This window comes from Talpa occidentalis, unplaced genomic scaffold (genome assembly GCF_014898055.3).
Source record: "Talpa occidentalis isolate TD23 unplaced genomic scaffold, MPIMG_talOcc4v2.1 talOcc4.6, whole genome shotgun sequence".
NCBI lineage: Eukaryota > Metazoa > Chordata > Mammalia > Eulipotyphla > Talpidae > Talpa > Talpa occidentalis.
Genome location: NW_023604972.1, coordinates 30,204,167 through 30,348,345, shown reverse-complemented (window position 1 = coordinate 30,348,345; position 144,179 = coordinate 30,204,167). Strand labels below are relative to the sequence as shown.

At 40.8% G+C, this 144,179-nt stretch overlaps 1 protein-coding gene across 2 annotated transcripts; it reads right to left on the bottom strand.

Annotated features, from left to right (window-relative positions):
• Positions 1-39,332: 39,332 nt before the first annotated feature.
• On the bottom strand, positions 39,333-123,222 carry KIT (KIT proto-oncogene, receptor tyrosine kinase). 2 transcript variants are annotated; one of them, XM_037530375.2, is made up of 21 exons: positions 123,043-123,222; positions 85,711-85,980; positions 82,749-83,030; positions 81,339-81,475; positions 76,605-76,773; positions 72,277-72,466; positions 69,561-69,676; positions 56,586-56,700; positions 54,702-54,895; positions 53,486-53,592; positions 53,270-53,396; positions 52,860-52,964; positions 52,671-52,781; positions 51,232-51,382; positions 49,294-49,385; positions 48,441-48,568; positions 46,947-47,069; positions 43,224-43,335; positions 43,009-43,108; positions 42,583-42,688; positions 39,333-41,518 (listed from the first exon to the last, which is right to left on the bottom strand). In XM_037530375.2, exons 1-21 carry the CDS (start codon positions 123,116-123,118, stop codon positions 41,390-41,392), a joined length of 2,940 nt encoding a protein of 979 aa, XP_037386272.1. In that variant the 5' UTR covers positions 123,119-123,222; the 3' UTR covers positions 39,333-41,389. The 2 variants fall into 2 exon arrangements, with proteins under 2 accessions (XP_037386272.1, XP_054544350.1); XM_054688375.1 differs by having other exon boundaries at positions 54,714-54,895.
• Positions 123,223-144,179: the final 20,957 nt, after the last annotated feature.

Here is a 144,179-nt window from a genome sequence, read left to right as displayed (position 1 = left end):
GATGAGTGGACAGATAGTATAAGGGTAAGGCTTCTTAAAGACAGTATTTTGGAGTAAACACTTTGGGAGAAATACATGTTTTTTTATAACCCAGCCAAGAGGGGCTTATTCCATTGCCACCCATCATCACAGAATATGATGGGATACCTTCTGAACATGGTTCTTGATGGGTACCCCCAGCTGCAGAACTGGGCAGGACATTGAACATCACTTACTTGAGCCTCCATTTTGCTTTTTAAGTCCCTTTACTGTTTCCCCACCATCCGATGATTCCATCTCTACTTAAACATCTTCATCAATGGCAAATTTGTTATATTCCAACACCTTCTGGCTCTGGAAAGCTGAGTGGGAAAATCCCTCCTTCCCTGTGCCGCCAAGTCTGGGCTAGGTGTCACCTGTGTGACTTCATCCTGACAGCGACGCCTTTGCCTTCACCAGCTCCAAGCCTCCACCCCACCCCCTCCATCCTGCAGACTCCTTGAGTCTCTTCAAATTTGCATTCCCACATATAGCACAGAAATCTTACAAGGATGTGAGGAACTCTGATAAAAGACTACATAATTGAACGGTGTTCATAGTTCAGCATCCCGTGCTTACCAGAAAAGGCTGGAGGAGGGTCCTGACAACAGCAGCTGTTTACCTCACATGGAGTAAATAGGTGAGGGCTGTAAAGTGCCTTGCGCTCTGGGGACTCCCTGCTCTCATCCACAGGAGAGGACTGGACTCCACTCTTCCCACCGGAGACAGTACCAACCTTCCCTAGGGGGTGTTTGGAAACACGTCGGGGGTCTTTTAGGATTATCTTAGTGGTTTTCACCTGAGTGTTATTGGCAGGGGCTGATCTTCAATATGCTCTGCGCTATCTGGGCCAGTCTAGTGCAATGAAGACTTGCTCCTCCATAATCACTGCAGAGCAATAATAAATAGCCCAATAAGACCACCATGGATTGAATACAGATTGCAAACCAGGAGACTGTGATTCTGGTCCTGAATGTGATACCACCCCCTGGGTGACTTGAGCTTTCTGAGTCACCACCCTGTGCATCTACTTCCTCATCTCTCACAGGGGATAAAAAATTTACCTGAAAAAATTTACTCTCTGTGTAAAATCAGATAATCATGATGAACACTCCATTAAAAATGTGGAAGTGCCATACACACATGAAGCCTCATTGCTGTTGTTGCATGTGGAGTCTAGCAACTGGTCCAACATTTCTAGAAGCACAGGGGATTGTCCATAAAGTGCTATAGAGAAGTGGCATCGATGAGGTTCCTGATTATGGACGCTGGCATGACGGCCCAGCGTTCAGCGGCACTGCCATGACTGGAAGGAGTGGAGAGGGAGGATGGGGGAGGCCACACTGACCTAAACTGCACATAAGATGACCACAGGCAACACACATTCTCTTGCTGAATATGCGGTGAGGGGGTGTCCTGCAACCATCCCAGGCTGGGTCGGTTCATTGTTGGTTCAGGCAGCTTGAAAGAGAAACTTGGAGCCCTTGGCATCTTTCCCACAGGTTTCTTAATAGTAAGCAGGGGAAACAGGCTAGCAGGGAGACTGCAGCTTGGGCCCCCTGTGAATCCCTAAAGGCTCTTTCTTCTCTTAGCCATTCTCTGATGCTCTCTACATGGCCCTCTGTGCTCTGCTGCACAGTCCTCTGTTGCCTCCAGGCCTCTGCTGCTGCATTTATATGCTCAGTCTCTGGGCTCAGGTGCACCCACTTATGCATGCCCACACCACACTCCAGGTGCGCCATCCAGCATACATGTAAGACCACAGGAGACGAGTATTGATGCTAATGAGGGAGTGTGGAAAAACCTGATAACTTCCAAGTTTTTTACAGGGCGTGAAAGGGCTGGTCTGCTCACCACAGAGCAAGGCAAACCCTGTACCCCTAAATGTCTTTGGCCAGGAGTTGCAAACTTGGCCAGCTGACTCAGCCATTCCAGTGGCAATCAGCTAAAAATTGAGAATAGGATTTCGGATATGCCTGGTATCTGTTATAGACTTTCAGGATTTCCCTTTTTATTTTAATTAACAATATGTTCCTAGAGAAATGCATATAAATTAAGAAATGCATATAAATGCATATAAAATTAAGATTTTGCCCTTTTAGGTAAAAATTATTTAAAATTCAAATTCAGAATTAACTCTATAAGATTTACTCTTTCAGATTAAAGGAATGAAAAATATCTTCAATACCTGTTATGTGCCACACACTAGACTAGATATTTTGAAATGTATCACCTCTTAACCTAAACCCTAAGCACTGAGTATACCCAGAGGCTAAGACTGAGGTTCAGAGTGTCCAAATTCTCAAGCTGATAAGTATCAAGGTTGAATTAGAATTCTTAACTCCTACATGTATGTTCTGTGTATCTCCCACAACTGAAACCTAGCATGAAATCACCCCTAATGGGCCTGCTTTGTGGGTTAGAATTCTCATGTCCTGGGATTTCCTAAAGGCAGGCTCTTGAGATTCCTTATGTCCTACCACTGCAGCTCCCTGTCTTCACAGCTCAGCTGCTCAGACTGCTAATTGGGGTTTAGCCTCATGATCCCAACTGACTAGGTCTGGCATATGGGTTTTCCTACTCAAACAACAGATCGTTTGTGTAATGTTGTCTGTCCTTTAAACTAAAAATGAGGTACTTGGGAAGAGCAAAAGCAGTTTGGGTTTAATCTTTGTTGTTTCCGTGGGCTAGGGCAAACCAGCAAATAGATGAACATCTGGCTTCCTTAAAAATTGGACAAAAAAATGCTATCACTGGAAAAAATCAAACCTCCACCAAATGGAGTATTTTCACTACAAATCCCTATAACAGTGACCACTTTGTCTGCAAGTTCTGGGCATACATTATTAATACATTTTCAGAGAAAGGGTTTAGGAAATACAAGTATTATTGATTTGACTTCTAGCATGAATATTTTGGGAATGTTTCAGGTAGAATTCTTCCACTGAATGTGTCTTGGCAAGCAAGAGGTGAAGGGGTAGGTGGAATTCAAAAGATTAGATCAAGCTTATTTTGGAATTCATATTTTTTTTTCCAGATTGCTTATAGTAAAATAATGGTGTGGATTTAAAATCTATTCTAAATGTCATATTCCCCTTAAGCTAGTCTGGACCATCCTGTCATGTTCCTGAGCCTTGGCACCCTCATGGGGTTGTTTGTGAAGTTTAAAGATTTATTTTATTTATTTATGCATACAAAAGCTAGAGTGTAGGCCAGAGGTGTGGAGCAGAGGGAGGGTGTGGGGGCCGGGGGGGTTGGGCCCTGTGAGAAGAGTCACCAGAGACAGTAGGGAGCAGAACAGGCAGACTGACAGAAATACACTGCTGAGGGGAGCAGCAGGCGAGACAGGAGAGGTCTGCTGCACCATGTGGGTTAGCTTCCTGGCTGGGGATCGAACCCTTGCTGCAGTGGCTACAGGTAGCTTGATAGCACTGAGACTTAACCCCTTGAGCCACCAGGGAGGCCCTCATTGTGACGTTTAAATAAGATATTGCATCTAGGTCACTTGTTATTTTGCCTGAGTCATAGTTTAGACTCAATAAATTAGAAATATAGACCATGTCCCTCCAAGTTCTTTTATACTGTTGGCTGAATTGCGATAAGGAAAGGTTATCAGAATGCACAGGTGATAGCCTCAGTGACAACTGTCATGGATTAAGTGCTTACTGTGTGTGGGTCCTTTTTAGGATTAGATGTGTCAGCAAGAGACAGAAAGAGAATATAACACTGAAGTGATAAACTGTATCTTTCTCCTGTCAACATCTAGAGGTAAACAGTCAGGGGCAGTTATGGTTCTCCATTACATTTGGAACTTGAACTTCTAATTTGTTAAATTGTCATGTGTGGATTTCATTCCCTCAGTCTCCTTGCTGCCCAGGATGGCCGCAAGAGCCCCAACATTGTATCCCGATTCTATCCAGAGAGAAGGACAAAAGGATAAAGAAGGGTGGATCTTCATTTTAAAGATAGTTGTCAGAAAAGTCATGATGCATTTTTGTTTGAAGAACATAGAAAAAAGGACATCATGACTTTTCCGACAACCCAATACTTCTGGGAAATTATACCCAGCTCTTCTGCTTGCATGTCTTTGGCCAGAACTCAGTCCTATGATCACACTTAGCTACCAAGTGAACAGGAAGATATAAATATTTATTCCAGACAGCTAGGAACCCACTAAAAAACCCAAGATTCTGCTATTGAGAGCAAAAGGGAGCAGAGATAGCTAATGGCAACAATTGATCTGTAACAATGCACAATGCTTGTACTTATAAAACAGGCACCAGCATCATGTTATCTTTTTCAGATCTGGAAAGTGAGGCCTGGTTTCTTCTTCAAGGGTCATCCGGCAATGAAGTGACAAGAATTTGATCTGACTCCCCCTCTCTCTGATGCTAAAATCTGTCCTCATCACAAGTAACACAATCAAGGATCCTCAAGGCAATGACCACAAGGCTTCTCAAATCGCCACTGCTTTCTGATGGAAGGCTAACAGATTACATCACAGTTGCTTAAGCCAGTGGTGAAAAGAACATTTTAAATCTCACCACCACTTGTGAATATGGGTCTTAAAGTATCATATCATCTTACCATTCCTGGGAGATATTTAGGAATAGGCAAGAAAACACTGTCTGAGATGTTTTGGGGCACCCCTCCCCCTGAAAGTTAGACCTCAGATGAATCTCTGATTAGAAAGAAAGAAGCTTACATATGTGAAGGGATTTAGTGATTTCTGCATCTGGTTTGAAGGTTCCCAGGGAAAAAGGAGTGTGATAGGGAAGTGGAAGGAGCAAATGTTAGCCTCGAATAGGAAAAAAGCTTTCACCAAAATGTCAAGGGAAAGAGAAGAGCTGGAAATTGAGCACGGAGAAAGCTGGCAGCAACTCTCAAAGGTGGGAACTACTGGGCTACTTTTTAAAAAATGTTCATTTCTTTTTTTTTTATTCAGCTCATTTGTAGGTGTCCATTAGAGAACATCTAATCTCCTATAGGCGAATAGGCTAAATAGGAAACATTAAAGTCTCACTCCAATTAATCAGGACAAGACTGCTGTTCGAGAAGCCCAGGAGACTGGGCCTGGAAGTGAGAGTCTCTCAAAAAGAAAATCTTCCCCCCAAATAAAAGAAAGTGATGATGGCAAAAGACCAATAGCAATGTGTTGGGTTAAGGGAGGAAGGGCCGGCTGGAGAGAGACTGGGTCCCAACACTGTGGAGGCAGACAGCCGCGCACATGGAGGTATGATGACCTGCATCTTGCCTGCAGCTAATATACTTGCCAGATTTTTGTTTTAATGGGTGATTTAAAATGACCCTGACTGTCATTGTCTTTTATTGGCCCAGAGGAGAGAAAGTCATGCTAGGATTCATTGAGTGATGTTTCTAGAATGTTGTGAATCCTCCAAAGGACCCCATGTATGTGGGGGAAATGGCTGCCAAGCAGGTGATATCACCACACAGATCTGCCTCCGACCCTGTCCTAGTAGCTAAATGTCCACAGTCCTAGTTCCCACTGGGTTAAGGGGTATTCAACCAAAGCCCCTGCTGAAAGGCAAACATTCTTTGGCAGGGTTACCCATTAGCGCTGCAGGACATTTATAGAGATGTTTCTGAGAAGAGAGGATAATAAAGGCCTGAAGTTGTGCAGATTTGGTCTGACTAGATTAAAGCAGAGACGGGAAAGAGAGGGGAAAAGGGAGAAGTAAAAGAGAAAGCCCTGGACATTTGAGAAAGAAAGGAGTCAGTATTCTGTGCGACAGTCTGGGGTTTCTAAGGACTTGCTGTCTCTTCCTCATTAGGCCTACCAAGGTCAGCTCTCTTCTTACGTAGAGACATATAGTCTTCTGCAGGCTCACTGTGTATTTCCCTTGGATTATGTGTCTGGAGAGCAGTCACCCTACTTTCTTTTCATTATTGAAACAATAAAATAATAGCACAATAATTAAGCCCTGATTCTTAACTTGGAGAGAGGCAATAAATTACTCCAAAAATCAGTCAAAAACTGACCTTTCACTTTTCAAAAAAAATGCATGTTATACACAGGCACACAGAATATTACATATTTTCATTGGATTTATGGACACTGTGGGAGTCCATCTCTAGATCCCATAAGAAGCATGGTCTCCTGGTTTAAATACTCTGATTTATTTTTTAATAACTCTAACAGATTTCATTTTTATGAATTTCTTCTAAATCTTCTTTCATATGCATATATAATTGTTATCAGGCAATCATAATCTACATACAATTTATGTGTTCTACTTTATAAAATCTAACATTATCTTGTAAACATTTTTCTATGTTGTTATATAGTCTCATAATGATAAATTTGAATGAATGCATAATATTACATTGAATTGTTGCAGCATAATTTTCTTAACTGTTCCTCAATGATTAGGTGTTTAAGTGGCTTCTAATTTTGTAGTGTAGATAATGCTGCATTGAATATCTTTATACATTTATCCTGTTTCTGTTGAATGTTTCCTTCAGACAAATTCCCAGGAGTGGTTTTACTGAACCAAAGAGTAAGGACATTTTTTATGGCTCTTGAAACATGATGTTATGTTGGTTTCCAAAGGGATTATAATTTTTGCTACTGCCAAACAATACAAAAGTGTACCAATTCCGCCACACTTTCCCCTGTTATGGATATTATTACTGAAAACTTGTTTTCCAATTTAATGGCTGTCATAACATCAAGGGAACAGCCTAAGTTGGGTTGCCAAAGGGTGAAATGGAGTGTGAGAAGAATGTGTTGGGAGAATGGGAAAAACTGAGACTAATGGGAAAGGGTAACAGTTCTCTCTCTTTTAAATAGAGATGGACCCAGCCTAGAGATGTGTGTTAATAAAACACCCATTGACATAGGAATCAGTGCATTCCCTGTAAACTATAAATTTTACCAATGAAAATGAAAACTGAGAGTTGGGGTTTGGTCAGAGCCAGTAGTGTTACTCTGGGTCGCTTTCTGAGATTCCTGTGAAGAGTCCCTGTTAGTGGTCTATCCTCGTGGACATGTTATTCTCACTTAAAATCACCTTGTGCTCAATAGCATCCAATAGAAACATACAAGCTACATACGTAATTTTCAATTTTTTAATAGTCACATTTTAAAAAAGTAAAAAAAAGGTGAAATTAATTTTCATAATGTATTTTCTTTAACCTATCCTATCCAAAATATTATTATTAATTGGATTTTTAAAAATATTTATTTTATTCATGCATACAAGAACTGGGGTACAGGCCAGAGGTGCGGGAGGGTAAGAGGATTCACCAGAGACAGAGTGGGAAACAGAACAGGCAGACTGACTGAAACACACTGTTGAGGGGAGCAGCAGGTGAGACAGGAGAGGTCTGCTGAGCCATGTGGGTATTTCCCTGGCCAGCCGGGATGGAACCCACACTGCAGTGGCTGTGGACAGCTTCACAGCACTGTGCTCAACTGCCTGCACTACCAGGGAGGCCCCCATTAATTAGATTTTGACATTCTTTTTTTTCATACAAAATCTTGGAAATCCAAAGCATGTCTTATATTGACAGCACATGTCCATTCCAATTAGTCACATTTCAAGTGTTCACCAGCCACGTGGCCCCCACTCCTGTCCTGGACAGAGCAGCTCTGTGCTCTCATCCACCAAAGGGCCACAGGATGCACCTTTTAGTGCCTTGAGCTTCTGGGAAAGCAGAAGTATATTCCTTTTTGGGAAAGAGCATTATATTAAAAATGCAAAATATCTTGGGACAGGATATTATACCCTCTGAGGTATAGGGGCAACACCGTGAAACACTGGCCATATGCTGTGATACCTCAAGATACCGCTCAGGCCCTATCTCAGACACACGGAAATAGGATCTTTGGGGTGAGTCTGGAAAGCTGTACTTCTAAAACAGGGTGTTTATTTTTTAAGTATAGGTCTCAGTACAATAATAAATGGTGTCTATTATTATTAGGAGGAAATTGAGTCTCAGAGAGACTAGTGACTCACTCATGTCATTGTTCGGGGCAAGCCAGCCCTAAAATCTCAACCTGACCACCACTCTCCTTTCCACACCCCAACATTCACTGCCAACAGTTCTTCCAGCACAGCTCCTGCCAACAAAATGCCTAACAGTGTGACAGGTATCAGCGTGCTTTAAGAACAGTCCACGTAACTTCCTGGGAACGTAAAGTATATTCACCCAATTAACCCGAATCAGAGGAGGAAGAATGCATTTCTTCCTCTAACCTGGTGTTATCGCAGGTTGAAATTGGTCTCCTGTCTATATAATTAGAAACTAATCACATGAAGAGTAGTAGGTTATAAATGACACTTGTGACCTCTCTTTAGCAAAGGAGGTAGCCCTGTCCTTTTATTATCACCGTGGACACATGCGAGTATATGCTTCGGAAGGCTTGAAACAAATGCCGTGGTCAAGTTTCAGTAACAGAGCAAAGCCAACCAAATTGCCTGCTTTGGCCAAGGCCATGTGACAAAATACTCTTCAAATCCAAGTGTGATAATGAAACAAGAACAGCAAGAACAGCAGGTCTGTAAACATCCTGATGACAATGGGGGAAAACAGCTGGGCTGATATCAAGTCAGTTCAGGCAAATGTGCTCCTGCTTTTGATCCAAGTGCAAGATGAACGGATGCAGGGGAGGCGGCAGCTGCAACACAGCTGGACTCAGGAGGCATGTGATAGCGTGACTTGCAAATCATGCTTGAAAAATTCATTCTACTGAGCTTGGACGTGAACACAGTCACATGGGCCTCCAATCAGCTCGCATACCGCAGCCAAGAGGGAGACAGAACTGCAACTGGGATAATAGGAAACATTAGCCTCACTTCTGGTTGGACATGGCTGTCTTTCAAGGAAAGAATTGCACAGGAAATGTTCTATATTTGGAAATGACTCTAAATTTAGAACTATTTGAATGATGGACTGGCTTGAGCTGAGATTGAATTTGAATGAGAGATGCTTAAATGTATTCTCTCAACATGCATATATTTGTTGGGGTCTCTATCACATTGCATTAAATAAAACATTATTCTGATCCCTTCTATTGGGCTAGTACTTGGGGTGTGCAAAGAAAAACATTACTTTTCATTTCACAAATGAGTAACTGAGGCACAGAGAAATTGAGTTAATATTGATATGTGTGGTGTGTGTGTGGGAGGGTGTGTGTGTGTGTGCATGCAGGCACATACAGGTCCAGACACTTACTCTGTTATATCGTATATACACCCCATAAATATACACACTCTGTTACATATATTTATATACCTTATTGAATCAGACCTAGGGGTCCAAAGATCCCTAGGGGCTGTCAGTTCTTATCTCAGTGAGGAAAGAATTCAACATTGAGATCAGAGTTAGGTAGAAAAGCAAGAGATTTATTGTCAGATAAGAAGAAGGACCAAAAAGGCCTCTGAGCAGGATCCCAAATGGATAGCCACTGAAGGGCTGAGAAGCAGGTATTTATATGTGTAGAGCGGGCAAGGAATAGAGGTTCTGCCATTGGATGTCTCTTCATTGTGTCTCTTGCTGGTTGGTTGAGGCCTGTGGGGTCTTCTAGGCTACCAAGGTCCTCTAAGTCTCCTGGGTAACCTGGCCTGCTTTGTGGAAGCTTTTAATCTGTTGCTTTAGCATTTTATTATTGGTTTGGTGTTCTGAACATTCAATTTTTACTAGTTTGGGGGTACATGACTCCAACCAATTGTTTGTCATTCCATTTGATAAATGGGTTTGTGGTACCTGGACTTGGGGGTACTCTTCTGGTTGAGTCCAACCTACTGTTCCTTATTCAGTTTGATAAATGGGATTAGGACACCTGGGCTTGGGACCCACTTGATTCTAGCTAACTGTTACCCAGTCCACATTCACTATATGTACCCATTTCTACATTCACTATATTATAATACTATACACATACATAATTATTTATACCTAAGTTTATATATATATATATATATATTTAGTATAATCATTTATTGAGCAAGTACTAATGAACAATCACTAGGTACCAGGCACCATGTAGGTATTTCATGAACAAAGAAAAGGATACAGATATGGTCCAGTTCTCACGGAATTACAATCTAATTAGAAAGAGGATATTAAATAAATGATAATAATGTAAATATAGAATTAGAGTCTAGAGCAAGTACTATGAATGGAAAGTATAGGGGGTCATGGGAATGTATAAGAAGAGGGTCTGACCAGGACTCTGAACACTTCCCTGAACTAAGATGTCAATATGAGCAGGTATGAACTATGATCTGGACACTGTCTGCTCAGAATCTAGAAATAAAAAACACCAGTGTTGGGGGTTTCACCAGTGAGGACAGTGCATGAGCTTCCGGTTTCACAAAGTTAAAGCCTATTTCTCAGCTCAAATTAAAAGCTAAGAACTTCATGAAGTCCCATCAACTCACTCCCCATGAAGAGTGTAACTTGCTATGGAAAATAAGTCTGAGTGCAGATGAGTCTCCAATTGGTTTTTCTGCCCTTAATGGTTGCAGAAAGATAACAGCAAGATGCTGTGACTGTTTTGACTCGCAGAACTATGTTATGTTTTCATTCCCTCCTTCCCTTCCTTTCTCTTTCCTCTGTCTCTCTCTTCTGATTAGTGTCAGTTATTCTATCAATCTTGACCCTAAGAGCTCATTTTTTTATGTTACTGGCCAGTTGGCTTTGGGGTTCCAAAATGTTAAATATTTATATGATATGATAAAATTTTTACTATATCACAAAAGCAAGTTTTATTTATATTTGCACACAAAATACAAAGGATTATTGATATAGGCTAAAATCCAATCATTTTCTAGTGTTCACATCTTCAGATTATACAAATTCTAGCAAACTCAGTCTGCCTAGACATGTGTATATACATTAACCGGAGTATCCTTTTAAGCAAATAGAAAAATTATAGCATGGCAGCTATTTTCTCAAAAACAACATTTGAATTCTTGCTGTAGTCATTCCTAAGTAAAAGAGGGACTCTGGTTGCTCAAATTCAGCAATTTGCAGGAGGCAAGGACAGCAACAATTTGGCAGAGGCAGGGAAAAAAAAGGCAGTGGAGCTCAAGTGAAGTTTCAACACAGCGGTTGCCTTGGAACCTACTTGGAGGTTAACTTAGTTTCTCTAGCATTGCCTTGCTTAAGGAGGCTTGTCTTCCAATTCCAACTCCAATCAAACAGCCATGAGATGCCCCGGAGGGCTGAGGGCAGCTTGTGGGTGCAAGCAGGGTCAAATCACATCATGGGAACAGGATGGGATTTTACATAGTTTGAGTGTTGACTGTTTTCCACTTGCCAACAGTGGGACGGTTGTTCTCCTTGTTAAATAATTAAACAGGCAGTTTGTATTTATTTAACATACAGACTCTAGCCAATTCCTGCTGACAGCTACCAAAATAACCCCACATTTCCTAGCTCTGACTCGCTCAGAAGACTGCTCTCTGACTGGCGGGGGCATCGCTGTGGAGTGAAACTTTCTTCCAAGTCTCTGAACACCTTTTTTCATCACTTCAAACAATAAATCAATTCACAGTGTGTGATCCAAAAACAACAGCCCAGTTTTATTGCATGGGGTTCTGTTCTCTGAGGCGCTTCCCACTACTAGTGCTGAGCTGTCATGAAATTATGCTTGGCTTGGGGGGTGGGTAAAAGGGGAGAGAGGGGAATTGTACAAGTTCTTCTCACCTGTTCTTGTCCAGTTAAAGAAAGTGAATTTTGGGCCTCCCTGGACACAGCCTGTGAAGCTGAATTTTGGGCCTCCCTGGACATAGTCTCTGCAGCACGAGTTAGATCCCGGCTGGCTGACCAGGGAGCTACCTACATGGTGCAGCAGTCCTCTCCTGACTTGCTTGCTGCTCCCCTCAGCAGTGTACTTCAGTCGATTTGCCTGCTCTCTTCCCCGCTCTGTCTCTGGTGAATCCTCTCACCTTCCCCCCACCCAGCCTCTGACATTTACCCCAGCTCTTGTATGCATAAATAAATAAATAAATCTTTTTTGATTAAAAAAAAAAGAAAGTGTATTTTGACCTAATCATTTTTTTAAAAGAGTCGGGGGAGGAGATGATAACTTGGAGCAGAGAAGAGGGCATTTGGGAGAAGGAGGCCAATAAGGGAGTCGGGGAAAAGAAATATTTAAATACCACGTGGGTTGGTCTGTGGGACTTGGGGATAATCAATGATAAAGCAAAAGCCCTAGTTGGTTCTCTGAGATGGTCAACAGGAGAGGAAGAAACTGAGCAGCCAAAGACAACATCTCTTAATCAGTGGGGAGTGGCGCTAAGCACAATCTTCAGTAGATCACTGGCCCCTTATTCAGATGGAAAATTTGTTTCCTGTAGAGACTCAATCTCTGTCAGTTAAATCCCTTGATATCTGTATTACAGAACTGGAAAAACGGCAAAAAAAGAAAAATATGGAGAGTATAGAAAAGAAAGTTGGAGGAGAAATGAAGTTAGGGTGACTACTAAGTAAGAGACAGAAAGCTAAATGAAATAGAAAAGTATTTTACAGGGATCTGTTAGTGAATAGGAGATGTGGAGCAATATTGGGTAGAAGAGAGTGGGAGAGAGAAAAAGGAGATTAAAAAAAGATGAAAATTACCATTGGGTTAAAACTTAGATCCTTATAATTTTTTTTTTAGGAAATGCAAATTATTGGTTGGATTCCTTCTTGATTTCTTCTTGATTCCTTCTTGAAAGTTTGATCTATAAATCTTTGAATATAAGAATCTCTAGAACCTGAATCACATGGGTCAAGATAGCATACAGGTTACACACTGGAGTTTAACTAAGTACAAGAACTTTTGAGTTGTCTTTGGATTAAGCTCAGCCTACTCAGGTTGAGAAAGGGTGATAATTGCAGGAATTTCCCCTACAGTACTCTTATCAGGCAGATTTTTCAAAAAGCAGTCATTTCAGCAGAGTTGGAAGGAGATAAATGGCAGTCCTATGCATTTGATATTTGATGCATCCTTTCTCCATTGAAAAGCAAGTGCTTTATTTCCAGGCTTTCTTAAAGGCATTAAGAGAGTATCAAAGAGGTAAAACTTTTGTGCTATGCTGAAAATAAGTAGATTTTAGAGCTAGAAGAAGAATTATCTCACTCTGTAGTTGAATGGCATTCAGATATCCAATTAATGTTTGCTTTTTAAAGCAGAATCTGTAATTGTGTTCTATACTGCCAACTGTTCTGTTTGATAATAAAACAGGCTACTCTAAAGATGACTTATAGTCATTAGGGAAAGTCTAGCTCAGTAGGATAAACTTTCCTTTTGGAATAATAATATTTTATGTTTTTATAGTTTCTTTCATCTAAAAATTTCAAAGTGCTTTAAAATATTTTGGAGTGATAGAAAATGCAATGGTTCTTAAGTTAAGTTACATTTGTCAATACTTTGCCTGGGGACAGAAATTAATTATTCAATGGACTTGATGTTGGTATCTAACTTTATTTCATTTATACTGTAAAAGTACCATTATTAATAATTATGATTACTATTACTTATTGAAAAAAGAATGTTTTTTCTGTTAGGCACTGTGTTAAGTGCTTTATAGGTATTATCCCATTTAATCTTCTTCTGCATCTAATTCTAAATCTAATATGCTAGCATGATTCTTTGAAAAAATTCTACTTTTATCCATTTTTCCTAGATGATGTAAATTAGGTTCAGAAACTTGTCCAGAGTCACATAGCAGGTAAAAGTGTTGATGTGTCCTTATTGTATGAGAACCAGTTAATAGAATCTCTAGTGATCGATTTCCTTTTCAAATATTATCTTTATGACATTCTATGCAACCTCTTAGACCATGAGGAGTTGACCTTGTAAATCCTGGAATGGTTGTGGCTGGAATTGTTGCCAACTTTTGAAAATGCCAAGGGTTTTATTTTTCCTGGATACCTAGTAAGAGAGAAAACTCAATTTTAAAAAATATAGCAAAAGAGAGTCCTTCTCAACTATCAACCAGTTCACTAGAATTACAACTACAGCACAATACTGTAGTCAAAAATTCCAGGACTTGAAGATAAAAGGCTGTCATCTTTCCCCTAGATTGTTGCAATAACCTCCTTCTAGTTGGTATTCTTGCTTTGACTTTTGTCCCTACAATCTAATATTGATTGAACATTTAGAAAGGTCATATTAATATATAAGACCAAGTCAACTTTGCTGTTTAAATCTGCCCTGTGGTTTCTCATTACATTTAGAATAAAATGCATGACTAAATGCTGTGCAACTATCTAGCCAAACGGACCAATAATCTGATCTCTTCCCAGCCCACTCCATTCCAGCCTGACTCACCAGCTTTTTTCAAAAAAGGCTCTTGCCTGAGGCTCTTGGCACATGCTGTTACCTCCTGCTGAAATGTCTTACCCTAACTCTTTTCCCAAATCCTTTCCCCTATTTCTCAGATTTCAAGGGTTATAATCAGTTTTCAGTCACACACACACACACACACACACACACACGCACACACACGCACACACAACCTCTAAAGTATGTGCTTGTTACATTCCCTCCTAGTACCATAAGTTTTTTTTCTTCATAGCTCTTATCCATAATTATCATTTTCTATTCTTATTTAGTATTTCTTTAAGTGTCTCTCCAACTCAACTGTAATTTCAAGGAAGGAAAATTCCTTATCTATTTGATAACTATCTCGTGATCACTTTTTATTTATCATTTGAATTCCCAGTGCCTAGGACACTGCTTGAGCATGTTGTGCCAATGAAATATTTGATAAGTTGAGTGACTACATTCAATTCCTATCAATCAGCTAATTGGTATGTGACCTTTAAAAATATATTCAACTTCCCTAGGTCTCAATCTTTTCAGCTGCTAAATGGGGCTTATAAAAATTATGTCATAAGCACTTTTCTGCAGATGTATGATCATGTATACAGAATGTTTCATAAACCATCAAACCTTGTATTATAACATTTCAAACTTTAGATTTGGCATCAATCTCTGAAGCAAAAGGCATTTCCCCCAGACTACTAAGCTGAACTTGCAGAAGCAGCAGACTTTGGACTGCTCACAGACATTTTTCACAAGACTGTAACTGGGCTCCAGGCACTCAAAGCCTCAATAAGGAGTGAAATAGACCCAGCACATATCCAGAGGAGCACATCAGTCCCTTGACAAGCTACATGCTCACATTGCTTATTTAGGCTTCATAAACTCAGTCACCTCCTGTTGGCTTTTGTCCTCTTTTCCTGACTGACTTCTCCCCCAAAGCACAGAGCCAAAGGGGAATCCACAGGGACATGTGTACCAACAGAGCCCTTGGAGGATCAGAGGGATTTATGATTATTTTAAGGGACAAAAAAAAACAAATAAAAGACAGAGAAACTAAACAAGTACTGTACATATGGCTCTCATCTGTAATCAAGGTAGACTCTGTTTTCTTAACTGCTTATAGATGTTTGGAAGAGGTGTGTCTGATAGCCTAAAACTTCTCCCAGAGGGTTTGGTGATCTGGATACAAAGTTACAGAACAGTAATTATGCCAGGGGGAAGGTCAAAATGGCTAGAGGTCATCTGCCAGGGGAAGGTCAGAGTAGGTAGAGGAAGCCTGTAGAGACCAAGATCAAGGATATGTTTCCCTTTGACTTTGTTCTTCTTACCAAGTAGGCATCCTTGGAAGCTTCTGGAAATTCTCTAATCTTCAGTATTTTGGGGTGAACAGAATACCTCTGAACAGAATTGATTCATAGGTCTCCATTTACCATGTATTGGCCTCTGAAACAGATGAGAAAATGAGTCATACTATAAGAATTATTCTAAAAACAGTAACTATTTGGGATTCTTACCTGGTATTGAAGAGGTAGGAGGTGTTTTTCTAGCTTGTAGACAAATCCAAGGGTCTGTTGGCCTTTGAGGTGGCAGCACTGAGACTTAACCCCTAGGCCACCAGGGAGGCCCCGAGGGTCTGTTGCAACCTGGGGATCCACCCCTTCTTTTCCATCAGTGTGAAAGCACACCTCACAACAATTTCTGATCCAGGTCTCCTTCTCTTGTCTGTCACTGCAACAGAGTCCCCAGTGGACTTCTTATCTCTTATCTGGCCACTGTTCCACACCACCCCCAATCTATTCTTCACACTTCACACTTCTGATGACCTTTCTAGATCAAATCCACTCATGCATCTCCTCTATTTCTAGCATTGCCACTGTTCTCTCTCATACGTAAGTCCAGAGCCACCATACATGGAGGATGAGGTCTGACTCCCTGGCCAGCATCATCTCTTAGAATTCTTCTCTCCTCACCACCCCCTCTGCCCACCTCTATCTTTCAGCCATGCTATTTTACCATCAAGTCCTGAATGAACCAAACTCCTGGGTGTTGGATCTTCACATTTTACACCTCATGCAGACCATGAATTATAAAGTTCACTCTCTCACTGTTAGGGGGAAAAGGATGTCCTAAAGCTAATTCCATACAGGCTTTGTGGACTCCACCCCCACCCCAGGCCAAAGCCAAAGACACTGGGAACTCCAAATCCCATCACCACCAAAGGGAAGGTGGCTGGGACCTGAGGGTGGGGTTAAGCAGCCAAGTTGGTATAAAGGCAGACACGTGGGCTTTGGGGGGTCCCCCATTTTGGCTTTCCACCAGCTAGCAGCATCCGGCCTGCTCTGAGAGTGACTTTGGGTTTCCAGGTCGGCGGATCAGGTAGGACGTGTTAAAGACTTTATTTCCCTATTTTCTCCCTGAGTTGTACATTTTCCTTATTTCCTTTTCCCTTTTAAATAAACCTTTTGTGTGTGCCTGTAGTGGAGTATTAATAAGTCCCTTTTAAGCGCACGGGTGAGGACCCATAGCCAGGAACCCTTTCAATATCGGGGCTGTCATATAATATCACTACTACTATTTACTCAAAATATTGCTCTTGGACCTTCCTACTCTGTGCCTAACACTGTGCTCTGTAATGAATAGGGCCAAATTTCTGCAAAAGGACCTCACAGTTCAATAGGCCAGAGAGATGGGTAAACAAATAACCACAGTGCAAATGTTATAGAGAACATGTATGCTGTGCTGGGAGCCCAAAGAAAAAGGCCCCTGAGTTGGCTGGAGAGTAGTCAAGGAGAGCTTCACAGGGAAAGAAGAAAAAAAAATCAATACTAACAGCTAGCATTTATTTAACAAAGCTCTTAGCTTTGTGCTGAGGACTTTATGAAATTTATCTTATCAAATACACAAAGCAACCCTGTGAGTTGGTTGCTATCAGGAGACAGGAGAGCATAATATTTGCACACATGAGCCAGACCTTGGTTCAAATCCTGTCTCTGTCACTTAATAAGGTTTGTGACCTTGGCAAGTTATTTTATACCAAGACTTATTTATTATCTTTAAAATGGAAAAGACATATTTTTAAATAAATCACTATTTCTTGTGCATATTTGGAGATAAAAATGTCTGTAAATACCTACCATCATGCCTGGCACTTACCAAGTGTTTATTAGAAGCTGTCTACTACTTATATTCTTCTCGGTCCACAGAGAGTTTAAATAACTTTCCCAAGGTCACACAGCCAGTAAACACCAAACCAGTTTTGTTACTCAAATCCAGAACTGTGATGTCAGATCACAGGCTGTAAGCCAGGATATTTCTCCCGAATCTGAACAATGAATAGAATTTAGAGATGAGTCTTTATTTGAAAGTGCCTCTCAAAGTAGGAGTCGCAAAGGGAAGAAGAGAAAAAAAGAAAATTTGGTGTTGACACAGCACCCATTTGGGAACAGATACTTGGAACTGAAATCTGAAGTAGTGTGCATCTGTCCTGCTGAAGTTGACCCAGCTGGGTAAGGGGTGAGTACCTGGTGAGAAAGTAGCAGCAATTTACACTGTGCCCCAGGCTGGCTGGGGTGCTGGGTGGCCTCCTGGCCTCCAGGAACTGACTCTCTCTCTCTCTCCTTCCCTATTTTCACTTAGGCTGCTGCTGCTGGGATTTACCTTGAATGCAACACAGTTTCCTCCTTAAACACTAGGCTGGGCCTGTCCCTACTATTCTGACTAGTTGTAAAAGGACCTGGAGAGATGCATCAAAGAAACAACAGAGCCTGGATCCATTCAGCAAAGTTTAATTGCTCTAAAGAAGCAGTTATGGTATGTCTACATAAAAGACCCCAATTATCTGTTAACCCAATAAAACGTTTCAAAGGGCCCACAAAGACCTATTAACCAAATGCGTAATCTGTAATTACAAATCATCCGTTGGGCAATCAATAGATGTTTTAAGCCATTACTTGAAAGTTTATGGGCTTCCATGGGAGGTGGTATTCCTGAGAACTTTTATGCTTGTTTTGTAAAATGAAATATATGTAAAAAGTTGATCATGGGTATAAACCACCCACAGTTATGGAACTCACACATCAGGATAAAATATCTGAACTCCAATGAATTTACCAATAGAGATTATAATGTTGAGAATGGTACTCAAATTGTACCAAAGGCAAGGATTGAGGTCTTGAAAACTGAAAGTAAGTCTGCATTCATGAAATTCTTTTTTTTTTTAAGATTTTTTATTTATACAAGCACTGGGTACAGTCAGAAGCACGGGAGGGTGAGAGAATTCACGAGAGCCAGAGAGGGGAACAGAACAGACAGACCAAGGAAATACACTGCTGAGGGGAGCAGCGGGTGTGGCAGGAGAGGTCTGCGTGCCATGTGGGATCCTCGCCAGCGGCCAGGGATCGAACTGGCACTGCAGAGGCCGCGGGCAGCCCCTGTAGCCCAGCGCTCAACCGCTGCGCCACCAGGGGAGGCCCCATTCATAAAATTCTGATCTTAATTCAAAGAACTAGTAGCTTTCAGTGTATCTCAGTCATGAGACCAGAGCATGCAGCCTAGGCAAACTGCTCCTGGCCCTTGGTCTGAGTGAGACACCTGTGGATTGGCTCCATCCACATATCCATTCATACAGCCAGCAAATACTTATATTGTATTCCCGTCCATGCCAGACATTTTGGTAGGTGAAGAGGATGAGATTGACAAGATCCTGCTCTTGTTGAGTTTTTAGTTTGTAAGAAGAAGTGAGTGGATAAGATAATTTCAGAGAATAGTGGTTATCATCGAGAAACTTAAAGAGGTCATGGGGTAAATACTCTCCAGTAGGAGGCCACAGGGGGTTGAATAGAAGGCCTCTCTGAGACTGACTTTTTAGCTGAAAACTAATTGGTGAGAACAATCTAGTAACATGAAGATCAGCAATGAGCTTGCCATGTGCAAGAAACAAACAGAAAGCCAGCAAGGCAAGAAGACAGTGAGAAAAAACAGTATGAAATAGTATCAGAGAGGCAGGGACCATTCATCTGGGAACTGGTCATGTCAATGAGTTTGTGTTTAATTTTAAATGCAATAGGGAACTATAGGAGTTTCCAGCACAGGGGATGACATAAAAAAAATATATATATATATGTTGAGAATGGTACTTGAATATATATATATATATTTAACCTGAGTAGGTGAAAAGGCCGGATAGACACAAAGAGCATTTTTATTGGGCCTTGAAAAAGCAACCTGTGTTATTTAGTTGCAGAAAATTTAGCAAAACTGTCCCCTGCTGTCACTGGGAAAACAGAAAGATAGTCATTATGGCTAAAGAAATTTCCAGACAAAATGTTCCAAGTCTCAACTTGTTTCATGAAGCTGCCTATGATAATGTAAAAACAGAAAGAACTGTTCAATCTTTATGCAAAATTTAGAGGAAATATAGAGACCCCCTAAAGCAATTTTTGACAGCCTAGAGAAGGTTCTTATATGACGCAAAGATCAAACCCATTTGAAAATGACAGCAGGGTAAGTTCAGATAAACTCTGTGAGGCTTTGTTAAGACACTGGAGAAAATACAAGAGATTACCTCACAGATGCTCCCAGCCAGAAAAAAAAAAAAGACCTATTCTTCAGGGAATAGGAAATAAAGACAAGTTTTTAAGTATTTAAGAAAGAGGTGCTTCAGAAAAAAAATTATCTGGCAGTGGAAGTTGATATGCATGTCCCTCAGATAGGAAACCAAATTAGACAGATCCACCTTGGTACTAGGGATTTCTTCTCAAAGACACTGCATTATGTTCATAACCCGTAGAAAAATACAGATGATTCTGCACCTATCCTAGTGCCTACTACATAGCCAGACAGGAAATATTTGTTAAATAAATTAATGTATGAGTCATTTAAAATTTTTCATAATATTAAGCCTGAAGGATAAATGAGAAATGACCAAGGGGTTCTCTCAACTTCAGATCAGTTCATTGGATTAAGGTGATCCAATCCTAGTCTATCACAGAATGTTGCCCATTATAGAAGAAAATTGTATAGCAAAATTTGACACACCTAAAAGAGGAAACAAAAAAGATAAAACTTGCAGGCAAACTATAGATCTGAGGCAGACAGCAAGGGAGAGGTCAAAACTGGGGAGGAACGCACATAGGGGCTGTGGTCATGGGTCATGGGTGATGTGGCGGTGGGAAATTTATGGGGACTACACCTGAGGGGAGCAATTAAATACGGTACAAAAATAAACAACGATGTAAGAAAATTGAAATGTTTAATTAAAAAAATTAAAGTGGAAACAGAAAAATTCATAAACTGAGAGATTTTAACACATTTCTCTTATTGATAAAAGAAACAGACAAAAATATTAACACAGCTACAAAAGACTCAGAAAAACTACTATAATTGAGCCATTTTATAAATATATACACATGCATGTATATGACCTATGTCCACTACATCTATGTGGAATACACACACTTTTCAAATGCACATGGAACATTTATTTAAAGTGCCCAAATGGGCCTCCCCAGTGGTGCAGCGGTTGAGTGCTGGGTTGGGAAGCAGCCCGCAGCCTCTGCAGCGCTGGTTCAATCCCCAGCTGCTCCCTGGCCACCTGAGGAGGGTCCTCATGGCGTGCAGACCTCCCCTGCTGCCCGCTGCTTCCCTCAGCAGTGTGCTTCGGTCCTTCTTCCTGCTCTGCTCCTCGCTCTGGCTCTGGTGAATTTTCTCACCCTTCCGCGCTTCTGACTGTACCCAGTGCTTGTATAAATAAATAAATAAATCTTTAAAAATAAAAAATAAAAAAATAAAGTGTCCAATGATGGATACAGGCAAAGTTCAAAAATGTTAAAGGACTGAAATCATATAGAGTATGTTCCCTGACCACTGCTAAATCAAGCTAGTGATCAATTACAAAAATATCTCCAAATGTTTGGTAATTAAGTAAATTAGAAAAAGAAGAACAAATTAAAACTTAAAGAGGTAGAAATGAGGCAAGTTTAAGAGCTGAAATTAAAGGTGGAATCTTTGATATTTAAAAATCATATAAACTTCTTGATAACGTGATTAAGGGAGAAAAAAAAAAAGACAAAGCTCAGATAACCAATATCAAGAATGAAAAAGTGATTGCCACTTTATATCCTACAGACATTGAAAACATAACAAAAAGACACTATCAATTTTTTGTCAATATACTAAATAATTTAGATGAACTGAAATAATAGCTAGAAAAACAAAACACACCAAACCTGTTCTAGAATAAAATGAAAACCTAAGCAATCCTGTATTTGCTAAAATAATTAAATATGCAGTAAAAACTTTCCTGCAAAAAAGACTTGGGCCCAGATGGTTTCATTAATGAATTCTTACAAATATTTAAGATATTTAAGGACAAAACAACATCAGTCTTATACATACTCTTCCTGAGAATAAAAAGAGGAAACACTTGCCAACTTGTTTTATTAGACCAACAAAACTTTGACAGTAAATCCTAATAAGCTTATATAATACAGGCCAGAGTGTCTCATAAACATAGATGAAAATTCCAAGAAGATTACTAGATTGAATATCAGAAAGAAAAAAATGAGGACAAAGCTGAGTTTATTCCAAGAATGCAAAGTTGATTTAACACTTGAAAATCAATAGATGGGATTCACCGCATTAGCAGAAGAAAGGAAAGTAATATAAATCACCTGGATAGAAGCAGAAAAAACATTTCACAAATTTTAACAGCAATGTATAACCAAAAAAAAAAAAAATCTCTGGCAAAGAAGAAAGAGAACTACACTTTCTTAATCTGGTGATAGGTAACTACTAAAATTCTAGAGAACACTTACCTTGAGATGAGTCTCAAAATAAGAATACCCCTATTATTTTTTCTATCCAACATTATGCTGGTGGTCCTAGACCATATAATGTAATAAATGCAATAATGTAGTGAAAAGGAGCAAAAAGTAAGATTGGAAGTCAAGAAATAAAACTGTCAATATTTACAGATGATGTGATTTGTATTCATACCAAGAAATCTCCATATAAATTACTCTCAATAAGTTCATTTAGTTAAATTGCTCAATATAAGAACAACATAAAAGATTATTTGCATTTTTATATACCAGTCACAATTAGCAGATTTTTTTTTCAATTATGATTTACAATAGCATCAAAACAATAAAAGGCCTAAGATTAAATCTAATAAAGGCTGTTTAAGATCTACATACTAAAATTTACAAAATGTTAATAAAGAAATCCTAAATAAATTAAAGGCTTATTCCAATTTTCCTGAACCAAAAGATCAATATTATAAAGATACCAGTCTCTACAAATTGATCTAAAGAGTCAATGAAATGCCAACCAAAATCCTAGCAGATAATTTTGTCAAAATTTGACGAGGCCATTTAATACATGTAATTATTTATGTACATGTAATTATGTACATATAATTATATTTATATGACGTTATATAGATTTATATGTGTATTGTCTACATGTGTTGTTTATACATGGATATGTTTCTCTCTATATGTATGTGCGCATTCATATACAATAATACTGAACCATAAAAAAGAATAAAACCTTGATGTTTGCAACAACAGGGACGGACTTAGAGGTATTGTGCTAAGTGAAATAACTCAGGCAAAGAAAACAAACATGTGGATTATAAAGAAAGCAAATGAACAAACAAAACAAAGCAAAAACAAACTCTTAGATATACAGAACAGACTGATGGTTACCAGATGGGATGGGATGGAGGGTGGTGGTGAACTGGGCAAATGGGGTCAAGTGTATGGTTGTGTACGGAAATGAGACTTTAGGTGGTGATCATGTTGTATATGCAGATGTCAAATTATAATGCTGCACACTTGAAACTTATTTTCATTGTTATAAACCAATGCTGCAGTGTTGAAATACTTTCTTATAAAGCACATACATAATACAATAAAATATATATATTATACTTTTTTGTGGGTTGAATTATGTCTCTTCCCTGTGCCTCTCTCCCCCCAGAAAGATATGTTGAAGTCCTCATGCCTGGTACCTGTGAATGTGACCTTGTTTGGAAAACAGGATCTTTGCAGATGTAATCAAGGTAAGATGACATCATGATGAATTAGGGTAACTCCTAACCCAGTGACTGGTGTCTTGATGAAAGAAAAGAGAGAGAGAAGTAGAGAGAGATTGAACACAGAAGCACAGAAAGGGAAGAAGAGAATGGTGTTAGTGGAAAAGACTGACGTGAACTAGCAATAGGTCAAAACAAGAAAAAAGCAAAAAGCCAAGCATTGTCTGCAACCCCCAGAAGCGAGGAAGAAAGGAAAACCTCTTCCCTGCAGCCTTCAGAGGGAGCCTGGCCTTGCCTGATTTTGAACTTCTAGACTTCAGACCTGTGAGAATAAATGTCTGTTGTTTTAAGATACCAGTTTGTGGTATTTTGTTACAGGCAACCCAAGGAAACTTAATATACCCCATTTTTATAATTGAGAATACTTGAGTTCAAAGACATTACACAACTTGCTCAAGTTCACACAGCTAGTAATTAGCAGGAGGAAAAGTTAAAGCAAAGCTGCCTGTCTCCAAAGCGTAGTGCTGATTTCAATCTCCCACCTTGACCTCTTCCTGAATCACAGCTGCAATGCCCAAATGTCTTCTCTACATTGTACTTGGATATCACTTCCAAGTTAAACCTGTATCACTCCCAAGTTAAAATTTGCACATCACAAATCCACTCTTGATTTTTTTCCCCCATGTCTTTCTCCCCCAGACACACTTTCTGAATAACTTATATCACTACCCACCAAATTTTTCCGTAAATTAACTTGCCACCCCTGATTACCTTCATTCCCTAATCTCTTCAGTTAAATCCTTCAACCAGTCCTGTCCATTTTGCCTCCAAACTGAATCCTGAATATAATCATCTCTCAGGGCCTGCACTGCACACACACTGGTCAACATTACCTCTCAACATCACTCCTACAGTAGCCTCCTGCTGCTTCTAGTCTTTTTACTACCCATCTCTACCTTGCAGCTAGGGTGACCTTGTAAAAACATAAATAGGATCAGATCACTTCCTGTTTAAGGTCTGACGATAACTTTCCATTGCACTTAAATAAAAAGCTAACTCTTGCCGGGACAGAGTGAACAACGATCATTTCTTTGATAATCCAGAACCCACTTTCTCCATTTGGGTCTTTTTCTGCCTTTTGAGTTTTGATGGGTAGTAGACACCACTGTTTGCTCAAGAATACTTCGGATACTTACTTTTCTTTGTCCCCAAAAAGTAGGGAAGTGACAACTCAGTCAGCTGGTGTAATGTGCCTGGAATATAGGATGGCTAGTTACTTGGCTAATCATGATTCTGGGTATATCTGTAAGGGTGTTACTGCTTGAGATTAGCACTTGAATCTGTAAAGCAATTGCCCTCCCCAATCTGGGTAAGTATCATCCTGTCATTAGAAGTTTTACTAGAACAAATACTGAATAAAGGAGAATTCCCTTTCCCTGCTTGACTGTCTTCCAGCTGGGACATTGATCTTCTGCCTTCAGCCTTAGACTTCACTGGGTTATCGGCTCTCCTGGGTCTCCACCTTGCCAACTGCAGGTCTTGGGACTTCTAAGCTTCATAATCATGTGACCGACTTGTTTTCAATAGGGCATAGACAGACAGACAGACAGAAAAACCCTATATCTAATTGGTCTGTTTCTTTAGAAAAATCAAATAAACCCACATCTTACTATTTGAATCAAGTTTTGGTGGCTGCAGGCAATCTATCCAGATGTCACGCCAAAGAAGCGTTGACTGCTAACTCTCCGGCAGAAGTGTCTGCTGGTCAGTGCTGGCAGAGGCGGCAGCATAAGCGCTAGCATTGCCAGTGCCCAGCTGCCACACCCAATCCGGTCACTTTCCACCTCTGTTCATAGCAGTCCAGTGAAGTGCCAAATCACCTTTCAATGGGTTCATTTACTGATACATCACCCATCAGCATCTGTGGCAGACACAGGGACAATACACATATAAGTCCTGGTTGCTTCTTCCTTCCCCAGTTTCCTGAGACTTCCCCCCTGGGCCCTATACTTCTCCTGGGGTCACTGGCTCTTCCCCTTTTCCAGGTCTTAATGTGGTGCCTTCCCCTTGTTGAAGATTGAGCCCAAGAACTTCTTTCATTTCTGAGTGAAATTTAAAGCAGAACCTTCCCCACCAAGATACTTTTATTAAGTATTCTATTTTCTTTCCTTTATAGCACTTGTGAGTACATAAAAGTATTTTTGTGTTTTTATATACACTGCCCACTTCCCCTAGTAGAAGTTATCCCAAGAGAGCAGGGACCTTTTCTGGCTTGTCAATGTTGCATCCTGAGACCTTGAATAATCCATGTGCCCAAATTCCTTGTAGAACAGAACAAATGAAAGAAGTAGGTGTCGCTGGGCGGACTCGCCCTGACTCCAGGGCTCCCTCCTCATGCCTGAGCATTGATTTCTGAGTGCAGCAGACTCATGAATTTTGTCTTTCTGAGGATCCAGACTTTATTCCCTCCAGGGTATCAGCAGGGGTGATTCTGTCCATGTCGATTATTGCCATTTAAACCCTGAAAACAGCTAGAGTGTTTGACAGTGAAGAGTTCGAAGGCCAAAAGCTGTGATCACCCTAAGCTACAGATATCATCAGGAGAGCCTGGCTGTGCTGGCACAAAGGCTGCCTACTGGTACTTTTCACTGAGAAGCAAGAACAACAACAAAAAGACATGTTTCTCCATTCTGGTCTGTCCTAGCCCTAGTGCTGCGCTACTTGCTGGAGGAAGGGCAGGAGGCAGAGAAGAGGAGGGTCTGGTTTTTCAGGCTTTGGAGAAAATATTTATTTATTTATTTATTTATTTATTTATTTATTTATTTATTTATTTTTTTATATAAATTTTATTTTTATATTCCCCATACAATTGCAACCCCCTTATTTTGACCCCAATCCCTCCCCTCCCGCCCCCTACCCCCCATAGAGTGTCTCTGGTTCATAGTTTTTTGTTGATTTTGATTTTCACTTTCTTATAGTTATTCATTTTCCTGGTCCCTTATTTAAGTTTTCTAGATTCCTGCTATGAGTGAGACATCCAGTATTTTTCTTTTTCTTTCTGGCTTATTTCGCTGAGCATGATCCCTTCCAGCACCATCCATGTTGCTGCAAATTGCATGTGTTTATCTTTTTTGAATGCTGAGCAATATTCCATGGTGTATATGTACCACATCTTCTTGATCCAGTCATCTATTTTTGGGCATTTGGGTTGTTTCCAAAGCTTGGCCATTGTAAATAGTGCTGCTTTAAACATAGGGGTGCAGGTGCTCTTTGGAATGGATGTTTCTGTGTACTATGGGTAAATACCTAGGAGTGGAATTGCTGGATCATATGGAAGCTCTATGTTTAGTAGGTCCAGAAATCTCCACACAGCTCTCCATAGTGGTTGGACCAGTTTGCACTCCCACCAACATATTTATTTATTTTTATTTAAAAAAATATTTATTTATTTTATACAAGAATTGGGGTACAGGCCAGATGCACGGGAGGATGAGAGGATTCACCAGAGACAGAGAGGAGAACAGAACAGGCAGACTTGACGAAATATACTGCTGAAGGGAGCAGCGGGCGAGATAGGAGAGGTCTGCTGCGCCATGTGGGACCCTCCCCGGCTGGCCAGGATCTAACAGGCACTGCAGAGGCTGTGGGCAGCTTCACAGCGCAGCGCTCAACAGCCTGCACCACCAGGAGAGGCCCTGGAGAAAATATTTATAGGGCCAGTTTGGTTGGGGGAGGGGAGCAAAGCGAAGAGGGACAGGGATGGGGGGAAATTAGGAGGGGAGAAAGAGAGGCAGAAAAGAGCAAACCTGGGCAGGCTGAAGAGAGAGGGCAAGGAGAGGAGGGTCAGACTGGAGGAGAAGGACGGAGAGAGAGCATTTATTGAGCTGCTACTATAGTCCAGGAACCAATTGTCTTCCAACTCCCCAGGCAAAGCTAATTGTTCCACTCTCTCTGCTCCTGAGACATTGCATTGCCCCATCCCACTGTAATAAATGACATATAGATGATGGGCCTCCCCCAGGAGCCCACACTTTTCTTAAGGGCATGTGTATACCTTATTTATCATTACTTGTCTGGCACCTAGCTCTGTGCCTCGTACAGAGGAGAGCAGAAACTCAGAAAATGTTTACTGGATGGAAGATTAGGGAATAGATGATTGCTTGATGGGTTAATTAGTGTCATCTGCTGGAAATTTGGAGCCAGTATTTTGGATTCTAGAACTGTAGACTTCACTTAGCTAGTATACGGTAAGGTAAAAAGTATCAGGTTTTTCTGCCCTCCTGCCATTAGGATAGATGACAGAACCCTGTGGTCCTGAATGCATGCCTGATGGCGGGCACCTGGAATAGGGTGTGGGCATAGGTAGATGGGATTCACCTGGGCTAAGACTGGGCTTTTAAGGGAGGCGTCACGGGGACACCAGCAGAAGCCAAGAGAAGAGAAGCAGCAGGAGCCGAGAGAGAAGCAGAGCCATGAGAAGAGCAGAGAGAAAGTGAGAGAAGGCCGGAGCCCCCAGTGAATACTTGGGAGGCTGGCAGGCCTCCCGGGCCCCCAGCACCCCTACCTGCCATGTACCTGGTAAATCCCAATAAAAGCCTGAAAAGCCACTGAGGACTCTGACTCCTCCCTTTACCTGGCCTGCTGGGTCAGAAAACCTGCACTGTGGCCTGTACGACCCCTACAGCTAACTGGAAAACATTAAAGTCCGGTTAATCTAGCCAAGAGAGAAACTATACTGTTGCCTGTCTGTGTCTTGACTCATCTACCTCAAGCTGGTGTAGCCCAAGGCAAGATTAGAGGGAAAAATAAAGCAGGGAAATTGAGTGCCAGGGTGGCAGGCATTACACGAGTAGTTTTCTCAAGGAGCCACACACTACCCGAATGGTGTATGTGCTGAGGACGAAGGCCCCAGGGATTGTTACTCACGTCGAGAAGTCCTTGTTAGAACAACAAGCAAGAAAAAGGTCATCGCCCGCTCTCAGCAGACTTAGTTGCAGTCACAACATCACGGACCCTAGAGATATGCCAATCAAGTGGTTTCTAAAACCTTTTTCTTCCTCTGAGCAGCAGAACTCTTTCTTCTAACCAGATGCATAAACCAGATAAATGTCAGGTAGCTCTGGTTAAGCAAGAATGGGGACTCAATGTCTCACTCACCCCATCCTTATACTTGCTGAGTAATTTGAAAACCACTGATCTATCATGACCATCTCATATCAAAGATGGTGAATCCAGCCCTCACAGAGGTCACCTAACCACTGAGCAGCAGATAGATGGGATTAGACAGATCTGAAGAAGGTCCCCTCCATTGTACCTTCTTCCGTTATTTGTAATAAATATGAGTCTGCTGGAAAAACAATGGTGAAAATGGGGTTATGCATTTTCTAGTGTAGATTTCAGGGCTCTCTGAAGCCTTCAGCTAAAATGTTGTTGCTTGACTGGACAGCCTAAGGCCAGAAGAGACAAAGAATGAAACCCTGAGTTTCCTTCCTATAACTTGTACAACATTTAACAGGGCAAAAAAGTCTTTCAGATGTGGAGGTATAATTTGTTGAGCAATTAATTTGTGTGACAAGCAGAAGAGAGTGTCCCACCTTTTGTAATCCTCATGTTCTAAAGTCTAGGTTCAGAGAAGGTTTTATGCTAGGTTTTCCCAGAGGGGTGAGGAGGCAAGTGGGGACCTGCCAGGAGGATGGGGATTAATTGAGGAGCCTCCCTGAGACTCACAGGGCACAGAAAGTACCAGAAATGCCTGACTTCAAGGAACCATGCATCTTCAGATAAGGCATTTTTCAGCTTTACTGCAGTATAATTGATAAGTGAAATTGAATGTATTTCATATGTAAAGTGTGATAGTTTGACACCCATTTATAGCAGGTTCTCAAATAACATTGATTTGTTCAACATTGTTTCACTATAACATTCATGAGAAAAAAATCTAATTCAAGGTTGAAGGAGATAACATTATTCTTATCTCCCTTCTTGTTATCAATATCACCATTGTTTTTTTACTTAAGGTAGAAGTTTCCAGGAACCTAACCACAACTATGTTAAATGAGGACTTACTGTATATTGTAAAAGTATGCCTGCTATTGAGTTAATTGGCACATTCATCATCTCACATACTGTGTGTGTGTGTGTGTGTGTGTGAGAGAGAGAGAGAGAGAGAGAGAGAGAGAGAGAGAGAGAGAACTTAAAATTAATCTCTGGCCAGTATGGTGGGATGGAATATAGAGCAGATAAATTTGATTAAAATAAGTAAATGTGACAGGTCTTTTAAAGACAAAGTGCTGAGATCTTAATCATAGTTTGATGAAGCAAAATATGCCTCAATATTATCTTCCTTAATCTCTGCAAGATAGTTCTAGTAGTTAGGGTAGGTGTTACAGCTTTCTCATGTTATCTGTGAGAAAACCATGTCTAGAGTGGTTTAGTGTTCCTCAGTTAGTAAGAGGCAGAATAACTCAACTATCATCTAGTAAGTGTGAACCTTCTGTTCTTTCCGCAAAGAATTACTCCCAAGCTTTTTCTCAGAAAGAAAAGTATATTGGCTATGATATCATGGGAGAACTTGATACTTTTAATTTTAAGGAGGTAAAGAGATGGAAGTATTTTTGTAATTAGATACCCCTATATTTGTATCAAAAAGGATTTATGGTGACTCACAAAAGCACTTCAAGCATAGGCTTGTAAATTGGCCTGGGTGATCCCTGAAGCCCTCCTCTGGTTTGATTTGCAGCACTGGACTCTTCTGTGGCCAGGGTTGTGGCTTTGAATCAGATTCCACCTGCTGGAAGTACTTGTATGAGGCTGCAAATGTGGAAGTGAGGTGGAAGTGATCTTTCCCCTCCTACTTCAGCTATTGCCCTTGGCAAACACAGGCATGGAAGTTATATTTTTTTCTGCAGCAGTGTTCCCTCACTTAACTCTTAGCATCAAGGTGTGAAAAGCATTTGCAGTGACCTCAGCGTTAGCAGTTTCCTCATGCCTGCTGCAGCTCTGTGGTGAACTTTTGAAGTCCACAATCCCAGTGGTAACCTCTTGATTTTCATTTCTTGGCTGTACCAGAGGCAGCAACTCCTTCAGCAGGTTGATCCAGCAGTGCTTTTAGGGAGTCTTTCTTGTATGATCAGTCTAAAGTCCACACTTCTGGCTCTTTAAACTATGCTGAAAGAACCTAATCCACTGTATCATTCCCTCTCTGTTTGAAATAGTCCGACTTTGTGGATTTTAGAACTGTACCTTGAGTAATACATGAAATTACATGAAATAACAAATCTTAAAAAAAGTAAGGGAAAATGAAATGAGGAAGAAATAAGTAGCCAGGCATGAGGTTGGTATAAATGCCTATCATCAGATTATCTCCATTGGCAAGAGGTAGATCCTTAATTCAGTCATAATCTTTCTAGGAGTGACTACAAAGGGAAAAAATAATTATTTGATTCATAAAACCCATTAAACAAAATATTCCATTTCATGGAAAAGCAACATATGTTCAGATGTCTTTCATGGAGCCTAAAAATATTATTAATGATAATATTGAGATATGGACACAGTAACTCACTGATTGGTCAAAAACAAACAAATAAAAATCGCTGGTTAAAGTGGATGGAATATTTATAAAAACATTATGATACAGAGGTATCTTATACCTCATTTAATTAATCCTCTGACTATACATTCATTTCCCAATCTTTTCATATAGGGCAATGCCCTTGCTTTGATTCTGAATCCTCTGATTTGAGATATGATGCCGTTTTCCTCCTATGATTGTCTTTGAGTTCATTTAAATTGGAGTGTGAAATTAGATAATCAGAGAAGTTTTTCGAGTGTGCATTTTTTTCTAGGACTTTTATAGCCTTTTCCCCATTTTTAAAATAGTTGTTATACATGTATACTCCAACAGTAAATTTTCTTCATCACTCACCTTTATAAAATGTTTCTAAATAGTCCCCTTGACTTTTATTGAAATAATTCCAGTGCTTTTTGGGGAACAATTCAATGTAAAATATGTTATCATGAGTTCAAGCAGTATAAATGTGTTTGGGAATGAAACAATGACTTTGGTAAGCACACAACTTGGCTGGTACGAGTCCAGGTGGGTAGGCAAACTAGAGAATAACTTATTCTCATTCTGTGGCTCTAGAAATCATTCTATATGATTCATGTAGGGCCTGGCAGACACAAGGTAAGAATGGTCGCTCAAGTGTGACCACAGATCCAGTACTGGGGTGGTGGGACTTAACATGCATTATCTCATTTAATTTTGCAGTCTATGAACTAGGAACTGCTTCATTTATATTAACAGGTAAAGAAATTGAGGCTCAGAGAAAGTATATGACTCTTCTAAAGTCTTACAGCTAATAGATAATCGAACTGGGATTTAAATTCAGGCCTTCTCAACTCCAAACAACATTGATTCCAATAATGTTTGTTCTTTTTACAATTTCCTTAATCTAAGGTGGAAGCTGATGGAATACCCTAAAGCACAATTCAGCAAAAGCATTTCTGGGTTATGGTAAAATATAGCCCAGTTTATGCACACGACTTTCTTGTGTTCAGGGATAGAACTTGAATTTCAAAGGAGAGGGGAGATGAACTGATTATTCTTTAGACAATTGTGCACAAGCATTGTTTCCATCAACCAGGCTTTTGATGGATTCTGAATGTCAGGGCGTTGGAGGTTATACTGCCTGACAAGTACCTGGAGTGTAGCTATTTTCATTGTCGGTTAAGAACAGGCTAATACTTTACTAATCAGTCCAAACAGGGGTAAGGATTGACATTCTTGGTGGTAGGAGAGTTGCAATCATTGGAGAGCAGTTCAAAGAGAAAGTGATAACCTATTGTTATCTGAACAGTGAATATCTAATGTTACCCTGGTGTGGTTTGGCTTTATTTTAATCATAAGCAACCTAACTGTAGAAGCATACGTTTGATTGGAAAATAACTTCTTTTCTTCCAATTTCCTTTAGACATCTAAGAAAAGCTAAGAAGTACTTTTAAAATACACTGAATAAAAATCAATCAAGACATACTAATATTCCTTCTACTTTCCCAGCCCTTTAAAGAATATTATACTTTCAGATTCCACTAACTTTTTGAGTCCATGCACATTGCCTGGCACAACTCTAGGCCATCTTATGGATCATCCAATTTTAATAAACAGCCTAAAATCTATTGTCACATATTTTCCCTGACTTATATTTTAAACCAAATAAATAAATGCAAGATATCTTTGAAATTAATTAGAGTTAGAACCAAACTATAAGGTCTGTCTTAGACTTCTAGTAGCCAATGTGACATTTATCTGAAAACATCAGGGTTTTGGTATGTGCATATTATAGGAAAATGTAAGTTTAATTATATGTGGTGATCTAGAGTGATGTGATAATACTGGTACTTTGGAGGTTAAAAATGAAAGTTGTAAAATATATCATGATCTCATTTCTTTCAATAATGGGAGCTCTATATACATGCATATATATCCCTATATATCCATGTCAAAAGAAATATTGGTTACTGAAGAGTAACAGTTGAGCAAAGCTTTTCAAAGTATATTCAAAAATAGGGCCCCCTGGTGGTGCAAGGGGTTAAGATGCAGCACTATGAACCTATCCGCAGCCTCTGCAACATGAGTTCGATTCCCAGCCAGCCTGGGAGCTACCCACTTGGAGTAGCAGACCTCTCCTGTCTCGCCCACTGCTCCTCTCAGCAGTATTTCAGTCAATCTGCCTGTTCTGTTCCCCACTCTGTCTCTGGTGAATTTTCTCACACCTGCACCTCTGACCTGTACCCCAGTTCTTGTATGCATAAATAAATCTTTAAAAATACACATATATATTGAAAAATATATTATATACAAATTAAAAAGAAATTTGAAAACTGCAGAGTTGATGCTGGGGAAGTCTGGAAAACATACAACCAAGGAAGGTGACTTCCTTCCTATTCCTCTTGTTGAGTCAAAAGGGGAGTCTGGGTTTAAGTGGCTGGGGAATGCCCCCAAGTGCCCTGAGACAGGAAGTCTTCCAGCAAGGGGTGACATTACTCATAGTCAACCGCACCAAAAGGTGGGATGAGACTTTAATTCACAAAAATGCAGGGGACTTTCCAGTGTGTCCCCATAAATGGCCCCCAAAGGACCAGAGAGTATAGGGTGGCTGTGGGAAAGCATTGAGACCCTGGTAGTAGACTTGCAGGTACCTCATTGCCAATCTGCTTTATTAGAATTTTAATTTAACTTGAGGATCAGCAGCAACAACCCCCACATAGTTAAAAATTTTTGATTCCATAGAGAGAGATTTTGGAGTTAGGAAAAATTTACTTTATCTACCTGAATCTTGGTTTTCTCATCTGTAATAAGGCATATGAGCTCCTACCATAGAAGGCTGTTAGGAGGATAAGATGAATTAATGCCAGTTAAGTGCTTAGCACTTAATAAGTGGTTTTAAAAAAGGGGGGGTCATCTTAGTGGTAAAGAGTACACAGGAAAGGCAAGTAGTGGACTTGAAGTATCTGACACGATACCATTGGATAATGCCACCCTTTGGCATCACACACTGTAGAGATCTGGGTTGAAATGTCACCCACATGTGCTCTGAGCTCCTACTCATCCTGAGAATATTTTTCTGTCTGAAAAAGGCATCTCATTTTACTAGATTCAGGAACCTAAATCCTTGTCAGTCTGGGAGGAAAGGTGCGCAACAGGAACCCATGGCACTCATGTCTAGTAAGTATCGTGGTGAAGAAGGCACCTATCTACTTATAGCCTCGGTAGGTAAACAAAGGCCTTGACCTAACCAAGCAGCCTCAGGTCATCTATCTTGATTGAAATGGAAAAATAACACAAAAAGACATAGTTTGACATGGCAGTTCAGAACCAAACTCTTGCTAGACTTCCTGCCATGACCTTTACTAGCTGTGTGACCTTGATCAAGTTACTTGACCTCTCTGCCTTAGTTTCCTCCTCTAAAAAATAATAGCTATTACCTATGGTTATATATTGAGAGGTTCAGATTAGTTGATGTACACAAAGGATTTAGATGGCAATAAGAACTATCCAAGGAAGCTATATTATAATTAGCATACATAAAGCATTTCCCATACCCTATCCAGGCAGACAGAACTAATTAACTCCAGCATTGTTTTTCTTTTCTTTTTTTTTTAAAGATTTATTTGTTTATGCAAGCACTGGGTACAGTCAGAAGCGCGGGAGGGTGAGAGGATTCACCAGAGCCAGAGCGGTGGGCAGCGGGCAGCAGGAGAGGTCTGCGTGCCATGGGGGACCCACGCCAGGCAGCCGGGGATCAAATTGGTGCTTCAGAGGCTGCGGACAGCTTGCAACCCAGCGCTCAACCGCTGCGCCACTGGGGAGGACCCTACAGCATTGTTTTTCATTGCGCCTGTTTGAGGTTTCTGTGTCCTTCACAATAAAGCCACTCCATGTAGTTGTTAATTGATTAGTCACCAAATGAAAACTCTTTTCACATCATAGATCATCAACTGGAATATCTGGATATAAGCAGTGGAGAAAGACAGTTCACCCATACCAGGGTTTTATACCAGGCATTCCACAAGAGTAAAATGTGTCTTGATTAGAGGCAAATGATGCCAGATAAGGGAGGTTTGGCACTCAGGCCATATAGCCTGTTGCTTGGACACAAATATTTCCAGCTGCCCCCAATGCCTGTTCACATCTTGGGACAAGCAGCCATAAAAATGTCCTTTTGCCTGTCCTCATTCTTCATTTGCTATAGAACAAGAAAGGCTGATAAGCCACAGACCACAGAGAAAAAGGTCAGTCTGATAAAACACACTATGGTCCTGCTGATGTGCTTAAAAAAGCACGCACACTTCAAAGCCAATCATGGACGGAGACACATAGGCGAGCCACTCAAAAACATCTTTCAACTAGGAGTATTAAGCCTGAGGACCCAGCCCTTGTGAGGTTGAACCCCTCACAGAACAGAAGAACCAACATCCTAAAAGCTACATTTAACTAAGTGGAATCCACAGTGAAGGGACATATGGGTAAAACTTGTTAATTGATAACCAACAATAACAAATGTTCCAGCAAAGGAAAGGTGGTATTTTCACCTACTCACTCACTGATTGAAAGTTCTTGATTTGCCCTCTCTACACTTCAGACCCAGTGCCCTCTGCAAAGTCAGAAATCAACAGATAAGTGCACCTTTATTTTGTTTCAGTCACCATTCATTCTTACCACCATTTCATGAAATTGGTAATAAGGAACAAAGTGATTTGTTTTATCTTTTCTTGTATTTTTGAAGGTAACATAAAATGGCTACAGATCATCCAGAGTCCAGAAGAGGACAATAAAGGGCTGGGTCATATACCTACTAGATGGATGAACTACTATCTACAATTCCAGTATTCAGAGGTGAAACAGGCTAGAGAACTTGCCTCTCAACTCCACTGCTTAGAGCCAGGAAAGCTAATAAGGCAAAAGGGAGCCAGTCAGAAGCAAAATATTTTTCACCTGGAGATAACCACCTCCCTGTATTATCGCTTTAATAAATGTTGATTGAAATAAAATTGGTTTATAACATTATATAACCTGCAGGTGCACAGCACTATAATTAGATATACTGATCACCACCAAAAGTCTAGTTTCCATCACCACCATACAATTCACCCCACTTCCAACTCCTTCCCCTCTGGTAACCACGATCCATTCTCTGTATTCAAGAGTTTGTTTTATTTTGTTCATATGGTTTGTTTCTTTATATTCCATGTGAGTGAAATTATATGGTATTTGTTTTTCTGTTTATTTCACTTAGCATAATACACTCATGTTCTATCCATGTTGTCTCAATTGGCAAGAGTTCATTTTTTTTTACAACTGAGAAGTACATATATATATATATATATATATATATACATATATATATATACACACACACATATATATGCCACATCTTTATCCATTCAGCTATTGAGGGGCATCTAGGTAAGGTGATATGTATAAAACATCCACTCTGTCTTTCCTAGATGCATTTCCTTCCAGATGGCTGTCCCTTACTCCTGACGGAAAATTGTTATTATTCATTGAAAAAGTATTAATTAACCAATCACAAAGCACTTGCTAGAAGTGTCAGGAGCGTCTGAGATGGAGAACCAGTATGCCTCCTAAACCTTAAAACATGGTAACCATTTAAAGGAACCAGGTTCTTCCTTAGGATAACGTCAAGTGACTTGTCTGAGTTTCCTGAAAACTTCTAAAGCATCTTGGCTCCATAAAAAATAAGCTATGTAAAATAAAAATTTACTTTCAAAATTCTCCATTTTATCATTTGTAAATAAAGGTTTTTTACACAGAATTTCCTACATTAATCTCAATACAGTCATGTTCATATTCTACATATTGGGAAAATCTTCCATTTTGTTGTCATAATTCATTGATCTGTCTCTATTAATTATTTGAGTTTAGTCATTAAAGTGCTGAATTTTTCAAATGGTTTATATTTTTAATTTTGTTATATTTCTGGGTTATTTGTTATGATGTCACACTCTCACTCCTGTCTGGTATTTTTTTAATATTTTATTTTACATAATTCTTATGTAAATGATGATGCAAACTGGATCATGATGATGCAAACTGGATCAAAGAAATGCTATGTTTTGGGACTGGTGTTGGACTTCTTACCTGATTGTAAGATAATTTATGGTGTTATGGACCAATATGTCTGGCAATTTGTTACAGAAACAATGGGGAAGTAATATAGTATATAAAGGTAGAAATTCAAGTATAAGGGTACAATAATTTAAATCCCAAAGTATGAGCAATATGAACATTTTTAAATATTAAATTCTTTGAAATAAATTTCATTCTTAGGTTAAAAAAAAAAGAAAATAAGCTATGGTGGATGAGTAAGTTCTGCATGAACATGATGGGGGAGAAACCAGCACAGGAAGACCAGGTGTTTGTCATCACTGAGACATCAGAGACACTCAGATCTGGGGTCAAATTCTGGTTCCCTGTGTTACAAAGTCTTATTGTCTTATAACCTCTCAAGGAGTTTAACCTCAGAGTTTCTGGATAATTATTCTAACAAGTACCTGCTGACCAGTGAAGCCAGTGAATTCAGCACATATAGATTTTGTTAATGATTTCGAGTCTAGGTATAATCTGGGTGTGGAGAGATAAGAACAGGCAGAATAGAGAGTAAGGCAGTAATTAGTATGGAGTGCTATGGGAATACAGCGGTAACTTCAATGGATATTATTTTCCCAGTGTTGAAAGGTAAGAGTTTGTGGGAGAGAACAGACAAGAAGTGAGAATGGAATCAGAATAACATAGGACATATTCAAGGACCTATGATAATGGAAGAGAAACCCAGAAGATAGGCTGGAACCTTAAATTCCTGGCTTAAAGTGGACATTTCTCTGTATCAAGAGCACATCTTACAGACTTGGGTCATTGGTAGACTAAAGTCAATTTCATAGCAAACTAGCACAATAGTGTTTGCATAGATAAAAAAGACAATAGAAACCTGTTTTTTTCTGCATAATTCTAAATGGAGTAACAGTGAGTTATGCTGTGGCAGGAGCATCTACTTCCTTCCTAATAAGCATAATTAGCCATGACAAGTTTGCATTTTGAGCACCATTTATGCATTAGGCATGTGAACAGGTAGTCTTGGCAGCTTCATATGAATCTATCGAGGTAGATACTAAGATTAAGGAAATTCAGATTTAAAGAGTTAATTTGCCCAAAAGCACACAGCAGGATGTGAAGACAGTGCTGGCACTGATTTAAGTCCCGTTTGAGTCTGGACACAAAGCCCAACACAACTTTGCTATTACAAGCTGGGCTAGTGAGAAAAATATTCTTGGAAACTTTAAGCGAGACAATGTTTAAGGAATCATGACCTTTCTCATCATTATTATAATGAAATGTCCTTCAAGATCTGTTGTAAAAATACGGGGGCCTTGAATTGCTTCTAACTCAAGATTTCACACACATGAAAAAGGCTGACATTACAAATGTTCAGAAAGAAAGGACTTCTTTGTTTTGTGGTCAATTAGCATTCATTCCTGTCTGTAATAAATTCATGGAAATCACCTGACTAAAATGTGGGTCTGTTTTTCACTAACTAGTGATGTATTCCTGACCACACAATTTCCTCCTGATTTTAAAGGATTTCTTTTGACTACAGGTCACTTTTGCCCCTTTCTTTTCCTAGAAGCCATGTCGATAAAGGAAACCAAAACTGACAGTGCTGGGTGCCTAACACATTCTTAGATCACATGGCTTTGGGTGGTTCTTTGCTTCAAGCTGGAAGATCTCGGGCTCTGTGGAGGTTCTGGTCTGGATGATACCACCTGACAATAGAGGATGCATTAGCCACACACAGCACTGAATGAACCAGCACAAGTCACCTCCTTCCAAGACAGGTATAGAACTGAAATCAGTTCCAGAAGCAAGTGGGGCAGGATTGAAGGGTGGAGCATAAACACCTCCCAGTGAAATAGCCTCTCTTCAAAATCCAAGTCAAAGAGAATACAAAGTGCTTTCTTGGGATGCCTCATGTCAACCTTGTGATTTACTTAAATGCACATTTTAATTTTCAGACATTCATCAAGTGGACACATGCCAGTTATACTTGATTGAACTACACGAAATTGCTATTTGACCATTATTTTGCCCACAAAAGTGGTCATTTCAGATGAATCAACCTACCCATCTCCATAACAGTGTGTAGAATTCTCAATGTTATCTATATAAGTAAAGTTTCCTGTATTTAGTTTCCAATTAAAATGGAAAACATAGGTTGTAAGAATAAAATCAGAAAATACAGAATATATTATAATCTTAACAAATGGCTATTGAATGTTCAAGTATATTAGCATGTAACTGTTTTGCATGTCTCATGCACCCAGGCACATGACTTTCTAATGTCACTTTAACACTCCAAAGTTAATTTCATTAAGTATGAAATAATCAAAAATCCATTTGATTTATATATTTACATTTTTATTAGAATTCTTCAGAACTGTCAACAATTGAGCAACATATCAGGGAAAAAAAAAAACACACATGGAACACAAACATCCTTTAAACTTGCACAGCTTACATATTTACACATAAAGTTACTGTATATATAAAAAATATTTTCAAGGACTCGTGGGCTTGGGAATATTCAAAAGACATTATTGCTACATTTCAATATTTACAAAAAAAAAAGCCACAAAATAATTTCAAACATTAAGCCACAGCAAAGGAACACCTGATGTAAAAAAAATTATAAAAATATAAACTTTCAAGAATATCCAAGACAAAACTCTAGAAGTGCCCCTGAAGTACCTAGACATCTACAAGTAACAACCACTTTTTTTTTTTACTCTAATCAAATAGAAAAGCAAAGGAAGTTTTCGAAGTATGGCAAACAATGACAATCTCTTATGTGACAACGAAACACCAAAACCTGTTACCTTTGGAAGGTGCGAGAGCATAGAACTCCAGTGCAAATGGTTACTTTCGGATGAATGGCCACAGTTCTCTAAATGCAGTCTAAGGGACCTTGGAGGGGAAAACCGTGAAGGCGACATACCTGAATCTTGCAAGACAACATACCAACTCTGCCATGTACACATGGTCCCCTTATTATTGGGCAGTGATGAGGACAAGAAAAAAAAAAAGGAAAAAGAAAAATAGTAAACTCCAAGAATAATATCCAGGCTACAGCCTAAAGGGTAAAATTTAAATAACTTTCCATGGGAGAGTAGCATTAATAAAGCCTAAGGAACTGGTACAGTATGTTGAGTATAAATAACTGAGCGCTGTAGGTGCAGGCGGATTGCAAATAAATAGGTACTTATGCACTTTGCCTCTCACATGCCTCTATGTAAGCTTTTGGTTTGCTTCTCTAGACAGCTAGGTAAAGAGAAACAAGAGCAGTACTGGTGATGAAAGCCAAGCTTCTTGGGTACTAAAGGATTTCTTGGGCTTAGGGCAAGAATAACCCCCCAAACCTTTGTCTACAAGCATACACACACGTGCACACATACACACCTACATAGATACTGGCCCGGTGTCCAGGACACGCCTGCAGAGGAGGCTGAATCTAAATCTTATTTCCTGCTACAGAAGAATTCCAACTAAGACAGCACGTTTCTCACTCCTGCTGGAGTCATGCAGTAAATCAGTAACTTTTCAAATGGCATCAAACCCATGGAGCACAATGCCATTGGAAGCTGGTAGGCTTGTTCTGGATAATCTACAGAGCGAGTTCATTGGCTACAAAAGGAGATATTGTGCTTGGAGGTTTTTTCTTTTAAAAAAAAAAATTAACTGTTTCCTTCAAACTTATCTGGCTCTTATCTATTTCTACACACAGCAGACTTAAGCCACGGTAGTATCCAGAAACCACTCCTTGTGAGATCGCCCCCCTCAAATACATGAACACATACAATGTATAGATGAGTATATACAAATGCTCCCTGGGGGGACCTTCTCTCCAATTCAGCTCCCTAACAGCAAATTAATGAGAAACCAGGTTAGTAGTACAAAGGCTCATGCATAGCAGCAAGTCTTCATGCTGGAGGAGCAATTTCTCATGACCTATGTCTTGTTCCCAGCATGAAATACTAAATTTCTGAAGCCCAGATAGTCATAGACTTCTGTCCATTGTTCTAACAATGTTCTATTTTCTACCTCATGGATGTTTGCTAAAGCCGAAGGTGACTACTGTCATGTATTCAAACTATCAACCACACTCTTTGAGCAGAAACTGGAGAAGACTTGGAAAGGATTCAGAGTGTCTAGCCCCTGCTTCTCCAAGTTAGGTTTTTTTCATTAAAGGTAGCCCCCTTTACTATTGGGAATATATGCATTTCGGACCTTTGCAATGGGGTGGCGCCAGATGACAAAAGTCATTGCTCACTATAGTGTGCTCATAGGACAGGATTACAGGGGGCGTCCACTACCCTGGAGTAGGATGCAAGTCGAAGGAAAACAATAACCATCATAGAAAATGAAAGAGTGGGGATCATTCTTGATGGGAGACCCCCCAGACACTCGCTCCACTTCAGACATCTTCGTGCACGAGCAGAGGCTGGGTGGAAGATGCGCTGCTGCCCACAGAATTGATCCGCACGGAGTGGTCCACCACGGGGTGCTCTGGCTTGGGGCTGCAGTTCAGTAAGTTGGAGTAAGCCTGAGGAAAACAAGTTCATGGTCAATACACCAGTCTCTACAGCAAATGGGGTAGCAAAGAACCCATTTACAGCTTCAGAATTGCAAATGACGGATGAGGACTCTTAAACAGGAGAGGTTTACAAGAACTTTGCAATCCCTAACCAAGTCATCTTGACAAAAGAATGTACAAATTTTGTTTTACCACTTGCTCCCCCTAGGGCCTGATTACCTAAGAAGTGACAGCAAATTAAAAATGTATTTTGCTGATGGAACCTATCTGGCAACAAATACTATCAAGCCTATTTTAAAGGCTTATAAGTCTCTCTAGCAACTAAAACCCAACCACTGATGCAATTTGTTTAGAAATTCTGGCTCTTCCAGGGTCTTCAGCTGAGAATCAAGCACCTGATGGAAAATGCTGCTCAATTTGAAATACGTGTTGACACCCAAAAGAGCAAGTTTTAACCCCAAGGTATCAGTAGTTTACTCTTGGAAAAGAAAGGATTATTCTAAGTATACAATCCAGGGTGGTGGGGATGGGGGTGGGGGAGCCTAGCAGTTAAAAAAAGTCTGAACCAAAGCAAGGATCACTAATTCTCCCTTAAAAGCAGGAAAGGAAATAATGGATATGAGTTTTGACTCCCCCGTCCCAATTCACAGGGAAGGAGCTCCCAACTTCAAACAACTTTTCATTCCACATGGCTGTGGGCATGACAGCTCTCTGCCATTTTCTGGCTATGCTTGTTTGAGCAGAAGGCTTATTTCACTGCAGTAACAAGCTGTCTTTTCTATGCTTTTACTCTAGTTCACCTCACCCCAACCCTCCCAAAGCTGAATGGCCTGACATGTACAAAGGAATATGACCAGCATTTGGGGTGGGAGAGGAAGCAGAGAAAATCCTTGTGGAAACTTATATTTCCACACTTCTGCGTGCAAGCCCTCATGCCACATCCTTCTTTGATTCAGAACAGGGGATTGGGTAGGAAGAAGAGGGAGAGGGTGGGTTGCGTAATCCTCGCTGTCAGGGTCTGAGAGTAAGAACACACCTGGAAACAAGAGAAGGGACAGGCTAAGTGTACTCACATGGTTAGTGCTGTCTGAAATCTGCTTCTCAATGAGCTGAACGATCTGCTTGAATGTTGGCCTCTTTAGGGGATCAGCATCCCAGCAAGTCTTCATTATGTCATACCTAGAAAACAAGCATTGTTTACTGCAACTCCTCGCTGCCTTTGACCTGTCCTCAGGTACAATGATTTCAAAGGCAATTCATGCTTTTTTCCCCATGGCAACTGAACATCTGAATAATGGGTGCACACAATTAAACACCGCTCTTACGAAATATTCTGTATTTCATGAAAATAAGCTACATAAATGACCAGGGTGTCATAAAAAGGAACCAAGTGACATTTCAAATGGTGCCAACAAAAACCCTCAACATCTGGGTTTCTATCTTTAAACTGAAAAATAAAAGGGGAAACATCCTGTGAAGGAAAATGGCTTGGCCCTTACATTTCAGCAGGTGCATGCTCAGGGCTCAGCATCCGGAAACCTTCCTTGATCATCTTATAGAACTTAGAATCGACTGGCATTCCAGGGTAGGGGCTGCTTCCTGAGGCACAAACAGTTTGCAAATCAGTGTTCATCATAAGCAAGCAGGGCATTGGCAAAACCTTTTAAGAAGATGCTGAATCTAGTCAAGGTGCCCTTTGCAAGGATCTTCTTACCTAAAGAGAACAGCTCCCACAGAAAAATCCCGTAGGACCAGACATCACTTTCAAATGTGTACACACAGTTAAAAATGCTTTCTGGTGCCATCCACTTCACAGGTAGCCGAGCCTACAGAGAAAGCAGACAGAGCCAGCTTAATAATTAAGAAGTTCAAAAAAGAAAAAGAAAAAAAACCCAGAACAGAACAAAAAATATTCCTACAGATGTTGTTGCTCTGGCTGGAGGTGGGAGTGAGAACTTAACTGCTATCTGAAAAACTAAAAATACCTTTTACCTATAGGACCTCAGGTGCCCCCACTGCCTCTGCCACATGGCTCACAAGTATACTGCTCCATGTTAAAGATGGGGACAGCGAGTCAGGACAGCATGGAGGTTCAGAGCACAGACATCACAGACAGACATGGGCTCTCATTCTGGCTCCACCATTGGTCTTTTTTGAGTAACAAAGAAATCTGTTCATTACCCCTGAATACATTTTCTCCATTCCACTAAATAACAGAAACACGGCCTTCCACAATAAGATGACATTCACTACTCCAGTGCAGCCAGCCACGTGACTCGGTTTTGGTCATTAAGTGCTACAGGGCAACTTTAGGAAAAGCTCCTGCAAACATAGCTGGCATGTGCCCTTAGCCTCCTTCCTTCTCGCCCTTTCTTCCCTCCTGCCTTCTGGATATGCCGGCACTCTATAGAGTGTCTCAGATCATGAAGATGAGGGATGGTAAAAAAGAGCCAGGCAGAAAGATTTGGGCCCTAAGTACTTCATGGGACTTCTGGGCTGGCCTGGACCGCTACTCCCATACTTTTTACTTTTCTTCTGGGCTTTCTGTTATATGTAACCCAAACAATCCCTTCCAGTGCAATATGAATAACATCCCTTACTAATGGCATTACTGTAATTAAACCTTGGGTTTCTGTTCGATAACACAAAGATAATAATTCAAGTCTCATGAGTTATTTGTGGGTTAAGTGAGATAATGTGGGTAGAAAGTGTCTAATGCAGACTGCCTGATTAATACCTGAAAAATTGCACTCAAACAGTCTAGTGACTTGTGATGATTACGACTATTCCAAGGTGCTGAGTGGCAGATTGGGGGCTGAAATTTAACAGCTGTACTTGTCATGCTGAATTCTTGTTGTTACAGTTGAACCAAACTTTCTGTGACTGTTCCTCCTAGAGACATTCTGGATTTCTGCTTCTTAATCTACCTTAAAAAGCTAAATCAATCCTTTCCTAATCCATTTAGGATTGAAAACTGGGAAGACAATTTTTCTTGTCTCAAAGTTATTTCAGTCAGTAGGAAAAAAAGCCTTCCAATATCTTTTCCCAGATTCTGTGCTAAAGATCCTTCCTATAAAGGTTTTCAATCTGAGATGTATGGGTGTGCTGAAATTCAAGGACCTGTGAACTTAGGAGGAAAAAATAAATTATTGCTTTTGCTAACTTTCAAGTGAAATTGAGCATTTCCTTAATCCAGGAATGAAGGTGACAAGAGCTCAGGAACAGTAACTTGAGGTTGTCATCAACAGTAACCACAGCTCTATCATGTTACAGTTTACATTCATCACCACTTTGACATTAAGTCGCTCTGAGACACACAATTAGACTATGTCACCTGTGTAACCAAGCAGCACATGTATGGACATATCATAAATTTATTTCTTAATATTTTGATATCTCCCTTTAATTTATCGATAATTGTATGCATTTTATTTTATACATTTAAAGCAGCGTTCTCAAAGAGATCTGTGGGCTTCACCAGATTATGAAAGGGACTGTGGCAACAAACGACTAAAAACCTCAGAAATGCATGAACTTTCAGAGTATTCAATACAGCAAAGAAATTTCATGTGACTACAATATATGTTTAGGAGAAGTAACATGTTGCCTATTCTTGTTTTTAACCCATTCTATAAATTCTCCATCACCAGCAGCCTCCTATAAGTGCTCTCTGTAAAGTCAGCAGAAAGGACTTGAGCTGGAGTCCACAATCTAGAAGACTGATGGTGCCTAACTCACCCTTGTCCACTCCAACTAGGTCACTAACCGACAGCAAGTTATTAAGAACCTGCAGCATAAGACAGCTATAAAGAATGGTCAGAATACTTACAATGCCATGTAAGTATTCACTGCAAGGTGCCGGACACTGCTTTAATGACTTCACACATTAATTCACTTAATCCTCACAACAACTTTACAAAGCAGCTGATAGTAGTATTCCCAAGAGGAGAAAAACCAAGGTTCAGAGGTTAGGTGATCTTGTCAAATATTACACAGCCACTAAATGATGAAGCCAGATTCAATCTCAGCAAGGTTAAGCCCAGAAGCCATGACCTCTTCCTCTTGCCCTTAATAACCAGGAAGAGACCCCTATAAAGAACCACCTTTCATTCTTCCTTGAGTAGTACATTGAGATGGAGAGTATTAGATTTTATTTATTTTTTTTTTTTTTTTTTTAATTTTCTAGAGGCATGTCTTATTTATTTATTTATTTATTATTTGTTTGTTTGTTTTTGGTTTATACATGCACTGGGTACAGTCAGAAGCGCGGGAGGGTGAGAGAATTCACCAGAGCCAGAGCGGGGAGCAGAGCAGGCAGAAGGACCGAAGTACACTGCTGAGGGGAGCAGCGGGCGGCAGGAGAGGTCTGCGCGCCATGTGGGACCCTCCTCCGGTGGCCGGGGAGCAGCCTGGGATCGAACCGGCTGCAGAGGCTGCAGGCAGCTTCGCAACCCAGCGCTCAACCGCTGCGCCACCGGGGAGGCCCGAGTATTAGATTTTATTAATACTCCTCATGATGAAATTAAGCTTCAGAAGAGATTTAATAAAAATGCACTTTTTGATCAAGAGGTAAACCCAACAATATTTCCACAAAACTAAAGTCAAGTACAGTCTACTCATAAATGCCATAGTGATGGAAAAAATATTCCATTATCATAGGAGACACAAACTGCCATCTCCAGGAGCATATCTGAAATGTTGAAATGAATCCATGGAAATAGATATTGGAGAATTTATATATAGGACTCTGGCTTCCCTTACTAATGGAATCCTGCTTGAAAATCATGGGCTCTGGTTTCACCTCTGCTGACCTATGTCATAGGTCACAGTGAGAAAAGTCACTAAAATTTACTGTTGCCTCAGTGTCTGCAACTTTTGCATTCCAATGTCAAGGGTTGGTTTTGATGATACAATGAAAATCGGTAATGCAATAAAGCACTTTGAAATAAAATCACTGTGTTGTTAGAAACCAGTTATTGTTTATGAACCTATTTAATAAGCTCTCTATCGATTATAAGATCCAGCATTCCAGATACCTAATTCTGAACATTATCTTAGATTTTCATCTTTTTCACAGAGCATGTCAATCGCACAATAAAATTCTCCTGTGGTGACCTTCAGGACCACATTTGTTTCACTTGAGCAAAATCAAGTTCATTGCTATTCTCAGGCTATAATGAAAATTAAGGCTATTTCTGTTTCCTTCACATGCCCCATAATTACACAATTAGAATTAGGAATTCTATTATCGGAATGTTAGTTGTAGTAATGTTCAGCATACCATGCAAATTTGGCTGAAGTACACTTAATTTGACTGCTAAAATGCATGATCTCCCAAAGGTAGGATTTGCATTATAAAAATCATTAAAATAAAATTTCTATAAAAACTTGAAACTAAAACCCTTTGCTGGACTGTCAAACAGAGTGTACTACTCACATTTCCTTTGACCACGTAATTAGAATCATTCTTGATGTCTCTGGCTAGACCAAAATCACAAATTTTTGTGATTCGCCCATGAGTAAGGAGGATGTTTCTGGCAGCCAAGTCTCTGTGAATACACTTTTAGGGAAGAGGGGGAGGGGAAGAAAAGAAAATCATTTACATTTATTTTATATATTCTAAAGAGCGGAAGCTATGTTTAGCACTAGAGTGCTGCTTATGTTATAAAAATCCAAAACTTCTTCTTTACATTTAAACTATTTGGTGCACTAAAAATAAATATTTAAATTATGCCTTGAATGATATTCAAAATTTGTGTTTCATATATCCTTAGGACTTTAATTACTATAATCACTTTCAAAACCAACTTGAGTAAATGCTTTTTTCTCTTCTCAGGACTTCTTTCCTTTATAGGGAAATACATTATAACAGTTGTATCATATTTTTTAAACTGAAGCTTATTTTGCATGCTTCTCTTTGAAAGTTCTTTTATTACGTTTCCAAAATGTCTTTGCAACTTCAACTTGACATCTCCCAAAGACAGAGGGAAGAAGCTCTTTATTTCAGACACGCTCTATCCTCCTTAAGTTTGTAATTATTTGGAAATGTCACCAATGACACTTAAGGATAGGATCTGTAACTCATTCTAGTATCTTTTTCTAAGATTTATTTATTTATGCACAGAAGAACTGGGTGTAGCCTGGAGGAACAGGGAGGGGTGTGTGTGTGTGAGAGAGGATTCACCAGAGACAGAGTGGGGAGCAGAACAAGCAGAACTAATGAAATACACTGCTAAGGGAAGCAGCCGGAGAGATAGGAGAGGTCTGCTGTGCCATATGTGTGTTAGCTCCCTGGTCAGGGTTCAAATTCAGGCCTCGGTGGTGATAGCTCTGAGACTTAACCCCGAGGCCATGAGGGATAGCCCCCCTCATTCTATTCTATAGTCCCTTTTCCTAGGGAATTCCTCTCACCTTCCAGAGACCATGCTCCTTGTTTTGGTAACATGATTCTCTTTCCATCTCCATCTTTCTCCAAAATGTTTACTATCCTTGTTGATGCCTTATTCTCCCAAACTTCATAAATCATACATACAGTATTTGGGGTCTAACTTCAATGAGACCCAAGCATATGCTTCACCAAGCATTGCAACTACTTGAGCTCTCTCCTCCTTTTGCTGATAGATAGAATTATTCTCTATTTTTTAAAGAGAAGCTCCTATATCCTAAAAAGCTAAATGTTTGAAATGAATTCATGGCCTATAAAAAAAAATTCATAGAAAGCTCATTTAGACAGGCTTACACTTTAAAGAAGTTTATAAATGAGAATAGAAATTCCAAAGAGACAGCAGTTGGAACATGAAGAAACTAAATTCCCTTTGCTTTTGGTTACCATACTTCAAAATGATACCCTGCATTCTAACCATGGCTCTAAAATGCTCCATTTTTATTTTTTTTAAAGAAACAGTCTTTATAGAAAATCACCCCCACTTACATTCTTTGAGGCGAGGAATGCCATGCCTTTTGCCACCTGGTAAGAAAAACTCAGCAAGTCTTCCAGGTCCAGGGCCAACTCATCATCTTCCATGATGGCAGGAGTCACATCTCTTTCTACATATGAGCCTGGAAGAAGGAGGATTTTCTTAGCAATTAAAAACTTAAAGGCGAGGAAAAGAAAAAAACAACAACAAAAAAACAACGACAACAACAATAATACCAAAGACTAGCAATGAATGAGTTGTTGTGAACTGGAAGGCAAATCACTTCCCCAAAATTGAGGACAGATAGGTGTTGAATCTCAATATTCAAAATCTTGGATTAGGGTACAAAATCTTTAGGAGAGAAGGTGGATCAAGACAAAAAAAATCTCAGGCCTCTCTGGTGGCGCAGTCTGCAGCCTCTTCAGCGTGGGTTTGATTCCCAGCCAGCCAGAGAGATACCCACATGGCATGGCAGACCTCTCCTATCGTGCCCACAGAGCCTCTCAGCAGTGCTTTTGGTCCATCTGCCTGTTCTGCTCCCCGCTCTGTCTCTGGTGAATCCTTTCACCCTCCCACGCCTCTGTTCTGTACCCCAGCTCTTGTATAAAAATAAATCTTTTTAAAAAATCTCATTTTTTTAAATGTAAGGTATATATTTGATATGCATATATTTTCATATTTGCAGTAAGATGTTTGGATTCAGCCACACATATTCTGGCCTCAAATAATCATTTGCACCCTTTAATTGCCACTGGCACTGGCCCCTACTAAAAGGATAAGGAGTTACTCCAGAGATGGTGTCATATTCCACAGAAGTATGAGATATCCTCTGTAAAGGAAGTTTTTTATTGCTTGCCAGATACCCACCTACTCTTGCAGATCTTCTTTGGTCTGCCTTGGTTGGTACAACATAAGAAACTCCGGGTTTCATGTCCATGTATTCATTAGTACTGTCACTGCTGGGAGAGGTGAAACCATGATTGAACAAAATGGGATATGGGGGGAGAAATAGGTGCAGGCTCTAGCTACCCACTCCCAATAGGCTGATTTTATCTGAAAAAAATTGCTGCCAACTATGGATGAGAAAATCTTGTTCAATATGCTTTGAGTTTTTAATATTCAACATTAGAATTCAATCCCTGGGAATTAGATGGCCTTTTTTTGTGTGTTTAGTCAGAGATGGGAGTCAGGTTAAATTTTATCATCTTTTGACACCAGGGATTTAATGGGAAATCAGAGAGGCAAAAACATTATCCCATGTTACTTCAAACCCTCTAAATTAGCCCCAAGAGACAAGATGAAAGAGACAAGGAAGACTCAAAGAACAAGATCTTCGTAGAGGTGCTATGGGGGAAGGCAGAGATCTTTAACATATAGTGACTGATGGAAGAAAGATTAAAAAAAAAATCAAGTTTGGTTCAGATAAACACCAATAATTTGGATGATTTTCTGAACCATCTGGACCTCTTGAATCTGCAACATTTGGCTGGAGTGTCTTCAAGATTTCTAGTACTTCCTGCTTCTGATTAGCATAGAAACACCATGACAACAATCTCCTTCAGAGTATGCTGGTGGTTCCAATCCCATATGGGATCCCAAAGCACAAAGCATACCACACAGGATTGAACAACTCAGGCCATTCTTTCAGAAAATTAAAACTATATATGGGGCCAAGATTTCGGAGGGGGAGAAAACAACAACAAAATGACGCATTTATTTATATAAAGAGCATATGAGCTGGAGAAACTAATGAAAGGTGGTGGTTTATACTGTATTTTACTACCACTAGACACTACTCAAATTCATAAGATTAAAACATAAATTAAGAAGTTTCACCTGAGGTTTAAAACTTTAGCTAGAGCTACAGAAAAGGACTTTAAGATATAATTTCCCATCAATAATATTTAGTGAGTTTTCCTGGAGGGCCTGGAGCTAAGTTTGGGAGGCACAGTCTTGCCAAAGAATAAACAGAGGAGAAATCCACCACACAGTTGTAGAAGTATAAAGTATAAAGAATTGGGCCTGATGAGTATGCTTTCTGTTGGGTTGGATGAATCTAGAAAATCTTAAGTGGTAGATCCGAGCAACATCAGGAAAGAACAGGTAAGCATGGCAGAGGAAAAAAAAATCTATTGTGGTTGTAAACTTGACTAATACATTTTAAAGGAACGTGAAGCTCTTTAAGCATCATTGAAATTCAGAATATCAGTGATCAAAGAGATAAAAAGTCACCGATATTTTTTTAATGTACTAGAGAGTAATTGTGACTTTTTATAACATGATGAGTTATCTGAAAAAAGGCAAGGAAGAGAAATAATTCAGAGGTAGATCGTGAGAAACCTATGTGCAGAGAAATGTTCAGAGCTCTTTGCCACTCTGTTCAAGGTTTTAAAGGAATTTCCAGTGACAGCTTGACAGGATTTCCTATTTTCTCTAATAAACAGTGTCTCACTGTAAAGATGCATATAGTACTGAGCTCAACAGTGTAAGTGCAATAACATGCAAGAACAGAGGCATGACAAAAGAAACACGTACGGAATTTGTTCAACTGAATAGAACTAAAGCCCAGAAAAATACTCAAGGTGGAATTAGAAAAAAACATCAAAAATCTTAAGTTTAATTGAATCCTTAAAAAACACTATTTGAATCTAGAAACTGTTAATCACATTTAAATGATTTAATAATTCTGATTTTGTACCTCAGTGTACCCTGGTTCATTTTTTAAAGAATCAGCCTTGATTACAACCCCTTATGACCCCATGAACTGCCTGTCAACAGCTGACTATTTATGTAAATCAGTCTTACCACGAAGACTCCTTTGAATGCAGAAGGTTCTTATAAAGTGCTGCTTCTGTGTGATCTTCCTGCTTTGAGCAAATAAATGAATCACGTTTTCTTCTCAAAAAATTCAAAAGATCACCATAGCAACAATATTCTGTAATGACCAGGGTGGGCCCTACAAGCATATAAGAAAAGGTGAGAAAGAGGTGAGCTCCATAGATAATCCTGCCTCCTGGCAAATCCCTAAGGGTGAGCGTGGCCATTAACATTCAGGATAGAAGCCCACTTAGGACCAATGCAATTCTATTAACATGGCTCAGCAAAAAGCAGCTCAGTGCAGGACAACCAAACAAGCTGGCTCCCTTTACTTGCATTTCTAAGTGGTATTAATATTGGGGCCAGGCATGACTGCTGGTTTTACAGGAGAGTTGATGATTTCAATGCTATACTAACATGAAGCTTCACGAAGAGCTTTGATTTACTTCTGTTTACAGCGTGGTTTCACACCCTCTTCATAAGGTATTATGGAAATGGTGTAGAGCACAAATCGAGACATGATAGAAGCACCAACCACACGGAACAGCCAGCTGAGACAGGACTGGAAAGGGGTGAAAACCCGAAATCACAGGGCATAACCTGCACTCTGAGCACAACCAGTTGAAAATTTCGTTGGTGTTATAACAAGCAACTGAAGTCAGAACCTGGACAGAAATTGCTCATGAACCATTCATGACATGGTGAAGCAACATTTAGGAGGGTGATTTTACAAAACTACATAAAGCTGTCCTCTGGCTTTCGATCTCTCTGAAATGTCGAGGAACAGATCATTTGATAACCTCTTCATCCCTCTGGATAAAAATGCTTTCTGGAAACAGCATGAAGTCCATGATGGGAGGAGTGACTAATGTTTCAGATCTGCAAGTGTACATTTTAAGCAAGAGAAGAGTTTGCCTCATTTGTTGAATATTTGAGGACTGGTAGGCTTAGAAGCCTGTTTTTGATTATAGTATGAAGATGAAGAGTGACCCATCAGTGACTAAATATGATCCAGCAAAACTAGAAAAGGGTAACTTTGTGGACAAGAGAAGATATTCCTGAGATATTCAAGAGGTCAACACTGTCAAAGAGACATGTCCTGTAAGTAACTAGCCTATGTTCTGGAGGTCCCACCTCATGATGCTAAAACCACATATATATTCGTAAGAACAGCAGTTTTGTTTTGTTGTGGGGGGAGGTACTAGCAAGAGGTAACAATAAAAATCTTGCAAGGGATAAACAAGAGAGTTGATGATTTCAATGCTATACTAACATGAAGCTTCACGAGGAGCCTTTGATTTACTTTACCCCTCCTGGGTAAAAATCTTGCAAGGCATTTATAATGAAGCATTGTCAAAGTTATATTAAAATGTCCCCCCCTTTGATAATCTGACAGATAATAAAAGGCAATGGGGTTGTGTCCTTACCTCCGACGGTGCATGCGCCCAGAAGATTCACGATATTCATATGGTTCCCAAGGTAACTCAAGACTTTGAGTTCAGACATGAGGGCTTCCCGTTCCGTTAAATGGGCACTTGCTAAAATCAGAAACATCATTTTAGAACAATGCAAGTCTGGCAAGCTGATGTGAGCGCATGGGGGCTGCAGAAACTTACGCTTGAGCATCTTCACGGCGACAGTCATGGCAGCATCTGACTTTATGAGGCCATAAGCAGTGGCTTCAACAACTTTTCCAAAGGCGCCAGCACCCAAGGTTTTCCCTGCAGAGAGGAAGACCACAATCAGCGAAATGGTGGTGGTGGGACCAAAGGTCCATTTGTGTAATTGCAAAAGTCAACAAAGGAATTAAAGACAAATGCCTAGATACATTTCCCTTAAGTCTTTCTATCGAATGCCAAAAAATAACTTAAATGCCAAATCTATCAATGATGGTGAGATTTCACAGAAAACACTTATTTTTTCAGGTGGAAAAAAAAAAAAAAACAGAGGAAGCTTTTAGGGTTGCCAAAGCCATTATTATGCATAGACAAAAAGGTTATACGGAAAGCCCCTGTTTCATACTGACCAAAACTCAGTCTGTTTCTGGGAAACTCCCATTTGTGATCATAAGGAAGCTGCATTGGGTCTATGTAAACATAGTTGTTTCCATTTATCTCCTCAACAACCTTCCACTGTACTTCATACATGGGTTTCTGGGGAGGGGAGGAAGATAGATCACCTTTTAATGATTAATGTTTCAGTCACTACAGCACTCGAGGCAGAAAACAAATAAATGGTTTACCTGTAAATATTTGTAGGTAAGAATCATCACTATGATGCACATCATACCAGCTGCAATCACAAAACCAATCAGCAAAGGTGTGAACAGGGTGTGGGGCTGGAGTTGTTCTAAAATGAAAGAGGAACGTAGAAGCACATTATTGCCAGGGTTGGCTCTTCACCACACTCACCCAAGTCCAGGTCCACCCACCTCCCATCTTGCAGCCCACGGCAGGATTCAAAGTCATGTAAGTGGCATTTCAGCTCCTTTATTACCTTACTTTTGCCATTCAAAGGAATCTTTTAAAATAACAACTTTTAGTCAGATTAGTATGGAAGTGAAGTTGAGATTTCGATAGTATCAGAATAACTTTATTCTGTGTGTCAATGAGGAGAAGCATGTAAATGACGTTTGCCCTTTCATCAAATTCCTGCCTTAGATACCCCTAAGAAGTTTCCTTCATGTGTATTTGTATATTCTTCTTTATACTTTCCTGTATTTTCTAAAGGTTCTACTGTGAGCATGAAAGCATTTTTTTAAGGCATTCTTTTCATTGCCCTGTCTGAAAAAGCGCCTCTGATGATGAACAATGTAAGATTCTTCCTCTCATTACTCACAAACTGAAAATACACCACTTTTTGGCACTGGTCTTTGCCAATTCAAAAAAACAAAAACTGAGTTCTATGAATGTAGGTGCCTGGTTTCTTTGTCTTCCAACTTCATAGTAATTCATCAATTCATACACAAGGTTCACTGAACTTATGTTAGGAGGGCTAGTCACTCAGGAATCGAAATTTAAAGGTGCTAAAGAAATAGCTCACTAACATGACTTCACAAAAGACAGTGGTACCTTTCTGACAGTGTCTGCCAATGTGCTAATAGAGTTCTAATAACTAAAATTTTTAATTGAATTTAGATTTTTTAAAATCTTCTTAATTTGGTTTGCATATAAGGTAAGCATATTCCACTGGTGGCTTTCTCTATTCCTTTTTCAGGGAAGTAATTAGAATTACAACATACAAACACACAAAATAAATACAGCACATGGTTAAAATTACTGCGTAAAGTTTATTCACAAACTGGTACAGAATGATACTTAGTGGATTTGAGGACAGTACGATGCAATGCAGGTATTACCAGAAATGGCATGGCCAGTGATGGAATGGGCTTAAAGTCATGATTGATATGGTAGGCAGAGACTAAACATCCCCTTAAATTGGATTAAAAAGAAATATACCTTTGTTGTTACCTTTAAATGCAAAGTTAAAAAAGGCGGAACTCTCGCCCACATCATTGTGAGCCCTACATTCGACTGTGCCATTGTGCTTGAAGGCACTATCACTGATGGAACTTTGAACCACTAGCTTTCCAAATTGTGACACTGACGAGTTTTGTATATGCACATCCACTTGCCCAACAGGAACAGAACATCTAGGGGGAAGAAAACAACAACCCAGACTTACTTGAGGAAAATAAACAAATGAAATACCTTGGATTTAACATCCCTTAAACAGTAAGTCAGAGTTTCATAATCAGAAATATCCTTTTACAACTGAGAGTCTGGCGAGGAATGAAAATTTCTATGGCAGAGTGAGGCTGAAAAGCATGATGGAAGAGAAGACATATGGAAAGGTGGTTTTGGAGTGAGATGTGGGTTTGAATCCCAACTCAAACTCCTGTTCTATTGGTTTCTGACAAGTCGAAGTCTGCAGGACTTGAGTCTTACAGCTGTGAAATTGGAACGGAATACTCGTCTGGCAATACTTATCTTGGAGGATTATTGAAAGGATTAGAACTGAATTAAATAAGATGGCTGGCACATATCCCGACAATGAGTAGACCCTTGTAAATAAACCAATTATAAAAGGCTGTATAAAGGGCTGAAAAGGAAGAGCGTATAAGAGGAAAGCATTAAAGCCTACAAGGATGGGGACAGGCAATTGTCAGAACCCTAGAAGTAGTGAGTCCCTGTGGCTTCAGGTTCTGTGGAAGGATATACAGGTTGCAACACATGGTTGTACCAACCGGTGGCAAATAGTCAGGCCCAGTGACTATTTCAAATGCTCCCTTCTCCTTCACCTCATGCCTAGTGGTTTCCTAGGCACTGCTTTATTTTTTTCTCCTTAGTGCTAACACCTGCCTAAAGTGGTTGGTTGGTTTGTGCTCTGTCCCCACCCATCAGAGCAGGAACTCTCCACATGAGGACTGGGGGTGCTCTGCTCGCTAGACCAGTGTCAGTGTACACTGGTGGCTCTGTAAATATTTGCTGAATGAATAGCTGTAACTACTGGGGTTGCTTCCACTATGCATACACTTTCGAGGGGTCTTGAACCCTTCCTATTATTCCCCAAAGAAAACATTCCAAAATTGAGCTGAAAACTGCAATCCCATGTGACCTCTTCCAACTTGTTGTGATAAAAAGGTCTATTCTGTGAAAAATAAAATTTCTATTATTATCCTGACTATTCAATTGTGATGTACACTGGGCTTTTAAAGCCAGAGCATAAAATAGCATTTGATGGATAACAATAGCGACGCTGACCCCATTTTCATCTTCAGGTAATGCAGAAGGACAATTTAAGGCTTAAGTGAGGATTGTGAGGGAGAGGAAGCGAGGTGCCAGATGTGTTCCTTTCAGGGGTTGGGCACTAATCAGCAAGCAAACCTTTTTAAAACATGCAGCTTACAAGCACCATATGTATGTTGTAATTGCATGATCATTACTTTTTGGTAACTTGGCAATTAACTTCTGAGGTAATTTTTTCATGGTAACTACTGCCACATTTCCCACACACATTACCTCCTGTGTATAGAATAGAAATCTAATTATTCTGTCCTGGAAAATTGCTTTATCTACCTGCAGGCTAGAAATTGCCATGACAAATCCTAAAAGATAACCACCAAAATAGAGAAGTCATTCAGTGATCATTTTTCAGCAAACAAAATTAATGTCTACCACAGAAAAGGTAGCAATTATGTCCTCTAAAAAATGACGTGGATAGAAAAAATATTAACCAAAACAAAGCTTTTTTAAAAGAAATCTGAAAACACAGTTGACATGCAACTGAATTGCAGTCCTCCCCTGTTGCATTTTGAGTAGCACACAAAATAATGGTCTCACCTCTGCTCAGTTCCTGGACAAAAATACCAATCTATTGTGGGCTCAGGGAATCCTTCTGCCACACACTGGAGCATGCCATTCACGAGCCTGTCACGAGTCAGAATTACTGGTTTTGCTGCAGGAGAAAAGAAGAGGCCATATGTCAGACTGCTGAGCAACCTCACCATGATCCACTCCTCTTCAAACCCTTAGAACTTTCCTGAGGTTGACGAGGACCCTGAGGGAACATGTTCAAAGTGGAGAATCTGAACCCAGGGATGAAGGGAAGATTAAAGGCACATGTGAAGGTCAAAGGCTTCGGTAGTTAGACCTGCCAGACCCCACATGGACCATGTGCCTGGCAGAAGTAGGGTCTCTGAGACCTCCCTCCAGGGATGGCCGAGGTGGAGCTTCCACCTGGTGAGTCTTCTGTTCCCAGGGAGCAGGGATCTGTAAAGGCTGTTTGCAATCAAGACTTTAGGAGACCAAACTGTTTAAGGATTTCTGACCCAGGATTTCATATTACCAGAACTTCCTTAGGAATTTCAAGTTATTGTGAAGACTGAAATATATAAAAGTAGGAGTTACAGAAAAAGAGAACTCTTACTCTCAGGAATTTTCTCTTTTTTTTGAGGGGGGTGGGGTAGGACAAAGAAGTGATGCAGATAAAAGGCTGAATCATCCAATTTACAGAGAAGCCAAAACATAAGAGTAAAATACAACAAAGGATTTAACTCCAAATTTGTATTTCAAATGTAAAATATGAACAGAAAATTAGAAGGGAAAACCAGCCCAAGAGGTTTATGCATATATGTGTGTGTGTATATACATATACATACATACATACACACACACACACATACATAAACCCGAGTATAATCACTGAAAAATTAATTGTATTATCAGGAATTGCTCTAAATTATCATTTCTGTGTAACTACAACAGTCAACTAATATTCAATCAGGGGTGACCCAAAGCATTGCAAATTCTTGAGATTGTCTCTAAGTCAAAGGAAGATGAGTTTCTGAGTTCAGGTGCAATTGGTAACATATTTGAAGGAGTCTAGCCCTTTGAGAATGAAGAAGGCGAGCTGCTGATGACTGGGATGGTGAGGTGCTCGCCCTGTGTTGCTGGTACAGTATGGAGAGTGCCAAGCCTGAGCACAGACCACAGGAGGCCCTAAATGGGAATGCTCCAACAGTCATGGGCTCTCTGCCCTCCACATGAAGCCTCCTCGTGTAAAATGGGATAGTAACAGTACTCATTTCATTACAGTGTTGTGACAAAGAAATGAGATGGAGCACACAAAGAACCAAGAAAACCCATAGAAACAAAGCAGTAAACTTATTAATGACTCAGTTTTTCTTTTGTAATCAGAATACCCATGCTCCTTGGTTAATCCAATTTGTTAGTAGATTAAAGTTCATTATATCTGCTGTTCTAAATATGCTCTTTGATGATCTAAAAATTGCTCCTTAAGATAATGTGTGTTAACCCGATGCATCAGGAATTTGACATTAATTATGTTGCCATTGATAGGAAAAACATATGTGGTGAGAAGGAAAGACTGACAGATCGGAGGCTTGGGAAGCTTATTTCCTCGAAGGAAGGTAACAGTGATAAATGACATCTTTGTGGAACAATCCCCCAGCACCTCATCTCCTTGCAGACAAAAAGGCCTAGCAGGGATCAGTGTCCGCATGCATGGCACACCCACCTGTCACTCAACCTGGCCCTGCTGATGGACAGTCTATTTGGCTAATACACACAAAAGAGTGACACTCTAAAGCAATCTCAAGGTAGGGGCATCCTTGAGAGTTTGGATCTAATGCCAGCTTTTACAAATAGAGCAAGAAGACGAGCCATCATCTTGCAAAGGCATCCATCTGGCAAGTTTCATTTAATTATCATGGGCAACTGTGTAATCAGGCTGAAAAGTAGGGCATAACACAAAAAACAGTGGAACTTCAGGAGAATGAGATTTGCAGGAGACCACAGGCACCAGAAGGGGGGTCTCTCTGGACTCAATCCAAGTGTCACCTCTTTTTCCAACTATCCTCAGTTCTGCAAAGCCAAGGTCTCTTTCCTCACTATTCCTGCAACACTTAAAGAGTACCTGATATTCTATGCCACATCCTGGTCTGCTTCCACCATCAGACTGTGTTTTCTCAAGGCAGGAGGCTCATCCCACTGAGTGACCTGAGTCCTAGCAGACACACAGTAAAAGCTGCTGAATCATGAAGTCCCCCAAAGGAACAAAAGATGTCGATTCCATAGCAATTCAGCCAGTCTCCAGAAAAGACCAAAGAGAACAGAAAATGCTGACTTTGTGTGCAGGGTGTGATTTCCAGTAGTTCTGCCATAGCGGACCTTGAGATAAGACATCCACACATACACCTGGCCATGCGAATTCTTCTTTTTTCATACTGAGATTAATGAGGAGGTGGAGGGTTTGTGTACATTGATGGCAAGGTTAACCGCATAGGACTCAAAGGAATCAAGGCCACAAGACAGACCTCTTCCCATCAAAATTCCTTTTGTCATTTGTCCTTCCGAATGTCACATGATGGATATTGAGTGGACTTTCCATAGGAAAAAAGGGGGGTGGGGACTGAAAGGATACCTTAAGAGGTTAACAATGGTTATTTCTACGTAGTAGGGTTATGGATAGTTTCTATTTTATTCTCTTATTTTGGTTCTCAATTTTTTAACAATGAACCTGTTAGCTAATAATGAATCTAATAAAACATTTTTTAATTATAAAAATTGGAACTGCTCAAAATTACATAATCAGTTATACTCAGCTTTGGTTATAAGTGCTCTAGGATCCAAGCCTTCCAGCCTGACACCTGGGCGCAGTTATACAATGGCCAGGGCTGGCAAGTGGAGCAGTCTGTCTGGCCTACTTGTTCCTGTGTGCCCGTTAATTAGGCAGATTTTTAAAGCTACTATCCTAGGCGGGTGGTAACCTCAGGGTAGCTGAGTAGCTTTCGTCCTCTTGGGCCTTAGAGATTGGCCAACCAAGCTCAGAGAGTTCTCAAACTCCAATGTACATTCAAAGCACTGACAGGAAGTTAAAATGCAGATTCCTGGGTCTCACCCCAAGGGGCTCAGTAAATTGAGGATCTGACCTAGCATGTGCTTTTCAAGCATAACTTTAAGGAACACTTTAAGGTCAAAGGTGAGGCAAGGAAAGCACCTACGTCATGAAATTTAAGAAGGTACCCATCCCTCAGGGTCTTGCAAATACAGGCTGGCACCAAGAGCAAGCACCTCTGTCAATGCTGTGCCCCAGGCACCTGTCTTGCCTCATCCTAAACCCAGCCCTATCCCTAATGATGTAATGAGAGACATTTTGAAAAGGCAAAGTGCCATGAGTACAGTTTGGGCTGTACATGGCAAGTTGTGCTTTGGAAATGTTTAATGCATAAAGAATGAGCTAGGTATAAATCTGATTCCTAAAAATGAAAATCTGGGCTCATCTGCATTTTGTAAGTGCCTCAATGCACGGTGTAGGCATTAAATATACATTTTGCTTTAAAGATACACAACTCTCTGCCATTCTCCAGGCTAAATCTGAGCTGTGGTTTCTCAGATATTCCACAGTCAACAGTATACTAGTGACACATTCCCTAATTCCTCCCAAGTTGGAGGTTTAGATAAGCCAAAGAGATGTATAAGTTATGTATTTCCTGGAGAGATTAAAAAACAGCCCTTTCCTTTTCAAAGTATCATGGACCTGAGCAACAACACTAATCAGCTTTTAGGCAGATATCAGAATGTTTGTAACTGCTGAGCATCTATTACCACTCACTCACTGATTTACCCCACAGATAAGCAATCTTAAAAAATATTCCTTTTCACCACCATCAGGTCCATATGGGAGAAAAGAACAAAATGAATTTTTAAGAGCACAGTACAGATAACAAGAGCTGGGGTGGGGGTGGAAGCAGATACACAAGTAACTGGTAGGGCAGCATATTCGAATACAGCTCTGCTCTACCAGCTCCTGCTACAACTACACATTTGCCCACACTCTATAGTCAGCAAAGAGCACAGACTTAAGTCTTCACAGAGTAAAAGATGAAATGAAGAGGGAGCATAAGGATGAGTTTATTTTTATGATTGTAGGTCTGCTGCTGTTTAATGGCGAGACAGGGATGCTTCGCAGCAATTTGTCACCATGCTGGGTTTGGGCCGGTAAATCTACATTCCCACCATAATATCCTAATGATAAAGGATAATGATAAAGGAACTTCAGTCAGTGCAAACAGGAGTATAAAAATAACTCAAGATAACTCTTGCTCATAAAATGAATATTACTGGAATACATAATCTGAAAATATATTTTGCATTCTTAAAGATAGAAACTGATGGCAGGCAGCTGGATATAAGCTTGTTTAACAAATGAAATCTAACTCCAACTACAGTCTCCTATGCCCAGATTATCTTTAACAGAGTGTCTATGACAGAAAAAGAAAATTCTCCTAATGAAGTAATGTCCTAAACTAGGGGCAAGCAAATGTTTACTGCAAAGGGTGAGATAGTAAATATTTGCAAGAGACATCAGGTCTCTTGCAAATACTCAGTTTTGCCATTATACCAGAAATGTAGCTACAGATATGTAAACAAATGTCTGTTCTGCTAAAACTTTAGTAATGGACACTGAAATTCAGTTTGCCAATTCCTATTCTAAACAGCCATCAAAAATATCACCCAACCCTGAGATTAAGTTTAAAACACTGATGAAACCATTTGGAGAGAGCCTCCCTCCACCAAATCATGGAGCTCAGTTGACACACACACCGCTGCTGTGTGACCCAGACGCAGGGAGGGAGAGGGAGGCTGTGCTCACACGCCATGGTGTGGCTCTGCTGGCTGCCCAGGGAGCAGCATGTGAGAAAATGCTATTTTTCTACTCTGTAAAAGGAGTGAATTCATTTTGTCACATAATTCAGAAGTGGAGGAGAAGGGTTATTGACACAAAGCCCAGTGAAAAATTATGTACCTATTCTTGGATTAATTTAAATTTCCACTAAATTACAGATGACCCTGTATACATCTGTAAATGAAGGGGGTTAATTTGATGTAAAAACACAGGTGGCTCAACTGGAAAGGAAATTTCCACAGAGAAGTTCTACTCATATAAATGTGATGATTTATACTGTTTTTAGAAAAGTTATGTTCCATGTTCAGAGTCAATTCTTGGAGAAGTGTACATGTTACATACAAAATTAAACCTACTTCTCCTGCTTTTCTACCAGGAGCATGAAAAAATGACCAGACCATACCAATAAGGGCAACGGAGCATCCAACAAGTCAGAGAGGTTACCTTGTTCTCTAATAGGTTCAGCATTCAAACAAAATCCCCAAGTAAACCTCACACCACCAGACCAACCTCCTGAAGGGGCATGATAGCAACACTGAGGGGTGGGGTCAGGGTGGGAATGAGACTGTTTAGTTCTAAATTTTTTTCAGACTAAAAGAGAATCAAATTCAATCTTAAAAACAGATTGCCAAGATACCCTCATTTTCTTCCAATTTCATAAAACTGAGCTTAGAGAACAAATTTTAGAATGGCGTCCTATTAGAAAAGTGACTTCCAATTAAAAATAAATTAATTCTGACATATAAAGTTTAAAAAGAAAGTCTATAACAATGTTTGGATCCACAGAGATCCTCTTCCTAAGGAGGAGATATTAAAGTGTCACATCAAAAACAACACTCATCACTCCCCAGCAACTCATTTCAAGTTCAGGAAAAGAAAATAAAAACAAAGTTCAGACACTGTCAGATGTCACGAATGAACACACATTACCTATAAAAAGACCTAGGTAAAAAGACTAGCAGCTATTTTTATGGAGATTAAGCACCACACTAAGATGATCTGAAAATAATTCTTCTTCTGGAACAGCTCTGAAAGCCAACGCAGTGCGGTGACATATGTTCAAGACGCAGCAGTGTGAAAGATAACAATAGCGATACCCTTACTGACTTCCAGCACATAGGCAAGGCCCCTCACTTGAGATTAAACAAGATAATTACAAACTTGAAGCAATTATTTGATGAGTCTCTTTGAAAACCCAGTCACATCACTTCAGAGTCCCTGGTACTCCCTACTATTTCAAAATTGTATGAAATGGGTTAAAGAAATTATGAACTATCCATGCACTGAGACACCCAAATGATGTTGTAGAAGATGCTGACTATATATTTGTTGTTCAGCAACAAGAGACACATTTACAAAACAATAGAACCTCACTTTTGTTTAAAAAGTCTTAAAAATGGTCCAAAAAGTAGACAGTAAGGGATCGCTTTGCAAAAGCAACCTATAAAATTATCATTAATTTTATAAGGTACCATTAAAATTAGTTTGATTCTTTTATTTGCTCATTTATAGTTTCCAGCTTTCCTAGCCTGTTCTGTCATGATTTTATAAGAAAAATTGTTGTAATTTAAAAAAACATATATACTTATTTGCAAAATCAAGGTAGGTTCCAGTTACTATGGTAGCCATACAGCAAATGCGCAAAAGCAAGTAAATAAATCAGAAAGGAACACTAGCTTTATTTACAATTTTAAAATTCCAATAGTTTAATATAGGAGTACACATTAGGTTCAAAAACACACATACATCCCCCTAAAAGTCAAGGCTTTTAAACAAACTCAGTAGATAAGTGTGCTAGCAGTTAAGTTTTAAAACTTCTAACTTCCAACTTAAGTATGGTTTGGAAACCCAAATGTTTAAAAGATCTTCTCTTTCAAAGTAGAAAAATATCTCCACCTTCCAAATAGGCAAAATTCTTATAACTTCATTTTCTTGCTTCATGAGGGTCATGAGAAGCATAGACACAAAGTCCCAAAAGAAGCAGTCCCTGTAGGCAGGCTGCTGTTATTATTTTATGGGAAAAGGCTCTGAGACCTCCAGCTGGGTGGGTGATCCAGATGGCTGGCTGACAGCCCATCCAAAGCCATCCACTTTGTGGCTATCCTGACAGGTCTACCCTCACCTTTGGCAAGTTGGGGACTGGCCTTGTGCTTTACTTACAGGGTGCTGTGCTCACAGAGGCCTCTCCTTAGAAGGAGGGTTTAGCGATCTGTAACTGAATTGATCTATGACCAAAGATATGTAAAAGGCAGCACAGATTTTGCAAATGTAGTGAGAAGGAAACATTCTCATCAACAGGCTTCATTCTAGGCAATTCATTACTTTGACTGATTTTAATATACTGTATGATCTATAAATAATTGCTCACACCAGACAGGATGTTAATTATATGATGCAGTGATTTAGAAATAACTCATTATTTAGTACTTCCTTAAATTGTTTCAACCCCTGTTAACACTCTACCATAAACGGAGTGAAATTGGTGACTTTGGAGAGTTAATTTGGTGAGGTTCAGCAGGCATCTGGAGAGCCCTTCTAGTTTAAAAATGTTGTGTTCATTCCATGTAAACCCAGTAATGCAGGTGAACCCTTGGGTTCTACACTCTACTTGCCCTGCCTGCCTTCTGTTACCACCACCTGAGTGCCATGGTCCCCTCACTCGACTGTAGGTTTGTCATTGAAGGGTAACCTTTAAGATTAGAGAGATCTATTTATGACCCTAGGTATCATCTGCCACCAATTTTATTTTTTTTAAGATTTATTTATTTATTTATACATACAAGAACTGAGGTGTAGGCCAGACGTGGGTTGGAGGGGTAAGAGGATTCACCAGAGATTGAGTGGGGAGCAGAACAGGCAGATGTACTGAAATATGCTGCTAAGGGGAACAGTGGGTGAGACAGAGAGGTCTGCTGTGCCATGTGGGTTGCTCCCTGGCTGGCAGGTGATGGAACTCGTGCTGCAGTGGTTGGCGATAACTTGATAATGCTGGCTTTAACCCCTGCACCACCAGGGAGGCCATGCCACCAATTTTAAATCCATAATACTGATCTGGAAATACTATCAGATAACATTTTAAAGTGTTATTTAAAGGCTATTATTAGCAAAACAAAACCACAATGTCATCCATACCTATTAGGATGTCTTTGTCAAAAAGACAAAAAAATAACTAATGCTGGTGAGGAGGTGGAGAAAAGGGAAGCCCCGGCACTGTTGGTGGAATGCAGACTGGAGCACCCTATGGTAAACAGTATGGAGCTTCTGTTCAAGAAATTAAAAATAGCACTTCCATATGATCCAGCAATTCCACTTCTGGGTATAGATCCAAAGGAAATAAAACCATTTCTTTTTTTAAATTATGTGTATTGAGGTAACCTTGGTTTACAACACTGTGTTTTGGGGGTATAGGTGTACATCTCCACAAATGTTTATCACACCACGACCACCACCAAAGCCCCAATATCCCTCCATTATAGTCCCTCCTTGCTTTGCTCTACGCTCCCTGATGGTAGCATCAGCTGTGCAGTCAGATCAAGGGTTTATTTTGTTTCATTTTGCATTTGTCTGTGAAAACAGTATCTTGAAGAGATATCTATACCACAGTGTTCACAGCAACAACACTCAACCTAAAGATGCTTATCAATGAATAAGTGGATCAAAACAATGTGGTACACACACACACACACACGTGCGAGCGCACACACACACACACACACACACACACACACAGGAATACTATTTATCCTTCAAAAAGGAAATCCTGTCATTTGCAACAATGTGAATGAAACTTAAGGGTATTATGCTAAATGAAATAATGGCAGATAGAAGACAAATACTGCATGCTATTGCTTATATATGAAATCTTTTTTTAAAAATCAAACTCAAAGAAACAGAAGCAGTAGAAAAGTGCTTGCCAGGGTTGGTGGGGGCAGAGAAGAAATAGAGTTTGTTAAAAAAAAAAAGTACGAGCTTTCATTACGTAAGATGAATAAAGTTAAAGGATCTCATATATAGCAAGGTGAGTATAGTTGAAACTACTGTAGTATATAATGGAAACTTGCTAAGTGGAACATAAATGTTCTCACAAAACAAGAGGGGGGAGGAGGTGATGTGGTAGATGTGTTAATTAACACTAATTCACTGAGGGACTCCTTTCACAAAGTATACATATGTCAAATCATCATGTTGTACACATTAAATATCATAAAATTTGTTAGTTATGCATCAATAAAGCTGAGGGGGTGGGGGGAAGGCTACTGTATCATTCCAGAAGTTTGAAAAACAACTGATTCATCATGTCAATCATAATTTCTTTCCACAATTATGTAAATTATTTCAGAATTCACATGGGATATTTGAAATTATAAGCCAAGATAAACTTACAAAATATTTACATTACTGATTAACATTTAAGTCCCCTGGAGTTTCAAAATTAATTCTAGGAACATTCAGTGGAGAGAGAAAAGAGCCAAGTGGAATATTAGGGTTAAATTCGTGTTTAGCCTATTATTTCTCTTGCATCTGGTAAAAATCTTACTGTGAGGTGTTTATTGTAACCAAAGAGACCACAGGTTTCTTAAGAAGTATCACATGCTATCTATTGCACTTGGGTGATATCACATTTTCTAATATCTCCAAAGTTTTAGAAAGAGTGGTGTCTATAAGTGGGATGTTTTATCATTTTTGGAACTCTGTTTTCCAAGTTTTGACTTCAGGGTAAACAAATAGTTGTTTTCATCAAAGTATATCAATATTCTTTTTGGAACAATCAATCTGGTTTTGATAAGCAAACCTTCTTTGATAAGCAATTCAAGAATAATTATAATAATGCAAGTTCAATGCAAAGAAACACTGACTTTTGTGTTTTGCTTAATTAACAAAAACAACAGTTTATACTAGACCTTCTATTAAGAAATGTCAGACACGTGATAGGTCTTGGCCATTATAAACCACCTTTAATATGACTGAGTCAACTGAAAAAAAATTTAAATAATGATTTAGCTGAAGAGTTAAACAAACAGTATTAAAACATTTTCAAGCTTAACTGTTACATATTTTTCTATTAAAAAGACTGACGGAACATGACTTTTTAAAAGCAACCCACATAACTAATTGGATCCCCTTCTCCCTGTCTCACTTTCTCAAAATTTGTGGAATTTTCAAAATACTTTTTTCAACCACCAAACATTTAACTGTCCAAAAATCAAGGATTTTCACGAACATTTCTCACAGCTGAATCTATTAAGCAATTATGCATCATGTCACTAAGTGAAAGTAGCCTGAATTTCTGCATTAATACTACTCATTTATTATTCTGATTTTTATTCATTCTAATTTTTGCAGAGCACAAATCTTTTCATCCTGGGGGCTAAGCTTATTACAGAATAAACCATACTGCAGATCTAGATATATATTTTGCTCAGCTAAAATCGTATGTCAAAATGGACACAACTCCTCCCAGTTTAGATTTTAAGTTTATTTTTAGCTTGTGATTTTAAAATTTAACATAAAAGCATCTTGCCCCATAAGTGTGTTAACTAGATTTTTTTTTCAATTGAATAATAAAATCAACAATGAAATTAACTAACTCTATCTCTGAAGAGCAATTGGGAAGCTTTCACAAGACACAAGGTTTTAAATCTTCACAGAAAAACGCTTTCTCTGTCAAAGCATTCAGAGATCAAATAATCCAATGTGTTAGGTAAGTGAAATAAATGCAGTTAGTCAGTTTAGTGTTTGTAGCAAAGTGACATCAATGAGAAGACTTCCTGAGGAGCTTAACCTAAGAGGGCAGAGAGTACACCGCCACGCCTCTGCCCAGGAGTGCACACAGCTGGGTAGGGATGTACAACCCATGCCCTAGAAAACTCCTCCTGCACCAACAGGGAGCCAGGAAAGCATCACTGGTTAATGCCATTTCCTCTCTGGTATCTCACAGGCATGATTTCGTGATTTCACCAGCACAGGTTCATAATAAGCCTGTCGATGACACATAAGCTCGGTAAGTAAAATTAGAGCAATTTTGTCACCCAGAGAAGTAAGGGTGGCTTCAGAATGTCCTTCTAAGGTCAATGACTCATGAAAATGGCAGACCACAGGCTGACAAATGGAAATGAAAAAGGGGAAGAGAGACAATCCTTAATTTGCCTTTGTCTTGAGCTAGGGAAAGAGAGACTCAAACAGCACTAAATTTTACACAAGTCCCAGTGCTGAGCTTCCCATCGGGAAGGCTGGGGAGAAGGTCAGGCCTGTGATCTGGGGTTACTGGTGAACAGGAGGGAAGTATAGAAAGTGAGAGCGAACATTTAGGAGGAGGAATCTGGCAGAGTAATTTTTATATCTGTTGATATAATAATAAAGCATAATTGTAATTATATATCTCTGGATTTTACAAGAAGCATTGATCCAGAAAACATTCAGGATATCTGTATAGATATGTATATCTGTGCATGTGTGTGTGTGTATCTATGTAAAGAAAGAGAAAAAGAGTAAGATCCTTTATCATAGATACTTTGAGAAGCTCTGCCCCAGAGCAACCAAAACAAAGTTCTATATGGATGTTGTGCCTATTAAGTGTGCAAGGATATTGATTTAGCTGCAGTCATCTCTAAAATTACTAGAATATTAAGATTTTTCAGAAGCAGGTAATTTTACCCATGTGTAATACACTAAGCTCCTCTGATTAACATTTGAATTAATCTAGAGCTATTTCAATTGCAAGCCAATGAGATACCAAATAATCAAAACTGTTCAGAGGAATTGAGATATTAATTAACATAATTCCATCGGGAAAGGAGAGTTCTGTGGTCAAACAAATTTGGGACAAAACCTCCATCCCACAGCACCCTCCTAGGGAGGAAAGATACCTATTAGCATATCAGGATCCTTATAAGGCCTGGAGTTAAGACAAATGTTTAACTGCACAGACAAGCTCTTTATCCAAACATATTAACACCTTGCTCAGGAAACACAATTTTTCAAATGTGGGTATAGTCAAGACTCCAGATTAGCAATCAAAAGCCTACTAGCTGTTTCTTGCCTTCATTTAGAAATGAACCTCACTAGCCACCCCACCACACTGCTGAGCTGCAGCAGGGATGAGATGAAGATGGAAAAGCACTCCTACCATAAGTAAGCACCTGGAGGGGGAGGACCTGGCACTCCCCCGCCCTTTGCTCTCATGGCCCCTCCTGAGGCCCACACCTGCTCTGTGCTCAGCACAGGAAGTTGCTCTCTAGAAAATGTTCCAGGCTATCTCCTCCTCCCCCATTCAGCCAGGATAGCTAATGCTGATGGCCACTTCTGGGAATTACTCCCTTTGGCATTCCCTATCTTTGGAGGCCTGCAGGCCAGAGTGGCCTGGGTGGTGCTACCGCTCATCCTTGGAGATGCAGGTAGGCCCCAAAGAAGAGCCGGGAGGAAGCCCTGCATGTCTCACAAGTTCTAGGTGGTGGCACCTGCCCTTGGCTTCAATCTCCAAGCAGAGACATTTCTCTAAGACGCTGCAGGGGTGTCGGCCACAATCAGAGAGGACTCGAGAGTGCTCAGGTTCCCAAGCTCACAACCATCTTTCCACCCCAAACCACCTGCTCCCACATGGTGCCCAGTAGGGACCCAGTGAGCGAATATCACTTTCATCTTACTGGGAAAACAATCTAAACACAAATGTCACAACCCCGAAGAGAAAGCATCGTACGAAGAAATCATGTAAGGGATTGATAGCATCTCTTCTCTCACCCACCATGACAATCCAGCTGCTGTGCAACCTCTGGGTACTCATTTTAACAATCAATAATAATAATAATACACTTTCCCTCAAACAATTGTTATTTTTAACTTTAAGGGCTCCCCTGTTTACTTCAAAGGCAGCACCCAGAATGTGAGCCATGTCTACAAAGTCATGTGGTCAGTGAAATGTAGGTCAAGGAATTGGTTTTCTTATATGTTCTTCCAACCACCAAACCACAGGGTCTTTGTTAAGGTCAAAATTATCATGAGACATTATTTACATAGCACACAATGAGCTCAGTTCTGCAGCTGTTACAAACACGAGCCACAACTTAAAATAATAAAAAATAGAAAGATAAAGAGCTATTTGTTTTACTCACTGTTCACGTAAACATTAAATGTCACGGAGGAATTGACATCGGAATTGGATGCTAGAAATGTGTAAGTGCCTCCTTCGCTCCCTTTTAATCTGGTCAGGTGAAGTTCACTGACATATCTACAAAAAAAGGACAAAAAAATCAATCACCCACAGACAGCCTCCCTCAGAGTGGTGTCTTGTTCACAGTTTCTATATCTGGAAATACTCACCTGTTTGGGGAAAAATATGAGTCAATTTAGTATTAATAAGATCCACATTAACAAACGCACACATATTTAATTTGGGACAAATGTCTGTCGTGTGGGAAGGTGTGTGGGGAAAGCCTGTCTAAGTACAAAGGCAACCTCATGGCGAGTGCAGCTACCATCTCCCCTGGGCCACAGTCTGCTCTGCCCACAGCCTTTCATTCATGCTCCGCTCACCAAGCCCCGAATCACCTGCCCTGCTTTGCTTTAGCAACACTCCCCTGGCCAGGACGAGACCGGCAGCCATCTACCTTCAGGCTGTCTCCAGGCAGATACTTCAGGGCCCTGGCAACAAGGTCAATACTGTTGCCCTTGCTTCCTTCTCGCCACGCCACGGCCTCTGGTTTTCCTTCCGCCCCTGCTACTTCCTCGTGTCTTTGGCAGTTCAGTTCTAAGTCCTCACTGAATGACATCCAAGAGGATCTTCAAAAACTGGCTTTTGGTGAAATGACTGATCATGAAACTGATTTCACCATAGACTAATTGATAGAACTAAGAGTCTAGCTTCTGTGGCAGATTTCTGGCCATAAAAACATCACCAGACTTCTAAGTAGAAACCCCAAACACCTATAATATTAAGCAACCTAATATTAAGCTTAATTCATTTCCCAAGCTGCTTTTTCCAGCTCAGGATCTCAGGTGGCCAGACTATCCCAGCAGCTCAGGGCACAAGCCAGGACCCAGCCTTGGGCAGAACACCCTGCTCTGACTCTCTCTGTCTCACACACACAAACACACATCACTAAGACTAGGACAGCTGAGACACACCAACAAATCTAACGTGGACATATCTGGGCTGCGGGAGGAAACCAGAAGACCTGGACAAAACCAGGTCTTTTGGTTCTGTCATGGGGAGCACGTGACACTTACGTATAGACAAGGTCCTGGCTGGAATTGATTCTACTTAACAAAATGACATTATTCAAGGACCTGCAGTATTTGCCATGGAGCTTCTGTTGTACTGCAGGGCTGCCAGAGGTGGCCAAGCAGACCAGCACAGTCCACCATCAGGGGAGTTGCTGACACAGGCTCTGGTGTGGATGGAGTCCCTGGGCAGCTCTTAGCCCACACAACTGACCACAAGCATGGCAACTGGCTGAGCAGCTTCCCTGGCAATCCACTATCACCACAACTACTTGCTGTTTGCCTGCTACTTTCAGATCATCAACTCTAGTCCAGGCTTCTGTGCCCCAGCCACTAAAACAAGATCACATGCCTACTCATCCCCCATGCCTCTTGGGTGCAGTTAGCAATGACTCATACCTGCAACCTTCTCCCAATCTTGCCCTTGGGCACTAAGACCCACTAGGAAGTTGAGTGCACCGCCTGGCCTGCAGTCAGTGAGTGGGACCTCTGAGAGGGACCAAAGCTTCAAGCATCCTAGGATCAGACCATGGCTCTGCCTCACCTTACCTACATCCTCTCCCTTTTCTTTCCCCTCACCACCTAATTCTCCCCCTGCAGCTCTTTTCTCCCTTATGAAGCCCTTGCCTAAGAATTCCTGCCTCTATGGAACCTGACTTAGGAGGCCTCCCACCTGAACATCTCCAGTGAAGATCCCCCCAGGCAACCTCAACTTCCACAAAGCCCAAGCTGAACACACTGCCTTTGCCCTCGCTCTTCCCTCTCTCTCTCTCTCCTTGAAAGCTGCTGCCTCTCACCAGCCAGCTAGCTGATGGACCCGACTCCTAAGGGACATCTTCAGTGCTTCCCTCTCTTCAACCCCCATCACCTGGACACCCTCCAAGTCTATCTTCAACCCTCAGACCTGAGCCAAGGACATCACCATCTCGCACCACATTCTTACAACCAATAATGGCTTCTGAATGGAAAAACAGACCAACTCTATATGGGCACCTATTCTTATCAGCTATGTGATCTGAGTCAAACTATATAGCCCATAAATGTCTCAGTTCCCTATTCATGGAAATATGAGAGAAATAAGATCATCTACTCATAAAGTTTGTGAGGACTAAAATTAGTTAACGTGTTAGGTCCTTCCTGCAGGGCAGAAAAAAACACATGCACTTACATAAAGGGTTACTATTGTGACTATTTCTACCACAAATGTTCTGAGGATCAAATGAGAGATATGATGTAAAAGACATGGGTTCATTGCCTGGCCCAAAGCTACTTAATGATTCTTAGTCTTCTTGTAGTTTAAAAAAAATGATTAAAGATGCTTTCCTCTCTCTTGGAAGAGAATTCTTTAACGTGTCCCAAGTATACGCAAGTTATTGCTTTGAACTGTCCTCAGAACCAGGGAAACTAGCCTCCCTCAGAAAACTCAGGCACACACTGTTTTGTGGGCTCTTATGTAAGAATATGAAACATGGGATGAAGACTCAGCCCCAAACTTCCTTTGAAAGCAGGTGTTTGCTCACATTTATTTATGGGTTACGGAACAAGATGTGGAAAGCCAAGTGACAGGAGGGGAAAATGTGCAATCTCCAGTAAGGGCTGTTTTCTTACCTGATATTACTGTCATTCTCAGACTTGGGGTAATCTTCCCACTTATCAGTGGAGGTTCTGTTCATATAGATCCACAGCTGGCGTTCAGGTTTGGGGTATGCATCGTACTCAACAATCAGATCCACATTTTCTCCATCATTTACAAATATTGTAGTATTCATCATAGGGAAGATATTAATGAATCCTTTATCTAATCATAACAGAATAAAACAGAAGGAATCCATTATCCACATGACCTGACAAAAATCAGGACTTCATCTTTAGGTTACAAAGATAATTGACTGATCCCCAGTATTAATTGGCAATGACAAATTAAAGAATTTTAACTAGCCATTTTACATTCTATTTTGTTCTTACAAAATCACTGTCATGAACTGAGAGCACACATAATTGAAATGCTTACTCTCCCATCACTGTGTATTAAAAATCTATCGGAATCTTACAGGTCTTTTAGAACTATTAGTCTAGAGGGTCATTATGTTAAAAAAAAATATTTGGACCATATCCAGACCTAATGTAATTGTGTGTGTGATAAGATGTCATAAATCAGGAAGGAGGGGGGCTCTAATGCTCAATGAAAAAATGTTGGGGCCTCCCTAGTGGCCTAGAGGTTAAGTCTCAGCACTACCACTGTCAAGGTCTTCTGTGATGGCCTGAGTTCGATCCCTGGCCAGGCGGCTAACCCATATGGCACAGCAGACCCCTCCTCTCTTGCTTGCTGCTCCCCTCAGCAGTGTATTTTAGGAGATCCACCTGTTCTGTTCCCTATTCTTTCTCCAGTAAATTATCTCAACACCCACCCCCCACATCTTTGGCCTGCACCCCAGTTCTTTTACACAAAAATATTTTTTTAACGTTGAAAGAATGTCATGAAGTATTTGAAGAAAAATAAACTTAGTTCTTCTTATTATATCATGTATCACAGATGAATGAAGGATAGTTTTTTAATAATCAAACCGTATTTTTAACTAACACACTTGACTCCTATCAAACTTCTATAAAAAGGCAGGCAGTGTTCTGGGCATTTGGAAGCAACAGAAGCATCATAAAAGAAAAATCTGAATATATAAATATTTTTAAATGACTATGCAACAAAATTAGTTTATAGGAAAAAGAGGACATGAAAATATAGGAAAAATGCTTTAATAACTAAAATAAGCCATCACTTTTCACTTACAAACAATTGCAACACTTCAATAAGACTTAAAAAGTAAAATATATCCATCTTATAGAATAGTAATAATCAAACCAATTTGAAATAGACTCAACAATTTTACAAGTGCGGTAAATAGCCCGTTGAATGCCATACTGTAAACCGGCACCACTCTTTTAGAAAGCATTTAGTGACATAGATTCTCTTAAGTGATCTGTTCTTCAATTTACCCCTGTAATTTCCACTTGGGAACTTTTTTTGGTGAAACAGCTTCAAAAAGAAGTACTATTTATAAGAGAACATTCATTTAAAAAAATGAGAAATCAGAGAACTGTTTACATAAACAAAGCACCCTTAAGAAGCAGCTATAATAATATAAGAAAGGACATCATAAAATAATTGCCAATATATTCTTAACAGCCCTATTTATGCAGTGCTTACTATATGCCAAGAATTGCCCTAAGTATTTTAGCTTATTTAATAATTATGAGAATAATTAATCTTATGACAATAGTGAAAAATAAAACTCCTAATTCATAGATGAGCAAAATCAAGTCCAGGAAAGTCATATAGCTAGCTACTGAATGGCAGAGAGTAGATATGGGTACAGGTCTTTGAGAAGTCAAGGCTGGTCTCTTCTTACTATAGCTGACCCTAGAGTCTCTATACATTTTCAGAGACAAAGAGATTGAGAGAGAGTGACAATAACACTGTATGGATAACGAAAATTCTGTTGCATATGAAATAAGCAATATTCCAAATCTTACAATTATTATATCAAGTTAGTGGGATTGTGGAAGAATTTTAATTTTATTCTTCCACTTATTTCTGAAAATTAAAAAATTAACTTTAAAATTTAAAATCAGCATGCATTGTCTTTGGCACTAAGTAGCTAAATGCATTAAAGTCTCATGTGAGACTGTCAATGACCATATTACTACCCTTTGGTTTCCTATAGATTCAGAATAAAAATGGACTCCAACTGACCTGTGTACCAATTGAAAATGGATTTTTCAGGTGAGAATGAAAAATCATTCAAATGGAAAATGGAGGTGGAAACCACCTCACTGTAATTATCTAAGTTATAAATGATCCCCTTTGCCATTCTTTGCATAATTTAGGTTAATTCTGAGGAATAAATATTTCATCTGAATGCTACATAAAATTTTTAAGTTCTCAAGGTCATAAATTTAAAGATATCACACAATGCAAAATATTAAGATCCTACAGACAATAATATTTGCACTGTATTAATTCTCTCAAATCACCATGTATAAATTACTCATTTTAAGTTCCTCCTGAGTTTTCTATAAACCATATACTTTGCTCAATGGCCACTTTATGTCTTCACATTCATTAAGTCTAAGAATTCTTAGTATCAAAGAACTCCATCCAGATAGTTATAACATTAATGTACATTTGCATTAAGAAATTGGTGACACATTAACTTCTAATCAAATGCAAACATCATGCAAGGCACTTCTATCAAATCTATTGCCTTTTCTCCTTTCCCCAGCCTTGGGAGTTAGAGGCTGTGCTTCTCAGAAGAGAAAATGCAGGCCAAGTTTAGTTCAGATGCATTTGAAAGTTAAGTGGCAGAACCCCAATTCAAAACCAGGCTGCAGCCATCCCTAAGCCTTGTTGTCCCCACCAATCCATGTCACACCCAAAACCTGTGCCTGACCCCAAGAGAAATGACTGTTCTCTTTGTTCCTTCCTGTTCTTGTCCCATTGTATCTCCTGAAACAACACAAAACCAGATTCAGGTTTCACCACCTCACATCTTTCCAGTTACACAGTTATATTCTTGGAAATTGATGAATGCATTTTAAAAATCTGATTACATACAACAATATGCTCAAAACATCCTTACTAATTGCTTTCTGGAGCTGAAGCTGATATATCAACATGCTCCCTAATCAACTTAGCAAATTAGCACTTATGGAGTTTAATATTTTAAAAGCATAGCCTTCTATTCAAATTAATAAATGGTTCACAATCATGTTTAGGGATGGAGTAGTATTCTTTCTCTGGGATGACTCTATAATTGCAAGTAAAATGTCTTTTCCACGTTCAGTCTGGTGAGATCCTCTCCATTACAACATGGGCAGAAACACTAAAATTATATGGGATTTTTGTGGGATAAATTACAGACCTCTAACGTTGCCACATGAATTACTGAAGAAATATATGGTGGGAAAGAGAGATGAAAATAAATATCGCATCATTTTATTATTGTTCATGATGAAAAATTTTACCACCCTGCAAGTGCTTAATCAACATCAAGCACAAAGTACATGGTTACATTAAGAAGACAAGAAAACAGACTAACTTCAAACAATACTAAATAGTGTATAAATGAAATACTTTAAAAATATTTTCAGTAAACCAAAGCCAGCTAGTACTTCACTATACTCTGCTCTCTTTAAATAGCTATTTGGAAAATAAACATTTGGTGAGATTTTGGGGGAAGGGAAGAAAGGCTAAGCCAGTGTGGATACCAGATGGGGCACAGGTTCCCATGTTCCAGTTTATGCTCCAAGGAACTCTTCCTGAAAGTCTATGTTCTGACCTTTAAAGTTGGAGGTAGGCATCGCTTCTCGGCCTTTTGGCTAAGATCAAGTGTAAAGTTGGAGGTAGGGTAAGGTAGGGCCAGGGAGAGGAGGCATATGTTGGGGCAGAGAAGTCCAATTCAGCCTTCCTGGCTACAAATGACCTAGATCCATGCACTGGTAAAACGATAAACCAAAAAGGCTGATGTGCACCACCAAGTGATTCAGAGAAATACTTTAGTCGCTGAGGATCTGCATTTCCCAAAGAGAAAAGTCTACGGCCACTTTCAAATTCAAGTCATTTGGCAAGGACTAGAATTTTTGAAAAAGCTCAATTTACATTTTATTTGTTTGATGGAGAGGAGAGGGAAAGTAGCAGAGGGAATGATAGGTTTGAACAACTTCAGTTACAGCTTTCCACTTACCTTTAGTAAATTGGTAGAATTTTGCGCTCTACTTGGAAGAGGCTACAAGGATAATTTTCATCCAGCCATTCATTCATTTGGTGATAATAAAATTTCTAAGAATCTGTTCAACATTCCATTTACATAAAAAGGAAACTATCTAGTAATTTCTTCTTTCACTACTGCCAGTAATTTATACATTCTAATAGAGATATTTACCTACTACTTCCAAGGTTGTTGTGACATTTGCTGATCCAAAAGTATTATTGGCATAACACATGAACACTCCAGAATCGTTAACTCTTGCTGAGCTGATAGTCAACCTTTCTTTACGTTGGAAGTCAAAGTCACCGTGATGCCTGCTATTACTCTTTACCTGTGTTTTAGTCTGTTGGTTTCAGAAAGGGAGAAAAAAAAAAAAATCAAAGATTACCATAAAATTTATATTCAGGATCTTTCCTAGATAAATTAAAAATAGCAGCAATTAACTTCTTCATATTAGCATTCATTATACACTACTTAAGTAAGAATAATAAAGCATCATGACAAGTCTGTCACTGGAACACTTCATATTACAGGATTATATTGAAAGATAGTCATTATTAATGATTGGAGGAAAAACATGAAAATTCATTTCTTAATAACCACAGCATACATAATTCTAAGCTCTTTGCAGCACTACATTTTTTTTTAATCAAGCTAAACTTCCGGTTATTATAGAAAAAATATAGAATACTGACTTTTTCTGAGTCAGCATACTTAGGTCATATCAACAGCTCCTGTTACATAATTTTTTATTCTGTATCCCAGTGATTGGAAGAAAACACAAACATTCTATTTTATTAATGGTTATATTATTGTCATGAATAAAAGTATAATCACAATGTCGATAACTTAGAAATCCATCTTGTAGTCTTCACCCAGCAGAATTCTGGCTACTATTGAAGGAGTCCAAAGTAGATGAGACATATAAGATTAAGCCCCATGAAGCATGAGCTAAAGAGAAAAGGTTGTGAATTTGTCTATCATGGTGATATTGTAATCCCACCCTTACTTGTCTACAGATAAGACAGGGAGAGATTTCTAGTATGGAACACATCAGGAGAAAAAAATGACAGGAACTGCAGTTGTTTTTAGAAAAAATTCAAGGGAATAGCAAATAGATTTCTGTATCTTCTAAATTTTTCTGTAAGTGAAATACAGATTTACATTCCTATTCCTATTACACATTTCTATTACAATGAAAAAAATAAAAAAAAAAACTAAAAAAGGAAGTAAATAGGAACTGATATTAACATGAAATGAAATCAAGACTGGTTTGACAGCCAGGCCATGGTGAACCTATTAGCTTAGATTATTCTGACAATGTTGTAAATCAGAACAATTCTTCTGGAAAGTAACTTGGCAGTATGTCCATTCCCTCTGATCAACCAGCAAATTTATCTCAAGGAAATAATAAAAAAACAAAAGTTCCCAGATGTTTATTGCAGTGAAACTCAGAATGCCAGGTAATTCAAAATTATGAATGTAAAAATTTGAAAAGTGTTTGTATTAGTTAAAAAGCATAAACTGAGTGGACCTTAAAGCTACAACCATATGATAATATATATGCATGTGGGCAGAGAGGAAATAAATATGAAAAAAAAAAAAAGGGCAGACTACAAAGCAATTATAAGGACAAGTTACATGTGACCCTTAGTACTTAAAATACAGTCGTCCAAAAAATTTGTTTTTTAAATATAAAACATGCCCCAGATTTAAGATTTAATATGAAAAAAATACAAAGTCACATTAACTTTATGCTAATTACAAGAAAAATAATATTCAGGCAATACTGGGTCAAATAAAATACAGTATGAAAATCAATTTTACTTTACTCTTTGTAATGTGCCCCCCCAGAATTTAAATTACATAGGAGGTTCACATAATATTTCTATTGCAGCAATACTATATGCAACTGTGGAATTAGAACTTTTTGTTCTGTTATTAGATTTTTGAAAAAAAATTTATATTAAAGCAAGCTGACTGCCAGAATTGACTATTTCGAAATAAAAGGGAGAGAAGCCTATTTAACTGTGAAAACTCAAGGTCTCCAGTAGTCTCAGCTATTGTTTCTAAGAGAAGATGAAGAAACAAAACCTTTAAAGGAATTTCTGGTTCGAAGTACTATATAGATTTGATGCTAACCTCCTTCTAAGAGATTCTTCTAGTAACTAGTAGAAATCTGCCATTTCACTGTGACAGATCAATTATTAAGATGATGAGATGGCAAGAAGTAACATTTTCTCTGGCCTCTCCTAGTCCATCCTGTCCCAGACTTCTCCTCTTCTTCAGATAACAGACATGTTATCTGTACCTTGTTACAGGTACAATACTTACAATACTTGGTATCTTCTAGTTCTTACAAGACACCAAGAATCTCATTAGAGGCTAAACATGTCAGCACCAGAAAGAATAGTTTGGTTCAAGTGATGCAATATTAACACCCAAACCCAAAGACCATAATTTAAGATACCATCAAAGAGCGTAATTAAAAGCATTAGAAAAACTAGCCAAGATTTCTAAGGGTTGACTACACTCCAAGATTCTCATGTTTTAAACAAACAATTGCAAAAACTAAAAACACTCATTTTATCTTAAATTTCACTGTGAGTTAAACTATTCTAAATGGTTGGAATCCAACACTGGATTTTTGAAATGATTTAATGGTGCTAACAGTGCTAAGTAGTTCAAATTAAGCCAAAGGATATCAGTAAAAGATTCATAGATGAACCTTGGCAAGGAGCCACGAGCCCCATCTGCAAGTCACACATTACATATTGTTTGCACCTGATTTGGTTTTCCTTAACCCTTGGAGGTGCACACGGGATTTCCCCAAAGAGTTCCCAACACCGAGGGTTTATCTACCAGTGCCAATGGATTAATTGGGAATGGCATGCAGGGCTCCTGGGAAAAATGGTTCAGAACGAAACTGCCTGAGGCAATTTAATTTCTCATCTCAAAAAGGCTAATTTTCGAGTTATACAGATGTTCAAATACACACACAGTTGAAATTGTTCTCTCTAAAATCAAGGGATTATAGAAAGCCAACTTAAGGACTGTGTTCTGCAAAGTTAGTCAGAAATCTACACATTAACTATTGTTATTATTATATTCTATGATAAAAATTAAAACTTGTTTTTCTTGGTTTCCATTGGCTTAAAAGAACAAGCCTATAGTATAATCCATTCTCTTAGTCAATGGCATGCTTCATTTAGCAAGGTATCATCCATCACATGCCTACATGAATACCATGATAATGCTTTGCATTATGCTAATCACCATGGTTACTTGCTTTAACAAAGAATACTTTAAATTGGCCTGAAATTGCCAATGTTGAAAATGGGGCATGTTTTAGGAAGATGCAGGGGTGGGGTGGGGAGAAATATAGAATTTCTTTGTTCCAGTATAATGGATATACATGTACTGAGGACAAACCATTGTGATAGCTAATTAACTAGGATGGTCAAGATTATTCAAACAATAATTACTGAAAACTGAAATTCAATGGAAATTTTAAAGCAAAATATTAGGAAAAATAGACATTTTAAAGACCTTGTAATTAATGACTACATTTAGAGGGAGGGAAAAAACTTCAAATATAAGTGGCTAAAATTTATTTAATTTTAGGCTATGTCTAACATGGTAGATATCATACAGCAGATAAATGAATAAGAACCTAAACATGTTAAATGTTTACTTTTAACATACCTAAACATTGTTAAATGAATAAGAACCTAAACATGTCCAAATGTTTCAGATTAAAGATAACTATTTTAGGGGGCCTCCCTGGTGGCATGAGGGGTTAAGACGCAACCTGTGAAGCTATCCATAGCCACTGCAGCATGAGTTCGATGCTCGACCAGGGAGCTAACCCACATGGAGCAGCAGACCTCTCCGAACTCGCCCGCTGCTCCCCTCAGCAGTATGTTCAGTCAGTCTACCTGTTCTGTTCCCCACTCTGTCTCTGGTGAATCTGCTCACCACCCACACCTCTGGCCTGTACCCCAGTTCTTTTTTTTTTAAAGATTTATTTATTTATACAAGCAGTGGGTACAGTCAGAAGCGCGGGAGGGTGAGAGAATTCACCAGAGCCAGAGCAGGGAGCAGAACAGGCAGAAGGATCGAAGTACACTGCTGAGGGGAGCAGCGGGCGCAGGAGAGGTCTGCGCACCATGTGGGACCCTTGCACGACGCTGCAGAGGCTGCGGGAAGCTTCACAACCCAGAGCTCCACCCCTGGGCCACCAGGGAGGCCCTCTACCCCAGTTCTTGTATGCAAAAATAAAATCTTGAGAGGAAAAAAAAAAAACTTTTAGTAATAGTGACCAAAACAAATAGAAAACCATTAGCAACTTGATCTCAGTTAACCAGCCCCCCCGAGGAGGAAATCACATCCATACAAAGAGAAACCTATCTCTCAAACAAACAGGCCATTTTGTGGGGAAGGAAAGAACTTTCTGGTTAATATCTAAAACCATCTATTCTTTATAACTATGGAAGGAGGAAAAGTCAGCAACTTTTCTCAATATTTTAAATAATCAAGCCTGAATAGTATGGATAATAGCTTTAAAAATTAGGTATTTATGCAGTTAACCTTTTTTTTTTTTTAATTTCCCCACTGAAGTCATTTAAAGAAACAGCACAAGCAGTAATATAGTCTCATGTACTCCCCTCAATTTTCTCAAAATAACTTTACAAAATGACAATGATCTGTTACTAGTCATGAATGTATACAAGTACATACACAGGGTGTTATAAAATGGGGGAAAATGCATCTCAGCCCTCCTGGACCAACACACCAGCAGAGCCATCCCCTAGGACACTTAACAGATTCTTTTAAAGAAAAACCTTAAAATGTCCCACCATAGAGATAGCAGCATATTGAGAAAAATAAAAGTAATAATTCACGCACCTGACTGTTTTCCTTTATCCACATTGAGTCCACAGAACTAGACACATCTTTAATAGTGCACGTCACACTAAATTCTTCCCCTTCCCTAAGAAGATGGCTTGCCTTGGACACAGATACAACTGGTACAGCTCTGATGGCTAGAAAAAAAAAAGTCATGCAGCCTTCAAGTAATTTGTTCTATTATGGCGTGAAATTTTAACTTAACCATTTTTCCTCAAATTGATTTTATCATCTTTTAAATAAAACATAAGGTAGATTATTAACCAATCTGTATTACTTGCCTAGCTGAAGATACCCGAAATTAAGTCATGCAGCCTTCAAGTAAATTCATTAATATTGAGTGGAAAAGACAGAAGCATTTACTTAGCAATTATAATGCTTCTGGACAATACTTTTTAAAATTTATTTCAGGCTTTACTTTTTTACTACCTTTTTAATGAAGTACCATTGTTTCACACCCTTGTTAATTATATGTTGGCAGTACAGGATTTCTCCCCTCAGGTGTGGTTACTGAAGCTCTCCTACCACCAAATCCCCACAGTCTCCACCAGTCCACTGTGCTCTCCCTAGGCCCCTTTGGTCAATGCTGTCTTGAAACAGGTAGAAGTCCTGGCGTAGTAAAGTGGTTTCCTCTTATAGAAATTCCCAGGTCTCATAAAGATGTGACCTATAGCTAGTTATATCCTTTAACCAAACAGGCATCTCGCCTATGCTGTAAAAAAAACTTTGTTCCTGAAAATCCCAGGTTTCAAAGAATCAAAATTTCCTGATTTTCAATCAGCATACTCTGTCAAAAACTGAATGAAAACTATTCAACTGTTTAAATGCCAACTGGTATTGAATAGGATGCCCTCTGAGATGCAAAATCTAGGCATCTTCCAGAAGACTTGACATAATACCATCATCACAAGGTCCAGTTGGTATGTTCCAACAAGTCAGGGGGCACTGTCCTTCTCAGATTGGGAAGAGTTTGAGAATGTATTAAAATTAAATAGCTGAGGAGCAAGTCAGTTCACATATCAATAGTAAATCAAGGAGTGAAAAATTTGTATGCTCATCCTTCCAGGGAAACCTTTTAGGAAGTAACTGAAGTTGTCTTTAGTTTCTCAGGGAAGAACGTTTGTGCAATTAAGGTGCTTTGAGGCATCCTGAAGTCAGTGGCTCTACCGTTCTCCCCACTCCACTGAATCTTTGACAGATACACTTAGCTGGAGACCACCATGGGCTGGTGTCCTGGGGTTGGGGTTGTGAAATCAAGAACCCACAAGTGGCTGACTTTATTTTGACCCTGAGGAACTGATGAAGAGCCAGCTGCCTGATCGACAATGCTAACAGGGATGGATGAGAAGAGAGAAATTTTTAGGTCATGAGATTGTCTGAGCCCCAGGAGAAAGTAAGGGAGGCCCGTACCTGCCCTCACTTTCAGAGTGAATTTCTCCGACAGCTCTAGCTTGCCCTCCCGTTCAGCAGAGCAGCGCAGGCAGAGCCGATGATACTCGCGTCTCACGTTTCTGATGGTGATGCCAGCCTTGGGGTCAGCGACAAAGACCAAGCCTTTTGGAAGGGACTTCCCATCACAGCCCCTGAGGGAGTAATCCTTCACCTCTGGATCTGTCAGAGGACAGCGGACCAGCGTATCCTTGTCTTCTTTCCCATACAAGGAAACGTCAGTGAGGAAAAGCTTTGCAGGGTCTATAATAAGCATATCAAAAATTAGCAGTTTGAAGGGCTGGTCACAGACACTGGAAAGATTTTTTTTAAACAATCTAAAATGTTCCCTTTCATAACAATAAGCTCTAGTGGTCCAAGAGGCTATTGTCTTTCTTCTTTGCAAGCCAGAGCAGAATTATCTAAATAAAACTAACAGGTAAGAGTTAATATTCCACTTTCCATGTTTCAGGCCTAAGCTTAGACTCTTAGACACTTTATCTCACTTGATCCTAAAAACACCCCCATGGGATGGGCACTCGCGTCTCACGTTTCTGATGGTGATCCCAGCCTTGGGGTCAGCAACAAAGACCAAGCAAGCCTTTCAGAAGGGGCTTCCCCTCACAGCCCGTGAGAGTAATCCTTCACCTCTGGATCTGTCAGAGGACAGTGGACCAGGGTATCCTTGTCTTCTTTCCCATACAAGGGAAGGCCATATCATAACCAATATTTTATAGATTTTGAAACAAAAGTTTTAAAAAATGACTCTCATGAAGTGACCGGGTCTGGAAAGGGCTGGGCGGAACTCAGACCCACGTCTGACTGATGAAACAATTCAAGCTCTTAAAACTGAGAATATTTTATTACAATAGTCGCTCTTTTTCTACAGCAGAAGCACTGAATAAGCCAGACTGATGATACCTATTAAAGGGTCAGGGACAAGTGTTCTTCCCCTGCCCCTCGTGTGCACCCCTTTCCAGAGTTCCCAGTCTCCAGCATCTTTCAGCTTCAGGATATCATCTAGAAAACTCTCACTACCCTGTACAGATAACATGTGGGTCTCACTCTATCCATAGTCCTTGAGAAACAGGTATAGCTAAAACTCTGGAAATCAAAACAGTTTCAAATACACGAAGGAGGCTTATGAGTTTCAGGAATGTTGTGGTAAATACTTTATTGTCCAAACAAGGATCATTGTGAGTATTATTAATAATTATGTCAGGACACCGGGCATGGACTGGGAGAGACTCAGGTGGACTGGGACCTCATATAAGCAAAGATAAAAAGCTTATCCAGTACATACAATATGCTACCACCCTCTACTGAGTAAAGATAATAAAGATAAATGTCTGGACTAATGGATTATATTAAAAATTGTTTAATTGTCCTTTGTATCTAGAAATCGATGTCCCACAAAAATGAATTTAACGTCACTAAAATATACTCATTTAATAGAACAATTTTGAAAGTTTCCCAAAACGCATTATGTACCTCCCAACCTTACTAGCTTATTTTGCAAATAAATGACCTGATGACTGAACTATGGGTCTGGGGTCATCACTGGTTATTTTTTCATCTACTCTTTCTCAGTTGCTTGAGTCTATCGAGCTCTTCTAATGCCTCAATTCCCTTAATTGTTGTTATATAGATTACTAAGATATCCAAACATTTTAACTTAGTAATAAAGAAGTGTTCTAAGTTGCTGACAACGACATCCCTTATAAAGAAAATTCATGAGCTCAGTGAGACCGATTTGGCTAATCAGCAGTTTTCCCTACTTTTCCAGTTGTCTACCCATCCTATTAAATAAGCAGAATGATGCTTCATTATCACCTGGAAATTATGGAGCACTCCTTGAATGTCAAAGAAGAGCACACAGGTTAGCTCAACAATTATGGAACCATCCCCAGAGGCTAAACTATGGCTTATCAATGCACATTTCTTTTCTGCTACCCACCTAGGAAAGGACGCCAGATAAAGGGAGAAGAAACAGTCAATTTCATGGCAAGCTTTTTAGGATGAACACAAATCAACTTTATTAACTCTTGACAGAGCTAGAATTTGCACAGTTTTGTCTCCCTAAAAATTATAAAAGAGCTGGCTGGCTTATCCAAAAGTGAGACTCTTGAAGTTGGTCAAATGAATACTTTCATTCATTTTTCTTTCCACACACAAATGAGGCTTCTCCTCGGGTCTGTCTCAATGATCACCCAGTCTAGACACTCACCCAGTACTAGAACGGGGACTATTTCTCTCCTCCTATAATTTGATTATGTCGCTTAAGCTTTAAGTACTTCAGTTTTCACATCAACAAAACACTACTCCTTCCCAACCCTTGCCTCCAGCAAACCTCCTTTCGACAAATATGTAACTGCACAAACATAGACGAATCTCTGAACTCATCCTAGGAAATGAGGTACAGAACTCTGTCATTTTTCTTTTGTTTCTAAGAGGCCACAATTTTTTTTTTTAATGAATCAACTGACATCTATTAAGACCTAGGAAGGACATGGGGCGTTTAGCTGACTGAGTTATTTTTCTGGAATTTACTTCTTGAAAGTGGGTCAATTCTTTTGAAGTGTTGGTTTGCTGAGGCCTTTAGAGGCCTTTAGTTCCCTGAAGTGTTTTTACTAAGTGGGAGTATCTGGGATCTCCAGGCATTAAAATACGGCTTTCCCAAAGGGCCTAATTTATTCTCAGGGTTTACTCAGGGCACTGGGACAAATGGGCTAACCATATTGTAATTTCATTAGGAAGAGGATTGTAGCCTCACAGACCTTTAGCTGAAGTTAAGGGGAAACCAACAACAAAAAGAAATTTAGGCTTTTTAGATCAAGCTAATAAAAGTTTATCTATGACTTAGTCATCAAAAATGTTATCCATAGTTAAAATCAAAACACCAAGTTCTCTATAGGCTAGTAAGAAAGAAAAGTCAAGCATTTACCTCTAACAAACACATGAATGGAACTGCTTAAGCCGCCTTCATTGGTGCACGTGTAAGTGCCTGTATTGATGGCCTCTGCCTTCTCCACGATCCATTCATTGTGTGTTTTCTCAGTCAAAGTATCCACGGACTCAAAAGTCCATTTGACAAGCCCAGGATCGCTGCAGAGCAGTTTAATCTCATCGCCAACACTGACTATTAACTCTGATTTTGCTGGATAGATGGATGGAGGAGACAGTTCCTCTGGACTCACAGATGGTTGAGAAGAGCCTGCCAAGAAAAATGAGAACAGTGTTGAGTATGATTTTTTTTCCTTGGCAAAATAAAGCATTTCTTCCAATATTGATTTCCATCTTCTGTGTATGCTACAATAAAAATAGGACAAAGCTGCCCTGCTATTTATGGTTAGAAAGAGGGTTCTGTGTAAAGTTTCCCAAGTTCATCTGGAAATCAAGTTATCTTCTACAATCTTCAATTAATCCTCTAGGTCACACGTGGTGTGCAAGCCAGCATATGCTGGATGCCATAGGCTTCTCTAGGTTAAACATACAATTGGGTCAAGTTTCTTTACCGAATATGAGCCTATGCAATGATACTGACACCTCCCTTAGAATCAAGAGAAACAAAATCTCACACTAGGAGAAGAAACTACTGGCCGACCATCCTTCAGGCAATATTTACGTGACCATGACACAGCTTGGCTTTTTCTGAAAGCTTTGTGAATTCACTTATCTCTATGTAATTATACTTAAAAGACAATGCTCATCAAAGGAGGACCATTTATAAAATTTCAAGCAAGGCAGAAAAAGACACTCCTATTTTAAGCTCAGACTAAAAGATATTTCATGTCATATGTTGGGTTGCAGCTTGATCAACCTAATGCCTAGATAGGTTTCCTAGACAGGAAACTAGTTTAAAGATGCAAACTTTAGGCTCTGAATATGAAACATGAAGCTTAGGAAATTCACAACAGCCAATTCATTCACTCATACATGCATCTGTTGCATGAATGCAAATATCTGTTCATTAATTATGATCTGTAAAAGAATCGTGCTAGGTGCTGGGGCAAAGTCTAAGTAAGTGTGACATGTGTTCTTTACACACACTCCAGAGCTTAAAGAACATACTGCTTGAGTGTCAGAATAAGTAAAACATAGCTCTAAGATATAGCTTTACGGGAATGAAAAAGAAGAGGGCTGAACCTTAACAGTATCAGATGAGGCTAAAAAGAAGACAGACATGTATCATTAGAGATCATGTAGACACTATACGTTTCAGTAGAAAAAATGACATGCACAGCAAGATACCATAGATCAAACAGAGTCAAGGAAATCAGTGAAAAGCTATGGTCTCAGGCAGGCAGAGGCAATAAGAACCTACAGTTAGAATTTGAGACTATTGAGAAAAATGCAATATACTATTAGAGGAAAAAATACATTAATAGTCATAGGTTATAATGCAGTGAAAAAAAAAGGGTGAGGGGGTGACTCACACATGATGACATGGGTAAGGGAGAAAGAAGTCAAGGACCTGAGGCAACAATGCAACAGAACTTCCTAGAAGGTTTTCAACAACCACTGCAGCAGGATCATGGAGAAAATGCACATGATACCCCTACATGAAGGCTGTGCCCCCTCCACACACATATACAGAGATAAAGTGATGTGAGTTATAAAGGAGGAGTAACCACCATCCAAGCTGGGTGGAAAGAGGGGCAGGTGACAGTCAAAGAGCAGCAGATCCCAGCGCAGCAGGAGTAAACAATGCCAGGAAAGTTCCAGATAACTGGGGTGAAGAGTGGAGACAGGATCAGTAAGGGATTGAGACAGGAGAGGGTGGAGACCTGCTTCCAGGTGCCACTTCTCATCTCAAGACGATGAGGGAGTCAGAGAGAGAGACTGCTGTTCATACCCATCTGAAACTTGCCTGATTTAATTGAAACAGCGGAAATTGAAACCAAGGGTCGGGGACTAGCATTATCCAAGAGAAGTGTATGCTTGTGGCCTTTAACCTTGGAGCACATAGAAATTACCCCTGAATTAAATTATACTCTTGTATTTTCCATGGTCTCTTCTTAACCAAATTTGGGGACTTTGATTCATCCACTTTGCTCTCCTTCAGGGTCTGCTCTAGGACCTACCCACTTTCTCTTTGAACTCACTTCTGATGGGTTGCCTCTTTAGCCTCTTCCCTTCCTTTCTCATATTTGATTTTGTTAAACATCTTTTCTACATCCCCTTGATGGGAAGCCTCCTCCAAGACCGGTAGTAAGTCTGTCCCTCCTTTGGTCTCCACACCTTTGCCTTGATTATCTGATCCTATATTAATATTTCACACACACAAAAATTACCTTGCAATATATTTAATCAGTTCAATTTTCTCAGGAGTGGAATTGAAGGGTATATGTAGATATTACAGTGTGAATAATAAATAATGCCTGCCTCTGGAAATCTAGCATGCTAATGTAAGCATGCCCCAGCTGTGTGACCTAAGGCAGGACACTCAACCTCTCTGTCTCCAAGTTTCCACATCTGGAAAATGAAAATAAAAATATCCTCCTCTTAAGAGTTCTTATGAGAATCAAATGCAATAAGTTTAACATAGGACTGCGTGGTTTTCAATAAATGCTAGCTATTAGAGTAAAGCAATAGAGCATGTAAGTTAAGAGCTTTCAATAGAATGCTAATGCACTACAGTTAGAGAATTCAAGAGCAGAGTAGAGTACATGTAATGTTAAGAGCTTGACTCTTAAACTGAGACTGTCAACAAGTACCTTACAGCTTTGCAACTTACTAGGTTTGTGATCTCAGGCAAGTTACGCATCAGTTCTGCTTTAGTCTCCTCATCTGTAAAGTAGGGATCACAATGGCATCTATTTCCTAAAGCTGTTATATAAAGCACTTACAACCATGCTTGGGCACATGCAAAACACATAATACATATTAGACACAATTCAAAACAACCTCTTCTCACCTCTCCAATTAGCCTCTCTAAGGGTTCCATTAGTTTCCAAATGGGTCCCTGCCCTACTTCTCCTTTCTTGGCAGCAAATCCCTTCCACAAAATACTTCTGTGGCCCCTCACCAGATAGCATTTTGCCACCTCACAGAAAAAATACCATCCTCTCCCACCATGCTACCAATGGCTAATTACCCCAACCCCAACTCACTATACTTAACAACCTGAGGCCCTGTGGCCTAAAATCCCACCTTTTTTTTTTCAAAGATTTATTTATGCATACAAGAACTGGGGTACAGACCAGAGGTGTGGGGGGTGAGAGGATTCACCAGAGACAGAGTAGGGAACAGAACAGGCAGATATCCACTGAAATGCACTGCTGAAGGGAGCAGCAGGCGAGTCCGGAGAGGTCTGCTGCACCATGTGGGTAGCTCCCTGGCCCAGGATAGAACTCGCGCTGCAGTAGCTGTGGATTGCTTCATAACCCTGACACTTAACTCCTTATACCACCAGAGAGGCCCCAAAATCCCACCTTTTCAATAACCCCTCTGCCAGACTAAAAAACCCAAACAGGTAGCAGCGGCTAGTGCCATCATCACATACAACTTAAAAAGAGCTTTCATAAGATTCCTTTCTGGACATTTCCTGTCTCTCCAAGCAGACTCAGGCTGGCTAGATGAGGTTCCTGCACACATTCTTGATTCCTTGCTAGCCCCATCTTTCTGTCTGTGCCCCCAGGAGATACCTAGGTGTGTATCTACCAACTCACCTCCTTCTCATATGGAAAGCTCAGTTTTTGTGGGTGCCATTCATTCCCTAACCACCCCAGTCACAATCTTCACTAACTCACCAACATGTCCAACCCCATCACACGTTTGGCTGGTACTCATGTTCAAGCCTAGAACACACCTCCTCTGGCTTCTGAGAATCCTTAGAGGAAGGTTTCCCTTCAGCATAGTCATAAACATATTCCCTTCAATCTCTGACCTTACAAAAGTTTGAAGGACCTACAGGTTCTAAACACCCAATCCCTTTAACATGTCAACGGTCCACTAATATATCCCCAAAAGAGGGGAGAGATGCTAATTTCATTGCTCCACTAAGAAGAGAGTGGCTTAAATCATCCATTAAAACTGCTCTATATACCTCAAAAAAAAAAAAAAAGCCTCCAAATTTGAGATCATTAATTTGACCTTTACTCTTAGTATGAGTTTCCAAACATAAATTTAAAAAAAAATAATTACCACCAGATGTATTTCGGGTTTTAGTTTCAAAATAAATTATTTATAAGTTCAACTCCCAAACTCACACTATGAGATGAAAATAGAGCTTATATTACAGTGGGACTGTGGGTAATCTTTGTTCTCTTTTTTTCTAAACTGTCTTGACTGTTGTTATGCTGTTCTCACAATGGGGAAAAAAAAAAACAAAACTAGAGATTCATGTTAAAGGTGTAGATGTATGTGTGTGTGTGTGTAATGCACTACCAATAAAGTATCTCAAGTGAGCTTTGAAATTGCTCTGAAATTACACATTTTGAAATGTGTTTCCTACATTGCAAGTTCTCAACAAATGTTTGTTGAACTGGATTTTAGCTATATCAGGGTTTTTGCTTTAGCAAATGAACTTCCTTAATAATGTTGGGCTAAGGCTAATATTAAGAATTATTACATGTTCACTGAACACATTAATTAATGAGCCAAATAACAACAAAAAATACAGCAAATTCTATCACTCTGGGACCAACTACTATAGTGAAAGATGGCTTAACGATACAAATCCTACGACTATTCAGCAAATATTCATCCCAGGTAACTTGCTAAGTGCTGAACCTAGAAGGCAGTCCTTGCTCTCAAAAAGCATAAATAAGGGAGGCAAGAGACATGATGAGTAGTCAAGAATGCAAGATTTTAGCAATATTTTAAGATGAATGTCAACATACCCTAAATAACCTCTTTTACAAGCATAAAATTCAACCATGCCTAAAAGTCAAAGCTAGGGCTCAAGCAGATACTTTTATACCCACATTCATAGCAACATTATTCATAGTAGCCACAAGGTAGAAACCACCCAAGTGCCCATCCACAGATAAATGAATAAACAAAATGTGGTATACAGTGGTGCCACTTACTGACACATATATGATCGTGGGAGTACAGGTTAGACTAGGTAAGTTTGTGCAGTTACACTCTAGGACATTCACACAATGATGTACTTCTTTGAATACACCCCTGTCATTAAGCAATGCATGACTATAAATTCTACCTATACTACAACATGGTCAAGACTTGAAAATATTACATGAAGTGAAATAAGCCAAACACAAAGGGATAAATACAGCATGATTGCAATTATTTGAGGTGCAGAGACAGAATGTAGAATAGAGATTTCCAAGGCCTGGGGAAGAGAAGAATGGAGAATTACTGTTTCATAGGTACAGAACTTCTGTTCGGGATTTTTTTCCTTAATTCTGGAAATGGACAATGGTAACAGTTGCTCAAGTTATGAAGCTGCTTGACAGCACTGAACTGGGCACATTTTATATGACGTATGTCTTGCACAATTGAAAAAACACTAAAACTTTTTTGAAAATCAACTCTTCAGGATCCAGGTGAAGCCTCAAACTTTCTGAGCTCCCCTAGCTCTTATGTGGCCATTCTAAGCTCTAGCATTAGCCTCTGTGAGCCCTGCAACTTGTCTTAAATCGCAATATTTAAAATATTAATTATGGTCATTATTTTTTTTTATTCCACACAGTTGTACTTCATTCCTATCTCTCTTACTACCTTCTACGAAGGTGGCATCCATAGTAGGTCTTTTAACCTTCCTGTCTGAATAATCTATATTCAGACCTTTCTCTACTTATGAAGGGGTTACATAGTTACATCTCACAAACTATCAAAAATCAAAAATGTATTTAATAACCTAATGTACCCAGCATCATAACTTAGCCTCACCTGCTTTTAATATGCCCAGATCACTTATATTACCCTACAAAGCTGGACAAAATCATCAAACACAAAGTCCATCGCATAATTAAATGTTGACTATCTCCTGTAATTTATTGAAAACTGTACTAAAAGTGGAAAACAGAGTGCCCTGGTTCAAAATTCGAGGTATGATGCCCACTTAAATGGATATCGCTTTTGCACCAAAAATCCTAACGTGAAACTAGGGGCTGTCCAGAGAAGTTTGAAGCCACAATAACTGTTGCCTTTAGGAGACTGAATGCTCAAGACCACTAGGTTCTTCTCTAATATATCTCTGTCTTCTACTCACACCATCTGAGTCATCTGGTTTTCTCAAACCTTGTTTTGGGGGAAGTTGGTCTTGATACGGATACATAAATTAAATACATGTTATGAAAATTGACTAACTAGAGTGTTCCTCACTAGGGCAGAGCAACTGGGTCTCTGAAAACTAAAAACTTTATAAGGGTGGCTCAATCAAAAAAACTATCAAATTAAATATGGTTGAAACATGAGAAAATTCAAGGAGGACCTCCAATTCACAAACACATAAGGGGATTCTGCTTTCTGGTTGTTTCACAAACACTACATTTAAGAAACTGAAATTAGAAATTGCAGACCTTGCCTTTGGAGTGGGATGTGTGTGTGTGTGTGTGTGTGTGTGTGTGTCAAGGATGGCAGCTCAGACCTCCCCTGAGGATTTCCGCCAGTCAACCCAAACTCAAAGAAAAGGTTTTGCTTTCCATAAAAAAAAAAAAAAAAAAAAAAAAGTAGAAAAAAGTAGCTGTCCATCTTTTTTCTTTCTTTCTTTTTTTTGAGAAAAGAAAATATTCAAGGTATTCAAGGTATACCTGTATGGTTTGTGACCTGTCAATTAAAAGACTAATTGAGAGTCCAGATTGGGCTTATATTGTGGAGGGTTCTCAATGACCTGTGTAAGTGGGAGTCGACGTGCTGAGCACAGCATGCTCCCCAAATAACCAGTAGTAGCGGGATCATGTCAACCTTTACAGCAACCAAGAGTCTGGACAATCCTCCTGTAGACAAGTGCCTAAAGCTGCAAAGACTGGATTTATAGCCAGGGTTAAAAGAAAGGAAGTCATTTCAAAACTTTTTCTCCTTTGAACACAAATATAAGGAACCAAGCAAAATAAATAGTGGGGAAGAAAACCCACGCAGAGAAGCCTATTCTAGTTTTGGGGAAGTAGAGCAGAAAGAGCTGTAACGCAGAGTAGCCTCCATCCACATTGTAGCGCAACTACTCTTTGGTTCACATACTGTTTGTTTAACCATAATTCATAACAAAAACGCTAATGATTATATCATACTGTATCTGACATACTTTTATATCCCCATGGGAATAAACTGGAGGAAAACCAAGATGGAAGGATCCTAGCAATTGCCCACAACACCCAGGAGGTTTTAAAAACAAATAGATACTGGAAATAGAATAAAGTAGGGGAAGAGGATGAGCTCTGTGACACTGTTCAAGTCCCCAAAAATCCTCTTGCCCAGTGTCAGAGAGATGGACAATTCAGCTTGGATCACCCACGATTTGGAGGAAGCCATGCAAGAGAGGATCCTAGGATGGCCCGCATCCTACTGGGAGACATGCCACTGTCACCAATAAAAACATGCATCTTTTGCATAACTATTAATATAAAAATGCACTAAATGATAATGGGGAGCTCGGTCTTGCGTAAGAAACAAATGCAGTGCAAATGAAATAAAAATAGCAAGTTTATGACCATGTCCTAGGACTCAAAGATGATGACAAAGTCTATAGGGAAGGCCCCAAATGGAGCCAGGTGACTCTGTGTGTCCACACGCTCATGTTTGTGTCTGTTCCACCAAGGAAGGGGAAAGGCAGAGTTCTCAAAGTATGATGGTGCGTGGGGAATCAGGAGAAACTAGCCTTATGAGGACCCTCAACACCCACTCCCCAAGCTACAAGCTCAAAGAATTGCAAGCAAGGTCTGTATCCATCATGAGCCCCAATGGCTCAGCAAGCACCAGGAATACAGAGCATGCTCAGTAAGTACGTGCTGAAGGGGTAACACACTATAGTGTAGGATAGTGGAACATAATTTGAGAAAGGGCAGTGCTTCTCTGATCTAGGATGTTTGCTCACAAATCTTCTCAAAGGTAGATTTCATTCAATGACAAATCATTTTGTAACAGGGTGGTCCCCAGGAAATGCAGAGGTTCCAGTTTCCCTGCCCCACCCAAGGGACGGTGGAGCTGAGCAGAGAGAATAACCTGAAGAGGGCCCTGAGGAAGGAAGGAAGGAGAAAGGATGGAGAGCCGGAAGGAGGCCTGGAGGAGGCACATGGAGCAGAGACATGTGAAGAAGCTGCACTTGGGTTTTTGCTCCTGGACTGGTTGAAACAGACGTGGGTGAGAGACCCGTGGGGAGGTTAACAATGGTGGCATTTATCTTGATTTTGCTCCTTCTGTCCCACACGTGCTGGGCCCCTTGTACCCCTTTCCTGTAGGTCCCCACCAGGAGGTGCCTTAGACGTGTGGCAGGCTTTCGGGCCTTGGTGGCCCTGCTCTGGGCCAACCCGGTTTGGCTGAACATTTACCCCTTGAGGGGATGGGTAACTGGTAACTTCCAGTGCTTGATTTGGAAACTACATTCTTTGTCTTTTCTTTGTTACACACTAATTATATTAAAGTTCCTTTCCATTAAATGTCTTACACACTAGAGTATGTTTTGTCTTGACGCAGCAGATGGCAGAACCTATTTAGAGTGGGCAGGTTTGGGGTACCCCTCTCCCTGCCCTGTAATAATTTTAAACATTCCTTTACTTTTTATTATATAAAATCAAATGCTCCTTCGAGGGGAAAACATAAGATTTCCAAGAAACTGAACTACCTTACAACTACATGCTCCCAAACATACCACCCAAATCCCTCACTTCAACCTTTGAAAGCATTTCCACAGACAAGTTTGAGGACAACTCTAAATGGAAAATAATCCAGATTCACAATCCTGCTATTTCCAAAGGCTTTCCAGGCAAGAGAGAGTTCAAATAGATCTTTAACCTGTGATATAGAGATTCAAGTACTTGTCAGGGTAGAACTCAGAGTTAAGATCTACTCAGGTATATACATGCGCTAAACAGTGGGTACGCCACATGATCTCCTGTCTTTTTAATATTTTACTGCAATACCCCTGTGTCTGAGGCTTGAAAAAAATCATTCCCTGGTACAATGCAAATTTTTATTTCACTTTTAAAAATGAAAGAAATTTTCTAAGTGTGCAGCAGCTCCTGAGACTACATTAGGTACAGGATGTTATTGATAATTCAGAATCTGTTTCAATATTGTGACAGTTCCAAGTGATAGTGATATACCGTTGTAAAATGATCAGCCATTTCAAAGTCAGTTTAAAATCACAAAATCACAAAGACTTCACTGCAGCACAGCTTTTTTTAAAAAGCAGCTTCTTAAGTCTATTTCCATGTTGGTCTAAAGATTAAGAACTAATTGATAGAAGGAAACCGAAGGACAGAGAAAAGCTGGGGCCTTTGTAATTAGTGGCAGAGAAAGATGGATCCTTAACAAAGCAAGCACTTCTGAAACGTGTCTTCCCTGATGAAATGGTAATTGAGCTCCTACCATTTGGCCTGGGTGGGGCTGAGGACCCTGAATACAAAGCAGGGGCTGCAGGCCAGTGGGGAAGATAGATTCACTCAGAAAATTATCACACAATGAAGCAAGAGGGTGGACACCAGCAAGACAAAGGGCCAGAGAAAAGCATTTCTAGACCTCTTGTGGAACAGTGTGCGCCTCTGGGGTACAGCGAGGGAGCCACACAATCAGAAGTCATAGGGCCAAGAGGACCAGGCAGTGCAGTGCAGACTTAGCAGTTATGAAATTATTCAGGATTCCCACAGCATCAGGGGCAGGATGAGCAAAAAGGGCCTCTTTAGACAGTAAAGGGGTGAGCCTGCCCAGGTGGGGGGAGCTAGGATGTAATTTAGGGGAAATCCTCCTGGAAACACTAAAGGACAGAGCCAAAAGGACAGTTGGTCATTAAGATCTAGGAATAGGACTACAAGACAGCTAGAATCAGTCAAGAGCTGATGAGCATAAGCCAGAGGTGGAGGGGCAGAAAGGAGGTGGGCATTTGTAGTAAGTGGATCCTGGGTCTCCAGATAGGCTAGTCTGGGCAGTGTCTTGGGCCTCCTCCGACAGGTGATCTGGGCAGTGAAGAATGGAAGAGGAAGGAGAGCAGACACCCTTGCTATGACGTTATATGATGTGGAGATGGGGTGGCAACACAAAGGAGAAAAATTAGATTGAGAGGCATCTGGACCCAAGGCGGCAGCAGGAAGATCCTGGGATTGGAGGGGAGACAGGAAAGTGAGGGTCACAGACACACTCTGGGGTCTCACCAGCACCTTGTGGGTAGTAGTAGGTGTGTCCATGAAATCATCCATGGGGGGAGAAGAGAGTACAAAGAATAGAGAGGCTAACAAGGAAATAACGAGGTCCTGAGTGGCTGGAGTGAACTAGTGATGGCGTTAGGGGGAAAAGATGTCTGAACAAACTCCAAATAGGTTTTATAGACTCCACCCCCACCCCAGCCCCAAGAGATCAAGACACCAAGAACTACAATCCCATAATATCATCATCACCGAAGGGAGGATTGCTGGGAACTGAGGGTGGAGTTAAGCAGCCAAGTTTGGTATCTAACCAGATGTGTGGGCTGGGTAGGGGAGGGTGTCAGGGTGTCTCTTGGTTTTTCACCAGCCCTCAGTGTGCTATAGATTCCAGCTCAGCAGAATTGGTAGGACGCATTCACGAATTTATCTCTCTCTCTTCTCCCTGAGGTATTCATGTTTTCATTTCCCCTTCTTTTGTAAGTAAACCCTTTATTAACCTTTTTATGTGTGCCTGAAGTTGAGTATTCTTATAAGTCCCTTTTAAGTGCACGGGTGAGGACCCACAGTCAGGCAACCCATATCATAGAGGGGTTGCCCTGTAACAATGGCAGTGACTCGATTGGTCAAGAGAAGCAGGAATCCAGAGTAGATGGTGCAGAGGGCCTTCTAGATGGACACCAGCCCCTTGGAGACATGGTAGCAGTCCAGTAACAAAAATGGATGGAGAAGCAGCCCCTGAGCTTTCTACACAAGGGACTGGTCCCCAACACTAGCAGGGAGGGACAGAGTCTAGTAACTCTCATCACTCATTCAAAAGCCTGGCTGCACGCTAGAATCACCACCATCCTAGCTAGTCCTACCCCAAATTCACCACCACCCACCCATGCCAGAGGGTGGGCCCATGGTACTGAGGTCTCGCATGTGAGAGAAAAGGACCCTTGGCAGCCTATGTTGTTGGTTTGGGGCAACAACCTCAGGGTCCATGGTGGAGTAGGGGGGCTGTTTTGGGAGTCAGGGGTGGGAGGAGTCCTTGGAGTGGGGGAAGAGGACAGTGGCTAATGGCAAAATGGTATGCACAGGTGCTCCCAGAACATGAAGAAAAGGAGTTGGGAGAAAGTATCCCTGATCCAGAGGAATGGATCAGGGGAAACATAGCGGAAGGGGTCAGGGTAGGAGCGGCCAGCAGAAGAGGACACCTTATAAAGCCCTACCTGAGGCTCCTAGGCTCTGCTGGCTGACCTCAGGGGAAGAGGAATGCATTTGGAAGGTGCACCAAAGCGGGGCAAAAACATTATTTTAAACACCTTGTTTCATAGACCTTTTGCCCCAGCTTCCTGGGACCTGCTTCAGAACTGCTTTCTAGTACTGGAAGGTGCCTTAGACTTGTGGCAAGCTTTTGGGTCTCAGGTACCCTGCTTCAGGCTGACCCTGTTGGCTGGGCATTTACTCAGGAGGGGATGGGTAACTGGGGTGATTTATTCTGAAAAATATCCCCTTCTCTCTATGCACATTAATTTGATCAAAGCCTCCTTTGTCTTTATGCCCACAAAAGGGCGGACGCCTTCTGGGCATACACTCTGTTTGTTTGGGGGTCCCTGAATGACCCTTGGTTGCACGCTAGCAGATGGACACCCAAGGAAGAGCAGTCTACCAGGCCCCATGGTGTTAGGAAGAGACATCCCTCCACACAAGGGCCCCTTCCCTGGAGAGGCAGGTTCAGGCTGGGCCACCTTCGCACCCACTCACTCTCTGTGGGCTTCCAGCCCGGGTGGATTCACCTGTGTCTTGGGCCCTTCCTGCCTCTGCTACTGAAAGGTTTTCTGCAGGCCAAGACAGCCCTTCATGTTTTCTGCCTTAACCATGTGAATAACCCAACCCTAAAAAATCATTTGTGCTGATCACACCTTTCCTGTAACATTTGCATTTTCTGCTTTTCAGCTATTATTGTGATCCCTGGGAAAATCACGCAGCCTCATTCTCTAAATCATGGCCCCTGCACAGCCCACTGGGACATTCCCTTAGCTGGACCCTCTCGACTTGTTCCTCCCCCTGAATCCAGATTCACAAGCATGCCATCTGGTGGCAAGAAGAGATGCCCTCAGGCTGCTTTTGCTTTTGAAAAGCTCAGCCAAGATCAAGGAGATGTTTAATTTCTGCATACTTCTAAGGTAACCCACTAAGAGGACCTGGCAGCAAAGATTCAAACCTCCAATAAATGCCTTTTCAAGATAAAACATCTGTCAAAGCTTTTCTCAGGAAAAGGAGAAGAGAAAAAATTACTAAATGTTGGGTGTCTGCTAAGATACTTAATATTTGTATGTTTCAGATAAAATGTTTATTTTTGTTCTTAAGCAGTTAAAGAAGAAACTGAAGGAAAAATTATAATGGTGAGTCTAGATTTGAAATCTTAGGTAAGTCTCTTATGTTCTCTAAGTCTTGGTTTTCTCTTCTGAAAAGCTATAAAAAGGTCATCTAAAGCTTGAGAATTCCAGAATCTAAAATGAAAAACTTAAAACCATAAGAGAGTCAAGATAAAGAAACCCCTCATAACGATCCAGGGGCTAAGCATGAAAAGGTAACTCAACTGTTAGTAACAAGAATGAATAGCAATGACTCTCTTCTGATAGAAATAACAAATCACCTAATTTGGTTTTTAAATACTGTTTGAACACAGAATTAGAATAATGTCCTAAACATGGGCTTTAACCTAAGCTCCTACATCTTATTCAATAAACAGTAAGTATGGAAGGACATGACTATTCAACTAAAAACAGGACACTTCTCAGCTTATCTTTTCGCAAAATTTCACCCAGATCTACATACATCCAGCAGCAAGGACTACTTATTATATTTACTACCCACTCATCCTAAGAAAAATACAACCCTATGTTTGAGGAAGCAGGACTTCCCCTTTTGATCTCAGACAAAGATATGTACATAAGGAGAGGAAACCTTTCTCCGACATCATAAAGTTGGTCTATGGGGAATCTGATAAGGTCCGGATTTGACAAGCACAATATATTAGGATCCATCCCTGCAGCAGAAAAGAGGAACTTTCTCATTTCCAGTGGGTTTTTCCCAATAGCCCAGTAAAGCTCCTGCTGTAAATATGTAGATTTCCGTGTTTTGAGTTCTGGAAAGCACTTATTGAAATCTAAACCAGATAAGCAGCACTAAGAATTTGAATCCAATAAACACCAGAACAAGACCCTCACCATCTGTGAAGTTTGGAGAGTGGGGGTTGGGGAGCCTCTGACTTCCTTCAACATTAACTTCCTTAACTTAAGGAACAAATGAACAAAGTAAGAGAGAACAGGACAAGCTGAGCATGGCTAGGCAGTTGTGCTAAGGAAAAAGGTCAGCCACACTACTGTAAGGTCAGCTTGACCCCAAGACCCAGCAAGTACAAAGGAGGCACCCTGTGTGAGCAGGGCATCCTGGCTACAAGCTCCAGAGCCAGAGGGTAAAGCTGGATCCTTCTGAGATGGTGCAGAAGGACCTGTTGGGAGTAAACTGCCTTCACATGACAATGTCCTGGGCACATGGGATGACATGTGAGTGAATGTGAGCGCAGAGTGTTCCAACACCAACCAGTCACCATAGCATTGCTTCCTTCAAGGAAACTGAGAATTAGTTCAGGAAACTCAAAATGTCCTTTCCTAGGCTGGGGGTGGAGGATGGTAGAGAAACTGGGATAAGAGCAAATGAAAATAGTAAAAACTAAAATTAGCATAAGCTTTAGTTCTAATTTTAAAGTATCTAATGCTAATGACATAAAAAAAGTAACAGTAAGGAGGGCATGGCAGGTCAACATTTACATACACAGAACACACATGCCCACAAGAGTATTTAAAAATTTGTTTTATGGGGGCCTCGCTGGTGGCACAGGCGATTGAGCGCAGTGCTGTGAAGCTGTTCGCAGCCTCTGCAGTGCTGGTTCGATCCCCGCAGGCCTCAGAGCAACCCACATGGTGAGCAGACCTCTCCTGTCATGCCTGCTGCTCCCCTCAGCAGTGTATTTCTTCCGTCTGCCTGTTCCGTTCCCTGCTCTATCTCTGGTGAATCCTCTCACCCTCCCGCGCATCTGGCCTGTACCCTGGTTCTTGTATCAATAAAAAAATAAATCTTTAAAAATAAAAAAAATACTTAAAAAAATTATTTTATGGTGGTAAAATATATATAACATAAAATTTACCATTTAAACCATTTTAATTGTGCAGTCAAGTGGCATTAAGTTGCCCCTCAAAACCACCCTTCTACTTTCTGTCTTTATAAATTTGACTGCTGCCAGCAACCTCATGTATGTGGATTCTATAACATTTGTGCCCTGGTGTCTTGTTTATTTAATTCAATATAATGATGTCTCCAAGGATCATCCATGTTGTAGCAGGTATCAGACATTCCTTCCTTTTCCAGAGTGAATAATATTCCAGTGCATGCACATACCACCTCATTGTTTAGTCATTCATCCTGACATTTGGGATATTTTCTGGAGGCAGTTTTTAAACCCCTATCTTCAAATGTGATCTACATTTTGGAAAACCCTCTCTGGTTTTCTGGCTCTGAAAAATGCTAGAAATTATACTTGGTTTAAACAGATACATAAACTAATTTCACCCATAATGGTAGGTCACTGTATTTATTTTATTAATGAATATAATCTAAATCCCACTTTTAGTGGACCTGTCAGGTAAGAAAAATTACACTTTCCCCTCTACCCCATACACAAAGCAGACAGAAGTTTTTTTTCCTTCTGTTTTCACTTTCAAAATACCATTTTATAGCCACAGGGCTAGTTTATACCAAAGGAAGTAAAAAACAAAAGTATTAATTTTTTTTAAAGGAATTTTATCTAAGGCAGTTGCCAGAGATAACTGTCTTGCAGACAGACTTATTAGCAGGGAGCAGAAACAGTTTAGCTGTGGCTTTGGATAACAAGGTGGGGAAAATCCCACCCCCTTCCACAGAATAGATGTAGGAAGCTTCTTTTTTTATTTGCCTTTGTGTAACCTTGCCATAGAGAAGGTTCTATCTTTTTGGTACTAGAGAGGAAGCCCCAATTTCTAGGAAGGTAGGGAATAGTTTTCAGGTCTGATTTGCATCTAAAGGACTATGGCTAAGATTGAGGATAGCCGATCTCCCCTCCCCTTGGGGCAAGGCCCTACCCTGGAGTAAAGGAAAGTCCCCAGCCCCAGCCCCCACCCTCTTGGATTAAGAGCAGAAGACACTCTGGGTAACCTTAATGGTCTCAGAAAATACAAGGCTGAGGTTCCTTTCAGAGGGAAGATCAGCAACTTACTCTCAAATGGTACAAAAAAAATAATATGTATACATATAGACAATAAAAGTGGCAAGATGTTAACAATCGATATAGGTGAAGGGTAGCTTGGAGTTCTTTGTAGTAACCTTACAATTTCTAGTCAGTTTGAAAAAGGAATTAAAAAAAAAAAAAGATCAGCAATATTTTAAGGTCTAAGGCAATCCCAGGGACTGGAGATGACACTGTCTGAACTGGGGCAAGCAAATGACATGTCAAGAATGTACTGAAAAAAGGGTCTGGAATTTGCAGTGAGAAAAGCAGATTCTGACCCAAGCTATGTGAGTCTTTGGGGAAATGACTTGACCTTGAGAAGCCTCCATTCTGACATCTGCTAAGTGGGAATTAAATATTTCAGGATTTTTACATCATCTTCATATCCTAGACATACCTCAGTGAAAGGTCCTGTTACCAGCACTACTGTAATTACTGTGCTTGACAGAACAGAGGAAGGTAAGAGAGGAGAGGAAGCATTAGAGCCACAATGGGGCAGAGAGGGGAAAAGGGAGCGGATGAAGTTATGAGAGAAACTGGCATCTGATAAAAGATATAAGCACCAGAACATAAAATTATAGCCTTTCATACTATCAACACTCTTAGTCAATCACAGCTATTGATAATGAGTGAGAAATCTTGTGACTTCTGTTCCCAAACATATTATGTTTATTATATTCACACTTAATCTAACAGGAGTTTGCAACAGATAAAGTATGTTGAGCCCCATACATTAAAAAAAAAATGATTAATTTGCAAACTGTCAACAGATGATCAGATCCTCTGTCAAAAGGAAGATCCTATAAGCACATCAGCATCTTCACATCTTAACATCTCCATCTTTGGAAAAACACCTGAACCCTCACTCTCAAAATATGTGTATTCTTAGAAAATGTGCACATGTGCAAGTGGCAATCCAATTAAGTATTAGCTCACTTAGCTGATTTGAGACAAATCACCCCACCCCCACTTCTGGGAGGTGAGTCCTACTTGTTCATCTTCTCTAGCTTTATCCAGAGCAAGGCAAAGGTGACTAAAATAAGGACAAGGAGTGCGCCTCTATTCTACTATTAAGTAGATTTGGCTGTGGAAAGAAATATGGTCCCCAACATCAACTTTGTTGAGTAAAGTAGGCAGCTCATCTTAGAAGCCTTGAGGGGAGAGGTGATAGCAGTCATTTCCCTGAAAACTTCACCTTCCCCACTCTGGTTTGCTGACTTGGGGCTCATGTATGCTTCATGTCTCCAAGATCAGAAGCCTGCGCTTGTTTCTCATATACCTGGAAGAGTAATACTCCAGAACTTCTCCTGCGAGTCCACAGGCCAGACGCAATCTTAGAAGAAAGTTATGAGATTCTGCTGCTGCTATGCAAGAGACTTGCCTTTCCAGGGGTAGGACTAGCTGGTCCTACCAAAACTGGATACATTAACCAGTCCACATATCTTAGGGATAAAGATGGGCACTGTAACCCACCCCCATTCACTCATCCAGAAATATTTACTGAATGTTTGCTATGGGCTGGGACCTTGGAGCCTTGAACAAGCCAAGGTCTCTCCCCCACATGGAATTTATATTTAGCTGCACCCGTGAGCAATAAACCAATAATTATACAATTACATAATTACAATGTGATGAATATGAACTGCATGTACAATAAGAGCTGACCCGACCTACCTTGGAAGGTCAAAAAGGATTGCAAAGGAAACATGTGAGCTGGGGTTAGAAATGCATTTGAGCTACCAGGGAGAATCTGGTGCACCTGGCAGTGGGCTGAGGTTCTGCAGGGGCCGCAGGTGGAGGGGCAGAACACTTTTAAAAGGAGTAAAAAAGTCAGCGAGAGCAAAGGTGAGGCAGGAATGTGTCTACGTAGAGATCAAAGGGAGATACTGGGGGCCTTGGCTGGGATCTATGCAAACAGACCTTATTCTGTGAAGTCTAGAAAGCCTTTCTGTAAGGTTTTAATGGGAGAGGGACATGATCATACATGTCCTTTCAAAATTCACCTCTCTTTGGTAAAACAATGTTAAATCAATAAAAAAAAATTAAAAAATAAAATAACTAAAACAAACTAAAGTCCCCTCTACCCTCTCCTCCAGCACCTGCACATTTTCTGAAGGTCCCTTGCAGCTTCTACTGAGGCATAACCCTAAGGTACTGCAGTTGTCTGTTTTCCTGTCTGGACTAACCAAAACTCGAAACTCGAAAGAGAACTGAGAATCACCCCCCAGTCTCACATTCAAGAGCCCACAACAGAGCTTCAACTTTTTAACAATCCTACTCTAATTCAGTGATAAATTTTATATCCCAGAGACCAATGGTTCCCCAACTTAAAGTAGGTACCAGAATCAGCCGGAGGTCTTATTAAAAAAGATTTCTTGGTCCTGCTCTCAAGAGTTTCCAACTCAAAGGATCTGGGCTGGGGCTGGAGAGTTTGCATCTCCGACAAGTCCCAGGTGATGTTGGGCTGCACGTCCAGGGCCACATTTAGAAAGTCACTTCTTCTCTTCTCGCCACCAGCCCCAAGACAGTCAGTGACCAGAAAAATTCACAGCATTAGTGCAGCAAAAAAATTTCACCAGTAGCTGTATCTTGGAATTCAAAGCAAACCAGCAAAAACAGATTTTCTTGAGTGAGCAAATCTGCCTGGCTTTTACACCTAGAAATCGGCCTCGCACTGGGTCCCCCTGACAAGCTTTGGCAGACACTCGGGCACAGATTTCTCAAATCCCCCAGCTTTAGAAGTGGGAAATGTTGCAGAATTTACCAGTCACAGCTACAGGACTCCAGAATAGTGACATTGGGTGGCAAATACAACTTCTGCAGCACATCAGACCTCAATCTGGTGCACTGCATCTGAGGCCCGGAACCCTTGTCCACATCCCATGCTAATGCCTTAAGGGCCTCTGAGCTGCCATTCATTCACAGTGGGTGAGAAGCAGCACGCAGCACAGGCTTCTCCTTAGACTGTCTTTGCACACAGTTCCATCAATACTAGACTCTTCTTGGTGCATAGTCAGATACCATTCACCAATTTTCCAAATTGCTAATCAGATAATTGCTGCAATAGTAAATTCTATTGCCATTCTACATTTGAATAAACAAAATAAAAAATAATTAAACCCAAACAATCATATTGGTCTAAAAGCATACTAATGGACAAAATTAGTTTATTCAAATTTGTTGCAATATTCATCAGAACACTTGCTGGTCAATTTGCTTAATGACTGTTCACTTTTCCCTTAATTTTTCTTGGGTGACATTCACTTAGAGCAACACATTAAGCCTGTTTTCCTGGTGCAAGGATTCTTTATGACCAGACTTGTGTTTGAAATGCTTTTTTCTCAATGTCTTTGTAGAAAACAAGAGGAAACGTCTGAAAGTGATCTTGTTCTATTTCCCAGAATTAAAAAATAAGTTTCCAATACGTCCATTGAGAAAGGTTTACACTTTACACTGTTCCTTATGTGGCATTAGAATTATGGCTATCCCTAAAAGGAGAAGGGGGGAGGCCAATTCTAAAATTGTAACCTTTTAGTATGCAATTTAAATCGAGGGCCAACTGGAGGAAACTCAATTTAGAGGGAGGAAATTTAGTATTTTTGGAAATCTAAATTAATATTATGTCAAGCCCTGGCAGCATTTTTTTCAAATGACTATAATTAGAGATATGCAAATTTTTCACTGCAAGAGAAAAATATAACTAATTAGGTAATGATTTTATCTTTATTAGATAGTATTAAACGTGTAAATGTGGTTTAATGCTTTCAAAACTCTAAGATGGCACTATCTTCTTCAGAACACAAGAAATTTTATACCAAACAAATAATGGCAAAAGTTGTGACTTTTAACACATTTTCCTCAAAAACAGTTCAGATATTAGCTTTCTGGTACTCAGATCATTGTACCCATTACATTTTTGTTATAAACATGACAATTAGAAAGCTATTCAATTCTGGTTAGTTATGATCACTAACTTTTCTCTTTTATTGGAAGGAAATTATTGTTAAGGGCAGCCACCAATGATTTGGAATGTTGGAATGTTTCAAGACTTAGCTACTTTGGTCCCAATTTAGTAGACCTGAAATCTACCAAATTTTGTTTAAAAATCCACATTGATTCTGGCAACATGGTGATGGTGGCAGCATAATTATTCAGTCACCCCACCATTAAAACAGGCAAACAGAGCAGAAGCAAAAACCCAACGACACCATTTGCAACAAAACCGGGTGATAAGGTATCCCCACAAACCCTGTATTTGAGGAAGTGGGGGCAAACTACCAACAGATACAAGAACTGCCATTAGGGACTCACCACAAAGCACTGGGGGTCATTCTGAGAATGCCCACAGAACTGAGAGAACTTTCTGGTTCCAATTTCACTAGTGAGTGCTTAAGGGATTGTGACCCATGTATGCCTAATGTTCTGGGGTGGGGGAGAGATAATTGCTATGAACTGAAAACTAGGACAAAGCTCTATACTTAGAAGAAACTATTGGGGTTAATCAGAGGTGCAAAATAGGAGCAAAAGAAAGGGAGGGTTCAGATAGGGCTGAATGGAGAGAGTATTTTTTTTAGCACTTCATGAAAACAACCTAAGTACTCTAGAACTGTGAAGTTAGAAAGGTTATACTGGTCCTAATAAAAGTATAGGAAAACTCATAGTGAAAAACAGAAAGGAATCAAAATTGCATTCCAATTGGTTTATTTAAAGAAAAATAATTTTAAAAATTGGTTATTTAAAGAAAAAAAAAAATAACAGAATGTCATCCCCGGTACAGATAGTAACATCATGCCAGAAAGAGACAAAGCAAATGAAAACTAAGACCTAATATTTCAAAAGGAGATAGGGGAAATTAAATACATAAAAGAAGCTTAAAAGAGTGATAAATCAGAATTTTTTAAACACAGGAATGACTTGATTGAATAAATGAAGACTTAGAGGTAAAGATCTCAAGAACAAATAAGTGAGAGGAAAAAAATCATTTCTGAAATGAGAGGAAAATAAAGAGTACAAGAACAAATGAAAGTTTCATAGAAGAAGGAAAGGAAGACATTTTTAAAATTCAAACAAGTTATGTAGACATGAAAGGAAATGAGAGAAAGTGATGGATACAGAAGACAGGCAAAGAAGATCTAACACACACAACGAGAGTTCCTAAAGCCAAAGAGAAATAGAACACATAGCAGAAATTATACTACAAGAAAGTTTTACTGGGAAATTACATATTAAAGTGGTTTATAATTTTCAAAAAAAAAAAAATGCAGTGTAAGCAACATTTTACAACTACTTGACTTCAAAGAACAAAGTTAAAAAACATCCCTTTGGACATCCTGGCAAATATACCAGGTTAAATATCAGGGAAAGAAAGTCACACTGTCATCAGACTGTGACAACACATCCTGGCAAAAGGCACTATGTCAAATATTAAAAATACTCGAGCAAAGGAAAGATGAGCCACGAATTTTTTATACCAACTAACCTAATTTTTAAGTATAAAAACTACAAATTGTTATCAGGAAGTACTTCCCACAAGTGCTTGCTGATGCATCTATTAAAGGAATAGTTTCAGAAAACCAAAATATCAGGACAAACAGGACAGAAAGACTAGTGGCAAGCCTGAAATTAATGGCTACTTGTAGAATTAAGACCAATGGTGGAAACAAAGAGTATGTGATTGCTATGTGCTCTGATAGAGTCATTTTAATACAGCTATCAGAACAATTAGGGGAGGCAGGAGCATCTGAAAAGTAGAGTATGATTGCTGATTGCCTTTAGATAGTAACGGAATAAAAAGGATATCACTTCATATCCCAACATAGAGGGGGCGGGGGGAAGGAAATTAACAGGCTATTCTCAGGTTTAATAGGAAACCCACAGAAAATAGCCCCCAGAAAGAGCAAGCCCAGGGTACTATATAAAGCTATCAGTATAAAGACAATGATTAGAATAAAAAAGCACAAATCTTTGCAAGTATCCAAAGGCACACCAAAATAATGTAAAGCAAGGAGAATAACACAACACAATATCCATGAAACAGTCTTGTTAAAAAAGCAAAAAAAGATACCTAAATAGGATCAAATCTCTAAATCACTATTTTACAGGAAATACAGAGAAAGGAGAACATGTTAACCACCACAGCAGGAATGCAAATCAACAGAATTCAGACTGTAAAACATCGCACAAGACAAATATGCAGTTTCTTCAGTGATGGGGGGGGGCTAGGACCTACAAATAAGAAATGCCAAAAAGGATATTAATCAATTATAATAATGGATCTTGTTTGAATTTTAAAAACAGTATGTATTTTTGCATACATGTATTTATTTTCAATAGGGGGAATGTGACTACTGGATACTCAATGATACTGTGGAGTCCTATTAATTTGGAGGGGTGACACACTGGTCTCATTTATGTTTAGGGAAGGGAGTCCATATTTTAGTTCCATATTGAAAATATTTCCAGATGGAATTCTGTCAGGCTTGAGACAGGCTTCAACATAGAAGACTAATTAGGTAGAGGTTTCTGATAAGTTAAATCTGGATGACAAACGCGTGAGAGTTCATCATGCTATTCTCTGTCTAAAAGGTTCAATTACTCAAACAAAAAATAAATCAATATTTAAAGTTAATGTGAGGCTCAGTTCCTCCATTTGAAAGAAAACGGCTGCTAATAAGTTTTCCAATGAACCAACGTAGAGCCAAAAGTCCTCTATTATTCTGTTTTACTCATCCCCAGGTCAAATGATAGCAAACTTAAAGAGGGTGTATTTCAATGTAGACCCTGAAATTCTCGCTGGACCCAATTGGTGCTAACCAAAGATGATTATTTTGGATAAAAAGAGTCCCACCGCTTAAAATCACTAGTCTTTACTCAAACCTGGGGCAATTAAAGTCACTGAGCAATTGCTTAAGTGCCTACACGGCCTTATACATGAAGCTGGTAATTTCATCCAAATTAATAACTGAGATCCTACCAGTCAAGGAAGTTAATGCCTAGAGCCAACGCTGTGGTCACTAGGGACATTTTTTTGCCCATAACTCATGGTGAGGGGATACCACTTTCTGTCCTTAGGGTCTCCATCTGGGATTCCTTCCTATCCATCAACACTACTAATACCAAAGGTAATAGGAGTCCTAACTCATGCCTGACAACTGACAGAGAAGAAACTTTCCAGTCAAAAATAATTCAACAATGTCAGTGAACTTTTGGGGGAGTTGCAGGCTCCCTTGAAACTGGAGAGTTTATTACTTCCTAGACCTCTGAATGACCCCCCCCTCCAAGCTAAAATGCGAGAGTCTGATGAAGTCAACCTGTTGGCACCCAGCCCAGGTCAGCTGCAGTAACAGAACTGAAAGGCCGCACAGTCTGATGGTGGTTCAATGCACTTTGTCCAACATGTTACTGTTAAAGCTAAAGATGGGCAGATTTTAACAAGAAAAAGGAAAGAATCTGAAAGAGGTGCAGAACCCCCAGTCCTCAGAGACATACTGAGAAGCATTCATTCAGCCTGGCCCCTGAAGCATCTCTCTCAACTGTGAAAAAGCATTCTGGTACCTTTTAAGAAAAACGGTTCCAACCTACAGAAGGACGGAGCACCTTGGCACATGGAAGGCTCCCCCAGAGTCTTGGAAGTGAAGACACCTGTCTGTGTTCTCTGGCACTGCACACACTTTGTCAACCCCTTTGGTAAGTTCTTTATGGGGACACCTGCTCAAGAAGTGCTGGAGTTCCAAAGATGGGAGCCATGAAAAGCTGAACAGCAGTGAGTACTCAGCCCTTAGGAGGGTGGGACGGATGGCAGGTAGGACTCCAGGGACAGACATCTCAACAAGCTCCTACCGACTGTGCCCCTGCCCCAGCCCCTCCCCCTGCCCCCTCTAGCCCCTCCCTGTGCTGGGGTTTGCTGCCTCTGACCCCCCCTACTCTGGGAGCCCAGGCCCCTGACCCTCTGAGAAACCCTTACTTTCTCTGCCTCCTTCCTTAATTGACCATAATACGGAACTGAAACAAACCTAAATTAAGCTGCTTTCTATAAGAGGCCCTACACTTCTTTTCTTTCTGGGCTATTTTTGGGTGTGAATTGGAAAGAGAAAATTCACTAGAACATAAAATCCAAGAGGACCAGAATTTTTGCCAGATGTGTTCACTGCTAGTCTCCTCACCCCACCTCTCTGCCCCAAACTTCCTAATCTGTGAAATCCTGGTATAGGGTCAGTTTACTAGACACTGGAAAGGACCCCAGAATGAAGCTGTAAAGCTGAAGCACGACAGCTTTACGGCCTGCCGGAGCTGCTATTCAGGTGTCCCAGGTGGAAAGAGAAGCTTCCAGCCTGTTTTGGATTCTCCTCCCCTGGCAGCAGGCACCTCACCTTAGCTCTTGCGGCAGTCACTCCTTGGCCACCGGCACTTTAGGAAGCAGTCATTCTGGAACTAAGGTGATTGTTTGAAGTAGTATCCCTTGAAAATGCTGGAATGTAAATTAGGCTACACATTCAGATCTACTAAAAAATTCATAAACCCTTCTCCACATATGCTAGTTTATTTTAAAAAGCACAAGAAGTTTTTTTTTTTTCCATGTAAGTGATGCATTTTGGTTGAGCTAAAAACTTGTCTACAATTTCCCTGCAATAAATAGACTAACTATACTAAAATAAGCAGAAAAATGTTTAAACATCCTAATCAACCATTTTCAGGTGGCTATTTTAATGGCAAGGTTTGGATTAAAAATTCTGGTTAATTTAACAGTGACAAGACCAGTCCACACGGTGTTTTACCAAGACTTTTCTTAAAATGAAAACCTTCACAATGGTCATTCTCTTGATGTCAGCCATTAAAAAGGAAATCTACATTGTGAAAATGAAGGTGGAGCTGCATTTAAAACATTTTGCAAACTCAAAATTGTGTCACGACTTTCCAAGTAGATTAATTCTCAAATTTTGAGCATTTTTTTTAAACATGCACTAGCCAAGTAGAATAACAGATAGTCAAGCCACCAGCCACCTTCCACACTTCTATAACTGCCAGTAAATGTTTTTCCCAGAAACCAAACCTACATTATATCCCTTTCTATAAATACTTCCAATAAAAAGAGACACCAAATAATTCCAAAGTTCTTTGTGATAACGCCCTCCTTTGTTCTAACTCTGCTAAGCAATTCCTCTGCCGAAGAGTCTGCTATTATATTTAAATTACTGGCAGCCTATGATTGTTTTGAAGAATTTTATAATACACTTTGAAATAACCCAGGTCAAGCGGGGTAAGCCCAAACGGAAGTTTCATCTCACTAAGAACTTAAAGATACAAGTAAAGGAGTAAGGATGTCTCAGTTTTTTCTCATCTTTTTCCCACTGGGTCAAAGGACAAGGAATCCCCAGCAAAGCATCCCTCACAGCCTTTCCTTAAGTGGCAGACATCTGTCTCCTCTGTCACCTCCTCCCAAGCTCCCAGCTCCCAGTTACCTTCTAATAACCTTCTCAAGCAGGACTGGGGAAACTAGGCAGACTCTCAAGATGTCCTAAGCCACACAGGACCCTTACCGAGGTTTTGGGGAGTTGTTTGTTGCTGTTTTTATGAATGAACTGATAAAAAAGGAGGGATATGCAGACTGCAGCTTATCATCTCACTAAATATTTAAAACCTTTCCATAAGCAAAGACTCAAGGAGCATCGATTGATACCATCAGATGTTAAAGTCTATAAAATCTGTGTTCTTGGCTGGAGTTTAGAAGGTGGAGAGGATAATTAGCCTTGGGATGAAAAGCACACCTGAGGGGGGGGCTACTCTGGGCTGCATTGTAAATATATGTAATACATGCAAAGGTGAGATGTGTACTTGCCTGTTCTTTAAAGTCATTTTTCTGAATCAGCAGCTACTTCACCAGATTACGCTTCCAAAAATCTCGTCACATATGGCATTGTAGGAAACACTGCGACTACTGAAGAAAATCCAGGTGCCCTAGTGTAGGGTAAGTGAAAATGGTATCAGGCTTTTCTGCCTTCCTGCCATTAGGATTGATGATGGATCCCTGCGGTCCTGAATACATGCCTGATGGCGGGCACCTGGAGTAGGGTGTGGGCATACGTCAGTGGTACACCTGGGCTGAAGGACTGAGCCTGTAAGGGCAGCATCACAGGGACGCCAGGAGAACGAACAGAAGAGCAGAGAAGCAGTACCATGAGAACAGAAAAAGAAGAGAAGCAGAAGGAGAACCACGAGAGAAGGCCGGAAAGCCCAGAAAAATTGAAGACTTGCACCCCCGGCACCTCTGCCTGCTGTGTACCTGGTAAATCCCAATAATAGCCTGCAAAAGCCACCGAGGGCTCCAGGACTTCTCTTTACCCCGTCTGCTCGGGTCATAGAGATTTTGCTCCATGTCCTCCAGCTGTAAAAGTGTCTGATATCTCATCTTTAGCTCGTCTTCACAGCAACACTTTCTAGGGCAGCCTTTTGGCTAATGCTAGCCCTTAGCTTTCACTCACTGTTCACACCTTGACCTAGTCCCGTCCTACTCTCCAAAGAGTTAACTCATGTATCTTTCTCCTTGGATATACGCCTGTAAGAAGTGATACCTACCCCTCTAGCTTCTGGAGCAGGACTGTTATTTGAAACTTACTGCAGATTTGTTACTTTCCAATCTACCCAGCACTTATCTTCCCAAGCACCCTAGGCTCTTCACAGGCAGGGCTCACAACTCGGACATTATCGCACATCTCAACCTGACAGGTAAAATGGCGGTATTAACCAGCAGCTATTGAATTGAAAGTTCCTTTTTTTATAATATTTTATTTTATATAATTCTTACATCATTTTTCATTTTTTGCACAATGTATGCATTTTCATTTTGGTTATATTCCCCATACAATTGCACCCCCCCCATTGTTTTGACCCTAATCCTTCCTCTCCATACCCCCTTCCCCCCATAGTGTGTCTCTGGTTTATAGTTGCTTGTTGCTTGCTGATTTTTACTTTGTATTAATTAGTCTTTTTCTTGGTCCCTTATTTAGGTTTTCTAAATTCCTGCTATGAGTGAGACCATCCAGTATTTTTCTTTTTCTCTCTGACTTCACTGAGCATGATGATCCCGTCTAGCTCCATCCATGTTGCTGCAAACTGCATGTGTTTATCTTTTTTGAGTGCTGAGTAATATTCCATGGTGTATATGTACCACATCTTCTTGATCCAGTCATCTATTTTGGGGCATTTGGGTTGTTTCCACAGCTTAGCTATTGTAAATAGTGCTGCTATAAACATAGGGGTGCAGGTGCCCTTTGGAATTAATGTTTGTGTCATTTGGGTAAATACCTAGGAGTGGAATGCTGAATCATATGGAAGCAAGTTCCTTTTTACCAATGGACTTCTGGCTGCTCTAATGCGTGCCATATTGAGCCATGACTATGAAGTGGCCAAAGGGAAAGGACATCTGGGAAGGGAAGTTAGGGTGGTGGGTAAACCGCAGACTTAACAATCTACCCCTGAGTAATCAAGGGAAAAGAACTTCCTCCGTCCTTTCCAATCTTTCAGCCTACAGACAGTGTGCTCACTGGGTCTCAAAATGTCAGTCAGTTGGGCAATGACAGAGCACGATCATTCTGAGGTCAGGGCTAATGATGATTGATTATGGATTTCTCTAGACCTTGAGTTTCCTTCTGTTTTTCTTATATTTAGCACTCAGCTTAAGCAATGTGATAACACCATTCCTTCTGCGGTTAGATCCCCTCCCACACCCCCTCCCCCCAAAAGATCAACAACCCAACTTTTAGGCTGTGGGTTCTTTATTCGTTATTTTCAATATAGCCAAAAATTGTGAAAAGACTCGTGAATCATGTTAGTCTACCCAGCTTTTATGAGAAACACTTTACCCACAGCCAAGGCAGAGAGGAATGAAAAACGACTGGTTATTTTATTTAGAAAGGATTTCAGACAGGCCCTGAAAGGGTCATAAACCAATTGAGTTGGGCAGGACCTAACCATTTCAAAATGACAATTATTTGACTTTCCTCATACCTGCAGTGAAATCCCTAGAAGTAGTGCTGGTAATGCAATAAAGTCTTTGCCAACCCTTACCATCAAAGAATATTCCCTAAAAAAAAATCTTAATTTCCTTCTGGGGCAATTTACACTACTCTCATTCTGTCCATTCTACACTCACATACTACAAATATTTGAAGATTGTCATTCATGAAAGCTTCCTTCACCTTATCTTCTCCGGGCTTAATAAATTCAATTTCTTTAAGTTGCCTTCAAAGGGCCTATTTCCCAAGCTTTAATCATCTATACCCAACATGCCCACCTGGCTCGCTAAGAAAGCCAATAAACATACTTTAAAAATGGCCTAATGTTGAGAATGCAGGATTATCTTTTCGTAAACATTTACTTTTGATTATATGACTGACAGTTAATACACATTTCTTTATAATCCCCCAATCTGACCATAATATTACAGAGTTATGGGCTGTGACAGGTGGGGTTTAATTGTATTTCTTAGGTAGATGGACCCTATGCAGAATCTCATTTAAATCCACCATCGTGTCTATGAAATTGCGATTCAAGTAAAGCCCAAAACAATCATGTTCTCTAACATCATATTCTCTCCCTCAAAATGGGCTTCTCCGCCTCTGACTTTATTTCTGTTAATTCCATAACATCACCAGTTCTCCCAATTAGCAATATCCACATAACTCCTGTTCCCCTTCCCAAATCTCATCAGAACGTGACATATCAAAGGGGCTCAGAAAAAAATTTGTCAAGTGAATGAAATCTCTTAGGTGTTCTCTCTTGATAATTTCCAGAGCAAGCACCCTAACAGCCAGGACCTCAGTCCGTCCAGGGCCCGTCTAAAGAGCCTGCCAGATTCTCGCTTGCCCAGCTCCCCACCAACATCTCTCAGCCATGAGATTGAAGAACACCCTCACACCCCAAAATGTTCCGTGAGATTATCTGTACCAATATTCAGAGCATTATTCACAACTGCCAACAAGTGGAAGCAACCCAAGTATCCACCGGAAGATGAGTGAATAAACAAAAGGTGGTATCTATATCCACCTACACATTAACACATGCAGACACACACACACACACACACACACATTTCCTTCCTTAAAAAGCAAAGACATTCTGACATAGCTACCATAGGGATCAACCTTGCAGACATGCTAAATGAAATAAAGCCGTCACAAAATCAAACATTGTATGCTTCCACTTCTGTGAAGATGTCCCTACAGTCAAGTGTATAAAGACAGAAAGAATGGTGGTGGGCAGGGCAGGGGAAGGTAGAAATAGGGAGTTAGTATTGAATGGGTACAGAGTTTAAATTTCATGAAAAGAAAAGTGTCCTGGGAATACAATGGTGGAAGCAACCATCGGTGTCCAGCAATGTGACTGAAAAATCGTTGGAATGATAAATTTTATGTCATGTATATTTTGCTAAAATTTAAACACACCATATCCTTCTCTCAGTTCTGGCTACCCACAGCAAAGGGATGTCCAAGCTTTGGGGGCGGTTTGCGGAATGTGCTTAACTGGATGGAATGGTTCACCAGCAGCTCTGGACTTGCAAACAGGTCTGCAGAGCCACTGCCAGGTCAAGTCCAACCCAGCCTTGACTTCAAAGCTTTTTTCATTTGAACCAAACACAACACTAAATATCCCCTCCTTGCAATACTCCTGGAGGCTAATCAGAGTATCATTCCCCTCCAATTCTTCCCCCTACTCCTCTAAACCCCCACACGTGCATCCCCAGCCATCACACCAAATGAAAGGTGTGGCAATCCTCAAATAAGATTTTAAATATCCTGTTCCCTGTTTAAGTTTTTTTCCAACTGAAGCCTCAACTACAGACATAACCTCTTTTAAGGTGCAGAAATTAATTTCAAATATTACCTCCAATGGCCATTTTTATTGATCCCTGATCCCTATCACCTGCCCAGCAAGAAACACCTCTCCTTTAAAGTTCTGCAGAAGGGCCTCCCTGGTGGCGCAGGTGGTTGAGCGCCACATTGTGAAGTTGTCCACAACTTCTGCAGTGAGGGTTCGATCCTGGCTGGCTGGCGAGAATCCCACATGGCGCGGCAGACCTCGCCTGTCTCGCCCGCTGCTCCCCTCAGCAGTGCACTTCGGTCAATCTGCCTGTTTTGCTCCCTGCTCTGTCTCCGGTGAATCCTCTCACCCTCCTGTGCATTTGGCCTGTACCCCAGTTTTTGTATAAAAATAAATCTTTAAAAAAAATAAAGTCCTGCGCAAGCACCTTGCATTTCTTATGACATCAAATTCTGCTTTTAAGATGGTGGCTGTTCTCTTATCCCACCTGTAGGGTAAATGTCAGGCTTTTCTGCCTTCCCGCCATTAGGAATAATGATGGATCCCTGCGGTCCTGAATGCATACCTGACAGTGGGCACCTGGAGTGGGGTGTGGACATACGTACGTGGGTTACACCTGGGTTGAGACTGGGTCTATAAGGGTGGTATCACGGGACACCAGGAGACCACCAGAAGGGAACAACCAGAAAGAGAAGAGAGCAGAGAGAGAGAACGAAACCATTAGAGAACCCCAGAGAGCTGACAGAGTGAAGATTCACTGGGGGCTGGGAGGTCTCCCAGCCCCCTGGTACCCCTGCCTTCCATGTACCTGGTAAAAATAAAATCCTGAAAAAGCCACTGAGGGCTCCAGGACATCTGCATGGAGTCATAGAAAACCTGCTCTGTGCCCATCCTGCTGCTACCCCCCACCCCCAGCTCCTACTTGTAATCCCTGCAAGGACCAAAACAGGGTGGGACGGGCAAAACCTTACTAAACTGAACCTGAAATGTTTACTGAGCACTTACGATGTTCAAGTTTGGTGTTAAGCACTGCAGAAGAGGAGCGATGTTAAGCCAGTGTTTACTGAGCACTGCTGCGTGTTCAGCCTGTGGCAATGGCCAAGTTCAGCTTAGCCTTTACTGAGCACTGCTGCGTGTCCAACCTGTGGCAATGGCCAAGTTCAGCTTAGCCCCTCACTCCCAGGAAAGACAGTCATGGAAAAGTGCCCCCCCCCACCCTGCCACTCCCACCCAATGAAGCTTTCAATGCAGCTTCATAAGTTAATAGGTTCATGGACCTTCAATCCTTAGTCACCTGAAAAAAAATGGCTAATTGTAGACTTTCCCCTTTCTAAATTTTTTTAAGAAGTGGGGTACAGGCCAGAGTCGCAGGATCCGGGGGGAAGATTCATCAGAAAGAGAAGGGAGAATAACAGGCAGATGCACCAAAACACACTGCTGAGGGGAACAGTGGGCGAGACAGGAGAGGTCTGCCGCGCCATGTGGGTTGCTCCCCAGGCTGGCCAGGAATCAAAATCGCGCCGCCAAGGGCCGCGGATAGTCTCACAGCGCTGTGCTCACCCCCGTGCGCCACCAGGGAGGCCCCCTTCTTAAATTTTATCCAGAAATCTTTAGTAACCTAGAAACAGACTAAGAATAAAGTCAAATGGAGAACTGGACAGAAAAGTATGCGTTACCACTAGCCATGGACTTTTAAAAAATTAAGACATTAAATGTGTAAATATCTTAAAACCCAAAGAAAATCCATATAATCAAGTTGCAAAGCACTTTTGAATTTTCTCCTAAGAGAAAATGCTGCAAGAGGAACATAAAACCAGCCTTATTGTGGAGTCCACGGTGAGGAACAAGTGCCAAGCATGCTGCCTGCGTGGGCAATGTTATGCACTCACGCCTCCCAGGAGCCCTATGCCACCATCCCCATTTTACAGATGAGGAAATGAAGCAGAGGACAGGATAAAAGATCTTGCTTCAGCCCACATACCCGGCAAGTGGCAGAACTGGAGGAAAACCCAGGTTGCCAATTTCAGAACTCAAGCTCTTAACTCTGATGCCTCGTGCCCTGAATAACAATTTCTCTTAAACTTTAAATTCTGCAAAAATGTTGAAAACCTAGCTGTCAGAAAGGTATGCACTGGAAGATATTTAACAAAAATGTGTCATGACCAAAATGTAAGCATGAAAGCTGAAGCACAAGATAAATGGAAAAATTAACAGGTATAAATGTTTTTGTTGGAGAAGTCATCTGAGATTTTTTTTCTCCTGGGGAAAAAAAAAGGTCCACGATCTGTTCAATCTCTAAGACTAGAGATTCCCAACAGTTCTATCAAAGGCTATTTAAAACTCAAGAAAAAAAATTTATTTGATTTTAGAGACTGTCAAGTTAGCACTTATTGGTACTTGCATGCAAGAATTATAAAGAGATAGTCCAATTCTACATACTCTTGAGTTTTCTCAATTGTAGCTGCTTATCCCATCTCAGGCCCTGGGCCAAGAAACTTTATAACAAGCTTTTTCTAGTTTTTCAAGCAAGCATATTAGAGTAGGCATTATTCCCATTTTAGGGATAATAATAATCCTTATTTTATAGATAACTATGGCTGACAAGTATCAAATTTGTACTGAATGTGTGTAAGGGGCAGGACCGGGCACAGTGCAGGTTTTCTGATCCCATGTAGAACGGGTAAAGGAGGCAGAGTCCTCAGTGGTTTTGCAGGTCTTTTATTTGGGGTTCACCAGGCATATGGCAGGCAGGGGTGCTGGCTGGGGGGCTGGGAGGCTGGCAGGCCTCCCAGCCCCCAGCAAGTCTTCACTCTATCTGGGCTCTCTAGCGTTTGTTCTGCTGCTTCTCGGCTTCTCTTTCGGCTTCGGCTTCTACTGCTGCTGCTGCTTCGGCGGCTGCTGCTGCTGCTTCGGCTGCTGGCGTCCCCCCGTGACGCTGCCCTTAAAAGCACAGTCTCAGCTCAGCTGAATCCCATCTACCTATGCCCACACCCTATTCCAGGTGCCCGCCATCAGGCATGCATTCAGGACAAGGATCCTTCATCTATCCTGATGGCGGGAGGGCAGAAAAGCCTGACATTTTCTTTACCCTACAATGTGCCAGGCAGCACCATACTAAAAACATTATATGTAGCAACACATTTACTGGCGCAGAGTGATTAAGCAATGTGTCCAGAAACACACAGCTAGCGAATAGCAAAGCTAGGATGAAAAAGTGAAGCTCAGCAAGGTTAGGCAACTCCAAAGACACAAAGCTGTTAACCATGGAGGCAGCTGGCCATTATAAGGCTGTCTGTCCTCCACGCCTTTGGCCTGTGCTCCTTCCACTAGGTACCTTAGTGGTTCCACCTGCATGCACCAGGCCCAAGGTTAAATGCTATCCTACTGAAGCCTGGCAGAGGTGAGGGTATTGCCCAGAGCAACCTGAAGAGCACAGATGCCATTGAAACTGGCCAGATACCTAGATCCTGACATAAATTCTCCAGATTATTCAATGTTACCTGTTTTCTAAAATGCTTAAGGGCCAAACAAAACACGTACTGGATAATCAGTTTACAAACTTCTCTTATTAAGTAAGAGTCATAAGTCAGGGCCTCCCTGAAGAAACCTATGAAGCTGTCCGCAGCCTCTGCAGCATGAGTTCGATTCCCAGCCAAGGAGCAACCCACATGGTGCAGCAGACCTCTCCTGTATCGCCCGCTGCTCCCCTCAGAAGTGTATTTCAGTCAGTCTGCCTGTTCTGTTCCCCACTCTGTCTCTGGTGAATCCTCTCACCCTCCCGCACCTCTGGCCTGTACCCCAACTCTTGTATGCATGAATAAATAAATTTAAAAAAAAAGATTTATATACAAGCACTGAGTACAGTCAGAAGCGCAGGAGGGTGAGAGAATTCACCAGAGCTAGAGCAGGGGCCAGAACAGGCAGACTGACAAGTACACTGCTGGGGGAGCAGCCAGCGGGCGGCAGGAGAGATCTGTGCGCCATGTGGGACCCTCGCTGGGGGTCGGGGATCGAACTGGTGCTGCAGAGGCTGCAGGCAGCTTCTCAGCCCAGCGCTCAACTGCTGCGACACCAGGGAGGCCCAATAAATAAATCTTTAAAAAAAAAAGTCGTAAGTCAAAGATGAACTGTCTCATGTCCCAAATTGTTAGAAATCACGGCTGCTCATCAGGCTTACTCACAAATCCTTTCAACAAGGATTTGCACTGGACTTGCCTGACCCTCTTCACTCTGGATGTGCAGTCATAAAGTATCTACTCAAGTTCTAGAAACTGCATGGCAAACTTTGCCTAAGATTCCTTCCAATATCTTTCCGTTTTCTTAAAGTTATCACACCATGAAGGCAGCAAAATAAAGTCCCAAGTCCTAGTCTTTAACCATTAAACTAAAATTCATTCAGAAGAAAATTCTGCTGTGGTCTTGAACACTGGCTTTGAGGGATCCCTGGTATTGTCCGCCCTCAAGAACTCGGCTCAGGACAGCACAGTTCATTTCCCGGTGTCCTTTAATCAGCCAGGGAAGCTTGAGGAAATGAGTCAAAATCCTCAGGTCAACTTCTGGCTGTCAACAACAGCAACAAAATCCATCAGCCCAACATCTGTACATAAACACACTCCAAGGGAAGCCCACGATATACTTGGCACATTCCTACAAGAATTTGTTTGGGGGAGAAGAAAGGTTTGCGTGGTTAACTGTCATTATAGCTCATCCAGCTCGGGGAGGGTAAATGGCCAATTGTATTTCCCACTATTGGGGGTGGGGATGTTCTCTTTCACAAGCATGCCGCAAGTATCTAGTGATGCTAAGACCCATTTTTATCTTATGGAGTGGGGGATGGACAGTTGAATTTAGAACTGGCTTATCTTTATTTCTGAGGAACTAACTGGAATGGCACAGCTAACACCTAAAGCCTTCCACCACAAGGTCAAGTGCCTCTGCACCTCCAGGGAAGGTGTAATTTAATGACTCTCCTCAGTAACTACTTACCTCAAATTGAGAACACTCTAACTCAGATATCACAAGGCAAGCAAGGTTAGGTTTTGGTTTATTTTTTTTCTCACCCAAATAGCTATGTTCTATTCCCAAAACTTCCTACCATACCTGGCATATATTATGCATTCACTAAACATTTCCAAACGAATCTCCCTTTACAAGCAATTTTGCCAAATCGTGTGAATGGATATACAGTTGGGCATGTGGGGGCCAATGCCAGGCTTCACCACGGATTATTTTGGGAAAGTAACTTACTCTTAGTAGTTTCTCCAGCTATAAAATGGTAGGAATGAACCATAGTAACAATACTACCAAGGCCTGTTGAAAGGACTGGAAATAATGAGGCTGAGACCCCATCCTGGTGCAATTTCCAGGAAAGCGAAACGACAATGTACAACACACATAATATGAAATTTTAGGCATGTTAGCAAACGTGGTGATAGCACAGCATGCATGACTTACAAAGACTGAGAATGACAAATATGTGGAGGGGTGGGAAAATCAGAATGGCTATCAAGGAATTATCTTGGCTCTTTTATAAGACCATCATATTTCCAACAGGATAATCCAGAATGTTGTGTCCAGCTGCTGAGGATGACTCTAGCCTCACACTTGCAGGAATACGGGGAATGTATGATTCACTATTCCTTGTAAGTTCATCCTGCTGGGCACAGAAGTTGTAAACACTGGGGGGGTAAGGGGGAGGGAGAGGAAGGTGTCCCTGAAGAACTGGCACCTCCTAGTTCTCAAAAGGAAAATTGTAGGTGAAATTATGTGGATGGAGAAGAAGGCGGTGGCATAAACCATATGTCCATGCTTTGGCAAGGGCAGACCAGTGAGATATGAGCACGGAGGACAGTGGACAGAAACTGAGAAAATGTTCAGAAAAAGTATAGTTTGCACTCCGAACTCAAAAAGAGGAAAATTTTGGACCCAAGGAATCCTTCAAAAGACAGCTGCCTAATTTTCCTCTTAAGGAAATAGGGCTCCCCCATATTTAAGTGACTGCCCAAGGACACACAGCTAATCAATGGCTGAGAAAGGAAGACCGAGGAGGGCAGGACAAGGTGCTGTCAGTCACTACACCACACTTCCCCCCCAGGAGCCAGACCTTAAAATTCCCTTTGCTAGAAATTTACTGGATGGAGCAGAATAATCATGATGATAAAGAAGTGATTGATTCATTTCTTTCTTAAAAAGGGAAATAGTGTGCTCTCTGCCCAGGTGGGTTGACATACCTTAACTGAAATTAAAAACCAAAACCGCCAAGTAGGTACCAAAGGTGTCACTGAAGCTCAGTCAAATCCCACAAGGAATTTGACACTCACCAGGGTCCAGAAGCAAGGCCTCCTGCTGCCCCCCAGCCCCCCCCCCCAAACAGGAAAGCCCTCACAATACCTTCGGAGACCCGGAGGGGGGTGGCTGCCCTCTTGAGACTTTCGGTGAAAACTGACCACTTGTCCTAAGTCCCACAATAGTTCACCTCGGTGCTTCCTTTCCAGACCTTGAAATCCAATTCGGATTCACTTTCTATCCTTACATCATCAGGAAGCCCCTCAAAGGGGTTGTGTGTGTGTGTGTGTGTGTGTGTGTTAAAAGCACGGGCGAGAGCGGGGCTTTAGGACTTCGCGGGGTGACCCGCACACGCTCAAGAAGGGGTAGGAAACTGACCGAGAGGGCCCAGAAGTCTGCAAATCCTCCCCCCAAGACCCAAGTTCCCGCGCAGATAGAACAGGATTTTCACAACTGCTTAAATATCCAAGAAAGAGCTGCAGAAAGTTCCACCACTCCTATCACCCCCGACCTCGGCAGCCAAGTACAGAGATCTCACCAGCGGGAGTGGGGTGTTGTGGATTTCAAAATACCCAAAGATAGAGAGGGACCTGGGATTACAGGTCCTTGGCACCGATTCGAAGGGTCTGCAGACCCCTGACGGCCTAGCGGGGCATCCAGGCTGCGCGCAGGAGGTGCCGGGGTCGGGGACCTCAAAGTCCCAGCGCGCGGTGCCTGCGCCCCCCGGGGAGCAAGCGGCCAACGCAGGCACCAGCCGCTCGGAGGCGCGTGGCAGGAAAGAAACAGCACCTCGGCGGAGGGGCGAGCCTCTGGCACGGGATTTACAAAAGCAAAAAGTCTGCAACCTAGCGGCCGCTTTCCACACGCCTTGGCCAAGTTGTTCTGTCGCCACCACCTCCAGGTTTGGGGGTCCAGCCCCAGAGCCGCACGCCGTGGCTCTGCATGGAAAAGCATAACCAGGGGAGCTGGGGGAGCCGCAGCCTTTGACTCCAGCCACGGATGGCGCCTCGAGCAGAGACGGCAGCGGGTCAGTCCCCAGCTCAGGGGCACAAAGAGCGGCCGCGGTTGCAAAGCAGCAACCGCAGAGCAAAGAAAAGGCTCTCCAACTTTACCCTCCGCGCGCCGAGCCCCGGTGCGCGGGTCCTCCGGGGTGTCGGTCACACGAGCGCAACTTTTAACAAAAGGCAGCAGCGGCCGAGCTTCCCACGGCCGAGCTTCCCAGATAACGCTCCGGTTGCTAAACCCCGATCGCCGCCTCTGCCCGCAGGCACCCTCTGCAAAAGCAACCCCAAACTCGCAGGCAACCCGGCACCCGCAGCCTGCGTCTTGCTCACGCCTAAGATCCTCCACTGCCCTCACCCCGAGAAGACCCCTAGCTCAGCGCCCTCCACCCCGAAATAGCAGCCGGGGGCTCCTGGCGCAGGTGAGCCGGGCAGGGCGCACGAGGGTCGCGGGGACGCCTCGAATCTTCCCGGAGGCTGAAACGCACGGGCGCGGGAGGCCAGCACCACCGCTCCCGACACACCCCGGCGTGTGCGAGCCCGCGGGGACACAGGCTGCACCCGGGAGCGCGGCCCGAGCGCCCGTCACGCTCTCCCACCTGTCTGGACGCCGAGCAGGAGGCGCAGGAGGAGCAGGACGCCGAGAAAATCCCAGGCGCCGCGAGCGCCTCTCATCGCGGTGGCTGCGCTGAGATCCGAGCTCCGTTCCACGTTCCAGCTTTCGCCCAAGTGCACCGCGCGCGGCAAAGCCGAGCCCCCAGAGCCGCGAGCGCCGAGCAGCAGCCCCTCCTCCCAGCGCCCTCCCCCTGCGCGCCGGCCACGCCCCTTCTCGGCGCCCCTCCACGCCTCCCCTCTCCCTCCCCCGCCCGGGTCTCGCTCCCTGCGGGCGGCGTCTGACCCCTGCTCCTTCGACGGCCTAATCCCGGGGCTGCGGAGCCTGCAGGGAAGGGGGGGGGCTCGCCGACCCTCGCCCGCAGCTCGCGACCCCGGAGCTCCTGCACCTCTCCACCGCTTCTCCCCGGTGGGGTGGTGGGTTCGCCGGGGGCGGCTCCGGGACGAGGGTGGTGCTGCCCGCGCGCTTTGTGGAGCCGGGCACCCGCGCACACTAGGGCACGGGCCCGCCACCTGGCAGGTGCTCCCAGACAATGAAGGTCCGCCGCCCGCTCCGCGAGCACGCCCGCGGGGGAGCAGGCTGGACCCCGCGGTGGTGGAGGACGTGGGGGGACGGAAAGTTGGGGGACGGAGGGCTAGGAATTGGACCCTGACGTTCTTCTCCATTCTTGTTAGTTGAGGGGGACCCAGCTGGCGCCGCGGTAAAAGGCTGAGCCCGGGTGTAGGCAATTCTTTATGCTCAGTTTCTACACCTGCTCTTCAACCTGTAATAACAGAGTTGGTTTCTATTGGTCGGCGAGGCCTCCGCCCAGCGAGCCCCTGCTGAGACTTTTATGCAAATTGGGGATTTGGAGTAGGGAGGGATGGGTTTCAGAAGTTTGCTCTGGGAGCCTAGGTTTTTCAACACACTTGTGTCTAAATCATTGTGCCAAGCTTTCTGGGCGCTTCCCCCCGCCCCCCTTCACTTTATGGTTTCTGTGCCTCTCTAGCAGAGGACAGTTCAAGCCGTGGTGGGGGTTCCTGTGTTCGTCTTAGCTGCCCTAGGCTGTATGAGGAGCAAAATAATAGCAAAATGATTCTGGAACCTATCCAGGTTTCACTGCCTGGGAAGTGCTTTACCCAAGGTAACAACAGCATCTATATAGGGTTTTATAATTTCTCCCCACACCGAATATTATTTTAGACTCACAAGAACAGCTTTGTGAAGTAGGTAGGGCAGAGTAGAGTTCGTATTTTAGTTCTCAAGGTGGCCCAAGATCTCACAGCTAATAGAGAGGAGACCCAGTCATTTTAAGACTGACCTCGGGTATTTTGACCTTTCCCTGTGTATCTCAATAAACCAGAAAGCTTAAGAAATGAAATGGAATATGCCCCTCAGAAAAATTGATGGAATAATTTAGATACACCTGGACTCTAAAGATTCAGCCAAAATTTATAATAAATCAGTTACCCGCCCCATCTTATTTACTATTAAAAATTCTCCTGTGTGATGTTGATAGGACCTAAAGTTGGTTTGAGAAAAATGATTTTTAAAGCTAATCACTTAATAATTATTACTGCTAGATCAGCATGTGTGCTTGCCTCTCTTTAAATTTATTTCTCCAACAAGCATTTATTTAAAGTCTACTGTGAAGCAAGGAGGAGCTCTCAGGCCCTGGGAGTACTATTGTTGATGGACAGATGTGAGCCCTGCCACAATCCTTGTAGTGGAGCCTACACTCACCCCCCCACCTCCATGTGCTCTCTAATGGTTCAAGTCATGCAGCAATGGGAGAACTGAAATTCAAGCATCTCTGAGCAATTGGACCACATCTTATTCTCAGGAGGACAGAGATAAAAGATACCACTCAAAGCAATCATAAATTTCTTGTGATCTTGATTTATTTCTAAAACCCATTTTGTAGTGAGGGAAAAAAACCACTATGAGTTAAAATATCAACATTATGCCAGAGAGAAAATTTACAATTTTCTTCTTCAATCAACTGATATTGGAGAGGATAATAAGTCTTCAGAAGAGAGGGTGAAAAGAGAACATATTGCAATTTAATTCTAGGCAGGAAACCTCTAACAGGAAAAAAAAAAAACAGAATAGGAAATTATACAATGTCAGGCTGTCATTCATGTTCATCATTCAACAAAAATTTATTGAGCACCTAGGTAGGCACAAGACCTACAAAAATCAGTAAGACGAAGAAGTTCCAGCCTAGGAAAATCTGTAGTCCAGGAGGGAAGACAGACACCCAAGTAAGAAACTATGATATCTGTTGACAGGGCATGTATTCAGGCCACACCAGGGTGGCCACATTGGCTGGTAGAACATTGAAATCATTCTGCATTGATTGGAAAACAGCCACTCCCCTGAATACCCATGTGCTCCTTTAGCCCCTTCCTGAGCTACCCAAATCTCAGACCTGCTATAAAAGATTTAATGCCAGGCATAGCAGAGATCCTGCAGTTCTTCTGTCCTTAGGGTTATTAGTTATTTTTAGTGATACCCCCTGCCAGCAATATGCTCTAAGGAGGCAGACAAAGGGTGCTATGAATAAACAGCCACAGGAATGAATTACGTTATAGAACACGTCCATTGAAACATTTACAGTGACGAAAATGTTTACTATCTTAGGTGAGATGTACAGGGCCAGTTCTGTACTGTTTTGTGATAGTCCCGGAAGCTTTCATGAATTAGAATTTATATATTTTATCATTTTCCTCACTGTATTAGGGAGGACTCTTGATGGCAGCTTGTAGAAACCCAGCTGAAAATGACTTAAGCCAAAGAAGAAATCTTCAGTCTATTAGCTCTTATAAGTGGGATATTATTCCAGACATTCCTAGATCCAGAACTCAAAGTCATCAGGACTTGAAGGTGGGGTGTGTGTGTGTGTGTGTGTGTGTGTGTGTGTGTATACACAAGAATTTTTCTCCATCTCCATGCTTCTGGCAATACTTTCCTGTATTGCTTTTCTATCCTGCCCGTTAGTGCCAATGTAAGCAGAACTTTTCTGCGCCCATGACCACCCACTGTAAAAGTACCTACCTGCTGTAAGTCACATGCCCGTCCAGAACCAGCCATCAACAGAGGGAGTATGATGTCAGCCAGCTCTGGGTGACATACCCAGAGTCTGGTTGTGGGGATATACACCATCTGCACCACAAGGACTAAGACTGGGGAGGAATATGTCCCCAATGAAAAGAAAAATTGAGATATTCTTACCAGAAGGAGGGGGATGATACTGCCCAAGTAGAACAAAATAATCACAACAATCTCACATCTACCAAATCTCTAACTTGAAAAATGTTTATATTTCTGATCGTAAAAGTAAACGTGCTTGTTATAGGTAATTTAGAAAAAGAACAAAACACAAATCACCCAAGATACAATTACTATAGAGTTCATTTTGGTATGTTTCTTTCAAATCTTTTTTCTCTGCTTATTGTAAAGTTTTATATTGTAAAGATTTTTATATTTGCTAGTTTTCTATCCTATTTTTTCACTCATAATAAACATTGTCCCCAGATCATTAAAAATTATTTGCAAATACAATGTATAATGGCTGTTGTAAGGTAAAAAGTATCAGGCTTTTCTGTCCTCCCGCCATTAGGATAGATGAGGGAAGCCTGTGGTCCTGAATGCATGCCTGATGGGCACCTGGAGTGGGGACACCTGGGCTGAGAGACTGAGTTTATAAGGGCGGCGTCACGGGGACGCCAGCAGAAGCCCAGAGAGAGAGAAAAACGAGAGAGCAAAGAAGCAAGTCTGCGAGAAAACGCCGGAGAACGCAGATAGAGTGAAGACAGCACCCCTGCCTGCCATGTACCCGCTAAACCCCAATAAAAGACCTGCAAAAGCCACTGAGGACTCTGACTCCTCCTTTATCTGGTCTGCTGGATCAGAAAACCTGCACTGTGCCCTACAGCTGTATAATGTTCATTTGTATATATGTACCTTAATTCTGGATATTTGATCATTTCTCTATTTTCTTCCCAGGTTTTTGTTGTTATTGTTGTTGTTTTTACTGTCAAATTAGCTGGCGATGAAAATCTTGGTGGACAAAACTGCCTCTAATTATTTATTTAGGAAAAATTCCTAGAAGCAGAATGAGTACAGCAAGGGCATAGTCCAAAGTTTGCTACTTAATTGACCTTGTTTTTTCAGTAAATATGTGTGAGTCTTTTTCCCATAAACTGGAAGAAATGAATAGATAATCCTTATTGGTGGATGTTATACTAACAGCAACCACCTCACAGTTTGTGGGGATGAAAGAAGGGAATATATGCTCTTGATTTAAGCTTCCATTCAGTATTTATTGAAAATCATCTATGTGCTGGATGTGCAACACTTGGTTCCAGGAGAGCAAAGTTAGAGAAGACACAGATGCTGCCTCCCTGGGATTTACAGTAAAAGAAGAGAGGTCCATAGAGGCTCAGAGATTCAATTGGCCCAGGCACGCCAACTGAGCCAACTACAGGGTGAAGTTTGAACACAGAGGAGCACTGAAATCACATTGTATAGTGATCCCATAAGGCACCCCAAGAGGTGGTAATTAGAATCTGAAGAATCAGGAGGAGAGGACAGCAAAGCAGCAAGAGGATGTTTAAGCAGTAGGAAGCATGTATGCAAAGGGCCTGGGGCATGAGACAGCATGTGAAGAACCACAAGTAGTGCCGTATGGGGAGGGGAGTTAGGGTCTGAAGTGTGTTGGGAGAGGGGAAGACCACAGCAATAGAAAAGTACCAGAGATGCCAAGAAATGTGAACTTCATCCTCTGAGCTTTGAAAAGTCACTAAAGGATTTTAAGCTTTAATAAGATTTACATTTTGGAAAGATAGTGGAGAATCTCAGAGAAGGATAATTTAAAAGAGGTCAACCTTGAGGTCAAAAGAAAATAGTAAGGGGTCTGACACAATGATTCATAGGCACAGTGGTGACTCCACTTAAGTTCATGGAGTTGAGAATAAGAGTGATGAGTAAGAGGGTTGCCCAGTGGACTCAGTGGGCCTTCACCACAGTAGTGTTATGGAAAGTGAGTGGGTAGAAGTCTGGGATGCTGCTCCTAATCTGGCATGAGCCTCAATGTGCTTCCCTTCAGCAAGACATGAGTGTAAATTTGTGATGGGAGGTGAAGAATTTGGAGTGGAGCCTCTTGGGTTTGAGGTGTTCATGGACTTCAGAGCTAGATATACAAGCCTGGAGCTCAACTTAGGGCGGGGAGACAGGGAAGTGGATGAGGTCACTCCAGATAGAGTGTTCACCACGAGGAAAGCAGGGGGCTGAGGTCAGCACCTTGGGAAACATCTTCATTAAAGGATAAGCAGGAAAAGAGGATCCACCAAGGATCCCGATAAGCAGGGGTCAGAAAGGCAAACAAGAGAGGGCTATGGTGAAAGTAGACTTTCAGGAAAAGTATCCTCCTATCTCTTAGGGAGGTCAAATAAATAGATAAGCACAGAAAAGCATTGATTGGAGTTTGTAATCATAATAAGAGCCAACAGCTCCTAGCACAATTCTAAATTCTTTATATACAGGAACTCATTCAGTCTTCTCCCCCAAGTTGGTACTCTATCTCCCCACTTGACAGTAAAGGAAACTGAGGCATGCTGAAATTAAATAACTTGCCCAAAATTTGCACGAGGATTGATTGGAACCCTCAGCAGGCAGATGCCATGGCCCCTGTGCTTAAGAGATAGCTCACTTCCCTAGTTAACCTAGAAGTCTTTGGTGACTAAACACAAACACACACACACACACACACACGCACGCAATCACAGAGTTTGTGGGGCTAGAAACTAAGCAACAGAGAAGTGAATTAAGCAACACATAAATGAAGAGATGGATCCAACCATTTATTCCTTAACAAATTTTGAGAAATCTAATGACCTAAGAAGGGGGAGATAGAGCAAGAGATCAAGGAGATGGGGGAGCTGTGAGCAGCTTATAAGTTGAGGTTAAAGCACCAGAAGAGGAAATTTTGGTTTTTTTTTTTAATTTATTTATGCATACAAGAGCTGGGGTATAGGCCAGAGGTGTGGGGGGAGTGAGAGGATTCACCAGAGACAAAGTGGGGAACAAAACAGGCAGACTGAAATATATTGCTGAGGGGAGCAGCAGGCGAGAGAGGAGAGGTCTGCTGCGCCATGTGGGTAGCTCCCTGGCCAGCTGGGGGATCAAACTTGTGCTGCAGTGGCTGCGGACAGCTTCATAGGTTGCATATTAACCCCTTGCGCCACCAGGGAGTCCCCAGAAGAGGAAAATTTGAAGATCTAGTTGGGCAGCATGAGTGAAAAGAAAACCGAATTTAAACCCAAAGATGAAGGAAAGAGTACTAGAAAGTATAAGGGGCAAGTTGGTGAGAAATGGAGTAAGTGTGCCAGGTCATTAAAAACACTGCAGATAGATATATATTTCAGTATTTAAAATCCAACACTTAAAGATTACATTGTCATCATCACGAACTCTTGGGAGAACTTCCTATGCCTGAGGCACTGGACAAAAATAAATAAATACCTTGATAGGGCCTCTTATCTAAATCCTCTACTTCCCAGAATTGGAGTACTTCTAAACTTCGGAGTCATATTCGTGTGGCCTAAATCTCCACAGAACACGGTTTGGATGTTTCTTAAGTCATTTATCTTTCATTGTCTTCATTTGAAATTATTTGTAAGCTTGTCATAGCCTGCTCACTAAATAATACAATGCATTCTTTGAGGAAAATGTGCTGTTTCTTAATTATGGATCCATGTCACTGAAGGGCCTGCCCCAAACAAAGCCTTAGCGGGCACTGCAAGTCTGCAAATGGAATTACTGACAAATTACGCATTTGGGTGCTTTTTCTTGTGATTTTTATTTTGTTAGGATTTGTTTTGCTCCAAGAAATCCAACTTCTTTTTTTTTTACAAGTAATATTGTCATGAATTTGTGTAAGCCCAAATCCATCCATCTTGTAGGAACTTTTCACCTTTTTACATTCAATTCTTAAAATTTGCAGCTAAGTGATCTCAGATTAAGAAACCATCCCTCATTCTTAATGGATAAAATCTGTCTCCAATGTGGAAAGGAAAGCAATATTGGCGTGCGTGACCCTCCTTCTCACAACACTGCAGTAGCGTAAACCATTCCCACCAACAGGCTGTAGTCAAAGTTTGTCCTCAGGCCTCCAGTGGTTAAAGGAACTGTGGAGATATGGGGCAGGGTGTGTGTGTGTTGGGAAGGAGCTTAGGAAGTGAAGGAAAAGGGAGACAAAGGGAGGTCATTTGGCTCCAAAATGTAAGCTTTTCAAAATATACCTGATGTTAAGTTTGAAACATACCTGGGCATAGGTAGTGTGATCATGTAATTTATCGTCCATTTATACCTGATTGGGGACAACAGGTTTAAACCAGGCAATTCAGGATGAATGTTTCTCCTGAGTATAGCGATTATTGTAACCTCTCTGCTGGTACCCCATTTCAATTAGAAATCAGAACCCTTCTATCCCTCAGGCCCGTTAGCAAAGAAATGGCTTGGAGATGTGGCTACAGGAATTGAATCCTTCTTAAATCAGCTTGGGATCAGTGTGAGGAGGAGGGGGGAGAGGACATGATAGAGAAAGGGAAGGGGAGAAAAAGAAAGGGAAGGAAGGAGAGAGAACAAGAATGAGTGCAAAATCACTTGTACATTCACTGAAATTGACAAAGTCAACAATCTTAATTGACTTGCAAGTAAAAAAATAAATCCTGGCCAAAATCACTATCATTATTACAATAATAGCACAATAACACATAATAATTATTATGCATTATTATTTGTGTCCTACTAACCAGAACTTCCCACCTTTCTACTATAAAGTGCCTTTAAGACTTATTAATGGGTCATAAGCATGTCGGGAATAATCGTAATAGCAAATATTTATTGAGTAATTATGATGTTTCATGTGCTGATCTAAGTGTCTGCCTGTATGATTGCATTTCTTCTCCAAGCAACCATTTGAGCTCAGTCTATGACCAGCTCCATCTTACAGACAAGGGGAGGGCACAGAGAGGTGATGGACTTCTTTAAGGACACCTGCTTAGTAAGTGGTCGAGGTCAGTTTAGGAGCCAAGCAGCCTGTGAAGCAAACCCCTACACTATGCTGCTTGCACATGATTTTCCATGTTAATAGTAGGTTTTCAACCTTTTACTTGACTGTTCAGAGCCAAAGGGTAGGAACTGTCTTTGAACTGTGTCTTTCAGCAAACCAAGGGGAAAAAAAAAGTGTGCCTATCAGGAACAATTGGAACCCTGTCAGGCTATTTGATATTAAGCACTGTTGTTATTTTAAAGGTGTAGTGATAGCATTGTGCTAATGTTAAGAAGAATTCTTATTGTTTAGAGGCAACAGATGATGTCTGAGTTTCCCTTTTAAAAATCCCCAGTGGGTACCGGGCTGGGGAGTGGGTGGGAATATAGTTGAGCTAGATTGGCCAAGAGGTTGAAGACTCTTGAAACTGGGTGGTGAGACATGGCACTCCATTACACTGCTGTAGATGTTTAACTTTCTCCACAATAAACATGTTTTTAAAAAATTGTTTGCAATATAGAAAAAACATGGAAATAACTGAGGGCATTTTGCAGAAATACCCTCGTCCCAGCTTGCTCAGCAACAATCTTGCTCAAGACCCTTAAATGCTCTAAGTCCAGGTTCTTTCTCATTTTAAGTGAGAAGTTTGCCCTTAACAATCTCTGAGTTTCCACCCAACTCAGGTTTTATGATTTTCTAACTTGGGCCAATGCTTAGGGAAAAAAAAAAAATCACCAATTCTTGTGATCAAGAAGAAATGCTAAAACCACTCATTTCTTTAACTTTCTTCAAGCATATGTGCTTCCTGTTGTCATTCCTCTTACTGCCCACCTATGTGAACTTGTTTGTCCTGGGCACCTCAGTTTTCCTTATCTGTAAAATGGGGCAAGAGTAGAAATCAAAAACCTGTCATAGGGCTATGCTGACAATTACATAAGTTAATAGATGTCAAGTGGTAAGAGCAGTACCTCTATTGTAAGTACCCAATGAGAGATGGATATGTTTTATTAAAATTTATAGTGATTCAAACTAATTGTGGTTCAGTGAAGTGATTTAGCCGAAGTCTGTCAGTTTAATAAACAGTGGAGCAGACATATAAAGGCACATTTTCTGACCGTAAATCCAGGGCTGCTTTCCATTCAAATTGTCCTCCAAGGGCATTATTATGAAAAATAACAATCATGAAAAATTATACTAGACAATTATCTTGGCAGATCAGGTACTGTCCTAAGACTCCGGCAGTCATCAGAAAATAAGTTAACATTTGTTGTTAACACAAAAACTTAGTCTGAGTTGCAGACTCTGGCCTGTGGGTCTTGGAGCCAGCCAGCCTCTCTCCCAGACAGCCTGGAGCCCTGCACAGTGCAGTCAGCGAGCGCTGGGTGGCTGAAAGGTAAATTACATGAGGCAGTAAGAGCCAGCCCACACAGAGAAGGAGATGGGGACAGTCTTTTGTCTGCAAGCTGAAAAGCATCTAAACCATGTACCACTGGGTCCCATGGAAAAAAGCAGGCCTTCTGGACAGGCTGACCTCAGGCAACCTGGTTTATTTTGCAAATGGTAGCATTTATGAGTCATTTTTTTCAGCAGCTCTCCCATCGTCAGCATCGCCCCATCTCTGCAGCATTTATTTCTCGTCTCAAGATTATTTTTTAATAATACTTTTAGAGATTCACATGCCAAAGAAATAAAATTCATCTCTATTTGTTCTCAGAATCTAAAGATATATTGTTAAAAAGAGGAAGTCAGAATAATATGTATAGGATGATTCAAATCGCGCTAAATAGTAGGTTGAATCATAGGAAATTGCTGATAATTTAACTATTTTTGGCCAACAAAAACAACTTTATACGGTTCTATCTAAGATATAACTCTGTCCCTGAAAGGATATGTAGCAAGCTGTCAACTGTTCATCTGTGATGAGGAAGGTGGACTTAGGGATGGAAAGGCAGGTGGGGAATCCACCTCTTCCTCTTCTGTACTGTTTCAGCTTTTATTTATATGTGTTCACATATTACTTTTATAATTTAAAAAAACAACTTAAGTTTCTATTTGCCAAATTTAGCTACCTCAGATATTTTCTGGCATGAACTTAGAAGGAATTAATACATATTTATATCAAATTAACATTCCTCTCCTCAAATACTTTCACATTTTGCATATGCAGGGGTATACACTTCATTTGTCACAAACTTCTAGGTTTCCCCTTGATTGAATTTTGTATTTTTCTCAGTGTGACTTTATGGATGGATGGATGTGCACAGGTATGCATGTATTCATTCATTTGGTAGGAGAGGGTAGTGGGGATAATTTTCAGGTCATTTGTTTTTAAATGGAGGTGACATTTGTACCCCTGAGAGCTGAGTTGGGGCCCCGCAATTTGTCTCAACTGGTGTGATTGCTAACACCTTTATCTTAGCACTTGTCACTGGTATCAACTGTGTCTCCTAGGGTCCCTCCACCCCCACCTCCCTCCACCCAAGGCAACTAGAAAACTACACCATGCCCGCTTGGCAGGACCTCCCTGGTATAAAATGTCCAGCATCAGGAAGGACTCCCTGGTGGCGCAAGGGGTTAAAATGCAACCTATGAAGCTATCCGCAGCCATTGCAGCATGAGTTCAATCCCCAACCAGGGAGCTACCCACACGGTGCAGCAGACCTCTCCTGACTCACCTGCTGCTCCCCTCAGCAGTGTATTTCAGTCTGCCTGCCTGTTCTGTTCCCTACTCTGTCTTTGGTGAATCCTCTCACCCTCCCCCCCACACCTCTGGCCTGTACCCCAGTTCTTGTATGCATAAATAAATAATTCTTAAAAAAAATAGAATATCCAGCATCTTGGAAGCTCATAAACATTCATTTAATGAATGAAAGCTTGCGTGCATGAGAGAGGCAAATGCTTTTTGTAAATTGATCACTTTTATCTTAAGGAAAATGCATACCATGGTGATAGTAATGGCAGAGCAAGCTTTAAAGAATTACTCATGGAATGGTTCAAGGGCAAAGAGCTAAAAGCAAGCCCGAAACTTCATGTTTTGTTCAAAGCTCACTAACACTTCAACATGTATTAAATGTTAATAAGCAGCTATCTGGGTCAGTGGGTTAAGTAATAGTGATGGTGGGAAGGTGAGAGGTGAAGAAATACACGGAAATTACATTCGGTGACTGCTTGGCTCACCAGAGTGCAACGAGTATAATAGCATGCAAGTGATTTAACCATGTTATCTTTTTTCCTTCTTCTCATACAGCAGGCTTGATAAAGTGACAACATTCTCTTTACTCGGGCATCTGCAGAGCCTGGTAAAATCTGGAAAATATCAGGGAGGATCCAAGGGTAGGGTCACTTTCTTCTCCTTAGTGGAATTAAAAAAGAAAATCACTACGTTTAACTGTCAGGAGCTGATTACACAGTTGTGGCTCATCCTTTCCAACTCCCTGCCTTTGACCATTTGTCTGCACATTTTCACGAAGGCCAAGGAAAGAAACAAAGAGATTTCACAAGTGCACGTCCTGCTCCTTTATGGCAGCACCAAAACAATAAGAATAGCCATTATATTTTGAGCACTTACTGTGCACCAAGTACTTTACTAAAATTATTGGTGGAGGGGAGGGAAGGAGAGGGTGCATCTGGCAATGCCTGGCCATATGAGACAGGGGGTTAGGGGAGCAGTGAGTTGGGGCCAGGACACAGCCCAATGTCCTCCTGTGCACAGGACAATCCTCCACAGCAAAGAAATTACCCAGCCTCAAATGTCCAGACCACCATAGTTGGTAAATCAGGTTTAAGTGGATTATCTCATTCAGAGCTCAAAACAGTGTTAGGTGGTTTGTGTCTCCATTTTATAGGCAAGGAAACTGAGGCATCGAAAGACTTGGCAGCCTGTTGTAACCACATACTAGTAAGCAGCAGAGAAACTTTCCAATCTAAGCCTGTCTGAGTCTGGAGATCCTGACCTTGGCATAGTAGTGGGAAAGGAGCAGATATGCATGGATTAGCTGTGGATTTTATGATTGCCTGACAGAGAATTGTTGTCATAGGGCCCTCGGATCCAATACCCTCTAGTAACGTGGGGGCAGGGGCCTTCAGCTCCGCTTCTCCATGCTCAGAATGTTAACTCTGAGTGAACTACTGCTTTTACCATGTTTCCAACAAAAATAGCCTGAAATTGTATTGTTCTTATACACATAACATTGATTTATAATTAGTAAAATTGACTAACAATTTTTGTAAAGCAGCTTGTGAATAGTTGTCCAAAATAATAAAAGTATTAGTAAAATAATGAAATCATAAATTCAGCCTTTCCACATTCCATGAAATTTTTTTCTCATTCATGCATATCAGTGGGCAGAATGTGTCCTAAATTATGTGAAATTCATGAAATAGCCTTATATACCTTATCAGCTGTCATTTTCCATATTTTAAATTGAACATTTTAAGAGAATTGAACATTTAAGTATGTCGACCAGTGCAGTGCAATAATATCAGACCCAGCAATAAGATATTTCACATGGTTGTAATTGTATTTTACACATAAGGGCTTTCTTTTCCCTTCAAAGTCCCCAAAGGCCTGTCGATGGTGGACTCTATTGAAAATCATCCATTTTCCATGAGGCTGAAATAGGTTCCATATATAATGGACCGATATAAAACAGGCTAGATACATTAGTATGTGTGTATGTTTTCTTCCCTTCTCAGTGGGCTCTACTTCTTTGTCATTCCTGCTTCTTGACTTAATCAGATTTATTGTTTATTGGCTTCTTACCACATTTTACTTGATAGTTTCCATTCCATATGTCTCAACGGCACTCAGCTATCTATAGCAAAAAAAAAAAAAAAGTCAGGGATATTAAGGATCATTCAGACATCCAAACCGTATGTGAAACATTGGCTCGCTGCTTCAACACCCCAACTGCAGAGTACTGCTCCGAAGGTACTGCAAAATGGCTTGAATACAGGGAAAGAGGGAGAAAGAGGAAAATACCCTAGGAAATTCATAAAGAGGAGGAGGGAATCCTTAAATAGTTGAACTGTGTTTTTTGTTTTCACTTCTACTACTTTTTAATGAAGGAGTAAGTTAGAATAAAATGATATACTTTAATAATTCAATTTACTGGGAGGGCTCTTACTCAGCTTCGACATTAATATAACATTAAATCACGCGCAAAGCATAAATTAATAGAAATTTTATCTTTCAGATTTAAAGCAGAATAACAAACCCATCTTAGAAAGCTCAAAATAACTTTGACTCTGTCCCACACCCTCTTCTCCAATCTTTGCTGCATGATGCGAGGAGAGTTATTTTTCTAAAAGCAAAAGATGATCATTCCCAAGCCTATCTCAAAAAGCTTCACTGACTCTCACTGTTATCTACGAAATGTTTCCAGGGCCTTAGCATTGGCATTCAAGACCTTCTCAGTTTGACTGAGAATCCTCATTTCTAGCCAATTCTCACCCTTTTTATTTCCAGTCCTCACTGGAAGCCCCACTGCCAGCCAGAGAAGATCACTCAGGGGTCTGTACTTGTTGCTATCATCAGGCCCTTTGCCTAAATGCTCCTTGTTATTTCACCATCCAACTCTAGCCATCCTTCCAGCCCCAACTACATGAACCTTCCTGTTCCTATAGCTGTTGTTCGTTTCTCAATGGTAGACTCCTTTAAAACACTGGAGTCTTACTGACACTTGCCTAGAAAATATGCAATATCCACTGACTTCTGGGCTTAAATTTTCTCTACCTTTTGGAACATAACTGGGGACCAAGAAATGTTTGATTTGAATCAAATACAGTGATCACAGGAGGGTGCTTTTGGTACCAATTTGCAGTAGGTAGCTGAACATGATACCTACACTGGCCACTCTTTACTTTTGGCATACTTTGAAGGATTTTAGGTAGCACTGGTGTTGAAAATATATCTTGAATAAGTCAGTCCCTTCAGTGATTGTGAGATCTGAGTAATTCACAGATTCGAGCATCCCAAACATTAAAGTCCCAAGACCCCAATGTTCCCACCTTTAGGCTGAAGATGCTTCTGAGAAAGCTGAAGGAATTTTTCCCACTTTTGGTTTTCCCAGAAAAGCCACTTCCTTTCCATGATTCTGGTCATAGAGTAACTATTATGCTGGCTCAAGGATTTTGGACTCAGTGTTATACAATTTTCACTATAATTTGCAAAAAAACTTGCAATTTAGTAATGTCTTTACTCTTGGTGGAACTGCACATAACCAGTGGGACAAACATTTGGCCTAATTATGGCCCACTTGGGTATATTGTACTTAGGAATTTGTAAACAGAGATCTTTTAGTTCTTTGGATCCTTTCTGGAAAAGCAGCCACCATAATCCTACAGTTCCTACTCTCCTGCTTCTTTCTTGAAGACTCCTTCTGCCTTGAAAAAAAAGAACAGCAGAAATGCCTTTCCTGGCATTTCCTTAAGAAAGAACAAGCCATGACTGAGAAGCTGGTCAGGTCACAGGTGGTCAAAGGGCCCACACCTAAGACGCAATCTAGAGAATCTGAGGTGTTCGCTTTGAAAATGACATTAGGGCAAGAGTCATTAGCTCCAGGTATGGAGCAGAAAACACAAATGTAGGAGCAGGCTGGTGGGTAAAAATGGTGGCTACTGTTTGAACTAAGAGATTGTGGCCCTTTTAAAAGGAATAAATTTGTCTACCCAGGTGGCAGTTGCTAGGTAAGAATGAGGGTCCCACTGTTGCCAGAATTTCCGACTTTCCAAGGGAGGCTGAAAATTTAAATTTTTGCAGGGACACCTTATTGGAAAGCTGTTTGACATTCATTTTCAAACATCATGTAGGTCTAATGAAAATGCGTCTGTAGGCTGGATGCAATCTGGAGCCACAGGGGTATGTGTGGCTTAAGGACCATTTCTTTACCTCCTTCATTTTATCGCTGGTAAGGTAGATTTCACTCTCCTGCTTTAAGCAAATAGATGACTACAACCCTAATCTTCTGATTGCCTCACCCCTTAAAATCTTTCACTTCTGATCAGGCAATTGAATCTGAGACAATTGACAGGTAAGATCAAAGCAACCTGGAGGACGGAGGCCTGGTTCAGACCATGAGTCCCAGGCCCGCTTAGGTTTGAAGGACACCAGGATGAAGGATCCATTTCAGGTTCCTCTAATGGCTCTCAAATCCTCTGGAACTAGACAAGTGCATCCTAATGGGGCTGATTATCAGATACACCTGAGCAACCTTACCAATCTTAGATTCCCAGGTTTCCACTGAGAGCAAAGCAATTTGAAGCTCCAGGGACCTATATATTCTTAATTAGCTCAATGATGCAATAATCAATGATTCTAAAGCTAGGCTAGGGAGTCCATATGAATCAGATAAGTAATTCCAGATTAATTTCAATCCAAATGTATGGTCTTTGAATATGGACTAATATACTCTTCCAGTGAGTGACTACATTTAGTTTTTTCCATGGTTTAAAAGTTTTCTTTTTCAATTTCCAAGAGATTCTCACACTTTTAGAGGAAAAAAGAAAAGCTAACCCTCTTGTGGTAAAACTTTGGTTTTCAATAATACTGCTGGGTACAAGATATTTTTGCTCAGGATTGAACCTGAACAGCTGCAATGAACTACTTAATTAAATCATGAATGATAAATTCCTCATAAATTATACTTAAACATTTTGCAATTTTAATAGCTCTTATTTTTTTTACTATAATCTGTAAACATTTAAGTGGAAGCTATGAATTAAATTTCAAAATAGATGAGTAATTTTAGACTGCAACATCCATTTTCATAGCATTCCAGTTTATTTTAAGGGACAATTAGTAGCACTTGTAAAAATGTATCTAATTGCTAGGCTAAATCATACTCTGCAGTACTTGGATGTTTTTACTCTCATCAGTCCTATTTTTCGACAAGTGACCAAAACAGTAAGGGAATAGAGGCAAAAAAAAAATTCTAAAAGCCAAATGCTTATAATAAACTTAATTACTTCGAAATCAGCCTACACTTACTTAGACCAATAACTCATTTCTAGGTCTCATATACCACTTGCTATTTTTGACTGTGTCGCCAACTTGGCCAAAGTATTTCCCAGTCAAAGGTAACTTGAGCCTCTTTATGTCTAGTTCAAACAGTTGCTAACATGATTTGGAACTTGTTTTCAAATGCCCAGATTTAAACTCAGAATTGACCAGTGGTGATGATTGGGAGGGTTGTGATAATCATGATGATGTGATGATGGTTGTGGTTATGATGGTGATAATAGTCTTGGTGCTCAGAGGCTGCCACCTCATCATCAATTGATAGAATAAGCACTTTGACTCATTTTCTCCAAATGCTACTTGCTTGCTAACTTTCAAGTCTAACTTTAAACCCAGTAACAGGTTTAAATAATGCCTTTTTTGTTTCCTCTCTTTTCTGGAAGTTGAGGGCATGGTGTCCTTGAATAATTTTTATCAGCTGAATTAGCTTGGTCCTAAGAGGAAGAAATCAGTTTAGCTTCATATTCCATGCCCAGAATTTAACAACATAGAAGCTCTCGAGGGTAAATAATTTCTATTCCAACCACTACCTTGTGCACCACTTGCAGAGCTTTCAACAAATCTCTGAAGGACTAATCAGGCCTAACTCTATCTCATCTTGCACAAATATTCCCTGAGTTGGTTTTTCATTTCTGATAGATTTTCTGATGAAATTCTCTATTACTCAGTTTAAGAATCCCCCATTATTATTTTCAGGATACTTGTAGTGGGGCAGGATCCCTGTCAATACAAACCGTTACAAAGGCAAGCGGCAAGCACATGCACCTCCAAAAGTGGCAGCTGTCACCAGTTTCAGTCCATGTGCTATGAGGCAGAGGAAATTTGACTTGTCAAGAAAAGTTGGTGTCAGGAGTTCTAAAATCTCAAACTTTAAATATAGGCAACTGATTAAAAATAATTTCAAATACTACCCAGGTGAAACAATCTACTTTTATGAGACACTTCTAGCTAATGTATTGTCAGCTTGCAAAGCCTATATTATAAAAACCACTGCTCTGTGAATTTACTGTCTTAATGCAAAATCAGCTTAGGAATTTCACCCTGGATAGCTTTCATGTGACAAAAGTACACATATAACATCAACTTTATGTGTACATGTATAGTACTAGGGTCTATGAGCCAAGCATTGTTATAGATCCTGAAGATACAGGAGTGAACAAAGCAGACAAAATAAAGATTAAATCCTCACAGCGTAGTCACGGAATTCACAAAGGTTGAGACAACAGAACTTGAAGAATTTGGGAATGGAGGTATTGCAATGGAATTTAGAACTCAATGTTTTTAACAGACAATTTAACATGTCAAATAGAACTTACTAATGTTAAAACTTTAAAAACAGACAACTTCCCAGAAAATACAAGCATATTTAAAGCCCCCCTATCAAAACAAGAATTTTATCATTCAACAGATATTTGTTGAATCCCTACTTGTTCCAAGTTCCTTACTAGCCAGAGAGAATATAGGGTGAACAAGAAAAGGACAATTTTAACCCTCTACATTCTAACACAAGAAACAGAAAATAAATCAGGAAAAGAAAAATAAATAATAGCGATTAAAAATAATGACAAATCTTGATAAATGCAATATAAAGCCCAACATGGGGACTAATGATGTAAATGAAAAGCCTAGTTTAAACAGAATAGTGAGGAAAGTTGTGCTTGAGGAAGTGACATGTAAACTTTGGTATAAAAAAAACAAAAGAAGAAAGGGAGTCACTTGGAAAAAGGGGTGTAGTGGCAGGAAGGCACAGGTCAGGTTTTCTATGACCTTATACAGATGGGTAAAGGGAAATTCCTGGAGCCCTCAGTGGCTTTTTCAGGGTTTTATTGACATTTTACCAGGTACATGGCAGGTAGGGGTGCTGGGAGGCTTGCAGCCTCCCAGCCCCCTGAAGATCTTCACTCTTCTTGGGCTCTCCGGTGTTCTCATGATCTCTGCTTCTCTGTGGTGCTGCTTTTTCTCTCTTCTCTCCTCTCTGTTGCTTTCTGCGACACCACCCTTATAAGCCCCATCTCAGCCCAGGTGCACCCACCTATGCATGCCCACACACTTCCCCAGGTGTCCGCCATCAGGCATGCATTTAATCTAATGGTGGGAGTGCAGAAAAGCCTGATATTTTTACTTACCCTACAAGGGGATAGGGTTGAGGGAGAATTTCTAAATAGAGTAAATATCATGTGCAAAGGTCCTGAGAACTGAAAGAGCTTGCTTAAGTAGTTGAAATGTTGTGGGGTCAGAGGCTAGTGGGTTGAGCCTGGAGGGACAAACAGAGCCATGTACCCGCAGTAAGAACTTAAGGTTTATTCTAAGTGCAAGGGAAGTGATGACAGAGTTTCTGATAGTTTGTGACATCATCTGATTTACATTTTTTGAAAATGAACTTGGCCACTGTGTGTGCAAAACACACAGAGGTTGCACAAGCATTGACACTAGGAGATCAACTAGGAAGCCACTGTAAGTGGTAGTCTCAGCTAGCAATAATAGCTGAGTGCCCTGGGAGAGTGGTATTGGCGATAAAGGAAAGACACAGTTTTCAGATATATGTTATTGGGGGGATTTCTCCTCAAGTCCTATGACTTTTTCTGTTTGTCCATTATTTTTTTTCCCCTGGAAAGTAAAAATCACAAGGTTTAAAGTCAACTGTGCCTTCTGATATGAAAAGTCAGTGCGGGAAACAGACGGTCCATTCTGGTCTAGTAATGATATCTCTGTGAACCAACTTTCACCGAGTTTAAGTCCACAAAGATAAAAATCAGGGGCATGATCCTGTCTGCTAAGTATCTCCCTTAATGCCAAAAACTTGGGTCACTAAGAGTTCTTTGGACTGAAAGATACAAACATCACAATGGCCCTTCTAATCAAAATACTTTGCACTTTTGTTTTATTGCTTCTTTGCTGAAAGAGAAAAATATCTGATACCATAGTTGCAGAGGAAACTTCACTGCAACTCTTAACCAAATAAAAGTAATGAGGAGTTAATCTTGGAGAAAGTTTAAAGGAGTCTACAAACTGACTTGCTCTGTGACTTGGGATTCCTGTGGCTGATTTATTATTTTACTCCATGTGCTAGGAAGCCAGGGAAGCCAGCCTGGCTCCAGTGGGTCAGAATTCCCAACAAAACGGACTTGAAAATCAAGAACATGTGAAAAGGCAAATCAGAGTAAATATCTGATGTCTCTCCAACTTGATGGGGGTGGGGGCAGCCATGAAGAGGGGTATAGGGAATGGGCAGGAGCTCTCGGCCACGAGCCTGGGCCCTCTGCAAGGAGAATGTTCTCTCTGTGTCCCAATTCAAGTGATGTAGAGCTACTTTATTCTAATCTTGTTTATTCGAATACATTCTGGCATGCCTTCCCAGCATGGGTTTAGGCTGGGGGGATAGAAATTGCAGATCATCTACTATAAAACAAAGAGGTGGATTTTTATGCATTGGGATGTTTAAAATTCCTTAAGTTCTATCTTTGCAGGTGGAAAAAAAATCAAGATAAGGTCATAAAATGCAGAGTTCAGTCTACCTTACCATACTTTACTTTGCCTTGAATGGAGGCCAGGAATTCTCAGAGGACACCAATCCCTGTAGCCGATCTCAGAATCATTTTTCCTAGCCCTCTTTTCTCCACCCAGTCCCACCTCAAACTAAACAAAACCACCCTGTCAAAAAGGTGAACGATTAAACTCATCATTCAGGTAGTCGGTGCCAGAAAAGAGTTAACCTGGTAATTGATGACACAGGGTATGTAACCAACTGCGGGAATTCAGTCTGATGTCCCAAGCGGGTTAAGTGGGGAAATTTTCGAGATTTGAATCCAGGGCTTCTTCCCTCTTGCCTTTGTTGATAAGCTGTAGTATAAGAATAATAGCAAACACAGATGGCGCCTATTACGTGTCAGGCAGTGTCCTAAGAGCTTTGCTTGCATTATCTCATGCAGTTCTCACAGTGACCCTACGAGTTCCTCCAGCCAGTGGAGCCTCACTTAGGCAGCCTGGCTCCAGTGTTAGATAAGGATCCTCATGAATACTGTTAATCCCCCTCTCCCTCTAAGCCCTGTCCCCCCACAACTCACTCCCCCCCACTTTCCTAATATCTAAGTCATGATAGGTATTCTTGTAAGATTCTTTCATGTCTTTTCCACCTTTCATGTCTTTTTCATGGTTTTGAGCCAAAAGGATAAAGATTTGGGTCAAAAGGGGTCGTGAGAATAGTGTTTACCACAAAATCTAACATGGAGGGGGCCCACCAGCTATCATGCACTGTGCTAAGAATTCTACATTTTATTAACCATTTAGTTCTTATCACAATGCTAAAGAATGAATACTATTACCCCTAATTTAGAGATGAGGAAACTGAGACACAGAGGGGTTAAGAGACATCCTTAAATCACACAACAGGGAGGAGTGTGAGATTTGAAGTTTGAAATCATGGTTACCTTGTGGAGCATGCGAGCTCTGAGCCCCTAAGCCTGTGAACTATATAGCCTACTAGGATTCTTCCCTTTTGTTTTCTCTTGTCAGGCAGACAAAAAGTGTGAGCCCCTGGTCAGGTGGACACCAGGGGCCTCCCCAGATCCTGCTGCAGGAGTGAGGCTTGCATTCCCCCACCTACTGGAAGTGTTTGGTTGCTGGCAAGTGTTGACCAGGCAGATCTTTACTGGGAGAGAGCCACCTCGACCTGGGCAGCCCACATGTAATGGAGGCAAGGGTGGAAAAGCTCAGCCCTTCACCCTAACCCGAGTCAATTCTGAGTTCCCTGTTGGCTAGGTTGAGGTTTTTGTGGCTTCTTCATCAAAACCTACTTTCTCCCTCTGCCCCATCAAGCTCCCTGCATACCCCTACAGGTGTTTATCCTAAGACCACTTCCCAGAAAATTCCTATACAGAAATCTCAACCTCAGAGACTGTTTACCCAGGAATTCAGCCTGCAACAGCTGCCAAGAGTCCCAGTGCTCTCTCCTAATGCCTTTCATTGTGTGCTGGGGAAAGGGGAGAGGAACTAACATTTACTTTGTCCATATGCCAGGGTAGGCACACCGCTTTGTAGATTATTCCTATTGTTACAGAGCGGGATCTCCATG

Bases quoted from the DNA above. Each gene is read 5' to 3' on its own strand.
- KIT (XM_037530375.2), bottom strand. From the start codon at position 123,118: ATGAGAGGCGCTCGCGGCGCCTGGGATTTTCTCGGCGTCCTGCTCCTC. The intron at 76,774-81,338 runs GTGCGTGAATTA...TGAAACCAACAG, and splicing joins GGATAAAGGAAAACAGTCAG to ACTAAAACACAGGTAAAGAG. The intron at 49,386-51,231 runs GTAAGACTGATT...CACCTCTCCCAG, and splicing joins CATTCAAAGGAGTCTTCGTG to CAGTGACAGTACTAATGAAT.